The sequence below is a fragment of the Crocuta crocuta genome, unplaced genomic scaffold (assembly GCF_008692635.1).
Source record: "Crocuta crocuta isolate KB4526 unplaced genomic scaffold, BGI_CrCroc_1.0 scaffold156, whole genome shotgun sequence".
Lineage (NCBI taxonomy): Eukaryota > Metazoa > Chordata > Mammalia > Carnivora > Hyaenidae > Crocuta > Crocuta crocuta.
In genome coordinates, this window is record NW_027531308.1 from 1,993,815 (window position 1) to 2,137,700 (window position 143,886).

General features: G+C 41.8%; 2 protein-coding genes and 2 long non-coding RNA genes across 5 annotated transcripts; 2 read left to right on the forward strand and 2 right to left on the reverse strand.

Moving 5' to 3' along the window:
* The first annotated feature begins 7,574 nt into the window (after window positions 1–7,574).
* On the forward strand, window positions 7,575–20,952 carry LOC144237926 (uncharacterized). The gene is made up of 6 exons (XR_013336962.1): window positions 7,575–7,728; window positions 7,826–7,918; window positions 8,649–8,815; window positions 12,524–13,112; window positions 15,262–15,300; window positions 20,809–20,952. It is a non-coding gene; the product is annotated as an uncharacterized LOC144237926 (long non-coding RNA).
* A 25-nt stretch (window positions 20,953–20,977) lies between these two features.
* Window positions 20,978–26,709, forward strand: LOC144237929 (uncharacterized). The gene is made up of 2 exons (XR_013336964.1): window positions 20,978–21,091; window positions 25,417–26,709. It is a non-coding gene; the product is annotated as an uncharacterized LOC144237929 (long non-coding RNA).
* Window positions 21,545–77,559, reverse strand: SCG5 (secretogranin V). Of its 2 annotated transcripts, none has more exons than XM_077771640.1 (6): window positions 77,469–77,559; window positions 75,490–75,722; window positions 38,648–38,797; window positions 32,261–32,370; window positions 25,767–25,820; window positions 21,545–22,121 (listed from the first exon to the last, which is right to left on the reverse strand). In XM_077771640.1, the coding sequence occupies exons 2-6, from the start codon at window positions 75,713–75,715 to the stop codon at window positions 22,026–22,028; spliced, it is 636 nt and encodes a 211-aa protein (XP_077627766.1). In that variant the 5' UTR covers window positions 75,716–75,722; window positions 77,469–77,559; the 3' UTR covers window positions 21,545–22,025. The 2 variants fall into 2 exon arrangements, with proteins under 2 accessions (XP_077627766.1, XP_077627765.1); XM_077771639.1 differs by having other exon boundaries at window positions 32,261–32,373.
* A 2,897-nt stretch (window positions 77,560–80,456) lies between these two features.
* Window positions 80,457–99,169, reverse strand: ARHGAP11A (Rho GTPase activating protein 11A). The gene is made up of 12 exons (XM_077771638.1): window positions 98,508–99,169; window positions 94,841–94,911; window positions 92,678–92,774; window positions 91,506–91,759; window positions 90,727–90,890; window positions 90,418–90,564; window positions 89,806–89,880; window positions 88,865–89,029; window positions 86,108–86,237; window positions 85,292–85,400; window positions 83,371–83,509; window positions 80,457–82,966 (listed from the first exon to the last, which is right to left on the reverse strand). Exons 1-12 carry the CDS (start codon window positions 98,634–98,636, stop codon window positions 81,387–81,389), a joined length of 3,060 nt encoding a protein of 1,019 aa, XP_077627764.1. The 5' UTR covers window positions 98,637–99,169; the 3' UTR covers window positions 80,457–81,386.
* Between the last annotated feature and the right edge of the window lie 44,717 nt (window positions 99,170–143,886).

Consider the following 143,886-nt stretch of genomic DNA (forward strand, 5'->3'; position numbering starts at 1 on the left):
GGGGGGGGGGGGGGGGAGAGTTATAGAAGGAAATTTGAAGGTGCCTGGACTCACTAAAACAAAATAAACAAAACGGTGAAACCCAGCAAAAGGTACTTAGGAAACGTGCGTGATTTAAGCACTTGGCTAAGAAAACAAAACCCCAGAATAGCATGATTTTTATCTCCTTGGGCAGTTCCTTGTGGAGAGGGAGCAAGAAACATTGAACGCCTACTAGATACTCTTAAGAACTGGAAACCAGTTTTTCAAAGTGAATGAAACAAGAAGGTAGTCTGCATTAAATCAATACCTGGAGAATCTTCATGGTCCCAAACTTTTGTTTGTACAATCGGCAGCTTCTACCCACACACTCAGTGCTGCACTTTAAATGCTTCCAATAATTTTTCGTGAAATCATCCCATGAGCCATAGCTTGTAGCTGTCTGCAGAAAGAGAACATTCAACGAGGCTTGAAGATTTATCCTGGTGGGGTGGGCCGTAGGAGACATAGGTGGTCAGAAATACACAAAGTGCTCAGGTCATTAATAGTCTGGCCAAAGGCCACCACCAGTCTTTAGAGGTCAGTTATTGTCTCTGGGTGTAAACTATTCCCCCCAGGACAAGGGAACATATTTTACAAATGCATTAGCTCCTTCTAATTTAAAATCGACGTTTCAGTCACTGTTGTTTTTTTTTTTTCAATACTCCTATAAAGTGTCCCAAATAAAACTACATGGGCAGAACTTACCTTCTGAATTGGAAGTCATTGTTTTGGAGCCCTGACACTGGTTTTATACATCTCACTCTATCTCTGTGACTGTTTCTATCTCTGTCTGGTAAATGCTGTTGGTATCACTGTGCCCCTCCTTAAGAGGCTTCTCAGACCACAGCCTCTACAACAGAACACTGCCGCCCCACGCCACTATTCCACAACTCCATCCCCATTTCACTGCATCCTTGTCACTCGTCTCTCCCTGCCACTGCAATGGAGCCTTCATGAGAGCAGGGACTTTTGTCTACAGTGGTCACTGATTACACAAAGCTCATAGAACACAAAGTGTCTAAGACAGACTTAGGAGTTAACAAACAGTTGTGAACTGGGGATGTTCAGCACATGCCCACTAACTAGGATTAGCAACTGAGCCGAATGCTGAGTTCAAACCATCATGCATGTGGTAAACATGGGCCCTCACCTCACAGAGTTTATAGTCGAGCATATTTGTAAATATTTATATGGATATCCAAGCTTTTGGCCTCATATTTGTGTTTCCACAGCTCTCAACCAGTCATTGCAAACCATTATCCAATCAGGGGACAGGCATAAGAGTAAAAACTCTTCAGGCCTCTTTAACCATAATTACATAATTGAAACCTGTTCTTACTAAGAGGGGGAAGACGCAGAAGGACTCCATGTAGTCAAGGTTAAATTTTTAAATCTGAGATGTCTAAACAGTGTTCACTAAATGATAAATGTCACTTGCAGAAACTGCTTTCAAATTACTGTGAGGCTGTTTTGAGAAGTCTAGACCCTGTTCAGCTACTGGTTTGTTAAAGGATAATCTGTTACTCTTGTTTTCTCTTGTTGGATATATAACGCTTGATTGTCTTCATCTAACTCCCGGGATGTTAAGAGGGGGTTACTCTTCAGATTTGGGAAAGAACCTTGAAGGCCTCTGTTGGAGAGTTTTTGTTCAAATCTGCAAAAGCTGTTCACCTAATTGCAGAAACAATGTATGGCATCTTGCATTGGATTTAAGGAAAAAATCCCTTTACCCATTTGGAACTGATCTTGTCTGCCCTTCCTAAAACAAAAAAATGTGATGATAAACTTGACAATGGTTAAAGAAAAGATGTTTGCAGTGGACACATCACAGCTAGACGATTCATACCCAGAATAGGTTTCTCTTATAAGTTAATAAGAAAAAACTCCACAAATAACCCAATAGGAGTTGGCAAAGCACATGACTGGGCACTTCACAAAAGACGAAACCTGAGTGGCCCATAAACATTAAAAATCAATAGAGTGTATTAGTAAATCGGGGAAATGCAAACTGAAATAAGAAGATACCCTTGCTTGGCTAGAGACTGGCAAAGCTTTAAGTCTGCCAATAACCAGTGTTGAAAAAGGCATGGAGAAGCAGGCACTTAAATGCCCTGGCAGTGAGAGTATAAACTGGTAAAACCATTTCAGGGAGTAATTTGTCAACATGTGGTAAAACTAAGCATGCCCCTAGTATACCACTCAGCCACTCTGTTTCTAGGTAAACACCTTACAAGAACTTGAGCACATTTATGAGGACTAGGATTGTGTGAGCACTTCTATCATGCTATCATTTGTAACAATCTTAGCATCCGTCAACAGAAGTAGGAGAAGCCGTAATAAACTATTTTATTCATAAAAAAAACTTTTTATTCATAAAAAGTGCTATCCAGCTTCTTCAAAGAATGGACTAGATTTCTATATTCCAACACACAGCTCAAAAACATAGTTGATGTCTTGGGGGTGGAAAGCAAGTTTCAAAATGCTATAAACAGTGTGACACCCTATGTACATTTTATAATAAACACAAGACAATAGTATGAATTGTTCATGAAAATACATATGTTCATGGAACTGTACGAAGTGTAGATTGGAAACCAGACTGATGCTGCCTACCAGAATGGAGTCAGAGAGGGGGTCGGATTGGAGATGGAAGGCACAAGAGATTCCAACTTTATAATGCTTTATAAATTCCATTCTAAAAAATCTTGAACTAATCTAACAAAATGTTGACAATTTTCATTTCTGGGTGATGGGTACATGAATATTTGTCAGGTTGCTTTTTTTTGCATTTTAGAAATTTTTTATATTTCCCCAAATTAAAAAGAATCTGACCTCTCTATTATGATTTCAGGAGTAATTTTGATCCTTATTTGGGCACTGAAGATTTTCCCCTCCTTTGTGTCCTCTGTAACCAGCTCCAATCAAGGTAAGTGTGCTTTCAGAATACATACAAGTCCTTACTGGTGTTTATATGTGCTGATCCGTCTCCCTAAGCTCAGGGTGGACCCCCTCCCCCCCCCCCCCCCGCCATTCACCTTGCTCTCTGGACATAAGCGTAAAACCTTGACCAGTTTCCTGCATATGAACAATTCATGTGCATGTGAAAATTCTGAACAAAACTGTCAAATACAAGCCTATAAAAAAATAAACCATGCGGACCATTTTAATACAATTGGGACCTAATTCCATACAAGTATTTATTGTATACACTGCATGTTCAGCGCAGTATAAAAAAAGCAAAAACATAAAAGTATGTTTTGGTCCTTCATAGTCAATATGGAGGCCCAGCAGAGAAAGCACTGAACTTGGAGGCAGAAAAGTCAGAATGAATTTCTGACTCCTCCTCCTAAGAACTGAGTGCCCCTGGGTTAAATATTTAAACCCTCTGAGCCTAAATTCAATCATCTGTGTTATAGGAATGGTAATACCTACCTCTGGGTGGATGATGGAATTAAGTAAAATAAGCTCCGTGAATGTGCCAGACACATAACAGACGCTTAATAAACAGGAGTGACTGCGTGAATACTAGAGTATAATTGGGAGCCAAAACAAACACAATGAAAATGTAGTATCAGCACGGGTCACGTCTTACCTATCTTTATACTCACAGTACATTGGATGCCACATAATAGATAGTTGATAAAGTTACTAAATGAGTACATGCATAGGAGAAAGGAAGAAAGTAACAAAGGCAGATGAGGGAGAGAAAGGAGGAAGGACAATGGGAAATAAAGGAATGGAGGGAGAGAGGAAGGGAGGAAGAAAAGAGAGAAGAGATGGGAGGGGAGGGGCGAGGAGGGGAGGGATGATACCCTTCCAGTAAATGGCAACTTCTGTTTTTGGTAAAACTGGCAAATGGTATAAATACCCCAGAGAGGGGCACAGGTAGAACAGCAAACCCTTCGGGCTCTCTTTTGCCTTCATCATGAGAATCACTTTAACCAAAAGCTGGAGTTTCACTGCAGTGGCAGAACCTCAGAAAGAGACCAGAAGATGCCTGAACGCATAGCAAGAGAGGCTGAAACTCCCTTGCCTAAGGCTGCTGCAGAGACGTGGGAATGCAAGAAGACAGACAGGCAGACAGAAAAGGATTTCTCAACAGAAATTCACATACCCTGTGCCCAAATATAACAGAACCTGCTGAGAAAGAGGCTCCCAACTTCGTCTATTTGTTTTGAGCTCTTTGATGCAACTTGACTCTTAGAAAAAAAATTGGATGGGACTTTAATCAGCTGTTGATTCTCTGCTTTTTCTTAGTGCCTATATGGCTGTGGTTCTTCATTTTCTAAATCTTTTTAGGTACACTTTCCAAGAAAAGCTTATTCTGGGGCAATTTTAAAATGCCCATGCCATGGAGAGGATCTGCTGGAAGTGCTTATTGAATTGAGGATATTTGGGTCTTACCCCCCACTGTCTTTGGTGGCCCTGCTCTTTCTTTTATTTTGGGCGGCTTCTACTCATTTCCAGCTTTTAATCCCTTGAGATCTCTGCTGTTTAGCAGGAGCTATGTTGTAAGATTTACCGTTTCACTTTTTGTCCTTTTTTAAGGCATGGAAGCTTAGTGTGGTTTTGCTCTTTGCCATAACTGTCCTAATAAATCCCTTGTCCTGCATTATATCCTTTAAAAAGTGTTATGACATTGTCAATATCTCATAAACTCATCCTAGAAAACTTAGAAAACAAAGAAAATCAAAGAAAATTAAAATCTCCTGTAATCCCACAACCCTTATATAATCACCGCTTACCATATACAACACACACATGCATATGGTACGTGTATACATATATATATTTCCTTCCAGCTATATGCAGTATGTGTGTCTTAAAGTTGGCTTTTATTAACTACTTACAATGTACTAAACACTAGGCTTTACATACCCTAATTTATTTATTTATTTATTAAAAAAATTTTTTTAATGTTTGTTTATTTTTGAGAGAGAGAGAGAGACAAAGTGCCAGCAGGGGAGGGATAGAGAGGGAGACACAGAATCTGAAGCAGGCTCCAGCCTCTAAGCTGTCAGCAGAGACTGATGTGGGGCTTGAACTCAAGAATCGAGAGATCATGACTTGAGCCAAAGTCTGACGCTCAACCGACTGAGTCACCCTGACATCCTATACATATCCTACATACTCTAATAATACTCTAAACCTATGAGATTGCTATTATTATTTGCTCTTTTTAAAGGTGAGGAAACTGATGTCCAGAGGAGTTGTGTAACTGTTTCAAAGGCACACAGCTGTACAAGGCAGAAGAGGAATTTATGACCAAGGGATACCTCTGTCCCCTTCGCTTACCTTCTACATTGAACATGACATATTTAGAGTCTTCACTGTACACTGTGTTAGAACTGATATTTAAACACCATGATTACTCCACAACACACACACACACACACACACACACTCTCTCTCTCTCTAAAAGCCAAGTGTTTTAAATAATTCAATAGCTGATATTGTCAAAACATTTGATTGTGTGCAATACGAACATATATATACAAAATATGAGTTTGGACTCCACGTGACTTTATAAAGAATTCTGAACATGTGGCCATTGAAAACTCAGATATGGCCTGTCTTCTTGGGTTTTTGTACAAATGCTTATATCCATTATTACTGTTATTAGTGACACTGTAAATATATTTTTAAAAACTAGGAACTCAGGGGCGCCTGGGTGGCTCAGTCGGTTGGACGACCGGCTTCAGCTCAGGTCATGATCTCATGGTTTGTGGGTTCGAGCCCCACATCGGGCTCTGTGCTGACAGCTAGCTCAGAGCCTAGAGCCTGTTTCGGATTCTGTGTCTCCCTCTCTCTCTGGAGGTCTCTCTGACCCTCCTCTGCTCACGCCGTCTCTCTCTCAAAAATAAATAAAACATTAAAAAAATTAAAAACAAAAAACTAGGAACTCATAAATAAGTTCAGTATTTTAGGGTCTGCTCGGGGTAGAGGAGCATGAAACTGAAGGTGGAAAGTAAACTCAAGACCTGCTTTCCCTTCTACAGATCGACATGAGTCTGTGTATGCCCATTTGCACTTAGGGTCCAACGGTAAATCTTTTTAAAATCTTGGTTCCTTCCTTAATCCTTCCTTCCCTAGCGTAAAAGTTTGGATCGTCTGGAATATAATTTCTCATTCCTCTTCAAAAGAAAGACAAAATATGTAAACCATGGGCTCCTCTCTGCTTACGTCAGAGCAATACATGAGTATTAATATAAACTAACCATTTGTCTATTAATGCTTGTAAAGAGCTTCATAGACGTACGGCATTTGGGACACGCTCTCTAGAGAAATGTGCCTTTGGAAAGAGGAACACAGAAGGAAGAAACCAGTGGTAAGAGAGATTACCTTTTACTCCCATCCAGAATGTGAACGGAAGTCTGCAGAGTGAGCCCTGAGCTGCCGTTTCCCCCTACGTTAAAGCCCATAGCAGCAGGAGGGAAACATTTCCAGAGACTGGGTAGCGTTGTCTGTAACATTTGTTTCTACACTCTATGTTACTGAGCTGTGTGGCAAGAAAGAGGAAAGTAAAAAGGAAATACTTTGGACTGAACAAAATGTCAGTGTGTCCCCAGTACTGGCTTCCTCATGATCTCCCAGGAGTCCCTCACATGCAGCACGGCTTTCCTGATGAGTGGTCACCCCACCAGTCTGAGGGGTGAGGGGATCTCTGGATCTCTCAGGGGCCTACACACAGCTGTCTGCCCACAAGCCCACCATGTTGTGAGGAAGTGCAGGGCTGAGCACAGGGCAGGCTCTTAAAAGCTGTAAAGCATGGTTCTTAGTCATAGTGTCAAAGAGCCAAAGGAAAAAATCTTTCTGAAAATAAATCATAACCATTCTTGCAGCAGCTACTCTGCTAACCAGAGCAATCCATGAACGTCTGTGGACAGATTAGGATGTACTCCCCCTAGACAAATCTCTGTGGCCACATCTCAGCACCAGCAACCTCAAAAGGCCCATCTAGCCAAAATTTTAGGACGTTAGCCTGAGCTCCTTGATATGTCTCCAGTATTCCTTGAAAGGAAGAGAGGGAAGGAGAGAAGAAAGGCAGGGCAGGAGAAGGGAAGGGAAGGAATCAATCCTTTTAAATGAGAAAGACAAATTATTTCAGAAATCAGCAGCTTCTCCTAATAGGTACCTAAGGTTTAGCTCTGTCATCCTAAGCAGCTGTTTTGATAGCACTTATTACAGCGTGAGCTCTGTGCTATCAACCTAGGGGGAAGAATCTTGCTGCTACGATGAATTTCATTTTTTCTTAAGAAGAAGAATTTCAAAGTGAGAGTTTGCTTTTGATAGAAATATTTGATACAGATACAACGTTTCACAAATATGGCAAAGGATGTGAAAGGAGCAGGAGGTGGAACGGTCAGTGTCCCCTCAGCCCAACTCTCTGCAAATCCAGCACTTGAGCCACACAGACTGGTCCCTGAGCACAGACCCCAGATTCCCACCCCCACGTCTTTGCTCCACCTGCTCGCTCCGCTTGGGGCCCCTGTCCCCTCACTTCTTGTTGAATCCTTCCTCGTACTTCAAGTCCCGTCAGGATTTTCCATGATTCTTGTCCTATTTTTTGCTTTATTTTAGTTACATGTATAGTTGACATTTCTTCTTCAGGGAAGGTAGGCTGCATGAGTGCTGGCCACCATTTCTTTCCTCGTCCTTGAGCTCTCCGTGGATCTAGCGCAGTACCCTCGACAGACAAGATACTCGGTAGGTGTTTGTGGAGCAGGGATTTTGCTTACGGTAAAGGAGGCTCAGTTGAATCACAGTGAAAGTGCTCCAAATCTCCTCACTGCTTCCCCCTCAGGCTTCTGTTTATCCCATCGCGTGTGGGAGCTGCATCCGAAGGAGCAAGTGCTAGAGTCCATCCACAGCACGGCTGCTGGTGGCGGCAGTTCAGGTACCCCGGTCTGTCTCATCCCTTCACTGCTGCCCTTCCAGGCCGGGTCCCTGTCATTTCCCATCTGGACAGCTACAGTGGCCTCTTCAGACCCACTGATGTTGGTACACAGCTGCTGGACTAAACTTCCTTTGTCTTTATTTTGAGAGAGAGAGTGTGCGCATGAGCAGTGGTGGGGCAGAGAGAGAGGGAGAGAGAGAGAGAATCCCGAGCAGGCTCATAGTTCAACATGGCGCTCAGACTCATGAACCACGAGATCACAACCTGAGCCGAAACCAAGAATCAGACTATTCAACCGACAGCCCCCCAGGCTCCCCTGGACGAAACTTATTAAGTCACATATGAGATCATGTCCCTCCCTCGCCTAAAACCCTTTCTCCCTAGCTCTTACAAAACTTTGAAATGACTCGGTTTTTTTGTTGGCTTTGTGATCTCCTGTTTCCCCCACATGCCTGCAAGTTCTGTGGGGTAGGAGCCATCTCCGTCTGGTGCACTGTCCCCGCGGCCTCCAGCACGGGGCTTGCAATATAGCAGATGTTCACAAACATTTGTTGGGTGAATCGATAAAAATGCAGAATTGTTATCACTTTCCTTCATGGTACAAACCTTGCTCTACCTCCCACTTTCCTGGTCCCTGCTTCTTATTTCCACACTGGGACTGGAACTCACTGGGCAAATGACCATGGCGGGGCTCCGGATCTGAGTCTTCCAGAAGAACCTCTGTCTTTAGTTTTGTTGCAGAACCAGAGAACACATCCCCGTGCTCTGTGCATGCCCCACTCATCAAGGAACAGCCAGTAATAACGGCACAGACTCGCTCTTGGAACTTCCACCGCATCCCTGGTAGCTTCCCTTGTAATATCAATCATGAGACCACATTCCAAAGACCCCAGAGAGGTGAGTAAGTTTCATGGTCTGCCAAATAAGATAGTATCCACTCTGCTAAGAAAATACCATGATAAAGTTTCATGAGAAATTAATAATGCACTGTTCCCCTTGTGCTTCTGAGAGATCTTAAAGACTTGTAGACAGATATTTTCGTTGTCTCAGCCTGTTGAAATAGAGCACAAAATACAAAGGCGATATTGAATAAAAGAAAGAATATTTGTGTATGTGGTCAGAAATGATGCACATNAGAATCACATAATTAGCCAAGTCCATATTCAGGGCATCCATAGGTCCAAATGCCTCTATTATTATTATTATTATTATTATTATTATTAATTGATGGAAACCTAAATATCTCATCATAATTCATCTTGGAGGATACATGGTGTGGCAGAGGCATTTTATCATGGTTGCTGTGGCTTCTGAAAGCACAGCTTCAAACCACATGGAAGTCTGTCATGGCCATCTAGGAGGGGGCAGGCTGGTTAGGAAGGTCTGGATCCTTAGAAATAAATGCAGGTGATGCCAAAGCAGTTTTTCAGATCTGGGAGGATTTTCAGAGATTTGCTGTGGCTGGTGTCGTTTTGCAGGCTGGTCCCAAGGAAGCAGAGTTTCTTCTGTTCCTCTGTTCAACCTCCTTCTCTCCTGGCCCCTTATCTTCACCCATTCTCGCACTAGCTGCTTGCAGTTGCGGCCATTGTTTCCCACCAGAGGACCATGTATCAGAGTCTCCGGAAGAACTTAAGAAATATTTGATTCTCAGTGCTTTCTCTAGACTACTGAACCAGAATTTCCTGGGCTTGGGCCCAAGAATCTGTATTTTCACAAAGCCCTGGAGATAATTCTGACAAGTAGCCAGGATTGGGAATCACTGGTGGTGTGGAAAGAATTCTATTCACACCTAAACTCAACCACCAGCTAACTACCTAAGCAACTTTAGAGAAGTCAGTTGTTGGACCATCAAGAAAACAGAAGAAATGACACATATATAATAGAGTTGTTTACTCTAACTCATGTGTATTTAATAGGCGGAGTTAGTTAATACTCCGCTGGTGACCAGAAGCTCCCCAGAGTCTTTTTCTGAAATAGTGTTTAGCTTCCTCTTCTGTGTTTAATTCCTTATGAAACTTGGTTTCTCCTTTTGTTGGTCACCAAGCATAAGGCCATATGTAGATGAGTCACGAGACCATCATGCCATGTGTTCTAAGAGCCTTCCAAGTTCAATGCTACAAGAAACATTCAACATTTAATGCATATTGTTTCTCGATATCTCTTTCCAAATTGCCAGTACAGTTTCCATTTCTGGGAAATTACATAGACATGTCTGGATCCAACTCTTTTATCTTTGCATTTCCAACTGCTCTGTTTTCCTTCTTTCTTCCCATCAAATTCTCATATTTTGACAGTTTTAAGACCAGCTCTTCCTTGATCTTTTCCTTCCTATAATATATTGAATTGAAATGAGCCCATTCTCCTTGGTGTGCCTTCTCTCCAAACACAAAATACTCTGAAGTTCAGATTCTCTTTCTCTGAGCGGGTTAACATCACAAAAAGTTTGTGGTTTCATCCATCATAAACAAGAGTGTTTTAAATGAACTCTGCTTCTTTTCTCCAAGCATCACAGAAAGGTTGGGATACAGTGAAATGAATTTTCAGTAAGAAAAGTTACTTACTAAAAAATAGTGGTGATAAAAGTATGTAAATTGATTCAGTAGAAGGAATTTGTAAAATGCTTTAACTTAAAAGGAAATACTCTTGAAGGCATCCACAATGAATCAGAAGGAAAACACTCCCGTCTCTTGAAAGAGCTGTTTACTCTGTTCAGTGTTGACAAAATGTATCCAAAAAAGCTCTTTCTGCTAAGAAGTGGAGGAAGAAGGCAAACTGCATGTGAAAGCGTTTGATCATATTTCATTTGGGAACGTTACAGTTTTGCCTGTGTAGCTAGTTGATCTGAGCATATTAACAAACCTAGTATTAGCTGCTGACAGTGTTTTGTATTGAACGCATTCATTTGTAAAAATAGAAGAAATACTATATTTACATTTTCAATCCTTTTCTTTATTTAAAAAAAAAACACTGCAATGTGGTTTGAGTTGTGAATCCATTGAAGACATCTTTGATGAATCAACAGTCAAGGCATATGTAAAAAGTGATTGGGAAAAATTTCTCATGTGTTGTTGAAGGGGGGGTGGGGAGAAATAGGCTGTTGGGGCATCTGTCCATTGTCTTTCTGGCCCTTCCACTGGTCCCTTTCACTCTCTTAAGTTCATCTGCTGTTACAGTAAAAATACCTCCCTCTCTCTAACGCCAACCTCTCTGAGAATTCTCTGGGATATGATTGACTAGTTGCAAAGTAACGTGACCTTAGTGAATAACTGGTGCCGTCTAAATATGATGCATTAGGCCCCATCAGACACTGTAAAATAGCATCATCCAATCTGAAAGCTTCCAAAAGCTGTACAGGGCAAATCAGCTAAAAGCCCAATTCAAAAAGCCCCAACAATAAAAAGCCAAAGTATAGAGAGAAACTGNAGAGTCACATGCTCTACCAACTGAGCTAGCCAGGCGCCCCTACTGTATTATTTAAACCAAAGGGATAGAAAGAGTGAGTGTATCTGTCTATCAAAAAAAAAACCAAAAAAAAAGGAAAAACGAAAAAAAAAAAAAAAAAAAAAAACCCTAAACCAAAAACTACCCCCATCTTCATCTTTTTGTTCATGCCACTGTACATGAGGGGGGAAATGGTCCCATGTCAATACTGTTGATAATGCTGGAGTTGTATTTACATCCTTGCTATAATTACTTATTTTCTTTAGAACATACTTTATTGCATCAAATAAGATGGTTTCTTTTCTTTTCTTTTTTGAAAAGAGTAACCTCTGAAATTCTACCATCTACCATTTTACCACACTTTCTCTTTGGAGCCTTTATCAAATGGTGTGTTAGTGGGGGTCCTGGGTGGCTCAGTTAGTTAAAGTGTCTTATTTCTGCTCAGATCATGATCTCGCCGTATGTGAGTTCAAGCCCCACGTTGGGCTTGGTGTTGTCAGTGCAGCGCCTGCTTCAAACCTTCTGTTTCCCTCTTTCGCTGCCCCTTTCCCACTCATGTGCAGGCTCTGTCTGTCTCTCAAAAATAAATAAACATTAAAAAATAAAAAACAGGTGCCTGGGTGGCTCCGTCGGTTGAGCGCTCGACTTTGGCTCAGGTCATAACCTCACGGTTTGTGGGTTCAAGCCCCGCGTCGGGCTCTGTGCTGACAGCCAGCTCAGAGCCTGGAGTCTGTTTCAGATTCTGTGTCTCCCTCTCTCTGTGACCCTCCCTTACTCATGCTGTCTCTCTCTCAGAAATAAATAAAACATTTAAAAAAATTTAAAAATGCTGCATTGGTGAACTGAGATCAGAACAATGATACTAGACCTTTAACAGAGCACTCAGTTTACCTGTGCTTCAGATATGGAAAATATAAATTTCCTGATTATATGGTTTAGACAAAGTGGAGAAGGGAAATAGGCTATGAAATGATGACTACCTTCACTCCTCAGAATAATAGTTTATGAATGCTGGTTTAGATTAGTGTATCTATCGTAATCATAGTTAACATTCAAAACCTTGTCATATGTCACCACTGTGGTAAGTACTTTAAATCTTGGACGTGGTCAGCTGGCACACAATATTTACTTCCATCAATTTCTCTGTTCGTTTTTGTGTTACAGGGGCTAGAAAGCTAAATATTACATTAGCTGATTCCCTGGCAACTAGGATTCTGGAAGCACAATAAAACACCAAATAAATACACCCCCACAAAATTACGAAGACAGAAGGCAAAAGAGAAAACCTTTTTTTCCGCTGATGTTTCTGCTATGAGAGACAGTAGCTGCAAGCAAAATCAGCATTCCTGTCAAGACCACGGCTTTGGGGTGTCATACATTGGTCCTAGCAGTGTGATCAGCCAACGTCCCCTGATCTCTGATGAATCCCAACTATGTTGGAGACAGTTAAGCCCAGCTGTGGGTCCCTGCCTCTTGCTCTGCCCCATCTTCAAATAATTTTGTAAGCACCCAATTCCTTGTATTAAATCACTTTCATCTGGAATATCCAGAGCAAAGAATTTGTTTCTTGCACTGAAATCGGCTAAACTGTGATGGTACAGGATCAAGTAGATAACAATTTGCCTACAGATAGCTACAGATTTATTTATGTATTCTGCTACAAACTACATGATGGAAGAGTCTGTGTCTTGGACATCTTTGTGTGAGACACCCAAATCCCAGAGCACGGCTCAGTATTTGGCATCTTGAATAGGTAAGTTGCTAGCAAAAGAATAAATGAATGATTAAATGAATGGTATTGTGATGAGGCCTACCAAGGAAAGGGATGCTGAAAAATGAAAAATTCCAAGGATGCCCTGCTTGTGGTTAAATTGCTATAATTGCCAAATTGGTTTATTAAAATGTTTCTCACCCTTCATGTGTTCAATTGCCTCAGCTAAGAACTATTACAAACATTTTTATGTTTCCTGTGTATACATTTTTGGTTTCCATTGGTTTCTGCTTATTGACAAGCTCTTCTGCCATATTAAATTCATCAAACGATAGAACATTCAGTCTGTTAGGATGAGCTTTTAGGTCTATCTCATTCCAATCTGTAGTACCTCTTTTCCTAAAAGAATCTTTCTTTATAACTTCTAAGTCAATGTTTCTAAATCCAAATTCAAGAGCACATTTCCACTAGAATCTTTGTAAACACCCTGTCTTTGCTTACAAGCTTCAGCAGCCAAGATCCGCCATCCAAAAATCTCTTGCCAGTTATTGCCATGGTTTCTTCTGTGTCCATTAGCAATCAAGTTTTCTTTCAATAAATAGTTATGATAATGTTGGCCACCCCCTTCTTGCAGGGCTGGTGGCCACCAAATCTGCTATATTGTACACATTTTCTTTTAATTGCCAAACCAAAGTGTATTTTAGGAGGAAATTTAATCCATATGTTTCTGATTCATCCACAATGAAGTCACCAGACTGTTTGGAGAGAACAGCCTGACAGCCACAAAGTCTTGGTAGAGTCTCTCTTTTCCTTTAGAAACAGGAAGTTAAGAATGCAAAATGCCAGCACCTCAAATCTTGCCGTGTTTAGGCTGCTGGAAAACCCCAGGCTTCAAGGAATGTTACTTTTTCAAGCGATGTGCCTCTTAAAATAGGTCTGGCTTTCAGTGGATCTCGTGAATGTCCTGCAAATTTTTTTTGAGGAGGGACGGAACTGAACCCCCTCACTGATTCTTCCTTGGGGCCACCTTCCTGGGCTCTAAACAAGCTTCCCATTGACTGGCCAATGTTTCCCAAAGTCACTTCGTTCTAATTCCCAAAGCTTTTGCCAGAGCACTTGATAGAGTTACAGGCGGCATATGCCCTGTGTGCTCCCTACATGCTTTTGGGATGTTCCCATGGTCAGAGGCTCACTAGCAGATGAAAGCCTATGATGTAACCCAATGCTGAAGCTGCCCACAGATTTGCTCTCAAGGTAAGCAGGACCACTACAGTGGTCTGGTCTAGTTCTCTAATAAATAGGTTATGCACAGCTATCCCTGAAGTGCAGCAAATTGAGGTATTTGGCTAGAATTCTGTGTTCTGACACATCTTAACTGCTGCCATTTGGGCAGTAACTCAGGAAAGAGGGGAGAAGCTCTACTGGCTGGTGTTAAAAGGACTTGAGAATCATATATACAACTGAACGCCAATCTGTCAACCCTACCCAAGCAAGAGGTAATAATACCCACCTTCCTTCTTTATGCATAGTCTGGGCAATCAACCTTTTATGACTTCTTTATTTTTTATTGTTTTTATGATTTATTTTTTAATTTACATCCAAGTTAGTTAGCATATAGTGCAACAATGATTTCAGGAGTAGATCCCTTAATGTCCCTTACCCGTTTAGCCCATCCCCCCTCCCGCAACCCCTCCAATAACCCTTTGTTGTTCTCTATATTTGAGACTCTCTTATGTTTTGTTCCCCTCTCTGTTTTTATATTATTTTTGCTTCCCCTCTCTTATGTTTTTATAACTTTTTAAAAACATCCCACAGAGTTCATTCATTCAGAAACTATTGCTTTCGTCAGGCCCTAAGCAAAGTACCAGGATAGAAAGAAAAATGAGGCACAATCCATGGCCTCATCTTTGAGGCCATAATCCAGTAGAGTTTATAATCCAGTAGACTGAGGCAGACACATAATAAGCAAAGGAGTGTCAGGTAGCAGTGTGTATGGGGGAAGAGGGTCCAGGGTGTCTGACCTCAAGTTCCAGCTCTGCCACTTACTACTTGTGGAGTCTTGGTTAAGTCAGGGAACCTCTTAGCTTCAGTTGCTTCATGGAAAAAATGTGAGGAGGGAGAACTAAATGAATCACATATATAAAACTTGCTCTGCATATATAGTAACTCTTATTATTATGCTCTTTTACAGAGACTGGAAGTGTGAGGCCTCATATCACAGAGGAGAGTGGTAAGAGAGTCAACACTACTTGATTTGGGGGAAAGAATGATCTCTGACCCCACTGTATATCTAGGTGAAAATTGCTGGGAACAAGATCTTCCCATTACATTGAAGTTCATATTCTCCCAGAATTAAGCCTGATGGAATGTATAGATTTAAGAGCCACTTATAAATCACACTGAGAATAGAGGCGCCTGGGTGGTTCAGTTGGTTAGGCATCCAACTCCAGCTCGGGTCACGATCTCGCAGTTTGTGAGTTTGAGACCCACATTGGGCTCTGTGCTGACAGCTCAGAGCCTGGAGCCTGCTTCTGATTCTGTGTCTCCCTCTCTCTCTGCCCCTCCCCTGCTTGTGCACGCACGCGCTCGCTCTCTCTGTCTCTCAAAAATAAACATTAAAAAAATGCCTGCATGACTGACAGTGCTTAAGCAATCCTTGCTCCCCCACTCCAGACTGATGTTTTCTGGGGTTCTTAAACAATTGTTTGCAGGAGCCCTAAGAAAGGAGATTCTGGACCACCTGCCAGGTATATACTTCAATAATGATTGAAAACATAAAAGACACGTATTTATGTTGATTGCACAGAGAGGAGGAACACAGCAGCCCATCAGGTGCTCCTTGCCATTTGGATGCTCTCATGGATAGTCTTTCCCTCCTCAAAGTACATGTCTGCTGATTCCCAGCACCGTCAGTAGAATAGGGCTCCCGGTAAGATTTCACTAAACTGCTCCTGCAGTCCTTGGGTGTCAGAGAAAAAGCAATAACTATTGTATTTCATGTTGCTTTAATTTTGTGGTAATAATGAGATCATTGTGTCTAGAAATGGGGGCTTTCACAGATGTGGAATGAACTAGGCTTTGAACAGAAGCTCCTACAACTTCCTGCCCAACCCTACCCTGGCTCGGCAACCTCGGCCTCCATTGTCTTTATTTACCACTCCATCTGGCTCACAACGCCACCCCCGAAATATGGACCTTTGCACACTGCATCAGCTTCATTGGTTTAGCTTTATTGCTGCCACCTTCCCATCTCTTGGTGGTGCTTCTCTCCCTGCACACTCATACCTACATCAGTGTTTTCTACAAGTCATTTAATGAAGAAGCACCAGAACAGTGCTTCTCAACCATTTTCAACCCACACCACTTAACTATTTTTTCTTTCTTTTCTGCACATGCCCTCTAGCCAAGTAGTAACTGTGATGGTTAACTGCACCCTTCCCTCACCCATCACCCCCTGAGGATTCTGGCATCTGCTCCACAGTCCTCCCTGGAGGACTGACTTTCTCTAGCAGACTATCTACCAGACATTTGCTGTTTTAAATAAATATTTCTGTTTTCTTGGCTCCCTTGTCCCCCTGAGCCAAGGCAGTGGCACCTTAGTGATCACTGTGTGATGCTGTGGCAGATACAGAACTGGACTTCTGGTCCTGGGCCCCATGCCTCGGGCTATGGCTGTTATCTGTGACATTTCTCAGTGAAGCTTGGTATCTCTGAAAGGTTTCAAAGGAAGGGGGAGGAGGAAAGAATGGTTCTGGTGCCTTTTGTATCTAGCTGGGTAAATAAGAAAGGTCTACTCTCTCTCTCCCGGAAGCAAGAATGGAGGAAATTCTCTTCTAGTAAGTTCCCAATGTAAATGCCTCCAGTGGTAGGGCTGTGTGTCGTTCCTCATGCTGTGTAACTGGTCCCCAGGGCCTCCAGCTGGCTGTGCCCACAGCGGGAGTTCAGTCATGACTAACGGCTGATGGTGCTAGCAAATTTGCTTTACATTCTGGCCACCCTGCTGAGTATGTCAGTATTCTTTTTCTTCTTTCTTTTGTCTTCTTTAGGGGTGTGTGTGTGTGTGTGTGTGTGTGTGTGTGTGTGTGTGTGTGTGGTGGATAGGTGGCGGGGAGAAATATAAACAACCTTGCTGGTGTCAAAGATCCTTGGCTAGAGCATTGCAGAAAAGCAGACCCCAGGGGTGAGTTAATAACCCTTCTAGCTCCCAGGAAAATTGGTGTGTTTCTTCTGTAGATACATCCCAGACTCTCCCAGAAAGAAATAGCCTTTTTGCATCGATCAGTCTTATGAAGGTCCCCCTTCTTTACTGTTTCAAGACACCTTTCTCCTTCTATGAGAATCCCTTCTCCTCCCAGGAACTCTGACCCATCACCACCACTATCACCAGATTCTCTCTTCTGTGGAATCCTTTGCTATGTCCCTTCTCAGTACTCCAGGGAAATTCTCTTCATTAATCTTCCTTTTTGCTTCCTAACCTTTTCCATAACCTTATCCAGTAAAGCGTTATACCTTGTCCTATGTTGTTATTTCTAGGTCAGTGCTCACCATACATAATCTACTCTTAAACTATGAATTGTGGTCGTATTGTAGAATAATCAGAAATTTAGAGATAGAAGTACAACAAATCCCCATGTGCCCATGACCCAGCTTTAACAATGATCAATTTAGGGCCAATCTTGATTGATCTATACCCCCAATACCCCTCCCATCATCATTGGGTTATTTTAAAGAAACTCCACGACATCTTCCCACTTTATCTATAAATAACTCAGTATTTATCCCTAAGAAATAAGAATTCTTTTTAGAAAATATAGCCATCATACCACGTAACACTTAAATAAACCAAATATCCAGCCAGTCATTAGTCAATTGTCTCCTCAATGTTTTTTTTAATTTGTTTGAGTCAAGATACAAATAAGACACATCGTATTTAGTTTGTTTTGTCTTTTAAGTCTTTTAAGATCTAAAACAGTGGGGTCATGATCTCACGGTTCATGAGTTCGAGCTCTGAGTTGGGCTCTGCACTGACAGCACAAAGCCTGCTTGGGATTCTCTGCTTCTCTCTCTCTGCCCCTTCCTGTGCACATGTGCTCTTTTGCTCTCTCAATATAAATAAATAAATACATATTTTTTAAAAACCTAAACAGTTCCCACCTCTTTGTTTTCAGTTCCTGCCATTTATTTATTGAAAACTGCTAGGTCACTTGTCCTATAGTTTCCCCATTCTAGATTGTGGTGATTGCTTCTCAGCAGTGTGTTTAACGTTTCTTTCCTCCCTGTGCTTGCTGTTAGCAGGGAGTTAAACCTAGAGGCTCAGGTTAGATTGTTTTGGCAAGAATATTTCCTTGACATTGTTTCTTATTAATCACACCAGAAGGCACATAATATCCACCTCTTTTTGATCTGATTGACCAGTGGGTTCAGGTGCTGCTGGTCTGATCTACCCATCAGGAATCAACTCTTGGTTTTTTGAAGCCATTGATCATGGTTGGCCACAAAGATAGATCTTTTTTTTTTTTTTAATTTTTTTTTTAATTTATTTCTTAGGGGAGAGAGAGAGGCAGCGTGAGCAGGGGAGGGTCAGAGAGAGAGGGAGTCACAGACTGAAACAGGCTCCAGGCTCTGAGCTGGCAGTCAGCACAGAGCCCGACGTGGGGCTTGAACCCGTGAACCGTGAGATCATGACCTAAGCGAAAGTTGGACGCTTAACCGACTAAGCCACCCAGGCGCCCTGATAGATCTCTTTTTGAAATCTACATGTGAAAAGTTTTTCTGTCCTCTTCTTTCTTTGTCAAGGACGCTTCATAACAAACTTTTATATTCCTTAGTGACTGCCAACATGGTTCACACTGCTATTCTCAACAGTGATTTCTAAACTTTCGAGAGTCACAGATCCCTTTGAGAATCCAGAACTTTGTAAGAAGAAAAAAAAATGCATAGGCTCATAGCATTCCAGTTAGTGTCAGAATATGCTGGCTCTCAGTTTTACCCTGTACTCAACAAGCTTGTGGTACAGCTCTGACTTTGTACAGCATCTTGTTACCCTGACCTTTCCCTCTAACTTGAAGACTTTACCTTCCATACAGGTGATTCTGCCTTTTGTTCCCTGACCTCATGGTTTTCCTACTTCTCTAAGGCCATTGATCTGTAGCTCCACTCAATTCTGACTACTTTTTGTAGTTGTCCCCACTGAATCATCACTTATTGTCACTTGAAAATTTTCCTTTGTCAAAAATCCAACCTCATCATCCCCCCTAACTGCCAATTCCTTGACTTTATTTTGGTCCACATCATTTCCTACATTCTTTTGACTTCTCAGATCACTGGTCTTGGCTCGACCCGTAACAAAGGGTCAGATCTTGAATGGGACATCTCAGTGTTGCTCTCTCTGATGTTTTAGGATCTTTGACTTGTTGATGTGACTTCCTTCTCTGTCCTCTCTGCTTTTCCTCCCAAGGTGCTGAGAGTGGCTGGATAAGGTCACCAAACAATGCTGACAGGGTCCTTACAAATTCAGACTAAGTTGGTGTCAGTACAGTTCCCCCATTTTCCATTCATCTTTTCCTAACCCTCTCTTTCTGTGCTACTCAGATGCTGTTCATGGACCGGTGACGTCAGCATCACCTTATAAGAAATGCCAAAACCTGAGGCCTACCCTGGACCTACTGTAGCAGAGTGTGCATTTTTAACCATAAATCATATTTACACTAAAGATCAAGAAGCACCATGCTCTGTTCCCCACATTGGTTGTTCTACATTTTTCTCATAGTGCTTAATTCTTGATTCCCCTGGTGGATGATCCTATCAATCAGTCAAGGTCCAATAAGGAAAACAGAGAACACTCTAAAGATTTCTAACAGAAGGAATTTAATATAGAAAATGGTTACACGGGTGATGGAAGAGTCAGGAAGCCCTACTGGGGTGGGTGAAATAACCCAGAGATTAACAATATGGCAGAGGCCATGGCCTCCTTGGGTTTCAGGGACACAGGGAAGAGGCCAGATGACTGGATCCATGCTCCCCTAGCAGGAGATGGGCCCTTAAGAGAAGATGCAGCTCCTGAGAGAGAAAACAAAATGCCTTGTTTTCTGCCATCTACTTCCACTCTCCTCTCAGTGACCTCATATTAAATGCAGAGGTCAGCTGACCAGAGAGCCTCGGAAACCCAGTCTGCCACTCAGAGAACAGCAGGGGAGGGCAAAGGAGGCATCTCAGGGCAAACAAACAGGCCAAACACAGGCACTGACCTTATCTCCTCCTGCTCTGCCTACACTTCTTTCCTCAGGACCTCGAAACATCTGCTGTTAGCCATTTTTCCTTCCTTCTGTCCAAGCTCAGAAAAAGAGATATCGTTTGTTTTTTCTAAGAGTTAAAACTGGAATGAAAAGTAACTAGATGCCCACAAAACACAAGATTCATAGGACAAGCCCTCTCAGCTCCGTATGGCTCTAGAACACAAGGGAACTATCTTTTGGAATCAGGTGGCGAGGGTGCTGCTGAAACCGTGCTATGAAATATGGCGAAGCTGCCTGCTGATGCTCTCTAGAAAAAGTGTCTCCTGCTATGAAAACACATGCCAATACCTTTCTGGCTTTTTATAAAAGTGATAACAACAGACTCCTGTGTTAACTAAAATGGTCAAGCTGTTTTTTAGGTAAATGTGCACTCATTAAAATTAAAACCAAGAATGATCTTTCTCCCTCAATGCTTTCTCACTGCTGTCTCCCTTTTGTAATAGATCAGGAAATCAAGGCCAATGATATCAAAGCCTGAAACTGTTGTCTTCTTTATGGTGAAGAGTTGTAAAAAGCATGGAAATAACCTCAGCAGTGAACTGAATCCTGCCCGCCTTCCACTTATTTGACTTTATGACTTGGGAGGACTTANCGGTGAAGAGTTGTAAAAAGCATGGAAATAAATAACCTCAGCAGTGAACTGAATCCTGCCCGCCTTCCACTAATTTGACTTTATGACTTGGGAGGACTTAGCTGACTGAAAATTGCACATCTTTTCAGAAACAGGTAGGAGAGTATGCCTATATCTGTAGCTCTAAACTTTAAAAGCGGAGTGTCGCTGACCGACCTATTCTGTGATCAGAGAGATGCTTTACGACCCGGATTGTATACTCTGCTGCCTGAGGAAATGGTTGGGGTCAGTCTGAGCCCCCGATGCACCCACAGAGCCTGGCCCTGTGCCTGGCATGTGTTAGAAACCAAAATATTTGCTGAATAAACACAGTAACTCAAAGTCAAAAAGATCTCGGTCATCATGTACTGCCTGTCCCACTTCTAGATTTTTGTGGAAGCCAGGAGTCTCAGTCCCACCATCTGTAAAATGGGGATAATAATACCAGCCCCCCACTTACTTACATCACAGTATTAGTGTTAAGATCAAGATCGTGTTGTGAGTTCTAGTAAGCAAATAGTTTTTATAATGATCTATTGTTTTTATAATAAAAGAGCTTCACACACCAATGCTTGCACACATTTATTAAGATGTAGCCAAGTGAAATGCGTCCACTCCTCCTCTTGAATACAATCTTCTTTATTGATGTGTAACAATGCCCAAGGGCTGGGTGAACTACATAATCAAAATCAAATGCCAGCTCTTTACAGACTTGGCCAAAACAGTGCCGCCCAAAACACCATTTTAAATTGCAAGAAATCTGAGGACATTTCATTCATAGTCTTGCTTTTTACTGTTGTTGATATATACACCTTAATTTTAATGCCCGTTGCAGACCCACATTTAAAAAGAAAAGAGCTCTTATTCTAATTTAGTAGAAAGCAGAGCTATCAGTGTGAAGGACAATGCAGTATCAAAATACAGCTGCTTTTCATCCATACTAGTCTAAATTAGAAACATGCTACCATTCACAGGGGCTCTAATAACACGTGCACATAAGCAGTACTGAGGCCTCACGGGCGGTGTGGGTTTCTACCCAGCATCTTCACTTTACTCTGGGTCCTTATCCTCATCTGAAAAATGGGGGACTGACTTCTTGGCGACAACGTTGTCCAGTCTCTGTCCTTGTAGATATGGATTGATACTCTGAAAAAGAAAATAGGGTTTGGTATTATACCTGAGTACCTGACACAGACATCTCACAAAAGAAAAGTCACAAGTACTAATGGTTTCTGGTCCATTGGATTAAAAACAAGGTAACAGTGCACCTACCGAATGATTATTCCAGCGCATCTTCAATATCTCAGTGGCCTAAGAAACACTGTTCAACTGGCAGATGTGTCTAATTGTGTCTTTCACACAACCAAAGAGTTAGTTCTTTGGTACGAAGTTTTGGAGTGAACCAGCTAACAAATTCTCACTATGAACTTAGATACCAAGCCCCATATGAAATAAAATTTTTATTCTATGGCCTTATTTAGTGGGAGAGAGAATGTGAAATGCATTAAATTATTTAATAAGAACGTTCTAAAGAAGGTGAAATGTCGGAGTTAGCATCTGTTGGCACATCACAGGACATCCTGTTGGTGTATTGATTCCTCCATGCTGGTGGTATTCTACCTAAAGAGGATTCATCAGTGACCTAGCAGTCATTTCTACCTTCCCTCAGTCAAGTTCAAAAGCTAAGGAAGAAAAGAAGTAAGTGATATACAAGGTGCCTTTATTTTGGACTCAAGACTTTGAAATCTTTCATCTGTTGCTATTCTGAATGAGTCAAGGTTTTTCCATTCCTTCTCTAATACATATCCACATTTTGAGGTTTGGATTTGAACTAGTAATTGGAGCTTTACAACATAGTATTTAGCAAGCAGAAAAAATTTCGAAAGTTTTGGAAGATATTTGTTTATTGAAGTCACCTTCCAATAACTGAACAGAAATATAAGAAAGAAGCTGTTGCTACAAATGATCCTCCATCCCAAGTCTCCATGAATGGATAGAGACAGTTCACAGGTGGGTCTCTCTCGACAATGGGACATAATATGCCTTGGCTCTTTTGAAGGGTGAGCAGGGCATTCTCCAAGAGAGATTCTGTAAATGTCCTTCCACATTCTGACAGCTAAATGCATGAATCATGAAAGGCCCAATGCATCCAGCAAAAGTGCACTACAAACTGAGAATTACAAAGTGTACAGCGTCCTCATACCTGAAAGGTGACATGTCACGAAAACACAGCACTGTGCTGGAAAGGCATCTCTAAAATGTTCAAAATAACTAAAATGCTTTCTATCACAGAGATTGTCAACTAGAATGGCCTGGCCTACTGCAGACAGTCACATTAAAATTTCCAGGTAGGTGACTCAGGTGTGCACTGAAAAAGTGTACTCAATATCATAAATATCTTTATTGTTTTGTAGTAACAATATTTACTCTGGAAATTGTAAGACCTTAAAAAAGGATATGAGATTTTCATATTTATTAAATATGGGAATAAAACGTTGATCATCTTAATGGTTAAAGTTTGCAAAGGTGATCATTTAAAGGGGAACTGACTTTCTACTCACGAAGCAAGTGGAATTCAGTTATTTTGAGCAGATGCATAAAGTTACATAAAACCACCTAGGGGTCTGTTGTAACTTTGGGGAGAATCCCTCTGGGTAAACGGACTTTCAGAGAAGCAAGTCCTTTTTCCCAGACGTAGAAAATAACAGATATTTGGGGGGACGGGAAGTAAATTAGTGAGGATGCAAAAGGAGCAATCACTTGAACTTTTTTGATGACTGTTCATTAGTATTGAATCCTATACTTAAGATGAAGAATGATAATACTTGATTTTAATTACCTCTGAAGAACTCAAGGTACTTACATATGTATCTTCTCTCCTAGGTGAGAGAGACTGGCTAGGTTACAGAGAGAACTTTTTTTTCCCCATTTCATAACTGGAAGAGCCACTGGGAGCCTCTAGAAACCCAGAGCAGATACTGAGCTTCATTGGAGAAAGCCCTGGTGATGGGTGCACTTGAGGAAGTGATTAAAGTCTTCAATCAGTGGGAGCATCACCTAAGGCCTGATGGCAGGGGAAGCAAGTTCTGTTTCCCCCTGAGTCCCAAGAGGGTCATGATTTATGGCATGACCATGGGTTTTTGTAGATGTCTGAGAACAGGAAGAACTTGATACGACTGGGTCAAAATGACCCTTATTTTCATAAATTCTAGGCCTTTCCTACGTGGAGGAAGTTGAGGCCAAAGTACAATCCTTTATAACATGTGTTCTTGCCAGAATTCTGAGTTTTGGTAATCACTGGTCTCATGGAAAGATGACCTAAATCCTGACCCACAGTCATTAGCCGAGTCAGGGCAGAAGGAATGGTGAGCCAGGAAGTAGAGACAATGAAAGCTTCATGCTAAGTTTTTCATTTTGGGTCGGTCATTGGTCTTACTGGGAAATGTTCTTGCTGTGCCATGGGGAGATACTCAAGCCATCCTACCGGTTAAGTATGTGTATTCTCAGATCCTGAAATAGAATTTCTTGATGTTCTCTCAAGACCACATTACACCCTTCAGATCCTTCCTGTCACCAATTGCCATTGGAAACCGTAATCACCGCCCCCCCCAAAAAATAACCTAATAACCCTGTTAAATTTCCCAAAGAAGATCTGTTTCCAGACAGTTTTGCTTCTCAAACAGAAAACTGGCCACGTGTCATCTGTATATTGTCAGGCAGCACAGGGGCTTGGAACTTTCTGTTGCGTGAATTAATGCTGCGTCCAGAAAATCTACACCTCTTCAGGCACTCTGCCTGGATTTGGCAAAACCATGCAGAATGGCCACAACTACTACTGTCCAGATTCCCAAACTTTGCCAGGATCCAGGCACTTGCTGTTCTTAAGAAATCGTGGCTTTGGGTATGTGGTTTGGTTTATTTAATTAATGTGGTTACTACATGGCACTTTGCTATGTAATCACAGGACTTTAACTTTTTCCTCCACCTGATCAGAGAAGGAAAGGTGGAGGGGGCCAGTCAGTTCTGTCCACTAGGGCGCCAATGGGTTGTCAGAATACTCACTGATCACTTATTCAGTCTCCATGCCATTAAATGCATTGTAAACCCAAAGCAGACTTGACATTCAGCTTTACAAGAGGCAACACCCTAGCGGCTCAATGCACAACACCCAGACCAACGTCCCACCGTGGACGGCCCTGAGATGGTAAATAACGAAGCGGCAGCAGATACACCAGTCAGCCAACAAATGTAACAGATGGAGAGGGTTTCACATCAATTTGTGCCAAGGCCGGAAAAGGGGGGTGGGCTAGGTGAAGAAAAAGCTACGGAGGAGGAACAAGGGTTGTTCATCTCATCCTTTGCCCCTACATTCCTTCAAAATTATTGCCTGGAGCTTGCAGTTCAGCAAGCACTTCCTTGTTTCTGTCTTTTGTTTTTATAGAATCGGTGCAGATGTGTGCACAGCTGCCCCTGGCGCCCCAGAGCCCCTCAAAGGAAAGACACCCTCACATGCTCCTCGAATTCCCACACCCATGGGACGGATGTGACACTCATTTCGCAAATGCAATGGAGGTGGCGGGATCACCACACAACAGCGCGCCACTCGAAACCATGTGCCGAGTCGTGGGGAAGCCATGCCAGAAGCCAAGGGCGTGGCCCTCGTTCCATGGGGCCCCACTTCCACCCTCCCAGGATGGCCCGTGAAAGGCTTCTGCTACTTTCGGACAACTGAGGGGTCACACTCGGAAAGCTCCAGGCATCGCACCAACAGCTCAGCCAGCCACGCATTACCCTCCGCTTTCGTGTCTGTCCTCCCTTCATCTTCTCATAAAGGAGCTTCTTGTTCTAGAATGGGGACAAAAGAAAACACAAATGCAGCAGTTATGATCAAACTTGGTGAACGTCTATTTTAGAAGCAATAACTTGGTGTGTCCCCCTGGATATCTGCACACACATATTTTGGAAACAAAGTGAGATGAAAGGAATGTCGTGTCAGAAAGACCACAAGAGAAAAACTGGTGGTTGTGTAGCTTTTAATAAAGTTCTCTGCAATGCCCTGAAGCGAACCAGTGTCACCAACAACCATATAAACAGGAAAACACGACATTCTCAAACACAAGAGGCACTGGAAACTCAGCTCCTCACTTTGAACAGCCTTTGTCTAAAACAAACAGTGTTATCTCATTTTACTTTTGTATCCAACTCCCTTTTTATGAGCTGTACACATAAACTGTTCTCTAGAGGAGTGTCTGACTATTAATAACAATCCTCTATGTAAATAAATGAGACATCCTGACTTCTGCAACCTTTCCTCCTGTGGCTTAAGTCAGTGCCCCCAGTCAAGACAATCGGAAAACCATTTGGTCTATAACATTTTTAATGGAGTGAACCTTTTAAAAACTGCCAGAAAACTTCTTGGCAGAAGGAAAGCTGTGTTGGGGGAAGAAAAAAACGGGCTCTGTTACCACAGTTTGTATAAGTGTTTCCACATATTGCTGTATTTCAAACACATAGTGGATTTAAATGAGCTCTAGAATATCAGACACAAGTTCCACAGGTTTCCCTACTGAGGTTATAAAAGACAGAACACTTAATCTGAACACTTCATCTGATGGGAGAAGGGGCACTGGGAAGACTTAATCTGTGTTTGTTTTTGATTGTTTTCATCCAAAGGGAAATAATGTACAAAAGAGATGATTTCATCTTGCTTTAAATAAAATATACTGCCATTGTTTTTTGTTTTTTTGTTTTTTTTTAAGAGATGACAGAGTTCTGTTAAGGAACAAGTTTACACAACACTTGTATCCTCTGAACTGTTTGGATATAGAGATTTTTGTTTAATGGTAGATTTGGAAATGCAAAGGACAAATGCCAAGAATGAGCTTCATCATTTTCATGTTCATTAAAATCTACCCCACCCGCAACTGACAATGTGGTTCTCTTGCCCAACCTCAACTTCCCGGAGAGGCTGCGCCAGGGAGGGAAGGCTCTAGAGTAGCCAGTAGGCCGGTACTGGCCACGGCCTCGGTCTCCTGCTCACTCGGGGAGCTGGTCAATCTAATATTAGAAGGAAGAAAAGGCAGATGTGCAGATCACGGCCTTAAAGAATGAGCACATCACCGTGAGGCTCATTCTTGGCCTCCGGAGTTGCATTTCTGTGGATGCAACTCTTGTTGCACAGAGAACATCTGAGAGTTTGCGCCAAGGCTGGGGAAGAGGGCTGGGGGCTGGGGTCCAGGACACAGGCTCTTCATGTGCACCCCCAGGCTTGGCAGCCTGTGTGGGCAGGAGCACAGGGGGATCAGAGCTGGAACCAGGGGCTGGGGCAACTGGTCAACCGTGGATGGCAGACTTCTACGGCACCACCCACAGGGTCAAGGCAGCAGTGATTCAGTTCATCTCCTTCAGAAGGTTGTGGGGCAGATTATACCAATAAGAGACTTCATTCGAAAAGAAATGCAAAAGGTCTAGCAAGTTTTCCTCTCAGAGACAGTCCCTGGGTTTCCCTAAGAGCCAGGGTTAGGATTAGCCAGATGATACTTTCCCATCCCTGCATGAACGTGGCTGGGGCATCCCTGACTAGCGCTGCTATTATTGTATGGATGTGAAGGCATGGGCTGCCAGGTACAGTGGCGGAAAAGAAGTATACAAAAAGGATGAGAAGAAAAGAGCCCCCTCTCCTGATATCCACTCCTTGTAGATGGGGTAGGGATTGGGGAGCGGTGAGCCTGTTTTCCATGTGAGTAGCAGGTTTGAGTTCACAAAAAGGGCTTTCCATTGTGCCATCAAGATTTTGGACAACTGCCCAGATCTCGGTTTCAAATTCCATTCCTAAATGGAACCAGGGAGACTTCTTGGAGGATGTCTGAATCCAGGGCCAGGGCAGGGAAAGTTTAAGGATCAATGAAGTTGGAACTTCTAATTGTGCCATAAAGTAAGAACGTGCTCAAGAAGTGATGAGCCGGCGTCAAAGGGAATGAGAAGCCAATGTGGAGACACCCACTGGCTGTATCTAGGACAGAGTAAACACCAAAGTAAATACCAACAGGAATCCACAAACCCATACTGATAGTAAATAAACAGATTTTTAAATAGATAAATGAATAAAGGGGGAGACTGTTGCTTAGCATAAAGTGCCAACCAGTAAATGCAGAATGAGTAACGGAGTTTAAAAATCACCATTTTACAAGTTCCATGGTTAATACTGATTTTGGTGAATATCATCGATGAAGACTAAAACTGTTGGTTGAAAGTTTAATGGGGACAGAATATTTATACAGTTGCAAAGTACCTCCCCACAGATTACTAACGTAAAAGGGTAAAAAATAGTAACTTTACACTTAGAAACCAGGCAGGAATCACTTAGAACAAGTCACCACCAGTTCGAGGACAGAGTGCCATCATGTGCCTCCTGATGTGAAGCACTAAGAGGAACATACCAGAAAGGCAGAATTCAAGCCTAATCATATGGAAACATGAGACAAACCCAAAGTGAAAAGCATTAACTCTTTGGCTGTGTTGAGGTCCTGAAACATAAGGCAAGGCAGAGAAAGTCCTTGCTTCTCATTTCTCTCATGGTGCCAGCTTTGGCCACGATCAGTGGGTTCCGTGGAAGGAAGAGACCCTAATCACCAGGGCGGGGCTGATGAAAAGATATGAAAAGCACTTGGAAAGGAGAAACATTTCCTGTTCGAGAGAACTTTTTCCTGAGTAGCAGTCAGCAGTTACTGTGTGAAGGAGGGGGTGACTGACACCCACAGTAGCCAGCCTTTGGGTATGGCCACTCCACACTGGGGGCACACACACTGTCCGAAAGACAGCCAGTCCTAGACGGGACGCAATGGGACCACAGAACAGGACACATGATGAGCCATGAGCCATGAAAAAATAAGAAATCTACCAGTTTTTAAAGAACTCCTGGAGTTAGAAGATCTACTTCAAATCTTAGCTCTGCTGATAAGCAGCTCTGTGGTGTTGGGCAGGCTACTCACACCCCCTAAGTCTGTATTTTCTCATCTGTAAAATGGGAATGATTGAGATAATTCACATATTTAGCACAGTGTCAGGCACACAGTATGTGCTCAATAAATATTACTATTTACTACCACATAATAAAATACAATTACTATTATTCTTCATCTCCATTCCCATCACCCAACACAGGGCCTGAAAGGCATGTGATGTGCGTTTAACAAATGTCTCTTGATGCATTAACAAAGAGAAAGTAGTGCAGGAAACAAGACAGACACTGATATGTATAATATATGAATCATTGCTAAAGACCCAGCTGAGCTCTAGCAAACGTCAAGGACAGGAAAACATCATTAGCATATAAGGAATCACGGTCTTATGTGCAGTGCTCTTGTTTAAGGTAATTACTTTGTTAACTTAAAATCCAGTTGAGCTTAGGACAAGCTTGAGACCATCATTCCATCCCCCTGGGATAAGGGAAGACTACTCTACTCGATTCCCACTACCATGTGAAGATCAAGCAAATCATGTTTGCTGCCAGGTGGTACTGAGAAAATAAATGAGAGAAACTTAGGCTTAAATAAACATAATTACAGATGATAAAAGGTGTGTAAACACTGTTCCCGGTCATTGATCTGTAACAGTAATCTATCCAGGCTTTCAAGAAGAGGCAAGGAAAGTTGGCAGAAGAGAAGTTTCCATCTCTCCTGCTTCCTCACAAGGGCTCTCTGCCCTCACTCACACTTTTCCCAGTCTCACTCTTGCTTCCTTTTGCTCACTTCCAGCCTACCAGTTCTTTGGGGGACCTTCTCACCTGAGACTTGAGGGCTGCCTCCAACATCCTCGCTGGCAACTGCACAACTGGCTGTGTGAGTCCTCCATCTTGGATATTCCTTATCTGTCCTTATCTTCCCTCTGTGCCAGTAATTGTACCTCCTAGTGACCACAGCATAGCTAGAACATGAAGCTGGACAGCACTACGTTGGGTTCGTTGTGTTTTCACACATTTCTTCTCAACTGCAAGGAGGTAAGCTCATTGAAACCCAGCACCGTGTCTTGAAGATAGATCAGGCACCTGGCACAGCATCTGGAACAAAGCAGGCTCAGCATCTTCCTCTTGTTCTTTGGTGAAACTGGTCCTTGCTTCTGTGGATTTGCCCATGTCCTGTGGGTTCCTTCCCAGGGCTCCTCTGTAATCTCCTGCTGTCTTTCCCTCCTACCTCCCTCTCTTCTTTATTCCTTTCTTTCAAAATTTCCATCAGAAGAAAAGTTCCTTCCATCCATTTCACATAAACCCGACATGGCTGTTCTTTCCTCATACTATATTTATGCCGTATACCAGTTCTAATCAGCTCCCCATCTGCCTTCAAAATGTCTTAGATTCTCATCATGTTGGTGAGGTTCATTCAAATGTATTATGTTCATGGCCTTCAAAACTGGAATGTTTCTTACATTTTTTAAAAATTTCCTTTAGTCTATTCTTTCTATCATCCTTCCATAGGCCCCAGAAATAACTTCCTTTATAGAAGACTATCATGATTTCAGTCTCCTATTCAAGAACTTGTAGATGTCTACTTTTGGAATTTGACATGTTTAAATTCTACTAGTAGGCTTGAGAATGGCTCCATGAACCAACTCTCCCTACCCAAACTGCTTGTGAAAAAGAAGAGAAATAGAATTATTGCATATTGGAGGGATACCTGGGTAGCTCAGTCAGTTAAGCATCTGACTTCAGCCCAGGTCAGGATCTTATGGTTTGAGCCCCACATCAGGCTCTGTGCTGACAGCTCAGAGCCTGGAGCTTGCTTTGGATTCTGTGTCTCCCTCTCTCTGCTCCCCCCCCCACTCGTGTTTTTTCTCTCTCTCAAAAATAAACACTAAGAAAATTTTAAAAAAGAATTACTGCATATTGGAGAAAGCAAAAGTAAAAGTGCTCTGTTGTTTTAATATGGGAAATGTATATATGGTGAGGGTAAAGGGAAGCAAGTCAATGCAATGCTAAAGCAAGATAATAGAAAAATGTAAGTGGTCATTACTGAGGAGAGGCATCGCTCTCTAAAATAGTGTAAAAGGAAGAGGGAGGTTACTCCTAAGACTATGATAGTCCCAGTCATGAAGGAAGCAAGGTCAGCTTCCAGCAATGAGCTGAGCAGGGACCAGTAGCTCTAGAAGGGCTTAGCTCGTTCACTCACTCCACAGATGTACAAACCACCTGCTTATCCACGAATTAACACGCTTTAGGATTTTAGGATTTTTCCACTTTTCTCAGCATTTGACTGCACAGGTCCAACCACAGGAATATAGCTCCCCCCCATTCAGCTATGATCTTATTTGACTCATTGTTCCAGCCTGTTGGGATCTTCTTGAATCCCGACTCTGTCCCTCAGTGCTCTCCCTTCCAACTTTGTGTCATCCTTTGAGAATCCGATAAGGACCTGTTCAGTATTTTTTATCCAAAATATTTCACTACAATTTCATTATTTAATATGTGGAATGGGGTAGCGCTAAATCACGCAGGACACCATGTGGAACCTCTCTCCCTATGGACACAGACACGTGCTCTTAAACAAGCTCCCTTCCGAAGATGTTCTCTTGCCTAGCTGTCTCTCTCCACCTCTTTCATAGGAGATCGTGAAAGGTCTCATCAAGTACTTTGCCGAAGTCCAAATGCACCACGTTCACTTCATTTCCCTCATCAAGCCAGCAAGGAAATGAGTAATGCTGGCAAGTAGATTGACAAAACTTGTTTTCAACAAACATATGCCAAACGGTGATGGTGTCTCCTTCCAAATGCTTACAATTTCCTTACTGGACAGTTATAGAGTCTAGCCTGGTACTGACATCAAGTTCCCTAGTACACATTTTGGGACTTTCCTTCTCTTTCCATAGAGCATATGTCTGTGTCTAAGGTTCCGGCATCATTCTCCCTTGGTCCTGCAGAGATCATCTCCCTCAGTCTAGAAATAACTGGCAAATTTTCTGTTTTTCTTTTTTTACAACAACAAGAAAACCCCATATACTTCCTATATGCCCTTTGTGAAACCCTGGCAACTTACACAGGCTATGGAGGAGACCAGAGAAGCCTTTGGAGACTACAGCTGACAAGAAGGTTCCAGATCACTGACTCGGGACGGGTTGGTATATTGCATCCTAGACATGCATGTGGTTTGGTAATTAATTAAAGTTCCTCTCAACTGGAGATGGCTGAAAAATCAGCTTCTAAACAATTTTTCTTCTCTCACCCCACCCTTATTGCTCATCTCCGCCATCAGTACCAGAGTGTAAAATCTACTAGTCATTAAGATCGGACTTACCCACTTGCCCAAGCCTGGATAGTCATGTTCTGGATCAAAGAGGTGCTGGTGCAGCTGGAATTCTCGACTGAACTCTGCTGTGTCGGGGGTGTTTTCTAGACATCCATCATCTACTGCAAACAGCAAAAGGCTTGTAAGGAATGGCTAAGGTATCTGTTGTGATTCTAAGAGTTAAGTTATTAAAAACAACTAGACATCCACAGGTCAGAATATATCCACATCAGTCACTCTAAGTCACATTCCTGCTGGGATTTGCTCATCCTGAACTCTCACTCCTCTGCTCATCTGTGGCAGAGACTTGCTGGCCCCTCACCAAACCCACTTTTCTTTCCCCATCGGCACCCAGCTGTTGCCCTGCTTGCAGTCGGGACGAGTCATATGCACGAGTTTGTGCCAGTGGAATGTGGGCAGGAGTGATGGATTCCACTTCCAGGACTGGCCCATAAAAGCCTCCTGTATGATCCTCTCTCCCTCCCACCACCTGCCCCTCTCTGTTGTTCTGCTTGCTACATGCTGCCGACCAGGGCAACGGTGGATGTCAAGTGTAAAGTTGAAAGATGGCAGTCTGGGCTGCTGAACCATCCACCCATGCCACACCTACCTCTGGCAGGACTTCACGTGAATGAGAAAGAAACTTCTATTGTGTTACCACCATGATTTTCTATCTGTTATATGAACAAATATTTCCTTAACTAGTATACTTCCATTCTGCATGTGTCACTGTGTTTTCTCGTGGGTGAGCCCTTTACAAACAATTTTGGCTCCTTGGAGAAAGCAAGCACATTCTATAAGAACAACGACGATCACCAGACAACACTGGTGTGTGTTGTAGTGGTGATGTAGTAAGTCTGGAGTCAGACAGACCAAGAGCTCAGGGTTCCCATCCTGGCTCAGAACTGACAGATGGTCTTACTTCCTTGGGTAGGTTACCTTTGTCTTTCTATGCCTCTCTGTTCATCTATGAGAGGGGCAGAATCTAGGACTTTCCTGACTGGGTAGCAGTGAGGAACAGAACTGATGACATGTAGAACACCTGCTACAGTTTCCTTCCCACCATCTTTAAATGACAATTTATACACTATGACTGCTCTCCGAAAGAAACCACATCTCTCAACCAAACCCAAGAAAGGTTATTCCACTTGGCTGCTTTTACCTAAGCCCCATCATTATAAGACATGATGCTCTGAAAATGAGTCCTGTTTTCCTGTCTTTAGTGTGCTTTTAGACAACAGCTTAAAAGGGTGGAGGGGGGAGCAGAGGAGGGATTATGAATTTTGTGCAGGGCTAGGGGGAGGAAAGAGTCCTTTTGCAGCAAAGTCAATGCTAAAAGGGATCCAGTCTCGTGAGACTGCTCTGAATGAAGCCTTCCAGCAGCTTGAAGCATCTACTGTCTTAGCAGCAGGAAGCTCTCAGGTAGAAGTCATTAGCATTTGAACAAATCCCTAATGTGGCTCCCTAGTTTGTACTCAACTATTTATCTAACTTCTTCATCTGTAGCAATTAACATGTAGGAAAGGGATAGCCAGTCAAAAGAGTTCAGGTAGTCTGCATATGGCAGCTTTACAACCTTTTCATAATTGTTTCTCAAGTACTTATGAGTGGGCCCAGACTGAGATCTAGAGATAAGGTCCTGCTCTGGGAACAGTGGTACCTCGAGGCCTTAGAATGCACCCTGGGATTCAAATCCTAGCCCTGGGGATGGCCTCTCTAAGTTCTGCTGCTCTGTCCCAGGTAGGTGGGCCATGATTCAGAGGAGAGCATGGCCTGGAAGGGTCATGCCAAGGCGTTGTGTTTTTTTATTGTTTATTTATCTTTTGAGAGAGAAAGAGGGAGATAGAGTGCAAGCAGCGGAGGGGTGGACAGAGGGGGAGACACAGAATCCAAAGCAGGCTCCAGGCTCTGAGCTGTCAGCACAGAGCCCGATGCAGGGCTTGAACCTACAAACTGTGAGATCATGACCTCAGCCAAAGTCAGAGGCTTAACCAACTGAGCCACCCAGGGGCCCCATAAGTATTTAAATTTGTCTCTGCATTTGTGTGCCTTTGTTCCCTGTGTGTTTGTCTGTCTGTTTTCTTCTCCAGGGCTACATCAAGAAACAAGCCAAAGTACACATGGTAGAGAGTCCCAAATACCACTATGAGTAGAAAAATAAAATAACCAAGGTCTCAACAAGAGAGACCAAGAGATACCATTCAAAGAACACTTTCTGAATGGATAGGCCCTGGACGGTCTAAGAGCCTTCTTTGGTACAGCAGTGCTCACAGGTGCAGAGAGCATAACAAGTTTTAAAACTAACAAGAGATAGAAAGCTAACCAAAATGACAAAACGAAAGCGCTCTCCTCCAAAGAAATTCCAGGAAGAAATGACAGCTAAAGAACTGCTCAAAACAGATATAAGCAACATAACTGAACAAGAATTTAGAAGAATAATCATAAAATTAATTGCTGGGCTTGAAAAAAGCATGGAGGACATCAGAGAACCTATGGCTACAAACACAATGGAGCTTAAAATAGGTATGATGAATTTAAAAATGCGATAAATGAGATACATAATAAACTGGAGGCATCCAATGCACGGATTGAAGAGGCAGAAAGGAGAATAAGTGATTTAGAAGACACCATTATAGAAAAAGAAGAAACTGAGGAAAAGAGACAAACTGATCCAGGAACATGAAAGAAGATTTCGAGAGCTCAGTGATACAATCAAACGGAACAATATCCACATCATAGGAATCCCAGAAGAGGAAGAGAGAAGGAAAGGTGCTGAAGGAGTCCTGGAACAAATTATAGTGGGGAACTTCCCCAACCTGGGGAAGGAAGTAGACGTTGAAATTCAAGAGGCACACAGAACTCCCACGTAATTTGAACTGATCTTCTGCACAACATATCATAGTGAAAATGGCAAAATATAACGACAAAGAGAGAATTTTGAAAGCAGCTAGGGAGAAAAAGGCCCTAACATACAAAGGGAAACCTATCAGAGTGGTGACAGACCTATCTACTGAAACTTGGCAGGCCAGAAAGGAATGGCAGGAGATCTTCAATGTGATGAACAGAAAAAATATGCAGCCAAGAATCCTCTATCCAGCAAGCCTGTCATTCAGAATAGAAGGAGAGATAAAAGTCTTTCCAAATAACCAAAAATTGAAAGAATTTGTCACCACTAAACCAGCTCTACAAGAAATCCTGAGGGGGACTCTCTGAGAGAAATGTTGCAAGGAACGCAAGATCCTAGAGAGACACCACAAGCATGAATCCCACAAAGGACACAATGACTCTAAACTCATATATTTCAATAATAACACTGAATGTAAATGGACTAAATGCCCCAATCAAAAGACACAGGGTAGCAGAATAGATAAGAAAACAAAATCCATCTATTTGCTGTCTACAAGCAATTCATTTTAGACAGGAGGACACCCTCAGATTGAAAGTAAGGGGATGGAAAAATATCTATCATGCTACAGGAAGTAAAAAAAAAAGCTGGAGTAGCTATAGTTATATCAGACAAACTGGACTTTAAAGTAGAGACAGTAACAAGGGATGAAGAAGGGCATTATAAAATAATTACAGGGTCTATCCATCAGGAAGAGCTAACAATTATAAATGTCTATGCACCAAATATGGAAGCACCTAAATACATAAAACAATTAATCACAAACAGAAACAGTCTTATCAATAAGAACGTACTAATAGCAGGGGACTTTAATACTCCACTTACAGCAATGGACAGATCAACAAGACAGAAAATCAGTAAAGACACAATGGACTTAAATGACAAATTGGACCAGATGGATCTGACAGATGTATTTAGAACTCTACATCCTGAGGCTATGGAATTCACATTCTTCTCATGTGTGCATGGCACATTCTCCAAGATAGATCACATACTGGGACATAAAGCAGCCCTTAATAAATATAAAAGAATTGAGATCATATCATACACACTTTCAGATCACAATGCTATGAAACTCGAAATCAATCACAGAAAGAAGTCTGGAAAACGCCCCAAAACATGGAGGCTAAAGAACACCCTACTAAAGAATGAATGGGCCAATCAGGCAATTAGAGAAGAAATTAAAAAATATATGGAAACAAATGAAAATTAGAATACAATAATCCAAACCCTATGGGATGCGGTGAAAGCAGTTGTAAGAGGAAAGTACATTGCACTCCGGGCCTATTTCAAGAAATTAGAAAAAGTGCAAGTGCAAAATCTAACAGCGCACCTAAAGCAACTAGAGGAAGAGCAACAAGAGCACCCCAAACAGTAGAAGAAGAGAAATAATAAAAATTAAGGCAGAAATAAACAATATAGAAACCAAAGAAACAGTTGAGCAGATCAATGAAACCAAGAGTGGGTTTTTTGAAAAAGTAAACAAAATTGACAAACCTCTAGCCAGNGACAAATACCATATGTTTGCATGTGTAGGTGGATTAGGAGGAACTTAACAGAGGACCTTGGGGGAAAAGAAGGGGGGAAATAGTGGGGGAGAGGGAGAGAGGCAAACCATGAGAGACTCTTGAATGCTGAGAACAAACTGAGGACTGATGGGTGTGAGGGGGAGGGGGGGTGATGGGCATGGAGGAGGGCACTTGAGGGGATCAGCACTGGGTGTTATTTGGAAACCAACTTGACAATAAACTATATGTAAAAATAAAAATGTGGCCCAAGAGTACAAAAAAAAAAAAAAACCACTGTACCATTTTATGTCTGATCAGTTTAACCAAATCCCCGCAGACTGTTGCTCTTCAAATTCTGAACTGGTTTTTCCTTCTACCCATCCCAAACCCTACGAGCACGTAAAACGTGGCTAAAGGGACTGGCTCTGTGCAATGATTCAGGTTTTCCTGCAGTCGTGGGCCAGTATTTCTACACTGGCTAGGTTGCATCCAACTGGTTGTTGCAGAGGCTCTCTGCCCCACAGAAAATAGGCACCTACCCTAAATGAAAGGCGGAATATCTTTCAGAGAAAGGCTTTTTCAGAGAAAGCCTGCATTGTGTTTAAGAAAATTGCAGGGCCAGCATTGTCATAATTTTCAGACAAGGCAATATGTCATGGTGGTTGAGCACACGGTCCTGAATCAGCTAGGTCTGGGTTTGAGTCTTGGCTCAACTCCTCAACATAGATAAGCTTGGACAAGCTATGCTCTAAGCTTCAGTTTCCATACATGCAAAGCAGAGATAATAAATACCGACTATTATTATTGTAGGCTTGGAGGAAAAGACTACTCTGGTGCTAGAAGTTAACACAAGCTCAACGAGAACGATGCAATATTTATTAGTGGCAAAACTAATTATGATCAGGATGCCATTTAGCACATTTTTATTTTGCGCGAGGAACTGCGCTGAGTGCTTAATGTGGATAATTTCATTTAATTCTCACACCAACCCCCATTTTGCAAATGAAGAAACTGAGGTGCAAGTTGGTCAATTAACTTGTTCAAGGTCACACATCCTGACCTTGGTTTTGATTTCAGTTTATTTTTTTAATGTTTATGTATTTATTTTGAGAGAGAGCACACAAACAGGGGGAAGGGTGTAGAGAGAGAGGGAGAGAATCCTAGGCTCCATGCTTTAAACACAGAGCTCACCATGGGGCTTAATTTCATGAACCTCAAGAGCACGACCTGAGCTGAAATCAAGAGTTTGGATGCTTAACTTGCTGGGCCACCCAGGTGCCTCCAAGTAGTCTGAGTCTAGAGCCACTACTCTTAACCATCTAGGTAAGCTGCTCGAAGCCCACCATAAGGGTAACCCACTCACCATTCACTCTCTTTGGCATTATGGAGTAGGAAAGTGGGAGGGATACAAAGTAGCAAAGAAAGTTTCAACCTTCTTCCTTAACCAACTTTTAATCTTCCTGGACCCCCTGTCTCTCCTGCCACCTCCTGACCCAAAGAAATATTTCAGGATAGATGCCGTTTGTGACATGGTTGAAATGCTGATTGTCAAAGGAAGTAAGGAAAACAGATGAGCATGGACAACCCACAAACTAGTAAGTTCCAAAGATATTAAAAATGGGCAGCAACTAGATCATAGAAAAGACAAAAAGAAGAAAATCTTTTGCCATTGTTATTAAAATAGTAGCAAGTGCAGAAAAAAACGGTTTAATTCCTAAAGAAGGAGAGGATGTAAAGCTTTGGCAAGACAGTCTCATGTGGGTATATCTGACCATCAGAATGCACCAATGGTTTTAGAATAAATTTCTCTTTTCAATCCACTTATGAAGACATAGGGGATCATTACAATCTACTTACAAATACATAGGGAGTCATTAGAATAGAAATACTATTTCTTGGAATATTTGTAGCTGATGTTAGGATTTTTAATTTCCTCCCAAAGACTATCTACCATCCATGAGAACCCGAGGGCACAGCCGTTACCTGTTTTTCCAACGGGACAGGGATTTGGAGGGTCTGGGTAGCCCTGATCTTCACTGAAGTCCTTAGGAATGTTGTCACCAGTCAACTCTGCCACAATGTTTGGAATGTTGCCAAAAGGACCCAAGTGCTGAAGACCTTCATGAGCTCCACCTGCCAGGGAATAAGAATAGTTCACTTCAATGCATTAAATTCACTTCAACTCGTATTTACTCAGGCATACCATACAGGCAAAGTTCTGTGATCCCTGGGGCAGAGGGAGAGAATAAGAAATCAAATAGTTTCTGCCCTTCAAGGCTTACAGCTGTAGTTGTAGAAATAGACACCGACTGCATATGTATCATTTTCACACAAGGCACCTTAGATACTTGCCAGAACAGAAATGTTAATACAGGGCCATGGGAGCATAGTTAAGGAAGAGTTTCACTTGGCTGATAGGCTGGGGAGGGCTTCTTAAACCAGTTGGAACTTGGGTGACACTTGGTGGCAGGGTAGGGGAAGAGGAAGAGCGGCAGTTGCATCCTATTCCATGAGAACAGGCTGAAAGACAATACATTTAAAAAAAAATAAAAATGAAATAAAAGAAAATGAAGGAAAAAAGTCACTGCCCTCCTGGCACTGTAGAACTACCATTTAAAACTTGTTATACTTATTTCAATCCTTTCTCCTCTACGTATCTTTTTATATACAAGTGTATATTCGTTTTTCATATAATATTAAAGCACAAGCACCATCCCAAGTGACTACATGGTCTCTAGTCAGATAATTATAAATGGCTATGTTGTTTTTATGCAGTGGCTCTACCGCAACATATTAATCATTCCCCTATTGTGGGAAATTTAGTGTTTCCCAATTTACTCTTAGGAATTTAATTTTTTCCATATTTTGGATTAATTTTTCTCAGGATAGATTCCCAGAAGTCAAATTACTGGGTCAAAGGCTATAAATATTTTTTATGGCTCCTTATATTATATTGCTAAGCTACTGACCAATTTATAAAATAATGTCAACAACATATGAAAACATCTTTTTTATAACGTCTTTACCAGTATTAGGTTTTATAAAAATAATGTTTGTTTTTCCTGCTAATTTAAAAGTGTTTAGGGAAACTACGGTCTTATTTTGAATGTCTTTGATTGCCAGCTCAGTCAAATATACTTCCAAGTGTTTATTTACGAGCTCTAATTTCTTTATGCAAGTTGTCTGTTTGCTCACAGAACATTAATGTTTCTCTTATCAGTTTTCATGAACACTCTACATAATAAAGATAATAAGACTTTGGCTGTTACATTCCTTGCAAGCACTTTCCCATTTTGTCTGACTTTGAGTTTCAGTTATTATTGCAATATTTTGCAAACATAAGCTTTTAATATTTACGTCATCAGACTTGCTGCTGTTATTCTTTGTGATTTCTTCTTGTCCTTTTATATTTAAAAAATCATCCTTTCAGAAGTACTACAAACATTTGGATATTTTAGTTTTTCTATTTTTTAAATTAACTCTTTAGTCCTTTTGTGTTTCAGTGCATATAAAATAAAGAATTATCCCACCAGCATTTGTTAAATAATTGTGTCCTTCTTCACTTAATTTCATTCTTTCAACAAATATTTAAGTACCTCCTTCATAGCAAACCTGCTCTGAGCACCATGGCACAGCAGCAAATAATAACAACTTACCTTGTGTAATTTGCTTTACTTACATATAATGTATGCCAATTTCCAGACTCTTTAATCTTCTTGTAGCCTTAATATCCTATAAGGTTCAGGAAGCTTACTTTTCCAGCACTAAAGCAGACTATTTCTTGGAATGAACTCTTATTCAATAATTTTATTGGGACATAGCTCTCCTAATGCACCTGTACATCCTATACATGAAGAGCAAAATCAAAACCCAAAGGTTCCCTGGTTGGTGTGCATGAATTGAGAACTAAAATCAGGCTACAGTGGCCATACTTGCACCTCCACAAGAAGGATAGTCTTGCCAATAGGTTATGTTATTTAAGTCCAGTGGGATGAGGCACCCTTTCCCTTCGATGAGCTGTGTGAAGGTTATTGCTTTGACACTTGTTTTTTTTTTTTGTTTTGTTTTGTTTGGCTTTGCTTTTTTGACTGAACCAGCTCCCCTACAGAACGACACATTTTTTTTCTTTGGAAATATTAATACAGTCAGTATGATCATAGTTAGAGCTTAGTGTCCTAGGAATGACACTGTCTTTGAAGTGACTTTGTATTACTCTGTCTTCATTTATTACATGTGATTAAAGTTTACCCTTAACAGGATTATTGTACCTCCTTTAATTTCAAATTCCTCTAGCCCCCAAATACAGACATCTCAAATGGCTGGGCTGTTTCATTTACATTTATATTATATTTCATTACTTTGTGATGAGAACGAATAGCCTGCAAAATTTCCGTGTTAAAAAAAGTATTCTTTTTTGGAAAATTTCCATATAAATGTTTAAAATAACACGTATTTTTGTATCTATCATAATCTATCATAATTTGATGGCTTAACCTATCCCAATCTGATGGTTGTGTGTTCAAATCTATTACTACCAGTAGGTCTCTCAATCTCTTATTGCTCTTTTTGCTTTAGCACTGTGATGCTATGCTAGTTGCCACATTCAAGAACACAAATTCTTCATTTTAATTGTGTTATTAATTGGCTGTTAAGTAAAAAATTAATCGACAAATCGGCTTTCTTCTGTTATCACTGCAGCTTTCATTCTGTTGTTTTGCTTGGTAAATCTTTGATCATCCTTTTATTTGTAACTTTATGTCTCTTTTTTGATGGCTTTTCAATTCCTGTTGTGGTGCCTGCCTTCACAGACATTCTAGGGATTTATACTTATTACCCCACTTTAACCCAAGACTTGCAAAAGGTTCAACAGACAGGGCAGTACACTTGGTATTGATATATGTGAAGCTTTGTACAATCTTGGCAATGGAGCCACCGCTTTGCTTGCCATAGGGCACGCTCTCTGCTGTGTGAATACATGTCTCAACTTTTGAAAGCACCCTAGCCTTAAGTGCCAGGAATTATCCAACTTGGCTTAAGGGAGAATGCACGTCTTCTTAATGCTCCATTAGTAATTAATGAAGGAAGCAAACACAGTTTCCTTTATGGAAGTCCTGCCAAGGCTCTGTTTACCTCTGTGCACCAGTGCCATTAAAATGAATGCAGCACTTGTTAGAAGGCAGATGTTCAGCACCAAGCAGATACACTATAACACAGGCTCTTTTAAAACTACATTTAATGATATCAAATAAAAAAACACTGAGATAGGAACCGTGGGAGATACATGAAGGTAACAAATGCTATCCTTTGCTCTCCAGGAGCTTAAATTTTATAGACAAGAAACCACAGATAGGAAATAATTGGAAAATGATATCATTAAGTTTGCAACCAAATGCTAGTTCTCTGGTTCATTATGTTTAGATTATGTTAGTTTATTGTAGCTGAAAGCAAGTCAGTCAACACATTATGATGTGATGGATGCTATTTGTTCCATCTGTCGTAGTTTCAACCAAATACATATTTTTTAAGTTTATTTATGTTTGGGGGGGACGGCAGAGAGAGAGAGAGAGAGAGAGAGAGAGAGAGAGAGAGAGAGAGAGAGAATCCTAAGCAGGTTCCATGCTGTCAGCACAGAGCCAGATGCAGGGCTCTAACTCAAGAGCTGTGAGATCATGACCTGAGCCGAAACCAAGAGTTAGATGCTTAATGGACGGAGCCACCCAGGTGCCCCCCCAAACACATATTTTACACTATTTAATTAGTTTTAAGAATATGCATTGAACACATAACACATATGAAGACCTGGACTAAGTGCTGGAAGGTCAGTGGTGAACCAGGTAAATGTGGGTCCTGCTTTCACAGACTACAAAAGATACACAAAGAAAGACACACTTGAAATGCAGGGTTGTAATGCACTCAGAATATAACTAGGATATAGCAAGATGTCATATATGTGACAAAAGAAACATCTAACCCACATGTAGGACACGGGAGGACTTTTTTGCAGGAAGCAACACACCACTGGTTGCATTAGGTACTGTTGAAGACATAAATGTAAAAGACATGGTTCCTGGTCTCTAATTGTCTCTTCATTCTGGGTTCTTTGAGGCTACCACAGTAAGACAGTGATGTATGATAAGATACATCCCCTGACATAATCCATTATGGTATAAACTGCAAAAGAGGTGAAATTCAGGAAACAGGGAGCTTGCCAGGAAAACATCCATGGAAGAGGTGACCCTTGAGTTGAATCATGAAAGACAGGATCCATTCCTACAGTGGCAAAAAAAAGACCACCAATGAGAAAGCAGAAATAGGTGTAAGCAAGGAATGTTTGATCATCAGTGATGAGCACTGTTGGGGAAGGGAGGAGCTGAATGGGAAGGGAGAAAGCCAATGCCAAGCAGACATTTATGAATTAATATAGTAATAAATAGCAATGAAACTTTCTAGGCAGGAGAGACAAATAATTGGATGTTATGTAGAATGTTCATTTAGCAACAATTTAAAGCCCTTGTTCCCACCCAAAGGTCATATCAGAATCACTTGAGGAATTTTTTAAAAATTCCAATGCCCCCTACTCCAGAGCCACCGTATCCAAGTGTCCCTCTGAGGACCACACAATACAGAGGTAGACTAGAAGGAAGTTTAGAAGTCCTGCTCTAAGGCTATTGCTGAACTCAGGGGTGAAGTGACAAGGACTGGAGTTAGGGTGGCTATGGCATGAGTAGAAAAAAAAGAGATTTCAAACTGTGCACCAGGGGAAAATGAGTCAAGAGCCCATGAGGTATCCAAAGTGTAGAGGTGCCCTGACTGGAGAAAATAACGCCATCAATAAAAGCAGGATCTTTGGCTACAGCTTTATTTTATTTCAGGCAATTAATTAATTCTATCCTGTGATGATACTTTATCTGTTTCCATCACAGCCCTTGCACTCCACACGTCTCTAGAATAAAGAGAAAATATTTAATTCTTGCCAAATAGGTTTTAGACTCAGTTTTGATTATGTAAACTTTGCCATCTTTAATAAAATTGGTACCATGCAGCTGTTTATTCTCAAGCTCTAGGCCATCAGTAAATTTTCTTTGCATTGTTAAGGCAGTAAAATGTCAGTCAGTTGAAGTGTTCAGAGGCAATGGAAGCAGGGAGTGGGGAAGAAGCAGAAGAAGACCCTCATTGGTCTGATCCAGGCCAAAGCTGTTAAATCTCTTTCTTGGACTGTGCTGGAAGCTCTCCATAAAAATCTGTTGAGGCACTTTTCCACATCTTTGGGGATTTCTCTATCAGCTTTCAGCTCCTTCCTGCATTCCCATCCCCTGCCTTGTGCCTGGTTTCTCCCTCCTCTGTATGTCCCTTTTAGACTGGCAATTCTCTTGTTTCATGCAGTTGGCTATCTGGTCAACTTCAGCTCTGCTTTCCCACCCTACGGATCTGTGCAATGTCAACATGGCCGCTCTCGGCAAGACTCAAAGACCACCAGCTGGGCCGCGCACCCCCAACATCCATTTATCCAGGAAAGGTACTAGCTTTTTGTCTGGTTAATTTAAAACTCCCTTTGGTTTTAAATCCATTTTTTTGTCTTAGTGATTTTGAAGATCATTTGTTCTATCCAATATATGACAATTTAGTACCTACTGACCCCCCAAATTTTACTTGATTCCAAACAGTTATGGGTGTTTTGTTGCATCAGTTGAGTTGTTTAGTTATAGAGTAAATCTCTGGTATCACACCTTACTTTGATGTCATTTGACTCTCCTCAATGTGCATTAAGAAAAAAAAAACCTGAGTTAAATAAAGTTTCCAATTGTAGTGACAACTTACATAACTCTTTCCTGGAGAATATGGTTTTCCATATAGTATCCACATCACTCAAGTATCCCCTTTTTAACATCCAGATTCATTTATTTAACCATTTTAAAGGAAAATGTTCACTATGACTTTTCGGTAAAGGCTTTAAACAGCAGCTTTGGAATGGGACTTCCCCTCCTCTTGGTAATTTGTGACTATTATTAGCAGTATCAATGACTATCTTGAGATGCAGCCGTGTGTTCTCAGAGTAAGGAAGTGAACACAGTGATATCACCATACTACACAGTCCCAGCTGCTATGGCTTTTACAGCTCTTCATCCCCTTCCTCCTTGTAAGCTGTTAATCCCAGTCCTAGATCCTTTTCATAGCAAAGTACATACATACATAAAGAGGTCCTGAAAATTCCCTTTTCTAATTTGCTTTACTGTGCACATAAATCACACAGGGATCTTGTCAAAAAGCAGGTTCTGATTAACAGGGTAGGCCTGAGACTCTGCATTTCTAACAAGCTCCTAGGTAATGATGATGCTGTCGGTCCACACATGACACTCTCAGTGCCAAAGGGCTAGAAAATGAGAGAGCCAGACTTATTTGAATTATATATAAAATAAGGTTAAATTATCTCTGAGAGAGACATTCATAGCATCTGTGACATCTAGAGTGGCTGCTGAAAGGCTATCTTAAATTCACTTGAGATTTCGGATAAAGGAGCTGTGGCTACTGTTGACATCCTCTTACTGAAAGTTTTATTCTAATTATAGAGGCATTTGCTCACATTTCACAAGGAAAGGATGCCACTGCACCCTTTCTCATTCAAATGAATTCTGTGAGAATTAGAAGTTAATACTTCCATCTTGAAGGTAAGTTCTCAAAAGTGATGTCCTTCACAGAGCCTAACACCCTTACACCATAATCCAAGGGTCCCTCCTAGCTGGAACTGGTGGGCACAGTTTCGGTAAGTCAAAGTTGGTCAGAAATGAAGAAGATAAGTGGGATCCTGCACCACTACTGCTTTCTTGTACCATTCGAGTTTCAATAGTTTCAAAGTACTTTATATCCCCAGTAAAAATGTTTTAAGTGAGATAAGACAAGAATTGCATCTCATAACTGAGAAAGTGAGTCCTAGGAGATTGTTCCTTGCCTGAAGCCACTCAGCAAGTTGGTGCTATTTGGAGCCTGGGACCCCAGCACTCTTCCCACTCCACAGTGGCACCAGGGGAGCCCCTAAAAGGCCCTATGCAGCCATCCTGTACCCTTTACAGTGGGTTTTCATCTTCCCAAGATAAGCTCTAGTTCCAAAGCAGTAGTCGTAGAATGACCTGTCAGAATACCAGGGGCCTCTCTCATGTTTTCTAGGTCCCTCTGGGGGCTCCAAAGGGCAAGTGACCAGGGGGGGTCAACTTCCCAACACAGCCGGGCACCAGCAGAACGACTCTGGGATGGGGAGCCAGCCATAGTCCTCGCTACTGTGGTTCGGAGGTGTCCGTGCCAGCCTCAGGCTAGAGGTTTAGAGCCTCGAGATGCAGCCCTTGCCCTGCGGGCTCTGCCTCCCAATTCAGTAACACCGTGACCAGCTCGCAGCCAGGGTGTCCCCAGCACCTCCACCCACCCGCAGCGCCACGCAGGGGCTGCCCGTGGACCCACACCACCAGGCGTCCGTGCTGGGCAATAAAGGAGAATTGTGGCCGGGCAGCCTGGTGCCAAGGAGCCCGTCAGCCACCTCATAAAAAGGCAGCTCCATGAGGAGACTCTGGCAGGGAGCGGGCCCAGTCTCCTGAATACCAGCCATTCAGCTGAGGGAACAGGAGCCAGCAGTTTTCACTTAGGTCACCACAAACAGCCGGCGCTAAAAATACCCTGCGGTCCGGGCCTTCGTTTCTCCTTCGCGTCCCCATACATCGTTTACAAAGCCACCACGAGTTTTCTTCTGTCAGTGGTCTGGGACACAGAAGCATCACACAGGTGACTCTAGTGAATGCTGCTCGCCTTCGGTCTCCCCCCTCACACTCCTAATGGAGAGTGGGCTAGAGGAAGGCAGAGGAAAATGGGCCGATGAGGCGTGGAACCTGGCTTCAGAGACTGCAGAGGACGCAGGACGGGGACAGCGTGCAGCGCCAGGGTGGCTGCGAAGGGACGAAGAGGAGCCCTTGTCCTAGGAAACCCTGAGGGGCCACAGTGAGGAAGGGCCTGCAAGTTTGGTTTTGCCCCCACATTTGAGGCAAACACATAACTTTTACAGAAAGTGCTATCACTTCTCAAAGATGGGAGACCTGTCACCTCCCCTCCATCGGCGCCGTGGCTTTCTCCTTAGTACAGCATTCAGGAAGCTCTGCTACCCGTGATTGCCTGCATGGCAGCCAAGAACACAGAAGCACGGAGAAGAATTAATACTTAGCTCGTATTAATGGAGGGGGGGAATACCTGAAAAAAAATGGTCAACTTCAGGGTGGGATTTTAAAATGTTAGCTAACATTCACGGTTCTGCTTCCTTCTGGCCAAATCATTTAAATGAGCTAAAAAGAAGAAAAGATAAAGAGTAATTTCTGTATGTGTCCTTCCTCAAAATGAACTCTGTTATATTAAAGCATTTTTGCCTTGACTCCCAGTAAGACATGAGTCCCCAAAATCAAGCATAATTTTGAAAAGCGGCTAATTTTCATTTAGTAGGACCCTCAGAAAGGAGAGCACCTTTCATACAAAGAACCTTTTAGAGCTTCCTGTTGTTAGGACTCTGGGTTCAAGTCCACATTCTGTCCCACATTTGAGACTATCCCACTCTCTCTGGATCTCAATTCCCTTCTTTTGAACTTGGGGATAGTATGCTTGTGGGGATCAGATAAGAGATATGTAAAATGCTTAGCTCACTGCCCGGTATGTATGTAGTAAGCACTCAATAAATATTTGCTGCCTTTTATTATCCAATCAATACTTTCTGATCAGCACGGGAGTTTTGACCTGCTCCGTTTCTGACCTGGGCCGGTTCACCCCTCCTTAGGCAACCTGGTGGCCCCCCGCTCCCGGGAGGTCACCATATTGATGCCGAACTTAGTGCAGACACCCGATCTTAGCGCACGACAGCCCAGAACCCCTGGGCTCAAGAGATCCTCCCGCCTCAGCCTCCCGAGGAGCTGGGACTACAGGCACGCGCCACTGCGCCCGGCTCCAATCAATACTTTCTAACAGCACAATTAACACAGCCGAAATTAACAATCCTATGTATTGTTCATTCTGATGATCACAGTCCTGTATCTGAGCCAGTGAGCAATAGAGGCTCAAAACAGTTGAACTTTTTATTAACAGCATTGCTGCCTTATCCACTTAAAACTACATGGATAAGTTTTACTTAAAACTTAGTAACTAAGTTACTACCTGGACTCATTCTATTCATTTTTTTTTTCAGAGCAGGCATCCTCCATTCTTTCCCAGGTGGCATAATCCCTTCTCTTAAGGATTTGTCATGCAGTTACAGGGGATAAAACACATCCGCATAAACACGTATCTGATGTCAGTGCCGGTTTGTGAAGGAGACCGTGAGCACGAAGGGAACAGAGTAATACGTGTCCGAGAATGAGAACGATGAACACAGAATCATTTACAGTTGGAGATGGGTGTGATGGTCTCAACTCTCCTCCTTGTTGGTAACAGAATTTAATTGAAGCTGTTTATAATGGTGAAGACTTATGTTGCAAAATCCACATTCTCTAAACCCATGACAAGTGACCCCAAAGCACACAGAATTTGGTAATTGAGAAAAACAAAGGAATGATTCTATCTCTGCTGAATTGGCTTATTCACTGATTTGCCCCAGGGCGGGGGCTGGTCCAGGCATTTGCTAGAGCCATCCTAATGCTCTGAGTGCCAGCCTGGTCCCTCACAGGGACCTCCCAGACTAGCCCACATCATCATCATCATCATCATCATCATCATCATCATCATCACACTTGACTGCACCCTCTTAAAGGTGCAGGAGAGATCCGAATCTGCTGGCAGAGAAGCAAAACAAAATTCATTGTTCAGATATTCTGTCTTGTAAAGCATTTGTTTTCATTCCTTTCCTCTCTTCTTCTGCTTCTGCCCTCATACTAGGATCTAAAAAAACTCAGGCTCCTCTGGGACCAAAAGGCCACATTATCATCATCTACTCGGAGGCACGCAAACAGCAAAGGCAGCAACTCGGAGTCGAAGCATACTGCATCTGTGGTTTTCACATCTACATATGCTCCCAATTTAGGATCACAAGCAGAGTTGTTTATTCTAGAAAAGCTTTTTAGTTCACTTTTAAGGTATTTTGCTTAGGCACTGCTCGCTTTTCAAAAGAAGAAAATGTGTATTTTTTTCCAAAGGGGTGTTTGTTTTGGCTGTTTGCTCATTTGCAAAAGTTCAAATTTTATTCTGTGAATTTAACTAATTCTGCAGCCACCACAAGCCCCATGCCTCCCCCCGACGCATTGGCACAAAACCCCAAATTAGAATAAATACATTAATTTGAAAATGAGGCACTTTGAGGATAGCTGTGAATTTTGTAGGTTTTTGAAAAAGCCACTTTAATAGGTAATTTGCAGTAGCACTTTTAATCCCTTCATATAACTTTATTTGCTGCCCGAAGTGAAGTCTCTCTTCGGCAATTTGTATGGAGGCCAAGTATGTTTTTGCACTGAGGTTCAGGCCCATTTGGGGTCCTTTAAAACCTTTATTCTACAATTCTTGTTGAAATTATAGGACTTAACTGGGAGTTAAGAGTGGAGCTTAAATTGAGGTATCAATTACTGTTGAAAAAATAATGTGACATTTAAGCAAAATTGTGGTACGGGCTGAGATTGGGTGAGGATGTGGAGAAAACTGTAAAAGGAAGTCAAGGTATAAACTCAGGTCCTTTAGCACTTGGTCGTATCTAGAGTCCTGCTGGCTCTAATTATTTAAGCTCCCCACTTGGTCTTCCTTTCTGAAGCTCTGCTTAATGGATGATGCCCTGCGTCCAGAGTCATGCCCCACATCTCTGTTCTCAAAGACCTAACAAGTCCACATGTCACTCCTCTAGGTAAGGTTTCTCACTAACGACAATGAGTACTAATTAACGTGTGCTACTTGGCTCCTGTGCGACATGTTTGCACCTCAGAGAAATTCTATGGTATTCCCTGTAACTTAGTAGTGACTTCTCTCCCAGAAGTCCCTGGCCCCCTGGTGTGCCACCTGAAGAGACGACGAGACAACACAACAGTACAGGTTCTCGGGTGAGAAGAAAGGGCAGGGGCAGTACCCGTCCTGGAAGGCAGGCAGAAATCAACACAAACAGGACATCAGGGGCCAGACCAGAGCCAAGTAAATGGCTAGGAGGTTTATAATTAGTGATGGGTGTGCAAGCAGATAGCATCCACCACAAAGGGGAAGGATAAGGAGGTCTACAGAAGCCTGGGACACAGGGAAGCAAGGGAGTGCCAAACGATGATGTCAACACCAAGACATGTGACAGTGGAAGTAATCTTCTGCCCCAGACTCAAAGCTTTTTTTTTTTTTTTAAGTTTATTTATTCTGAGAGAGAGTGGGAGGGGCAGAGAGAGAGAGAGAGAGAGAGAGAGAGAGAGAGAATCTCAAGCAGGCTCAGCACTGTCAGCGCAGAGCCTAATGTGGGTTTGATCTCATGAGCCGTGAGATGATGATCTGAACCAAAACGAAGAGTTAGACGCTCAACTGACTGAGCCACCCAGGTGCCCCTCTTCTTTTAATTCCAGCCCTGGAAAAGGAGAGCAGGTGGTGTGTGTGTTGGAGAGTAGGGGTGGGGAGTTCGCTCAGATGGAATCTTCTACAAACCTCTGATACAATTGTCCTGGCCTGTAGTTTTCCCATCTCACACAAATATTCCCAGCTTCTTTTTGCATCCCCGTAATCTTTGCCTGGTATTAATAAGAATAAAACAACATCTTTGGGAGGAGCACTGGGTGTCATATGTAAGAGATGAATCACTGGGTTCTACTCCTAAAGCCAAGACTACACTGTATGTTAACTAACTTAAGAAAACAAAAGAATAAAACAACATGAAAACAACAAAACCCACTTAGCTCCTTATTAGGGTGTCAACTAAGTGCCAGGCACCATGCCTAGGGTGAGGCCCAATGGCATGTTGAAGGAGACACACAGGTGGCTGGCCACAAAGCTGTGTGGAAAGTGGCAGATAGCTCATACTTATGGGGTCTAGAAGAGAGGAATCTGGCAACATATTCTCAGGCAGGTGAGGTACCCCGTGTAGTAGACACTGAAATTATAACTCACAGGCTTCTTTTGAACCTTAAAAATGGTGGGGCACCTGGGTGGTTTCGTCCGTTGAGCATCTGACTCTTAATTTCAGCTCAGGTCATGATCTCATGGTTCATGGGATCGAGCTCTGCACTGGGCTCCATGCTGATGGTGCAGAGCCGGCTTGGGGTTCTCTCTCTCTCCCTTATTCTGCCTTTCCCCTGCTTGCACACATGGTGCACATGCTCTCTCGCAAAATAAATAGTGTTTTAAATGACAATCTTTTTTACCCACAAATGGTAATAGGGATGAAGAAAGCATAATTCAAATTCACAAATAAGTCCAGACTTACGTTTAACACATACTTCGTAAGACAGTTTTAAAAATAGCTTTAAAAAATAATTTAAAAAATTTTTAAATGGCTTCAGGCTCTCCACCTATGCTCTCAACTAAAATTTTAACTAGAACATCTGCTGAAAAACAATGTTGGCCTGAGTGAATTTCACAGTCCCTTGTTACTTGGAATAGTACACTGTTAAGACCATCCTGTAAAAATATAATTGGAACCACACAGGTGGGCTTAAATTGTCTAGTAGCTTTGTTTCAAAAAGTAAAAAGAAGTAAGTTAAACTTAGTAATTTACTTTATCCCAAGATATCCAAAATATTATCATTTCAGCATGCAATCAATATAAAAAATGATGGATGAGGGTTTTTTTTTTTTAACTATCTTCAAGATCTGGTGTGTAGTTTATACTTAGGGTGCATGATCATCGAACCAGTCACATTTTGAGTGATTAGTAGCACCACCCATGTGGCTGGTGTCCATATTGGATAGCTCAGGTTCATAGAGGAGGCTTGGAGGGCAAAAATACAGACTCTATGATCCACCTGCTTGAGTTTGATTCTCAGCTCCCTCACACCAGCTTTATGACCTCATGTATAAAATGAGGATATAAGTAATGTCAATCTTAAGGGGCTGGTAGGAGGATAAAATAAAATAAAATAGTCCTGGGACACCTGAGTGGCTCAGTTGGTTAAGCACCTGACTTTGGCTCAGGTCATGATCTCACAGTTAGTGGGTTTGAGCCCTGCGTCAGGCTCTGTGCTAGAGCCTGCTTCGGATCTTGTGTATCCATCTCTCTCTGCCCCTCCCCTGCTCACACTCTGTGTCTCAAAAATAAATGAAAACATTAAAAAAAAATTTTAATAAATAAATACATAAAATAGTCCTTGTAAGGCTTTTTGCATGGATCTGGCAAATATGAAGTGTTTGTCATTTGACAATGCACGAGCTCTATACTTAGAAACATACATGAGCCCAGGCAAAAGATCTTACCTATTTGAATATTCATTTTCCTTCTCTGTAAAACAGGACTGACAATACTACTTCCCTAAGAAGATTAACTGATACAAACATAGCATTTAATAAATGTTCACTTCGATCCCCTTGGTTCCGATGTCAATAAACAGAGAGATAGCCAAAGGGCCAGTAGAGCGGGAACAGAGGTAAATAGGCCTAGATAATTGGCAAAGTGGATAGTCACGAGGTGACTACTTGAGCAAGCATCCAGATGGTTCCAACCTACCTCAGGCAGTTTGAGAATACCCACTAGATGTGTTTCTTTGGAAGTCCCTTTACTAGAAGTTCTGCAATAACAAGCAGGTTCACAGATTCACAAGCCACTGGAGGCTATGTCTGCCTCCAGTGCCTCTTATGCGATATGCCCCTGGGTATGTCTAATTCCACAGACAGTCATTCACTATTTTAAAATTATAGCCATGGGGCATCTGGGTGGCTCAGTCAGTTAAGCATCCGACTTCGGCTCAGGTCATGATCTCACAGTTCATGGGTTTGAGCCCCACATCGGGCTCTGTGCTGACAGCTAGCTCAGAGCCTGGAGCCTGCTTCAGATTGTGTGTCTCCCTCTCTTTCTAACCCTCCCCTGCTCACACTGTCTCTCTTTCTCTCAGAAATAAATAAAAAACATTAAAAAAAATAAAATTATAGCCATGACTCGACTCCCTTGATTGTAATAATAAGAAGGAAAAAACCAATTTATTTGTTTATTATATAATTCAAAATCTCTGATGGTAATGGTCTTGACTGCTTTTCTACCCGAAAGTTTTCTTTTTCATATTTAGTGGCTTATACAAGATTTTGAGAAGGAAAACTTAAAAATTTTAATTAAAACCATATCCTAATTGTCTTTCTGCTCTTCCGCATATTTGTTTATTTTTTCTTAGCAATGATTTGTTAAGAGTTTTGGAATTACCAGGGAAGAGCTTTTTAGGATGTTTGAAATCCATGATTCAAACCAGGGAGGGACACAAGAAGGATGGCATTGGTTGTGACATCAGGGATAACTGGCCATTCCTCAACTCGCCTGGGAATCATCTGTGTCTGCGCCCTTCAAGAAGATGTTGTAAACCCTCCCCCCCACCCCGAGCTCATGCTTTAACCTTCCAGAAGGTTTGCTTCTGAATGACAGTAAAACTGGGTGATACTGAGGGCTTCATCCATTTCTCTCACCAATGGAGAGGGAAATATTAGTAAGATACAAGGAATACTTGGTTTTACCTAGAGGGACTTATGACTTCACAGCTCTGGCTCTTCATTCCTCCACATGAATTCAATAAAAACTAAATATTAACAGTAAAAAATGAAATAAAGGAAACATAACATAAACACTTTTCATAAAGTCATTCATTTTCCTCCTGACTCTAGACTGATTGATAGATTGATTGATTGATTCATTCATTCATTCATTCATTCATTGAAGAGACAGCATGGGTAGGGGAGAGGGGCAGAAGGAGAGAGAGAATCTCAAGCAGCCCCCACACTCAGCATGGAGCCAGACATGGGGCTCAATCCCATAATCCTGGGATCATGGGGCTCAATCCCATGACCCTGAGCTGAAATCAAGAGTCCGACACTCAACCTACTGAGCCACTTAGGTGCCCCGACCTTAGCTTTATTCCTACCTCCGTGTTGTATCTTTCACAAAGTGACAGAAACCAGGATATTTTTTTAAGTATAGGAGTAATGCAAATGTGATCAGTTAAATAAACAGAATTGTGTGAAGATGACTTAACAAAATGGAAATAAATTTCTTAAGAATATGCACAGAGATTATGCAGGATACTCATGTTATTCTAGTTATTTCAAAGGCATTATGTACATTTTGGGGAAAAGTGGCCCTGATGAAAAAATGTACTTTTAATTCATTTCAAGGTGGTGATATGATATTTAAGGGACTTGGGGGGAGGGGGGGTTCTCAGCCATAGAAAAGTCATTTAGACCTGGACAGGTTTTCCATCCAGAAACCCCAAAGCGTTTTTAGTCATGTTGAGGTCCATTCCCCATCTGAGAGAGAAGAGAATGTCTGAGGAAGAAGACTCTCTGAGACCAAAGCTGGGGACAGAAACAGACTGGGCTCCCTTAGGCACCCCTAGCCCAGACCACGGTTCCACAGTGGGGAAGGAAGCCATATCAGCAGTTGCCATGTATTCAAGCCTCATCTCTTCAGCTGGACTTCAGTTTCCTCACCTCCTCCTGTCCCCTTTAGCATTCTTTATGTGGAACAGATCCTCAATACATATTTGCTGACAGAACAGCTCCATTCCATGTGACTGGAGGTAAATGAACTGGTTCTCAGCAGGATGCACATTATTTACATAAACAAAAGGATCTGGTAGAACACATATGACCAGGGAATTTGCTATGACTGTTCCTAAGAGGGGGATTTATAGTGAAACACGAAGTGTACGATTCAGAATGAAGCCCTTCATTTGTACAGGCGACTTCCAAAGCCTTGGACCTAATTTTGCATTTGTAATTTTGTATTATGTTTCTTAAAGAGGATTTCTAAATTGCATAAGCTTCAGGCCTCATAAAACTTGGATCTGCTCCGGGCTGTTCTTAAAAGCCATCCATGACCGCCATCTTGGATTTTTCATCTGTCATCATTGTAACTCCTACTCATCCAAAGCAAATATAAATCAATTAGCTCTGTAACATTGGACAAATTAGGTCTGGGTTTCCTCACTTCTGAAAATGCAAAGCGGTTGGATATGATCCCTCTGATTCCAAAAGGGAGAGATGTGGCAAAGTAAGGCATAGTGGGGAAAGAGGAAGAGCAAAGGATCCGACCCTAGCCTTAGTCCCAACTGTACTAACAGCTGGTGTATGGCGAGGAACTTTCCCTCAAGGCTCAGTCTTCCCTACTAAGAAATGAGCAGGTGGACAAGATGTTCTCTAAAGTCCCATGCTGACCTGTGATTCAATGCCCTACTTCATGCCATGTGCCACATCTCACCCTACTCTCACAATGGCCCTTGGGGGCATTCACTACAATGTTCTGGCGAGCCTCAGACTTCTAATTCAGTGTACCCTCTGCTATACCATATTGCACACATTTGCCAGCTGAACAGTGAATAAGGCTGATGTCATCGGCTTTGCTGGCCTTCAAATATGCACTGCTGTCATGCTGAGTCAAAGATGACACTGACATGAACCAGCGTTGCAACGTGGCAGATGATGAGGGTACGGCGGCTTTCCCAGGAGACGCACTGGATTTAAAGCTGCAGCTGGTAGAGCCAGTCTGCAGGGAAAGGCCATTTTATTCTCACATCTCTGCTCAAAAGCAGGTTTCCTTTTCTCCATGACTCGACTGCCCATTGCTGACAGCCAGACTATCAGTAGAACCACCTGGAACACCAAAACAAAACAACAAAACAAAACCAAAAAAATCTTCACAGTCCAACCACCCAGAACTACCAAATTTGAATTCCTGGAGATCTTGGGGGCCAGGAAATGTTATGTCTAAAATCTTCCCAAGTGATTCTTATTATTAGGTCAGAAAATCACTGTTGTAGGTAGTTTCCTCTGTCCTAACTGGCCCCGTTAATGCTACAGCCCTTGAAATAATCAACTAACTACCCTGACATCTCTTGCCACAAGGTAAACCAGGGCAGTAATAACAGTCAGAAAACAACCCTGTCACAGAAGACCACCTATTGTATATACTATATTTCATATACATCAGTACATTTATATGAAATGTCCAAAGTAGACAAATTCATTGAGACAGAAGTTGGATTAGTGGCTACCAGGCTCTGGGATAAGGGAGCGTGGGGACAGGGTGGGGAGCAGGTGTGAGGATTGGGAGAATGACGGCTGCAGGGAATGGGTTACGCGGCATGCCAACTTGTGATTAGTTACAAACCCTAATCAACAAATGTCCCATGTGTGTGACTGACACTTGGTCTCCTTATCACCTCGCTCATCTAGTGACCATGTAGCAATTCCCTTCCCTGGCCCTCCCACACCAGAGAAACCAAATCGTCCTGGGCCAATGGCACCACCTGGTGGCCATCACAAGAAATGCCCAGCCAAGTATTTCTGTACCACTTCTCCGGAGTCTGGGGACCTCATGCACAAGCCAGTCTCCCTTTTTTCTTCTTCCCAGTTCAGGGTACATGAATTCTTGTTAGGTAACCTACAATTTATACACAAGCATTCCCTTCCATCCCTTCTCCCAGCTCTTGCTCTGTGTCTCCCTCTATTGCTACTTAAAAAAGCAATAAGGAATTTCAGCTCTATGTGAACTGTGAAGAAAGTAGCAAATCTTCAAGTTATGAGACATGTTTCGATTTACTGAACCAGCAATGCAACTCATTAACAAATATTTCAGAGAATAAAAAAAGCAAATAGTTATATAATCGAGGGAAAGATGGTCAATTTTGTTGGTAATCGAATGTAAATGACAACAATGAGGGGTAATTTTTACTGTCAAAGGAGAGGTTAAGAAAGGTAATCTTAGTACCAGAGACACCACCACAAACATGAACCCTACAAAAGATACAAAGACTCTAAANCGAGACAAGATTCCTGCAAACAGATGAAGAAAAAGCAGCTGGGTTAACCCAACATTTTCAGAAAGCAATGGGACAGTGTGGAGGAAATGGAGCCTAAAAATAGGAGCTCGACCCAATTTTTCTTTTCAGCAATTGTTTAATGATATACAAAAGGTTCTTGATATAATATTAAGTCTAAACATTCAGATAAAAATTTAAGACTAAAAATTCAGATAAAAAAAAGTGTGAGTTTCCAAAACTACATACACATGCACAGAAAAAGATACTGGAAGGAAATATACCAAATGTTGAAAATGGTGAGATTATAAACAATTTATGTTCCAAGTCATCCACAATGGACTGTATTATGGTTATAATAAGAAAAATTACTATAAACATAAGTGAACCATATCATCTAAAGTCTTTAAGGGTATCCCCCAAATTTCTTTCTGAAAGTGCAGTGGCAGGAAAAATAGCCACTAGAGCAATGGTTCTCCACTGTTGACTGGCTGTGGACAGTATTTGGAGACATTTTTGGCTGTCACAAGCTGGGGGACTCTACTGGCATCCCAGTGGGCAGAGGCCAGTGATGCAACACCCATAACAGAGAACTGTCTAACCCAATGTCAAGAGTGTTGAGAGTGAGGGGCGCCTGGTGGCTCAGCCTGTTAAGCATCTGACTTTGGCTCAGGTCATGATCTCACAGTGTTTGAGTTCAAGCCCTGCATTGGGCTCTGTGCTGACAGCTTAGAGTTTGGAGCCTGCTTTAGATTCTGTCTCCCTCTCTGCCCCTACTCCACTCACAGTCTGTCTTTCTCTCTCTCTCAAAAATAAATTAACATTAAAAATTTTAAAGAAAGAGTGTTGACAGTGAAAACCTTGCTCTAGAGTTGGTCTTGACCAACTCATGGGATATGAATCCAGATCCTGTCCCCCTTAGCTGGTCAATCCTGCTCACATGCTTTATACCTCACCTTATAACTTGCCTTTACAAAAAAGTATCATCACGTAGGATTTTTGAGGATTTTTAAATAACACTATATAAAATGTCAGGCAAATAGTAGATAAAAAATAAATATTAGTTCTCTTCTTCTTAGAACCACATTTAAAGAACTAACACTCTCATTCAATGTTTTGCTTCCTTTTGTTAGGCATTATATAAAAAGAGTTCTTCCAACCTTTTAGTATCTCCCAATTACCCATTCCTCTTTATTTTTAAACAATTTTTTAATGTTTATTTATTTTTGAGAGACAGAGCATAAGCAGGGGAGGGACAGAGAGAGACAGGCACATGGAATCCGAAGCAGGCTCCAGGCTCTGAGCTGTCACCATAGAGCCCGATGCGGGGCTCAAACTCAAAGACCACAGGATCATGACCTGAGCCAAAGTCGGTAGCTTAACTGACTGAGCCACCCAGGCGCCCCTCCCAATAACCCATTTCAAACATAGTGTGCTCTCCCTGGATTCAAGAGTTTCAATATTCAAGTTGATAGGATGGAAAAAAATGAATTCTTGGGTCTACAATAGTGATTACCAAAAACCCATAGAGGCAAACGTTCTAAGTGACTGCAGGCTAACGTAGGTGAAAAGCAGATCTCTGGTTCCAACACTGCCCAACTGGGTCTGTCCTATGATTGAAAGGCTGAGCCTACGGACCACCAAAGGGCACATGCATAGGTGTCCTGTGTGCATCTCTCATTATCAACAGAAGCTACACGTGAATGATTGGGGCTCATCCATCCACTTGAGTTTCTTGTGCTTTTCCCTTGCACTGAATGATCCAGCTCTATTTTTTTTTAATGTTTTATTTATTTCTAGGAAAGAGAGAGAGACAGCGTGAGCAGGGGAGGGTCAGAGAGAGAGGGAGTGACAGACTCTGAAACAGGCTCCAGGCTCTGAGCTGGCAGTCAGCACAGAGCCCGACGCGGGGCTCTAACCCACGAACCACGAGATCATGACCTAAGCGAAAGTCGGACGCTTAACCGACTAAGCCACCCAGGCACCCCGATCCAGCTCTATTTTTAAGTCTGCTCATAGACATGAAAAATAAGTCTAAGGAGAGCAGAACTGTAGACCCGAGACACCCTTCCTCCTACTTCTACATCAGAGCAGTGTTGGCACTGCCTAGTGGAGCCGTCGGACATCCCGCCATTGCCTCTCACTCCTTTGCCTAAACTGGAGCAAGGCTCCAATTCACACGCACTCCTCAAGGCTGTCATGGAGGGGGAGAAAGGTCATCTCCACTGGAGCACCAGTGAACAGAATGAAGCATCATGGCCATGGACCTGGTGTGTTGGGAGCAAGCTGACCGCTCCCTGCCTGCAGGCACATCTTGCTAGTCTACAGACCAGACCCCTAGGCACCAAAACTCTGCCTGTAAAAAAAGCCAGAGGCACTTACCAGGCTCCAGTGTGCTGTATACAGATCTAGTTAAGTGAAAGCCAACTGCCAAAAATTCTCTTCACTGACCACACATGCAAAAAAAAAAAAAATCCTTGTGCAATGAGTATAATGCATCACTTGCTGTCAGAATAACAGCTCTTCCCCTTCCCTTCGGAAACATTTTCAGACAATGACACCTGCGTTATTGCCATATTTTTGCACACTCCAATGAGCAAGGACTATTCAGATTCTGCACAAACTCAACAGCGGTCCCTCCCATCATCCACTGAAGGACTAGGAAAAAAAAAAAAAAGAGGCCAAAGAAGAAATAAACTAAGAGACAGGAGAGGAGACCCGCTGGTCCAATTCAGAAGACAGGCATCTTTGATAGTTTACAGCAGAGAATTTTCTTCCCATCAGACCCATCCATTCCTGCTGCTTGCAAGGAAAATGTTAGTCACTTGCATCTTGTCCAAGCTGTGTGGGGCTTGCTGACATGGCCTGCTGAGCTGTTGTACCAGAAAGTGGCATCGAGAAGGCCCCTGGGGCCTCTGCAGGGCAGGCCATCGCCTGGACTGAACGTCCCCTAAGCCACAATCTCTGTCTTGTGCAAAGAAAAACTCTGACAGGCTACTGGAGGAAGCGGCCAGTGGAGCCATGAGCCTGCCATGACTGGGACGGGTCTATCAGCATGGCCACTTCAGGCTCTGGGTATCACTCTGCCTTGGTCAGGCCAAATGCCAGTGGCCACTTCTCTTCCCGCTGGCTGCTGAGCCACCACCCGCTGGGGACCGTGTATACTCTAAGTGCTGGGCATGGTCCATGTCTGAGCCACTGGGACCTTGTAATCAAATGGGCCTGAGTGAAAAACCACACGGAAAAGGTGAAGCTGCTACAGCAAAGGTCCATTTTACAGGTTGCTCAGCATGCACGGAGCACTGCAGAAAGCACGTTCCCTTTATTATCTTTCTAACATCTGTAAATTCTGAGTGACTGATACCTGTCTCCACCCCAAAGATACCTGTCTCCACCCCAAAATCCCAAGGGTGTTGGTGTCAAACGTGCATGTATTTATCCAACAGAAAAGGAAATATCCAATCCACACTCACACCCGATACCACTACCAGCACTGCCAGCATTTAGGGCATCTCCAGATTTGGGGCGGCCTTTTTATCTGCAAAGAGGGAAGGCTTACAGGACCCTCTGCAGGCAAGGTGATAGGTTATGAGAGGCAGGAGCTTCCTTGGGGGAGTTCAGGGCTCTGAACATTACAGACCACGCTCAATAATTACTTACTGAATAAACAAAACTGGAAATGTGTTAGATGGCATTTTGACAGAATGCATGGTTCTGGGGACGTATGAATCACTGCCTCCTACACAGGCCAGCATGTGGACAGCCTGCTCTCAAGCCACAGAGATTTCCAGCTCACCTACACAACTTCCTTGCACTGGCATCTCCAACATCTATGTGAGCATGCTTCACTCTTGGCTTAGCAGCTGACTGAATAGTCTTCTTGACTTTAAAGGTGCTTCTACAACCCATTTCATGGAAAAAGACAATATTTAAACAGTCATAAGGATGAGAAATGGAACAGAGCGCAGCCGAGTATGAAGCAGTTGTGCTTTCCCAGCATCTATCACCATAGTCACGTGGCCTTGACTCCTAAGGTCAACACTGCATGGGGCAGAGCCCTTCCCAAGACCAGAGGGAAGCCCATTCCTCCAAAGATGAACATCTTTTGGTGGCAGTTTTCCCAGGCCAAGCTTAGGAGAAGGACATGAGGAACGGAGAACATAGGATATGACCATAGACATGACCCACGTCCCAGTCGCGAAGCCATGTACTCCTGGAGACACGTGTGGCAGGATGACGGAAGCCACTACCGTGAGAATGATGCCTTGCATCTGCATAACCCTTTGCATTGTCCCAAACGCTCTTCTGTGTATCATTTAACTTGACCATCGTATCAACCCTGTAAGATGGACTGGATCGCCTATGTCCATGTTCAGACTGGGAAAATCGACTTCACGGTTTAAAGGAAACTGCTCAGCGCTGCACAGCTGGTCCAAGCCGGGCCCCTGCCCAGGTTTCCTGCCTCGGTGCCCTTCCTACTCTGCTGCACACGACCACCCTCCCCGCGATCCATACCATGTGCCCTTCCACTGCTGCAACCACGTGATCAAAAATGCACGCTGAGTTTTAACTGCGGTGCCAGACTGGGGTCTGCTAAACGCTTCCAGCCTGCTTCAATAGCTTTCCTTATGAGGCGTGGTGTCCAAGGTATTTGCACCAATTTGTTCCGAGAGGGCAGTTTGTCAGAAAATTTGCTTCCTTGAAGCCTCACGTCCCTGAAACACCATCTGCCTAAATCCGCATGTGGTTTACCACGACTCCCGGCATCATTATAGCTTCTCAGCTAAATATCACAGGATTATACAAGTCTACGGGGATAAAGACAGCTGGTTGGGCATATACTCTCAAACCTAACACAGCTGGCCTTGCCAACCGACTTGTAAAGCTCAGGCTGTGTGATGATTGTGGGCAACTTGAAACTTCTTTTCACTGCTATAAAGGTTATATCAAATGAGACAGAGTACAGGAAAGTATTTTTGCAAACCATAAAATACTAGCTCCTGCTACTCCATTTCCCACATGTGCTTGATCCACTTTGTCAATTATCTCTGGAACACTGTTCTCTGTGGCTTCCCTGGTGACTCAGCGTGCTTCTTGCTGTGTCACCCTTTTCCAGACAGCGTGTCTTGGGTGATGTGAAACGAGGTCTTAGCCTGCACCTGTCCTGGGTTTCAGAGAGAACAGCACGTGTGGGGACACACTTGCCAGAAGCTGATTTGGACGAGGCCCTGAGAGACCTCCTGAGAACAGCTCAGACCGAAGGGAAGAGGAGTCTGGCCTGCAGATGCCAGGGCCGGAATAAATCATGCCTTTGTGGTCAATGGGAAGGGAGGCATGCTTAGCCCCCATGCTGTCTAATGCTTACATCTCTCTCTTGGCCCAAGATCTCATGTGACTCCTATGAAAATCACAGAGCAGGGGGGTGTGGGGAGGGACGCTAGGAACCATGAGGAACAAATTGGAAAGCTGTTTCCCTGAAAACTCTAGGATTTAGGGGCCCGAGGTACACTGAGGGACCTCCCCCTGCCCTCCCCACCCAACGCATTCCAACACAACTCCTGAGGCTGCTCAGTGGCTGGAGGTTGAAGGACACGGTGGTGCCCAGCTGAACGAGACAAGGAGAAGAAAATGGGGGGAATGGGTAACTGCCCCACAGCAGCAGACCGACTGGCTATGTTCAGGATCATGCATATAGTGTGCTCTGGGCTCTCAGGAAATATTTAAGGCATTTTGTGGGCAGCTGGGGTCCTGAATGAGTAGGTAGGAGAAAAGCCAGTGAAGTTAGGATTATTAGGGTGGCCCCAGATGTGCTTATAGGTTGTATTACAGGCTGGATGATCTTGACTGAAATAACACCAGTTTCCCTTGCTGGAGTCTCGGAGGTCAATGTCATTTCAAGGGAGCAAACACAGCAAGATGATCTTAACAGATATTCCGTGGGTGTCTAGGCCCTGTCTGGACACTGCAGATACACAAAGCAGACAGCTTGCAGGTACTGCAGATCTGACCATCTAGGGAGGAAGGCAAGCAGCACCTCTTCGTAAATGTGGATTCACAGGGAGTCCATAAGCAGCCGATTCAAAGAAAAGATCAACAGGGAACTGAGGAGCAAGGGTCATCTTTACAGATAAACTACTTTCACAATTTCATCTAAGATCAACCCTGTCCACATCGATACCTTTAATCAACTAGCCTGAGAAGTTGCACACCGTGCTGGACAGAGCAGGACGGAACACAAGGGTCAAACTCCAGCTGTGAGCCCACATGCGAGTACTAGCAGCATCCTCAGAAAGTCACTTCTGTGAGCTTCTCTTTCCATGTCTGTAAAATGTGGCAAGGAATACGTGCCCTCCTTGCCCATCTCAAGGAAGTGATTGTAAACACAAGACTACCCATGAAGGTAATTTGAGATCCTCAATCTAATAGAGGTATCCAAAAGCTAAGATGGTTATGTGGATTGTAATCATTTTCCTTAGAAAACAGCAGCTTGATGGCAACAGTGTTACTCTGCTCTGGTGTGATGGCTAATTTAGCCCATCCACTTAGCTAGGCTATGGGGCCCAGTGCCTGGCCAAACAGCAAGACAGACATTAGACGGATGTTGCTATGAAGATTTATTTTCTAGATATGATTAACATTGAAATAGTAGACTTTGAATAAAGCAGAATATCTTCCATAATGTGCAGGAGCCTCATCCAGTCAGTCAAAGCCCTTAAGAGAAAAGACTGAGGTCCTCTGAAAAGGAGAAAATTCTGCCTTCAGATGCCTTCAGACGCCAGGTCACAACATCAACTTTTCTCTGGGTCTCCAGGCTTTCCAGCCCCCACAACGGCATAAGCCAATTCCTTAAAATAAATCTCTCTCTCTCTCTCTCTCTCTCCACACACACACACACACACACACACACACACACACAAACTTATGTAGATATCTATCATTTATACTTTATTTATAAATAAACACATATATGCATACATAGGCCATTTGTTCTGATTCTCTGGAAAACCCTAATACTCTGACTTCTATGGAATTCCATGAAAATATGTGGAGGCTCAGACTCATGCAAGTTCCAACCTCTGTGGAAGTGAGCACTTCACAGCAATTGTCCTGAAGACCCTGGCACAGCAATTAGTGGTCAGTACACAGTAAACAGAATCTCCATAAATGTGCTGGTTTTCCACGACCCCCCTCTGCCATTATGAGACAGTCACATTTTACTTAAGGGATAAACGGAAGATACTAATGTGATTCAAAATGCACATAATTCAACAACAATCCTCACCAAGGATGATGACTATTTCTGCTTATCAGCTAAAATGCAACAAGCACTGTTTGCAATTACCAAGCCTACTGCTTTGAAATTGTGACCCTCAACAAACTGTTACTTTGTGGGGGAATACACATAGCTTCTCACTGGGTGTATGCAGTGAGATCGTACTAATTCTTTGTATTGTGCTGTTGCAAAGTCATATAAAATGCACACACAGCATTCCCCAATAGCCCATTAAGATTATTTCTAGTTTTCATCTTGGTTAATGCCTCACTGAAAACATATATGTTACTATATTAATCCAAAAATAAAGTAGACAAAGATGACGCTCTTTTTTATCTCGAATTGTATATTACAAGTTAGATAGGGGCTTTATAACATAAATACAAAAATACTGTAATAGAATTAGTAAATAACTAGTAGTTAGATTCTGTATTCATGCAAGATAACAGGAAATATGTCTTGGACTTTGCCCTAGGTCCTGGCAGAGCGCTCCTGAAATCCCTGTAAATTCCTAAGTGATCAGAGTACTAGGAATTCTAGTGTTTGGTCTTTGACTCTGGTTTCTGACACAGGGCTCTGGAAACCCTTGTAATTTCCTGGGTGACAGGAGTATATTTTATTCTAATAAAGTGACTCTGAGTAGGCAATGGGGTGGCTCCCAGATGAGGACTGGTCACCAGAAAGATGAAGCCATGATTAGAAGCTTAGGATTTTCCGCCGTGTCCCCTCGTCTCTTGAGAGGGGTGACAGCTGAAAATAGACTTAATGATTGATGATGCCTATGGAGTGAAGCCTCCATAAAATCCCAAAAGTATAGGGTTCGGGGAACTTCCAGGCTGGTGCACATATCCACACTGGGAGGGGGTGCACCCCAACTCCATGGAGACAGAAGATCCTTCACTAAGGACCCTCCAGGACTTTGCCCTATGTATTTCTTCATCAGGCTGTTATCTATCTCCTCTATCATATCATTTAACAAACCAGTAAAATATAAGTAAGCGTTTCCCTGAGTTCTGTGAGCCACTCTAGCAAATTAATCTAACATGAGGAGGGGTGGCAGGAACCTCAGAATTATAGCCAGTGAGTCAGAAGCACAGGTGACTATCTGGACTTGCAGCTGACATCTGGAGTGGGGGAGTCTCGTGGGACTGAGCTCATAAGCTGGGAGGAGCTGCCACTCTCTCCAGGGAAGTAGTGTCAGAACTGAGTTAAATTATAGGACACCCAGCTAGTGTCACAGAATTGCCTGGTGTGGGACATCCCCCACACATCCGGGGTCAGAAGTGTTTGGTGTGTGGTGATCCTGTGACAGCAGAGGGGAAACACAGTAGGAAAATTGAGTTTTTCTTTCTTTCTTTCTTTTTGTAAGTTTATCTATTTTGAGAGAGGGAGAATACATGCAAGCATGACAGCAGGAGAGGGGCAGAGATGGGGAGGAGAGATTCCCAAACAGGCTCCACATGGTCAGCATAGAGCCCGACATGGGGCTTGAACTCACAAACCATGAGACCATGACCTGAGCTGAAATCAAGAGTCGGACACTTAACTGACGGAGCCGCCCAGGCGCCCCAAAATGAGTTTTTCAAATTCATAAAACGTTAAGGTTATCCGATATTTTAAAATACGAGAAAACATACAGGCAAGGTATGAGATATAGAAGGTGGCAAAGAATAGAGATTTGGGAGGCTGACCACACTTCCTTTCTGTGCTCTTATTTTAATTCTGAGCAGGTGGCTCGAATTAGCAGAGTCTGCAACAAATACTGAGGCCCAAACCTCCAAACTTCACTGCACCCCGACGCCCCTCTGCCTCTTCCCTTTCTTCCCATGAAGGAAGGACCAGACTCAGGTCCGCATCCACTCCCGCATCCTCAGGAACTTCTACCACTCAGTTACCTGCTGTTCATCCCACACCTTCAACGCTCCCTGTCCATTGGCTCTGGCCAATCAGCACTTCAACAAGTTCAGATCTCTCCCATCCCAAAACAAGAACCTTCTTCAGCTCCAAGGCACCCAACCCCCCTGCCTTCGGTAGGGCTTACTCAGTCTTTTCTCCCTTACCGGGCCTCCTGGGAAGAGGGTTTTACACGGTGTCTTCCCTGTGTCCTGCCCAAGGCCCCCGGTAACTCCAGTGTTGCCCCACCGAGTGAACACTTTATACCCGAGGCCCTCATTTCATGTGACTTCTCTGCAGATTTTTACCACGGCCATCACTGCCAGCTCTCGAAACACTCTTCCTTTATTTTCTGTCACGTCAGCATTCCGGTGCTTTGGGGCCAATCTTTCTCTGCTTTCCTTGCAGACTCTTCTACCTGGCCCCCATGGACTGAGTCTTACAGGCCTTTCTTAGGTGTTCTGCAATCCCCCTTGACACTCACCCAGGGTCCCCTCACCCGTTGCCACAGCATCAGACATCACTACAGCACGGAGGACTCTGCAATCTCTCCCCTCACCCTGGTATCTCTCCTGTGTCATATGCGTCTAAGTGCCTCCTGGACACCTGCACCTGGACGCCACAGGACAACTTAACCACCACAGAAAAATCAGCCATTATTTTCATATCCCTGTCCTGCCTCCACCTCCCCCCGAATAAACTCCAAACCTCCCCCTATTCCTTTTGAATTTCTCATTATCTGTGCAATTGACCAAGACGGCAAACTGGAAATCATCCAGGGACTTTTTTAAGGATGTGAGTTGAGGGTGGGCTGAATTGAACCCCAAAGGGCATGGACCACTCTGGAGGCCTTCTCGAAGCTCCAACCCATTTGCCCTCACTGGCTCCCCCAGGATGGGGCCGGCCTAGAAAGATTTTAGTCAGGATATATAGGTCAAGAGTTAGCCCCATCCTTTCCTCCCACTGCAGAGAGGCTGGCCAGAAATAAGTGAGGCCCCCTGATGTTCAATGTTGAAGCTGCTCTCCCATCCAACCTTCAAATGGGAAGCAACTGCTGCCTCCCTGTGGCAAAGTGGAGGTAGTGCAGTTCTTTACAGAGTCCAAAGGCTGGCTAATAAGGCCCCTTCAAATAGGCTTTACCTTGTAAAGGACTCTTTCTCCTCTTGATAGTTATTATAAAAACAATCTTGGTTCTCTTTATTTTGAAACGGAAAAATTGAGATCCACAAATCAGTGGTGTAAACAAGAATGTTGGTTATTTTTGTGTTTGGCAATATAGCTTTAAAATTATTTGAGGAGCGCCTGGGTGGCTCAGTTGAGTGTCTCTCTATTTTGGCTCATGGTTCATGGGATCAAGCCCTGCAACAGGCTCTGTGCTAACAGTGCAGAGCCTGCTTGGGATTCTCTCTCTCCCTCTCTCTCTGGAGACCCCACCACGCACCCGCATGCATGCTAGCTCTCTCAAAGCAAATAAATAAACTTTATAATTATTTGAAACCATCAAATGCCAATGTTTATGCATTTCTATCCAGTGGTTTGTTATCTGGTGTTATCACAAAGCTAGGTATTTGGTGGCCTAGAATTGTGGGGAAAATAAACATGAGGCACTGAGGAGACCCACTTTTACCAGAAGCTATTAATATTCTGAAAACGAAAGCACATTTTCTGGCTGAATTCATCCAAGGCCAACATTCCTGTCAGCTGGTAGAGCCGTTCCTGACTTCTAAGAGTCTCTACCCCATGGCAAATGGCTGTCTGAATTACCTTTCTGGCTGGCTCGTGGCTTCTCTTGTTTCTGGGGACAATATAACAATAGTAGCCATTCAGGTATGTCACAGGTATCAGTAAACGACTTTGGGCTTGGGGGAAGATGGCCAGTGCTGAAATACAAGGCTGTGTTTCTAACCAGAAGAGAAATCAAAAAGAATACCAGGGGAAAGCCATTAAAGACTGGAAAGGTGTTGCTAATAATCCAAATGAGAGGAGGCAGGTCTGCAATGCAGTTCCTAACAGCACCCACTTACTGCATGCGAGCAAGCGGGCTCAAAGCCTTACCTCACAGATGAGAAAACGAAGACTCAGGAAAGTTGCCAAGGGCACATACATCTTGTGAACAGTGTGGCCAAGACTGAGCCCTGGTTCTCCTGGCCATCAAAGTGAACGTTCTGTTCTCTATAAAACAAGTTAGTCCCTGTCTATCTTTACTTTGTGTTTTCATTTTGCTCTGGGCTAAGAATGTACACTTTGAAAGATGCTCCTTACCAAGCCACGTTTAAGATGCCTATGGAGAAATAAAAAATAACCCCCAACACTCTCAGATGTTCTTGGCAAATGCTTCCTCCCCAGTAACCACTTAACAACTAGCAATTAACCAAGAGGCTGGTTACCAAGTTTCAGGATTCCTGATACACTGTGAGTCTAGCTCGCCCCCTGCTGGTTCAGTTCTGGAACTGCAAAAGGTTCTTCCAGCTTCTCAACAGGGAAGAATAGAAATGACACCCACCTTGTATTTGACCTTGCTCAACAGTCACAGTCCAAGTAACGCAGACTTTTTGCTGAGCACATGTCACCAAGCTCTGGGCAAAAACTTCTAGGCAGGCTTTTAAAAAAAACTTTTTTTAATGTTTTATTTATTTCTGAGAGAAAGAGGGAGACAGCGTGAGCAGGGGAGGGTCAGAGAGAGAGGGAGACACAGACTGAAACAGGCTTCAGGCTCTGAGCTAACTGTCAGCACAGAGCCCGACGTGGGGCTCAAACCCACGAAGTGTGAGAATATGACCTGAGCCAAAGTCAGATGCTTAACCGACTGAGCCACCTAGGCGCCCCGAGGTAGGTTTTTTTAAAAACACAGAATAGAAATGAAAAAATCTTCCTTGAACTGAAGGGAGAAAAGTCTCAGTAGATCCAGATGTCAAAATAGTATTTACTTACCTGTTGCCACTACATATATTTATTTCCCCTGATATTATATATTCATTCTTCAAATATTTACTCCGTGCCTACTATGTGTCCAGGTATAAAGTAGTAAATAAAACAGCCTCATGGAGCTTACATTCCAGTGGGAGACAGACAATAAACAAGGAAACAAACATTAATTATAAGTTACAAAAGATGCTACGGAGGTTAAAAAAACAAAAGGACACTGACGGAGAATGGGACCTACACAGTCAGGGCAGCCCTCCCTGAGTAGGTGACTTTGAAACTGATATGGAGGGGCACCTGGGTGGCTCAGTCGGTTGAGCGTCTGACTTCGGCTCAGGTCATGATCTCACAGTTCGTGGGTTCGAGCCCCGCGATGGGCTCTGTGCTGACAGCTAGCTCAGAGCCTGGAGCCTGCTTCAAATTCTGTATCCCCCTCTCTCTCTGACCCTCCCCTGCTCACGCGCGCTCTCTCTCTCTCTCTCTCTCAGAAATAAATAAAACATTAAAAAAAAAAAGAAACTGATATGGAAAAGGAAGGTTCACCAGGCAGAGTAGGAAGAACAAGGGGTGTGAAGCTGGAGGTGGGAACGCACTGGTGTGACCAACGGATTGAACGAAGGTGGGGTGAGTGCAGGTGGCAGAGCAAGGTTAGGGAGGGCGGTGTGCAGGAGGTGTGGGTCCTTACAGGGCAGGGCTAGAAGTGTTATTCCATTTTTATTTTTATTTTTATTTTGAGAGAGAGAGAGAGAAAACAAGCAGGGGAGGGGCAGAGAGAGAGAGGGAGAGAATCCCCACAGGTACCACACTCAGTGTGGAGCCCAATGCAGAGCTCAAACCCACGAGCAATGAGATCATGATCTGAACCAAGATCAAGAGTTAGATGCTTAACTGACTGAGCCAACTAGGTGCCCGCAGAAGTGTTAGTTTTAATCAAGGTACAATGGGAACCCACTGATTAGATTCTAACCATGGAGAGTGACACTGATGGGATTCAAAAATTATTTTTAAAGTTTAAGTCTGCTTTTCCTACAAGGAACAATTTGAAAGAAACAAAAGGTAGAAGGAATGCAATGACTAACAGACAATTTCATAAATCCATGCCAGATATGATGGTATCTTGAAGCAGGCTGTTTGGAGTAGAGCCAGAGAAAAGAGAAGACAGACAAATTACAGGTGTATTTTAGAAACAGAAATGTAATAAATTGCTTATAATTTGGGTATGACAGGTAATGGAGAATACTGAGGATTACTCTGGGATTTCAGCCTGCATGTATGGTTTTGGTGGCACTATTTATTTAGACAGAAAAGACTGACATAAACAGGGTGAGGAAGCTGGTGGTAGAGAAGTCAGGGCTGACATGTGGTAAGTTAGCAATCCACATAAGTCTATAGATAAACAAGAAACAAGTTTGGGCTAAAAAATGCAAATGTTGGCATCACCTGCAAAGAAAGAGCACTTGGAGTCAAGAGAACAAATGCAGTCATCTAGACAGAGGATTGAGAAGAATAAAGGAAGTGGGCCCAGCACTGAGCCCCAGAGACCTTAACAAGTAAAGGCGGCATTAGAGCAGCAGGAGACAAGGAGACTGCCAAGGAGCCCGGGAAGAAAATGGTTAATGGGAAAAGGCAAAGGGGGAACGCCAAAAGTGTGCCATCTTAGCACAAAAACCAAGGAAGAAAAAGGTTAAGGTCAAGTGTGCCGAATGCTGCATAGGTTGAATAAGACGAAGGCAGAACGTAGGTGAATTTGGCAAGATGCCTTGACGAGAACCGTCCAAGGCATCTCAAAATGAACACATGCAAAACTGAACTTGAACTCTTCCCCTGGAGAGGCTCGGTTTGCTCCTCTTGGAGAAAACGGTTCCTTTCCGGTTCCTCAGGCCAAAATCTTGGTGTCACTCCAGACTTCTCTTTCTTTCAGTTCCTGACTCCAACCCAGCAGCACATCCTGTTGGCTCTGACTTCAAGCTATAGCCCAATCTGACCATGCCTCACCATCTCCCTACCCAACATGCTTGTACATCTCTGCCCCGGGTGATCACAGCAGCCTCCCAACCAGTCTCCCCTAGTCCAGTCCTTCCTCCCTACAGGAACATTTTCAGGACAGCAGCCAGGGTGATCCTTTTCAAGGATACAGAGGAAAAGCCAGAGACCGCGTGAGGAGATGTGTCCCCTCGTCACCCAGCCTCACTCCTGCCATCCTCCTGAGTCTTGGGCTCCGGCCACACCCACACAAGCCTCCTTGTTTCCATCTAGCTTGCGCATGTGCAGCTCTCTCCCTGGGACGTCTTCCTCCACATACCACACAGCTCACTCTCCAGCTCTCAGAGTGTGCTTATCTTCCCAGGGAGGACTCCCCTTCCCCTATTTTAAGTTGTTCTTCCTCCATTCCCCTCCTCTGCTTTATAGTTTTATAGCACTTAGAGCCATTCACTTCTTACATATTTTACTTATTTCTTTATTCAGGGACTATATCTACCCTGTCCTACCAATCTTTGAGGTTCCTGTTTCTTTCCCCGGTACCTAAAATAGTGCCTGGCCTTCAAGAAATGCTTGTTGACCCGGCATATAAGTGGCAGGAACAGTGACTACCATGGACAAGAAGAAATCGGGAAGTGGGGAAGTGCAATCAGTATGTGGTGAACAGTTGCTGGGAAGGGCAGCAAAAAAAAAAAAAAAAAAAAAAAAAAAAAAAAAAAAAAGGAAAGGGGGNAATTTTTTTTATGGAACATTTGACCACAGTGACCCAATGGTAATTCATACTGATCCTATATCCTGTATCCTATACTAAAAGGCTAGTTTATAACCCTACTGTTTGATGGCTAATATATATCTTCAATAATGAAATTAATATGAGGATCATATGGTTAATCAGAGCAGACAAAATAAGAGAACATTGTCTTCAACGTGCCATTTATTAGGCAATAAACATCTCTTCTTGCAAGGGGCCGAACGTCTAATAATTGTCGTCTAAAGTAAAGATGATGGTTCATTTAGAAGTGATTTCATAGTAGACGTGCTAACACTTTTTCTGAACTGGAATATTACCTGCTTGCAGGCAAGTAAATTCAAATCCTACCTCCAAGCTAAACAGAAGCTTAGAAAAGTAATTTGCTCTAATAATATGATAATGTCATATCACTGCTAAAAGATTGAGCTGGCAATGAAATTCAGGTATCTTTTCAAATAGCCTACATTAAACATGTTTTAAAATTCATACCAGCATACATATATTACATCTATCCTTTCTATAAAAAAAAAAAACAAAAAACTTTTCTAACTTAGTCCCTCATAATAAAATCCTACAATAAATGCTGGAAGGGATATACAAGATACGACACAGATCTGTCAGAAGCCTGGGAATTAGCATGAGTAAATGAGCAGAGATGATTCAAATAAACAGAGGAGTTGAAACAATCCTATACTTACATAAACAAGTATTAGACCACCCAACAAATTAAGTGGTAAGGTTTAGGGCTGGGAAAAGGCCAGGCTTCTTATTTTGTTTCTTTTTTTCCCCCCAAAGTCTTTGGACAAAATATTTTCTATTAGCTCTCATCCAAACTATAATAAGCAGAACCCTAAAACGACTCCCAAGATTGCCACCCTGCACAATCCTCTGCTTTGAGTGTGGGTGAGACCTGTGGATATAATGGGATATCACTCCCTTGTTAAATGACAAAGGGGATGGGATGGCCACTCCCATAATTACATTATAATTAGGACACTAAAGGCATATTCTCCCTCTGGCTTTGAGGAAGCAAGCTTCCATATTGTGCTAGGGCCACATGGCTTACAACCTAGGGTGGCCTCTAGGTGCTGAGAGGGACCCTGGCTGACAGCCAGCAAGAAAGGACCTCAGTCCTACGGCAGCAAGAAACTGAAGTCTGCTGACAACCTTAATCAGTCTGAAAGAGGACCCCACGCTCCAGCTGACACACACCTTGATGAGATGGAGCAGAGGGGCCCAGCAAACCCATGCAAGACTTCCACCCAAAAGAAATGACAAGATCATGTATGGGCATTATGGCAAGGTGTTAAATTTGAGGTAATTTGTTATAGAGTAATAGAAAACTCAAACGCAAGCCAATATTCCATCCCTTACACAGACACTGTTAGAGGTGACCTAACATGGCCATGACTTCACGTCACCCCAGGGGTAATACTGGAAACAGAATGTTTCATTCTGAATTGTCCTAATCCAGGCTCTCTCAAACCTCCATGCCTTTGCACTCAGTGTTCCCTGAAGAACTCCTTAAAGACTTCAAAACCCAAATCAAACACGTCTCTTCAGAGAAGAATTTTCTTTTTTTTCTTTTTTTAGTGTTTTTAATTTATTTTTTAGAGAGAGAGAGAGAGAGAGAGAGAAACGGGGGAAGGGACAGAGAGAGAGGGAGACAGAGTCGGAAGCAGGCACCAGGCTCCAAGCTGTCAGTACAGAACCTGACGCGGGGCTTGAACCCACCAACTGCGAGATGATAACATGAGCTGAAGGAGGCTGACTGAGCCACTGACTGAGCCACCCAGTGCCCCAGAAGCATTCTCTTACAGCCACCCCTCTCTACTCCCAAGCAGAATGAATCATCCCTATTCTCTGCTTCCGGGACAGCAGCTTGTCTATACAGCTACCAAAAAACCTGCCACGGTACACTGTAGTAACCTCTCTCCCTCTCCCAGCCCGAGCCTGAGCATCTTTTAGGGCACAGCTGTCCCCGGCCCTGCACACTGGCTGCCTTGGAGTGGGTGCTAGATAACTGCATACTTAGTGAAGAGGATGAGGCTCCTGATAAACGCAAGCTTTTGGTGCCCAGGGAGCTGCTGTTTCCCTTCCACATGGATGACGAGGCCTCAGGTATTAATGGAAACTTGGAGAGCTTTCTCCATGACAACATTTCGGTGACTAATCAAGCACTTCCTGCGCTGAAAGGGCAGACATTTACTGTCTCGAGAAAGCTGGCCTGAAACGGATAGATGAGCTAAGAGCAAGGGGGCAGGTGCTGGGGAGGGTTTAGACTCTTCCCCAAAGGAGTGGCGCAAAGCCCTGATCTGCTCTGATTCAAGCCCTATACTAAGTTTGCATGCTTGCTGATTCAAATTATCAGTTAATCCATTCCTGAAATCAAATGCCAACCTAAACAGACAACAATCCCACAGTTAGTTTTACTCAGTGACTGACAATCATGGGTAACAAGACAGAAATGAGAAGCATTTCTTTCTTTTTCCTTTTCTTTCTTTTCTTTTTTTTGAGAGAGAGACAGAGTGTGAATGGGAGAGGGGAAGAGAGAGAGGGAGACACAAAATCTGAAGCCAGCTCCAGGCTCTGTGTCTGACGCAGGGCTCAAACTCGCAAACCGTGAGATCATGCTTTGAGCCGAAGTCAGACGCTCAACCGACTGAGTCACCCAGGCGCCCAAGACTCATTTCTCCATCAACCATGAAGTCAACCATATCCATGGCACTTACAGTCTTCATGGGCAGATAGTATTTTTAGGAAATCACAGACTGAGTCAAAATTTTGCATTATCAATCGACAGGGAATAGCATTTACTGGTTGTGTATTCTGACAAAATTCAAAAAGAGTTCACGTCTTTCCTTAGGACCCACGCACATGGGCAAATATTTGAAGTACTCCCTTGTGGTTAAATTAGCCATGCTACTGCTTTATGACTCCACCTCACTGGAGAAAGAGAACATTCAGAATCAGGATACAAAGCAAGGCATGGAAATAAGGCACCTGCTTATCACCAACTCCTAAGAGTCAGATTCAGATTCTCTCCATAAGTAAATCATTAAACAACAAAGTACTGCTTTTTAATAAAAGTATTACAGTATTGCCAGAAACTGAGAAAAAAAATTCTAGGGGGAAACAGTCTTGCCCTACTAAAACAATTTAATTAACATTTGTCATAATTCACAATATTTCAGGACACCTGCGTGACTCAATCAGTTAAGCATCCGACTCTTGATCTCCACTTCAGTCATGATCTCACAGTTTGTGACATCGAATCCCAAGACAGGCTCAGTACTGACAGCATTTTTTTTTCTCTCTCTTTCTAAAAATAAATAAACTTAAAAATTTTTTTTCTAAAAAATGCTTGACATAAACTCAACGTCAGCACCTCTTTCAGCTCCCTTTGGGTTTATATGATATCACTCCTAAGAATCAAGTCAGATCTTATACATCCTGCATTTTAAGGATCTTTAACAAATACTGGTTGCCAATGACTCAAAGAAGCAGCCAGCTGGGGACAGAATTTCCTGAAGATCAGCACGGGAGAAGATATGGGATCTGGATTCTAATCTTTCTTTAGGGATAATGCTAGATGCTCCTTTATTCACACAAATGTTAAAGTACCAGACTTTGTGCGAGGTGCTACAGTAGTGAATTAGATAGATAAGGTCCCGATTCTCTTGAAACTTATACATCTTATGTGGATGTATGTGTGTATATATTGTGTATAATAAGAAGAAATAGAAAAGAGGGGCACTTGGGTAGTGCAGTTGGTTAAATGTCCAACTCTTGATCTCGGTTCAGGTCACAATCTCACAGTTTGTGAGTTCGAGCCGGGCATTGGGCTCTGCACTGAGGGTGTGGAGCCTGCTTAGAATTCTGTCTCTCCTTCTCTCTGCCCCTCCCCTGCTTGTGTTCGTTCGTTCGTTCTTTCTTTCTTTCTTTCTTTCTCTCTCAAAATAAATTTAAAAAAATGTTTGTTAAATAAAAAAGAAGAAATGGAAAACTGAGGGAGGAAGTAAAGGTTCTTCAGCAGGTATTAATTATTTTAAATGCTCCTGGAAACTTCAAATCGGCAGAATAGAGTAAATACCTTCGATGCTCTGTGGGCCCACAAGATTCATGGCCTGGTGAGCTGGATACTCCACCCGCGGTCTGGCAATGCCCAGCTGCTCCATAACACCATGGAGTAGCCTCTGGATATCGGTTTCTGAGACCCGGTCAGGGGTCCTCGGGCTATAAGCAGATGTGGGAGTCCATCCAAATGCCAGCCAAAACACTAGTCCAGATAGCATGGTAGAAACCATCCCGGAGACCATTGTGAACCTGCCAAAAAAAAAAAAAAGACCAACATGTATCAAATGGCCACCATGGGCATCTGTGATGATCAATCACGCAAGTAAGTGATTTCAAGAACCACCCAATAGGGGCTGCAATGAAAAATACTTAGGAGGTTGCTTTTGCCTTAAGTGCCCAGTCTAGGCAGAGCATCTGCTCTGAAACAGCACTGAAGAAACAAGACAGCCCAAGATAGCCTGTTCCCTCTGCACGGGCCTCCTTGGGGAGACCAGACAGGAATGGCGGTTCTGACTCTTATTTTTACTCTTCTTACAGCTCCCTGAAAGCACTTCATTACCCCTAACCCCAACACTCTCTCCTCTCTTAGTAAAACCAACCAACCAACCAACAAGAAGAGCTTGCTTCAATTTTGAGACAGGGAGAAAGAGAGTGACTCTTGAGTCTACCCAGTCTGGGGTGGGGAGGCTCTGAGGAAGGAGTTACAAAGATACAAATGGTAAAGAACCACAGAAAGGTTAGGAGTGGCGGGAGGGAAGAGCTCAGTTCAGCAAACATCCAGTCCATTGGAGACCTGAGCAGGAGGAGCATATACCCAGCTCAGGCCTGCCCTGCAGTCTGCGAGGGGAGAAGAGGCCTGCTTGCTTGGCCACATATTAGCTGAGTGATCCTGGCCAAATGTGTCAGCTTCCTCTGCAAGACGGGCATGAGGAAAGCGTCTGTCTTATAGGATTGTTGGGAGCATCAGAAAAATGCCAGGCCCAGAGCCCCCCATACTGTGAATATAACGTTGGCAATATTGCCTCATGGCTCTAGAGGCTAGAACTTGAAGACGTGGTGGTGATGAGAAGGCAGAACAGGTGAAGGGTAAGGAGAAAACTGGTCTGGGGACTCAACCTGTGCTAATGTTGACTTCTTTAAAAAAACATTTTTTTTAATGTTTATTTATTTTAGAGAGAGACAGAGTGGGAGCAGGGGAGGGGCAGAGAGAAAGAGAGGGAGACAGAATCCCAAGCAGGCTCCAGGCTCTGAGCTGTCAGCACAGAGCCCGATGCAGGGATAGAGCCCGACTCAGGGATAGAGCCCGACGCAGGGATCGAACCCGCGAATGGTGAGACCATGACCTGAGCCAAAGTCAGGTGTTTAACCAACTTAGCCACCCAGGCGCCGCTAAATATTGACGTCTATGGAACCAGAAGCCTGCAAAACCAAGGGGCAAATATTCCTGCTGCTTCCCTCTGCAGCTGCTGCTGAACCTGTTTAAGGCCAAGGCTTCAAGGAATGGCTGTGCAGACCCTCCTTCTGACCATTCTTCTATGGGGAGATTAGGGGGATTCATTTTCTTCCTTGAAACTGCAATATTCATAACCCCCATTTTCTTTCTCTGTAAACGAAAGGCTTTTTTCCAGCCACCCCTAGATATAAAGCCTTGCTTCCCAAAGAGCTGAGACAGCAAAGCCTGCAATTCTGACGTAAAAGGCTGAAGGCAGACACCAACCTCTCCAGCCATCTCCATCTTCCTCGGGCCTGTGTAAATGCAGGATGTCTTTGTTTCAATGAACCCCCGGGCCGACCCGTTCCGATTCAATGAGCTACCCAATTTCCTCCCTCGGTACTCTCTCCCTCCAGTTTATAACCGAACCTCCCAATCCCCACCCAGCCTTGTCTGCCCTCCGACTCCAGCTCAACAGTTTCAGCAGGACGCCCCCTCCCCTTCCAATCCCGTAAAACCCGCGTCTCAGGTGGGCTTCGGGGGGTCGAGCAGGCAGGACTCACCGCGGGGCAGCCGGCGGCTTCTGCTGCGGTCGGGGGCTGGGTGAGGGCCCAGCCGGGAGCGTGGGGATCTGGCTCGCGCGTGCGTCATCTCCCTCCGCATCTTAGCTCCGCCCCCACCGCCCCTGCGGCAGGTGGAGGCCGCCAAGCGCGCTCGCACCTGTACGCTACCCAGGTGCTGGTGCCTCTGCAGTGAGCCACTCGGCGCTCAACCCACGCACCCCACAAACACGTGTCTTGGAGGCTCTTTATCTGTCGACCCCCTGTGAACGTAATTCATCTCTTCTCAAGCAGTTTTCTCAACAGTGTGCCAGATCGCCACTTTTTGTCCTTCGCCCCCAATACCAGATCTTTAATTTTGCCATTTCTTAGCTTTTTTTTTTTTTTTTTAAGTCTTCCAGCCTGAAGACGAAGGGGGCAATAATGGTAAGAGACAAAAGATGAAGAGGTCTTAAGACGTTTCAATGATAGAACGCATAAGGGTGCTTTCAGATGCCCTTTCACGGAGCAGAAAAATTCTGTTAGAAACTTCTGCTAAAAATGGGACGCCAAAACCACACGAAAACCTCTAGGAGTGTTAGTTCTAAGTGTTATTTCTAAACTTCCACACCGACTATCAAGTGAGATTTCTTCAGAAATTGAACTCCCTGCATATTGCAGAAATTTATCCAGGTAGACCCACATTTTTTGTTAAAGACTTGTGGCGCAACCTTGAACGTGTGAATTTAGTCCAAATTCAAAACTGAGATGTAAAACCATAGGGCATGGCATATTTCGTTCAAGACTGGGGATGAGTAAAGTGCCCTGGAGGCCAGAAAATTAAGTACCTGGATGAGGTTAGAATCCAGATCTCTTTAGCTCTATGCAGCAAATCCATTCCCATCTACAAGACACAAGACCTTTTAGATTTTAAAACCAAGCCTCCTTCCTACTATCTTTTCTTTCATGGATGCTCATTTCCAGCTTTTTGTTTCAGTGCATGCTAAATCAACAGGACAAATATGGTCTATTGAATTTAGGCTCAAACACCCTGCTGGGGTTTAATAATTTTTAAATTATTAAAGGTTTCAATCCAGAATTTTACTTTAACATTTTTATTGTTATCTTCATTCTGTGCTTGGAAAAATGGAGAAGCCATCACAAGTTACTGCTTTTGTGTTGAATGGAAATTTGACTTACACCAGGTTTCATATGAAATTTGATAGTTTATTTTTAACATTTTTTAATGTTTATTTCTTGAGAGAGAGAGAGAGAGAGAGTGAGCAGAGGGGCAGAGAGAGAGACACAGAATCCAAAGTAGGCTCCAGGATCTAAGCTGTCAGCACAGAGCCCCATGCAGGGCTTGAACTGAACCATGAGATCATGACCTGAGACAAAGTCAGATGCTTAACTGAGCCACCCAGGTGCCCCTGAAATTTGATATCCTGGACTTGGTGATCAAACGCCTATATTAAATTTAGTGATTATAGAATGTTGTCCAGCAGCCTCCTACTTTAAGTCCTATGTAATTGTATTGTTCGTTCCTCATGATAAATTTGTATTAGAGCCTTATTTACACTTGTAAATAACAAAGTGAAAATAATCCTTTGAGTTCTTGCCTACATCCATACTTTATTTGAAAGACAGCAAGCACATGAGCAGGGCATGGGCAGAGAGAGAGGGAGAGAATCCCAAGCAAGCTCTGTGCTGAAAGCTCAAGTCTGACTTGGGGCTCAATTCCACAAACAGTGAGACCAAAATCAAGAGCTGGATGCTTAACCAACTGAGCCACTCAGGCTCCCTCTCATGTCCATAGGACACAGCTTTGCTAAATATGTTTACATACCATTTGACCAAATATCCTCATGAGATGAGTAACATCTCCATTTTATATAAAACGAGGAGAGAGATCAATTCAAAAATTTAACTTTCCTGACTGTCCAATTTTCTTACCTTCATAGTCCTCCTATACTGTTAGCTTTCACGTAACGAAAATGGGAGTAATAGGCGGGTAGATTTTTTAAAAATAAATATCTTTCATTATTAATCCCTCAGAAAAGCCACTAATTCAGTTAATTGTACACTTAATCTCCTTTGCCTTCTGATTGAATTAAGTCTTCCAGTTCAACACTTCACCCATACCCATGGACATAAAATGACATTAATACATTTTTAAAAGTTTATCCAGAGGCAAGGTGAAGTTTAAAAAACTGCTCTGGGAGCGCCTGGGTGGCTTAGTCGGTTAAGCGTCCGACTTTCGCTTAGGTCATGATCTCGCGGTTCGTGGGTTCAGGCCCCGCGTCTGGCTCTGTGCTGACTGCCAGCTCAGAGCCTGGAGCCTGTTTCAGTCTGTGACTCCCTCTCTCTCTGACCCTCCCCTGTTCACGCTGTCTCTCTATCTCTCCTAGAAATAAATAAAACATTAAAAAAAAAAAACCTGCTCTAAATCAGACAACATATATTTCAATGTTTATGAATGTTTCCTATCTCTATCAGAAATACCATAAACACCTGAAATGCATATCCAGTTTATATCACAAACCTGTTTTGATGTCAGATAAACATGGTATTTGTATATACAGGTTTTCAGTCTTTATAGAAGTCAAATTCTTATTGGTAGTGAGAAAGGGTTGATTCCTAGGTAAAAGACAGACAGGAAATAACTTTGAAATAAAACAGGTGTACTGCTTTCAAGTAGAACTTGGCCAAGCAGACACCTGATTACTCTGGCTGTTCTGAGTAGATGAGCAATGCTCTTCCATTCTACTCCACTATCTGAAGGTGACGTTCTAACAACTGACCTGTAAAACTGTCTTCAGTGGTTTGTTCTGCCTGCAATATTCTTTCCTCTAAAACCTAGAGAATATCCACCATTGTTGCTATTCTTTCCTTACAGATTTTTAACTTATAATTTAAAATATAAATTTAGATAAATTTACTCAACAATTTGGGTTACATTCTAAAAGGTATTTTGAATGTCATTAGAGATTCAGACAAGTCATTTTCCAGAAGGTTACCTTTAATGTTTATGCTAAATAAATAACATTTACACATCAGACAAAAACCATTATAGGCTTTTATAAGAATCAAAAGTTACGAATTCAAGTTAAAAGTACAGAGGCACATCACCTATTTTAAATTATAAAATCAAGCATGTGCATGTAAGAATCACCTTGATTAAAAATTTCCAACCTTAATTATTTTTCCTTAAATAATTTTAAGTTCTATATTGGACAAAACAGCTACAAATGTATTTGTGCAAATTACCTATAAAACATAGTATGGCTCAAAAGTAATCAAATATTTCTGCAGCATCATTCTCTAAGAGCACTTCTGAGTCGTTATTCTGCTTTAGCCATTATTCTTCATCCAAAGGAACACACTGTACGCATCTACAGACCGTGTAAACCCAATTACTCTGCCCCAAATAGGAATAAAAGATTAAGATGCTACTGATGCAAGTTAATTTCTAGGGATTCTGGCATAAACCATAAGTATCAATGTAATTCAAGAAATAAGATTTGTAGGGCATACCGCTGCCCGTTACAGGTTAGAAGTTTCTTGTAGAAACCTTCTCTGACTCAGGAGGAATAACAGGAAATAGGCACAACTCGTTCACTCTTCCTATCACACTTAAAGTAAAATTCATACAATTTTTAAGCATTAATTTCCCATAAACCCAGCCAACAGCTTGTTTCAAAAGGTAAAATGTAACCTCTGCTTGAAGAGATCACAATACAATTAAAAAGTTTAAATACTGCCATAATTAAGAAAAACAAAAACAGTCATGTATACAAGCATAAGAATTCAAGTTGCTTGTGCAGTGAAATTAAAATCGATCACTTAATCTTCCTGAGCTAACTAACATGCAGATTATCCTGCAAGTCCTATCACCAACGGCTAATTTTATTTACATTAACAGCAAGTATTAACATCTACCAATTACAAGTCTACAGGTTTACTCGTTGGTAGTAGCTGAGCTTTTCCTATAGGATTTTTTGGAGAACCTTTATACCAGACCCTTTCTTTTTCTGATGATTTCCTAAGGACTCTATTTATCCCAGGAGAAAAGCCCATATTATTATTTACAACAGATTTTAGTATGTCATGATTTGTCAGGTCATCCAAGGGAACCTTAATTTGGCCTTTGGACACCACTTCCCGTTTACAAACTCTGGTAGACCCAAGAGAAGCATTCGTGGAATCCGGGTGCCTCTTCATCTTTGGGAAAGATTTAGAAGTTAACTCCATGCTTGATTTTGAAACTGCATCAACACTGGACTGTTCACACTCTGTAAACTTCTGTTCTTTAGGACCTGATTTGGTATATGAAATCAAGGAATCTTTTGAGGTACCTTCCATACCAGAGGAAAGAGCACTGTCACAGCTCACGGACTTAACCAGAGGAGAAGGGGCATCACCAAGACTCGCCAATTTGGGCCTTACAGGTTGTCTGCTATACTCCAACAAGGAGTTAATTCTTCTGACAGACTGACGAACAGGTGTACGCTGAAACTTAAGAGGTGACTTAACCTTTGCTCTATTTGGTTCATTTAAAGAAAGCCTGTTAAACCACTGTATGTGGTCTGACACGTTACCACGCTCTGTCACTTGGAAGCTTTCAGAAACCGTGGTGCTGCAGGTTTCCACCACCGACTGCTGCTTAACAATTCTCACAGGCCTATGCTTGCACAAGTTTGTTATGTTACACATGGTGTGCTCTGAGGAAGAGGTGCCGGCTGCATCCTCCCTAGAAGCTGCATGCTTCGCCACGTTCTCTTCCATCCTATTCTCGTTCTCCTTTAATTCAGGATTTTCTTTATCCCTCGGGGCCTGCTGTTCCTTTATGTGTTCATCACTAGGCAACTCTTGCTTGACTGAACAATCTTTAGGTATATTTGAACAGATGCTTTCTCCATGTTCAATCTTCACAGGAGTTGAATAATGTTTTATAGTTGCTTCTCTATCCAATTTTTGAGTTTGATGTAGTGAGATGTCTCGTTCTGACAAACCATGTTCATCTTTACTAGTTCGATGTTCATTTGATTCTATCACAGTCAAATCATTAGTTTCAAAGAGATTTCTCTCTGGGCTGTATTCTGTAGAAGACGTTTCATTTAGCTTTACTTTCCCCTCATTAGTTATTGATGACTGCCTGTGATTTATCAATGCATGAAGATTATTTCCAGATTCAGAAAATGCTTTCTGAATTTTCACCAGAGTCTCTGTGGTCAAGTTATTTTCATCCCCACTAAGAGAACTTCCAGTTACACTGTTATTATGCTTATCCTGTATATTAGAAGGGGTGCGTTCATATGAACTAACAGGTAACTTTGCAACTGAAGTATCAGGCTCCGAGGAAGAGCTTTCTACCTCAAGATTTCCCTTGATTGGAGAAACTTCATTTGTCACTTCTTGAAAACTGGAATTAGTAGGTCCTGTCCAAGACATCCGGTAACTTTTTCCATCTAGACGCTCTGGGGTTAATAAGTTCTCCTCAGACTTACTGATCTTTGCTGAACCTAAAATAAAGCAGTTCAGTCTTTTTAATCATTTATATTTGAAACCTATTACAAATATTATTCAAACACATGGCATATAAAGGTATTAAGCATTTAATTTCAATAAATTAAGGATTTGTGTTAAAAGGATAATGTATAGTATAAAAATGTGAAACTTTCTGGATTTATATTTATAAGCCTCCTCCAATTGTTCATACAAAAATACAATCCCAGTTCAAACATTTTTACTCTTCAAATATGAATTTTTAATTTCTAGAACAGCACATTATTTAATATATTTTACCATAAAAATAATTGAAGGTTATATGTCAATTATTATCTCAAAAAAGCTGGAACAAATTTTTCAGAAAAGCAATGAAAGTAGGTTTTTTTTGCATAAAACTGACAATATCATGTAGATGTACCTTTCTTCGTTAATCTTTCATCAATATCTGGGCTAAAAAGCAGACCTGTTTTTACAGATTCAATCCTATTTTTTAAACTTTGTTGATTTGCAAGTCGTCGACCAACATTTTCATATCTATTGACACCAGAACACCCATTCTGTATAGAAAAGAAAATGGAAAATGCTTTGGTCAGGAAATAAACCGAGTTTAATTCAGAATATTAAGACCAAGTAAATCCTAAACAGCTGATAGAAAAAGGTACATAAAACTGAAAAACAGTTTACAGCAAACACAAATATACTTCCATGCATGTTGATGAAAACTGTTAAGCTTTTGACGTGGCTATTAGTTGATATTTTATGATCTAAAATAGAAACAGCTTCACATATTCATTAACTAAAAATTTCTTTTGTGATGACTGTGTGCCAGGACCTGTTCACAACAGTGAGTGAACAAAACAAACAGACCAAGATCTTAGCCTCACAGAATTCACATTCTAGATAGGGATATTTTTGTCCAGGACAAGAAAAACCATAAATTATTTTGTATATTATACAATACACAAGGTGAGAAGGGCTATGGTGAAAAGTAAAGCAGGGTAAGAAGGCTCTGGAGTGATAAAAGGTGGGGCTGTCGTTTTAAACAGGGTGACTGGAAAATGACTTCTGAGTAAAGAGAAGCATTAGAGGGTAAGAGCCATGAAGATAAAAGGGGGAAGAACATTCCAGGGAGAACAAAGGCCAGGACAGTCTCCAAGGCTGAAGTCAGGTCTGGCACGTTTGACAAACAAAAGGCTGAGTGAGCAAGGGAGGCTGAGTGAGCAAGGGAGGGTGGCAGGAGAAGGGCTCCGAGAGCCAGGCTGGAACCAGTCCCGTGGAGAGGTGCATGTAAACTAAGAACTTTACCTTTTTTTTCAGGTGAAATGAGGAGTCACTGGAGGATTCTGAGCAGTGGAGTGACAGGACTATGCTTGGGTTTTAAAAGAATAATTCTGGGTATAGTATTGCAGCACGGTAGAAGCAGACAGACCTACTAGTAAGGGCTTATTGCAGTAATCCGAGTGGAGATGACAGAATTTAGAAAATGTTGGAAATGTAGTGCCAGTGAGAATCGGTCTGGATATAGTCTGACAGCAGAAGATACACAAGATTCCCTAATGCTTTATACAGTATGTGAGGAGTCAAGAATGCCTATGTGGTTTTTGGCCGAAGTGACCAGATGAGTCGCCACACGGAAGATGGTGAAGACTATAGGTAGGAGAGTGGTTGGTGGGGACGTGGACGACTGGAGAAATAGCAACAGTGAAGAAATGCATCTTGAGAGCTCTATTTGGGACAGGTTACAGGTGAGTTGTCTGTTGGATGGACATCCAAGTAGAGAAGTCAAATAGGAAGGTGTTAAGCAATAGTCAAGTTATTCATGAAAGCATTTTGGTTTGGAGATATAAATCTGGAAGTCTTAAGTAAATATAGGACGTTTAAAGCTAATGAGCACTTTGAGTAGAAAGAGAAAAGAGAAGGCCAAGGACAAAGCTTTGGGTGTTCTAATGTAAAGGAATTAGAAAAGTAACCAATGAAGAAGGAAGAAAATCATGAGTAAAGTGTCCCTGAAGCAAGGAAGTATGTGAAAGAGGAGCAAGTAACTAGCCAGGTGAAATCTAACAAGGACTGGTCACTGGTTTGAGCACCACTGAAGTCATGGATGACCTTCAGAGCAGCTGCATTGAGCATTGGGGATAAAACCCTCACTGGAATGAATCAGTTTAAGCAGAACAGAAAAGGAGGAAACAATTGGTATCAATTCATGTGTAACAATTTGGTATAAAGGGGAGTAGAGATCGGGACTGTAGCTGGAGAGGCAGGGCAGAGAGGGTCTTTCACCATCAAGTCTACAGCTTTACGCTAATATGGACATCAATGAAATGGTAAAAGACACTTACTAGGTCTTTGCTGCTTTTCCCCAGACTAAATTTCAAACGAAGAGATCTCCGGACCTTTTCTTTACGACTAATCTTAGGAGAGAAGCAGCCTGCTTTTCCTGATTCTACCCTAAAAAAGAGTGGCATTAAAAAACATCAGCATAAAAACTGGAAGCATTCTTACAAAATGAAATCTGAAAGTCCAGAGCAAATTATATTGCTAGTAATTAAACAGTGTAATAATTTTCTAAAAAATCAGTTAAGCTTTGAGATACCATATATGGGGGCACCTCAGTGGCTCTCTCAGTCGAGCATCTGACTTTGGGTCAGGTCGTGATCTCACAGTTCTTGAGTTTGAACCCCACATTGGGCTTGCTGCTGTCAGCCCAGAGCCTACTTTGGATCCCCTGACCACTCTCTCTCCCCTCCCCCACTGGCACTCTCAAAAATAAACGAATGTTTAAAAAAGAAAAAGAAATACAATATAGGAACACATTATAATACGTATATAAAGTGCCCTCTCCTATTTATCACAAGAGTTATTTAGTCACTTATAAACCAGAATCATCAGAACAGACTAGCCTTTATATTAGCAGGAAATTTAAAAATTACACACATCAACATACAATAGGATTTTAAGCAAGCAAAGTGGATTCAAGTTAAGAATCTTTCTCTGGAGTATATACAAAGGGCAAGTGATTAATAAGACAATAAAGGCAGAGAGAATTTTTTTAAATTATCATTGAAATATGTGTCTCAGCAGAAAAACAAAGTATTTTATTATCATTTATAAACAAATGTTTATCCAGTGAAAACAAAATGTCCTGGATAAATTACCTGCAAACTTTTTTACTTGCAATCCTCTTACTTCGCCTTAGCACGCTTGTACTGATCGAATCGTTTCCACTGATGACTACAGGAGAGAATGAACTCTGAGCTGACCCTTCGGGGCTTGTATCAATGTGAACTATAAAAATAACCACATATAATACACCACACATACTTTCTTTTCAAACTGTAAGATATTAATAGCAATTAGGCTTAAGGTCTTAATTTCCAACCCTACAGCAACAAAATCACATAGTTTCTGGTGAGAAACTTCAGAAGCCAAATAAGCTCAACTCAACTTAAAAAAAAAGTATCAATTTCTTACTTTTAATTTTTAGTTGGCAATTAAGGGTCAAATGAAACATGACTTTTATATCAGAGTTTTGTTTTAAACTCATTTAAGAATACAAGGGAGGTGTGAGCACTACTGCAGACTGGAGAAAGAGCAAGCTTTCCGGACAGACAGACTTGAGTTTGTCCCACCACTTACTAAATTGCTCTGAAAATGGACTTCTAGAGTAAATATAAAAATTATTGTTATATATATGTGAAATGTTCAGCACAGTACCTATGTTACGTAATGTTAATTTATTGCTATTATCAAAAATGAGCTACTGAAAAACAATTTAGAGTCGGAGTATCCAGTATGTACCTGGCTGGCCAACTGCTGTCCACCTGACTCTGAAGTCTGGCAAACAAACACCAATTATAAAATATACCTAACCAGGACGCCTGGGTGGCTCAGTCGGTTAGGCATCGGACTTCTGCTCAGGTCATGATCTCATAGTTAGTGGGTTCAAGCCCCACATTGGGCTCTGTGCTGACAGCTAGCTCAGAGCCTGGAACCTGTTTCAGATTCTGTGTCTCCCTGTCTCTCTGACCCTCCCCTGGTTCATGGTGTCTCTCTCTCTCAGAAAAAAAAAAAAAAAAATTAATAAAAAAAAATTTTTTTTTAAATAAAATATGCCTAACCACTTGCCTAATCACTCATATTGATAAAAAATTCACAAAGGTCCCGTCCCCAGAGACAGCATTTTTTTTTCAGTTGCAAAAACAGAAAGAAAATAATACAACCAACCACTACAGAGACTTTTGGGTGCATTTGGCTAACAAAAATTTTGGAGGCCAATGTAATATAGCCAGTGTGACGTAGCTAGCTTATTCTAGGGCTGTAGTGGTCACAAGGAAGCACAGCCAGAATATATGGAATAATGCAAAGTTATCACACATACAGGAAAAAAATTATAAATAGGAACTTCATGGATTATAGATTAATATAACTGCCTTTATAGATTTAAAAAAAGCATCATATCTGTTATTATCCAAAATTAGAAACCAATATATTTTCAATTTTGCAGATGGAATTTACTGAATTGTGGCTGAAAAAGTATGGTCAAAGAAAAATGGTGTTAAAATAACAGGATTACGATTATTGAACTTACTGATTTTTTTATGAAAAAAAAAATCATTGATTAAGCAGGCTCATAGTAATGTTCCAGTAACACAAAAATGTTTAAACTATTTGTGGGGAGCTTGGAGAGAAGGAATCAAAAGGTTCATTTCTTGGGGCAGATATTATAATGCTTATAAGCAGAGGCAGGTAGAATTACAATTCACTTTGGGCATTTGGGAATGGTCCAAAGTGGAAAAAACTTTAACTAAGAAAACAGTAAGTTTAAAAGAACTTAAGTCTCCAACTTCTGAATACTCAAAGAAATACAGACAGAGCCTCAGAGTTCTTATCATACATTTAAACAACTCATAGAGAACCTGTGAAGGATCATAAAGAACAAGTTGCTATTCTGTTCAACTTTCTAATTAAACAAACAAGGAAAAATCTAAACTTTTTGGATAATAGAAACAAAAAGCTTCTGGGAAGATCTCATCATTTGGCTAACAAAGTCAGAGTAAAACTCTCAACATTAACTGAAATCATTGAAAACCTAAAAGAATCAGAGATCACTCACATTTTGACGAAATGTGAGACAAATGTGAGATGGAAGACTCTGGGCTTAGAATTTCATTTCTTTTTGGGCTGATCATTAAGGCTAACTTGTAAGACTGACTGTGAGCCAACTTACATTCTACACCTGCTAAAGGAGCCAACTCAATCTGAGATCACATTAACAAAGATCTGGTACTCAAATTAGCAAAACTCTATTGTTTTCTGGAGGCTCTGGTTGGCCACATTAGGAACTCAGAGGTCATTTGGAAGAAAACGGCGGAGTCAGGAAACCATCTGGAAACCATGCCACAAGGAACAGCATAAAAAAAGTTTGTAAAGCTTTTTATAAAAGCTGCTTGAGTATAAAACTAAAATATACCCCCTCCCTTCAACAGCACCCACAACGGTTCCTCCTATACCCCACCACTTTGCATTTAGATAAAATCACACTGGCAGTCTCAACAGAAGATAGCAACACAGCCACTGCAACAGATCAGGAAGTAACTAAAGTAGAATTCAGGATGTCCTGTCACCTACTATGTGAGCACCAGTGCTATACACAGAAGCCCAAACTCTCACTCTGAGTTATTTATCCTAACTTTCAAAAGGCATGGTCATAAAACATACACATATACACATTAATAATATTGAACCAGTGTCTATTTTAAAAGTTAGGGGACTTTATAAAAATTCACAGACTTGATAAAAAGAATAAAGCCAAAGTTCCTAAAGGGAGTAGCAAGAATATGGAATAGCACTTTGCATAGAATAGGCATTCATGTTAATATTTACAACCCAATTATACAAATTCTATTTGCTACCTGATGCTGGTGTAGAATTGTTGAAGAGATTAGTCGGCAACAACTCAAAGTTAAAATTGTGCTTGATGGACTTCCTCTTCTTACTGGAGAAACCGTGAGAAGAATCTACTGGTAGTTTACGCTTAGCATTTGGTGTAAGATTCATGGGTGATATGGATAGCTGAGCTGAAAAAAATAAACAAACAAAAAGCAATTTTTTTTCTCCCACAAAGTTGATAAAGTACTAAAGCTTTATATAATTTCTTCTTATAAAGCCATTACTTAGAGCTAACCAAGGAAGGGAATATGCTTACGTTATCAATATATGTTATAACTAAATTAACACCAGGCAATTACTTAAAATGAAAAGAGGAAAGTCACAAAGAGACAAGATTAAAAAACAATAGTAACTTAAACCAAATAGACTGAAAGGTGTATATAATCCACATTAAAGAATATTAACATATGGAATAAAATCATAATCAAGGAGTTCAAACAAAACTGATCTACATGTTAATTTTGTTTTTCATCATAACTGAGTATGAACCACTAAATTTATTCAATCTGAAAAACAAAAAAATATGATCATATTGTCTATTATGTTACTGTCTTGAATAATTTCACCCACAAGCAAACCAAGATAAAAAAAAAACTGGAAGATAAAATAATAAACTTCTGGTTCCAAAACAAAAATGAGATTGGAGCTATTTTCACATATTCAATAGCATCCAACTTACATTCAACAGAAAAGCATGATTTAAAAGACTAAAGATATAACAAAAGACTAAAAGAAATTCTTACCTACAATTTTGGGTTCATTATATCCAATGTAACTAATAATGTCACAACATGGTATTATAGTACAGTATCTCCACTGAAAATAATACTTGGATTTGGTTAAACCAAAATGTTAGGTTATGATATAGAAATTTGCACTTAAGTAAAAAATATATAATACCTACCAGTTCTTTCTTGTTGAGGTGTAAGAGAGGGTGTTCTGTTAGATTTAAGTTTATTTAACGCTCCACTAACAAAATCTGAAACACAAAGCACATATGTAATCAATTATAATGTAACATTTACTTGTTGCCAATAATTCATATTCGTATTTGTGGTTTTCCAGCACCTAAGTTTATGTCAGCTCACAATGAACCCCTCACTCAAGTCATGTGAGCCTGTTGACTGACACAGATAGATTACTTCCCTACACAAATCTTTCTTCATAGCATCCTTCTTATCTATAATAGGATTCAAGTATTCTGACCCTCTCCCCAATTCCCCTAGACTCGACCCATTTTTTAAGAAGGTTCAGTTTGACCTCTTCCTTGGAGTCCTTGATCACTACAGCCCAGGGATCTTTTCTCCTTTGAACACATTTCACATTTGTGCTAAAGGTTTACCATTTAATATAAGCTTGTATTGTCATTTTTGGTTTTCACACGCATGTGTCATGTCTTTCCAACTATGCCGTGAGCACCCAAAAGATAATACACCAGTCTTGTTATATTTAAACACATTTTAGATAAAAGCATATTGCTGTCCCTCCACCAAAGGGGACTGACACTGCCACTTACCTCCTACGCTTTGTCTTGACTTTCTCTTATAGTCACCAGGAGTTTCATATTCACCTTCTTCAGAACCTTCTAATGACGGAGTAGCACAGAGACCATCAATACCCAACATGGCTGGTATCTTTTCCTGGATAAAATCTGGAACATGCCCTAAACAAAAATGTTCAGAGTTAAAATTTTTCCTCCACTTTCCCTCAAAATGTTCAAATAGTATATATCAACTTTCTAACAGTTGTCTTCACAGTTCACTTGGAGGAATATGGGATCTCCTTCAAATACATCCTGTTGCTTAATAAAGCAACTACATCTTACCAATATCTGATGCATAGTCAATAAGAGTCTGTATCACCGCAGCCTGTAATCGGAGCTTTTTTTCTGTGTTAGCAGACATCTTTTCATGTCCTTCACTTGTCTGAAGAAGGTTTGGTGCAAATATTACTGCAAGATTGCTGCTATCCATCTTATTCTCACTGGACCTTAAGTGAAACAAGGTTTTCTTAGATTGACCCAGAGAAAAAGAGAGTTAAAATAACATATTGAGCACACTTTGAAGACTTCGTACTTTATCAGTCAAACACAAGTCAAAATAGTTACCCTTTGTCTACCCATCTACATGACTGGTTTGAAATAAGACATAACCAAAAATAGCTCCTATATGCTTAAATATGTATCATAAAAACCATGCTAACCATGGAGTCCACACTTTGGGTTTCCATGCAAATTGAACCTGTGTATTTGGTCTTCAAACCACACACAGAAAAACTGTATTAGAAGGCTACAAGCATGTCCAGAACAAGCAGGCTCACTGACAGCTGAGAGGGGGGACAAACTTGAGAAGGAAAAAAAAAATCGTCATCTGAAGCCATTCTGTGGACAAAGAATCCTATTGACACCAATAAGCCATTCATAATGATGATGTTAAGGCAGTGAGAAAATACTAAATCACTGATTCTTATATTATACCAGGTATACTTCTTATAGTAAGGAAATAAATAATTTAAGAAAAATTTCCATTCCAAAGTTAATTTTAAGGGTAAATTGAGCTAATTAACAAGTTAAACTGTCATTTCCTAAGACTTTTAACCACTTACCTAAGGGAAACACTCCTGAGAAAGCTAAAGAAGTATCTTAACACATCGATTGTGTGGTCAGCCATAAGACAGGAGAGCAGCAATGTAGCTTTACTCTTCTCCTCTGTTCCTAACTGTTGAGCTTTGAAAAGTGCTTCATGCAAATCAGCTGGAAGAATAGGCTCTGGCAATTCCCTGAAAAACTGCTTAAGAAGTCCGGCAACATCACAAGGTGGTGCAGAAGCCAGGCAATTTTCACCATGATCCAGTTTATTCTGAAATAAATAGCATAATCTTGAGTATTTGAGGGCTTAATAAGAGTTTACTGCAAAAAAAATAAAAATAAAAAAAAAAATATATATATATATATATATNCGGTTAAGCGTCCAACTTCACCTCAGGTCATGACTTCATGGTTCATGGGTTCGAGCCCCACATTGGGCTCTCTGCTGTCACACAGAGCCTGCTTTGGATCCTCTGTTACCCTCTCTCTTAAAAATAAACATTAAAATACGTATATTAAAAACATAAATTTTTCTTAATGCATGTTTTAGTATATAAATGCCATTTTAGAAAGCTAAAATAAAAAAATATTTTTTTCATTTCATACAGTACTTTATAGCAATAAAGGACCATGAATTTGAGTGTAGTCTGAACTTTTAAGGCATTACATAAGTAGATCGTGGCAATCATTTCACAGTATATACTTACACCAAGTTGTATAAGTTAAATATTTGTCAATTATATCTCAGTAACACTTAAAAGAAAGCATTATATAAATACTGTATAATTCCTTTTAGAAAAAAAGGTTCTTCTGCCATGAAAAAGGCTATTTGCAAATTCAATTTCTGTTAATAATTATGCAATAGTTCTAAATATTTAAATTCTTTTTATAAGTCATTCTTTTTTTTTTTTTAATGTTTTATTTATTTCTGAGAGAGAGAGACCGCATGAGCAGAGGAGGGTCAGAGAGAGAGGGAGACACAGAATCTGAAACAGGCTCCAGGCTCTGAGCTAACTGTCAGCACAGAGCCTGACGCGGGGCTCGAACCCACGAACTGTGAGATCACAACTGGGCTGAAGTCAGAGGCTTAACCGACTGAGCCACCCAGGGGCCCCATAAATATTTAAATTCTAAAAACCAAATCAAAAAGTGGTACAAATGAAAAATAACAGTTCAAGAATATGCTTACCTTTAGGGCTCTCAGACGAACAACAGATCCTGATTTTCTAAAAAGCCCTTCTGTATGAATATGCTCTTCTAAAGATGTACAAGCATCAACAAGAAAACTGAAAGAAAGAAATCTTTTCAGGTGGCCAGATAGGCATCTTACTAAATCCTGTTCTCCAACCCAAGTACATGAGCAGACTAAGCTTTGTCCCCCTTTCAGAAGCTCTGGTATCAGAAATCCCTTCAATCTTTGTGATAAAAAGGTTACCTCTAGCTGTCTTTTTTGCTTCCTAAATTGTCTATGGCCCATCTTTTTATCCAGGACGACTTCAATAAGCTGCCTAATTCTACATCCTTCTCAATCCTACTTCATTTCTCTGCTTCTGCTCACAGCACAAGATGTGTCTTTTATTAGTGCCTCTGCTTCATATCCCAGTCTCTCTCAACACTCTCCAATAAGACTCTCACCCCCATTACTCCAACAAAACAGCTCTCAACAAGGTCACCAACCCATGGTCACTTGTCTTCATCTTGTCCTGCCAGCACCTGACACACTTGACCACTCCCTGCTTCTTGATAATATTATTTTTCATGATACTTCAGTTTTCCTGCTGTCCCCCTAACTGCTCCTTCTCAAACTCCTTTTCTTCCTCTTTAACTGCCAGACCTCTGCATGCTAGTATGACCCAGGGCCCTAAGGCCTTCTTCTTTTCTTTACCCTCTCTTCCTGTGTAACCGTGCAGAGAATACATAGCTTTAAATACCTACCATCTACTACATTGGCCCCCAAAAAGGCAACATGGTTTTCTCATTCTAACATTACCTCTCAGAAAAGTCAAATATATTCTAGTCCTTACAATCCTTCTCATACTTAGAGGTGTGTGCTCAATTTCTTTATACTATAGAACAAATTTTAACCATCAATGTTGGCTTTAATAGTTAACAGGTGATATGAACAAGTAAGAATAGATGTCAGCAGCAAGCAACTGATAGCATTGTACTGGCGCACAATGGCTGAATGTCCCGGGGGTGCCTGACAGAATTTAAAGTTTGTTTGCTTAAAGTAGGCATAGAAAATACAAAAAAGATTTAATCATCATTACCAGGGATAGAATTTTGCAATTCTAAAGGTAGAAAATCATTATAAACACACCTTTCATAGGTCATTTAAAAAGCAAAATAGTAAGTGCTCACCTTACGAAGATTGTGAGGTGTAGACTGTTAATCTACACTTATAGGCTGAATGAAGGAAAACTGTTCCAAGGCAGCAAAGTATTCAATAAATGTTTTTGTACAATGCATCAGTTAAAAACCTAGGTTACTGAACTAGAGTAGCCAGAATAAATCCTACTTTGGATAGAGGGGAAATGAATTAGTAAGAACTAAGATAATTTCCTTACATGTGTCTTTAAACCATTTAAGATGTAAACTCCTCCAGTAATTTCTGATGCTGTTAGTCTAAAAGGTTACTTTTAAATAAACAGTGACATAGAAAAGCTCAAGTGTTACATAATTTATATTCACAAATGCTATTGAATCTTAGCTTAAATATTCTTTTATCCACAAAAAAGAGAGGGAGACAAACAAACCAAGAAACAGACTCTAACTAGAGAACAAACTGATGGTTTAGAGGGGAGGTAGGTAAGGGGAAGAGTAAAATAGGGATTAAAGAGTACACTATCATAAACACTGAGTAATGTATAGAACAGTTGAATCACTGTATTGTTTACCTGAAACTAATATAATAACACTGTATGTTAACTATAATGAAATTAAAATTTTAAAAACCTAACAAAATTTAAAAAGTTGTATAGAAGGAAAAAATACTCTCATCCAACATTTCTAAAACAAAACATAAATAAATTGTAACTAAATTGGAAATTCAGTATATTACTGAGTACAGTCAGAACTGCAGCACAAGAATTGGTATAGAACTAAACACTCTTAGTAGAACAAAAATAATTTGCTTTCCAACATTTATTACTGAAACTTATATTCAATCCTAGGAGTTAATAAAAATTAAAAAGATAAAATACGTAAGAGTTTAAAAACATTTTTACATTAGTTAATATTGAGATATTCAATCATTTGCTAGTTCAAAACAAATGTCTGAGAGTCAATTATTTATTTTTAAACACTCAAGACACGTTTGAAATATTTTTTCTTCATCTCAAACTTAGCTTACCTTGGAATATGTCCATATTCGGGTACAACAGAATGGGGCAATGCATTAAAAGGTACTCCAAATATTTTACCCTAAAATGGCAAATTCAGTTATTCTAACACAAATATTAGGTGTAAGTTTTCTTAAACAGTAAGCAAATTAAAAACCTCAGAAAATGTTAAAAAAGTGAAATCGTCAATCAAGACAATGAAAACCACTACTACAAGTACATCTGGTAAAAGGTAACTAGTATATGCTAAACATTGCTAGGTGCTAGGAGTACAAAAATAGTCAAGATAAAGTCATTATGGGCGGGGAATGGGTGAGATAAGTGTAGGGGATTAAGAGCAGACTTACCATGATAAGCACCGAATAATAATGTATACAATTGTTCAGTCACTATACTATATACCTGAAACTAATGTAACACTGCATGTTAACCGTATTGAAATTAAAATTAAAAAAAAAAAGAGACAGAAAGTCATTGCACTGAAGCAATGGAATACATTCCATCAGTTTCCAATCCCATAACGGAAAATCAATCAAGTTAATGCTTTGTTAGGAAATTCTTAAAACAAAATTTGGCTAAAACACTAATGTTTTCTACAAATATACGATAGTTTCTTTCAGTAACCTTATAAACACTGACCTTATACTTCCTTCCTCCACCTTATAAATACTAAGATGAACAAAAGGTTAAATTGATTGATAATGATAATTCTGGTCACTCATTGGGTACTTCCTAAAATTACATCAGAAGTAGTTATGTTTAGACCTGATCTTCTTTTCCAAAGAAAAGTGCTATTCAAACTATGTTCTGAGGTAATCAAGACAAGGATTCTTCTGCAGACATTTAATTCACATTTCTTTAACTACTTTGAAAAGTATTTATAAAAAGTCACATTCAAATAATACACTGAAGACCCAAGAGTAAAATCTGTACATTACACACTTCTGAATAAAGAATCTGCCACTATCTTTGTGCATGCATTCAAACTTCTTAAAAATGTGTTACTGATTAAGAAGGTTGTAGTTTTGCCCTGGATTTAAAAATAAATACAAGCCCGTACGTATCTGCCCATACAGAATTGAATAAGTGGGATACCTAGTCTCATAAAGGTTGATTTAGCTTAGATGCATCTGCTCTCCACCAATGCTCTTGAAGCACTTATGTGATAAGAGCACCTTATTTAACCTTATGTTGCCAATAAGAAATCATTCAGCACTGTTAATTTTTCAACAAAGTAACAAAAGCTTGCTAGTCCTTTTCAAGCATCTGGCTCCATTCCATTGATGAATATAGAAGACAGTACAGTATAGTGCTTAAGGGAGCAGGCTCTTAACAGCAGGGCTGCCAGGTTTTAAACCCTGGCTCTTCTACTTATTAGCTGAATGATCTCGACCAAATTAATTCTTTATGCTTCAGCATCTTCACATTAGTCCTAAGTCACAGAGTTATAGACAGAATTAAATGAATTAAAAGATGTAAAATGTTTATAGTAGTGTCTGACATAGAGTAAGCATTCTCAGAACATTTGTTGCTGTTACAATTACCATTTCAAGGTGAGCTATTAAAAAAAAATGTTAGTTTGTGAAACTTATTTGGGTAAATCAGAATTTTCTTGTTACTATAAAACCAAACAAAATGCAAAAATCAGATGCTGAAGATGATTATAAGTCTATAGATATCTTAACATATACAGAACTCAGGGTTTTTTCCTCAAGTCTATTATTCTCAATAATGGCCTCACGATAATTGCTGTAATCTCATTAAAAAAACTAACAAAATGCTCTTTAAATTTTATGTATTGGAATATCATTTACGATGTTATTTGAATACACTTTGAAAACTACAAGAAATCTAGTTTTCAAGTATTACTTATGCTGTTCCCATTCTTATAACACAACGACCTTGTGTATTTCTCTCCCCAGAACTTACCGCTGTATCCGAGGCTGCTGCTTCATGTTTCCTACGACTGCACTGCCCACGACCACTCTTGACTTTAATATTCATTAGAATATTTGTATTACAATCTCTAGCCTGAGTGAGTACCCATTAGGATACAGACCAATGATTGCCCTAACAGCTATCTTTAGCTGAATAAGTGGCATGTGACAGGCACTGTGCTAGTCCAATCTACAGATCTTATCATTTTTAAATCCCCTAAATAACCCAAGGAGAGATATCATTATTCCCACTTTATAGAGCAGGGAACTGAAGCTTAGGAAAATGAGACAAACAGCCCAAGACTACACATCTAGTAGGAGTAGAGCAGGATTCAAACTCGGGTCTATCTGACTCTAAAAGTAGGCACTGATTTTCTTAAACGGCATAAAAACTCCAGATAGAAATTCTTTCATACACTTTCAAAACCGATTATATTTGAGATCTTGGAAAACCAGTTTTATGACCAGAAGAAATCACTCTAGTTTTTACATATAAACAAACACATTGCCACTAAGCTGCAAACAAAAATTATTGTCTCCAGAATCTATAAGCTAGTAAGAGGTATAAAATCATTTTTATTACTACCTTTCTTATCCAAGTACTTATTTTCTTTCAGAAATTATAAACTAAGAGCTGTGAAATCTTATTAGCTTTCATCTCTAAATACTTAAAAGTACCACTTAATTAGCCAAATACAGTTAAAATCAAATGCTTTATATTTTATTTTTCACAATTAAGTTCTTGATGATGCAAGAGAGATAATGAAATTTTATTCAAAATCCTCTGGCTTCTACCACCCTCAAGTCAACGGCTTTTTAATCATTCCACACTGCCCTCTCAATTCACTCACTTTAAAACGTAGCTTTATATCTCAAAAATAACCAAGCGGCAAGCTTATTTTTTTTCAAATTAGTAACTATAGAGATATTTCTATTGTTCTATTTCCAATGTTCTTTTTTTTTAATTTTTTTTTAATGTTTTATTTATTTCTAGGAGAGAGAGAGAAAGAGAGACAGCGTGAGCAGGGGAGGGTCAGACAGAGAGGGAGTCACAGACTGAAGCAGGCTCCAGGCTCTGAGCTGGCAGTCAGCACAGAGCCCGACGCGGGGCTCGAACCCACGAACCGCGAGATCATGACCTAAGCGAAAGCCGGACGCTTAACCGACTAAGCCACCCAGGCGCCCCTCTATTTCCAATGTTTTATCATATCTCCTCTACCGACTGATTTAAAAACTTACTGATCCCCTTTGTCCCTTTCCAAATCCTATTCTAAAACAGCAGGCGGGGTGAGGGGTGCGGTGGGTACTGTTTGTCTCCCTTCCCAAGATCTACTTGTAAGTTGGCAACACCTGGAGACATTTTTAATTGTCAAAACTGGGAGATGCTACTGGCATCTAGTGGGTAAAAGCCAGAGACACTGCTACACACCCTACAATGCACAGGACAGCCCCCACCTCCCACCCCAAAGAATGAATTATCTAGTTCCAAATGTCAATGTCGTGAGGTTGAAAAACCCTACAACTTTCTCAATGATCAAAAATCCCTGTAAAGAATCAACAATGCCATTCTTTAAATCTCAGCAGTTGACCACCTGAATTGAACTAGTCACGCTTAGCCACGTTCTCTTTTGGATCCTTTGGATCCGTACAGAATGAACATTTTAGCATGACCTGTAATAAGTGATGGACAGGGTAGGCCTTTTTTTTTTTAATAACCCAAAGCTCTTTCCCTAGAACTTACCGCTATATCCGTGGCTGCTGTTTCATGTCTCTTACGATCGCACTGCCCACGGCCACTCTTGACCTTAATGCCATAGACAGCCCGAAGCTGCTGCAACAAGGCCAACCTTACCAGCCTCCGATCCCACATCCCGGACACGTCGCCCACTCTCCGAGGCAGGACCGGAGTCCTGACCCTCGTTCGCCACCAAGTCTTCCAATTTCCAAACACGCTCAGGTTTGCGCTCTGCTCCGCTGCCTTCCGGCCAAGTCTGGCACCGTTCTGATCCCGGACCCCAGCCACTTCCACGGCTTTTCCCTCGGTCCTCTATCCACTTCCACTGACCGTCTTCTCCTGCTTCCCGCTGATCTAGCCACCGCTCACTTTTCCTTCACTTACACCGGCCTTCTTTCTTGTCACTCGATCCTTTCGGCTACTTACACAGACCTCCCTTCTTTCTCCCCGATCCTTTCCGTTCCTTGTACGGACGCCTGTTACCAGCTTCTCACCACTTCCGGCCACTTCCTAAGATCGTTTCCTCCAATCGTCACTTCGCCCTTGTCTCTTTCCCCACCGTAAAAGACGACCCTTCTCCTCGGCCCTCCTGCGCTGGCAGGCTCAGCTGGGCGTGCGTCTCTCACGTCTCCGACCCCGGCCCCGGCCCCAGCCCCGCCGCCGGACCAGCCGGCTGCTCAGGTGCCTCTTCCAGTCCCGGTCCCCGCCCGGGCTGGTCGCCGCCGTCACCCCGTTTCACAGGCCGCTCCCTCCCTCCCCCGGCAGCCTGCCTGCGGCGCCCGGCAGGCACATCCCGGTGTGCTCACTGAAGCCACGCAACTCTCATGCCTCCGCGCTCGCCGCCCCTGCAGCTCGGGAGCCGCAGCCTCTCCACCCTCCCTTGCAGACCAGGCTCAAATGGCAGCGCCAAACAGCGCTCCGCGCTCTGATTGGCCCGTTTCTCTTTTCAAAATCAGGACCTCAGAGAGTGTCCAGGAGCTGCCTGTCTACTGAGACGCGGAGGGCGTGGTGGGCACAGCTACGAAATAGGAAAAGAAAAGAAAAAAAAAAAAGGTGAGTTCCACTTGATGTTTCATAGCCATACTTTTGGAGGACAGTAGTGTTTAAAGCGTATTTTAATACACCTGGCCTGCGACTGGGACAATACATTCGGGGAAATGTGATAGACACCCCATTCTAATTTTTTTGGAACTTGGCTGAACTGAAGGCCCTCTAACGGAGAAACCGATGCTACGGGACCCGAAGTGAGACAGCCTGAGTCAGGGTTCACAAACGCCGATTTGGGGAGCCCTGAAGGAGGGCCTTTAGTGGTTCGAAACTGGTCCGTATTTGAGGAACTGATGGCGACGCTCAGATCTTAGCGCATAGGTAGTCAAACACACAAGGAAGCCCTGTCCTGGGAGAGTTGAGTGCGCGAGGCAGAAGTCCTCGGGAGGCGGCAGCCGCACTGGCGGATTTGGAGTTGCAACCCCGCTCCAGTCCTACACCGTATCCTGGGTATTTCCCGAATGAGCGAATTAAGTAGGGAACGTTTTTCTAGAATCCTGTTGCCCCCTTAGGTGTTCAGACCTTAGGAGTTTCACCTTTCCCAATCTAAAGAGGATTTTCTGGAGAAATGGGAATAAAATGGCAGTGAAACGTTGTGCTACTTTGCAACAACTATTTATTGAGCGTCTACTATGCAGTATGGTATAGGATAAAGAGCAAAACTAGACAGTTCTGGGGGCGTTGGGGAGGAGAGTATTAAGTAATTATATTAATGAGGGAATAATTATCAATTGAGAGAAGAGTAGGAAGGAAGGGAATACTATTCCATGATAGGGTATAATAAAAGATCCTTGATGCGGGAGGGGCAACATACCAATGAACTGATGTGAAAAATCAGAAATTGGTAAAAAAAAAGATGGGATGGTGGAGTGGAACAGCATTCAAGAGACAAAGATACTGCAGACGAGCCATTGGTTTTAACAGGATCCAGTGCATCAGAGACTAAACTGAACCTATTTATACTCTTTTCTTCTTCAGAAATGACTTTTAAAAACGACTTATGTTGGGGAGCACCTGGGTGGCTCACTTGGTTGGGCATCCAGCTTCTGTTCAGATCGTGGTCCCGGGGTAGGGCTCGGTGCTGACAGCTCAGAGCCTGGAGCCTACTTCAGATTCTGTGTTTGTCTCTCTCTCCCTCTTCCCCTCTCACACTCTATCTGTCTCTCTCTTTCAAAAATAAATAACTTAAAAAAAAAATGACTTATGTTGGGGCACCTGGGTGGCATCCAACTTCCCCTCAGGTCATGATCCCACAGTTTGTAACTTCAAACCCCAGGTTGGGCTCTGTGCTGACAGCTCGGAGCCTGGAGCCTGCTTCGGGTTCTGTGTCTCCCTTTCTCCCCTTCCCCCGTTCATTCTCTCTCTCTCTCCCTCTCCCTCAAAAATAAATAAACATTAAAAAAAAGATGACTTATGTTGTCTTTAGCCCCTCCCTCCCTCAAATTGGACATTGTTTTGGATTTTAGATGTCTCTGGTTTCTTAAAGACCTGAAACTGCTCTTGAACGTGAAGTGCCTTTTCTATGTCATAATCCTTTTTTCCAAGTTGAGCTCTTTGATTTTGTTTCTTTTGTCTCCTNGAAGACCTGAAACTGCTCTTGAACGTGAAGTGCCTTTTCTATCTATGTCATAATCCTTTTTTCCAAGTTGAGCTCTTTGATTTTGTTTCTTTTGTCTCCTTTAAAATGAAATTATTGGTTCTTAATGATATTAACATAATTACTTATTTGCCTTGTCCATGTATACATATATACACACATAATATAAAGCAATAATAACAATTATTGCTAAATAAGACTGCTAAGTGAAGTTTGTGTGTTTCTTTTTTCTTTGAAAATACTGTTTTAAATCAACTATACATAATTCTTTTCTTTGGTTATATATGGATGTAGCACGGTTTATTCAACCAGGCCTCTATGGAGAGATATATGCACTATTTCCAGCCTTTTGCTATTACAAAAAATTTCCTGTGCATACACAATATGCTTTTACTAATGCATTATTAGCACAAAGCCCTACAAATGGGATTGCTAGGTTAGAAGGTAAAAGAACATGTTATTTTGTTTAATATTGTCAAATTGACCATCATAGGAGTTACACGATTTTGTATTCACATTTGTGAAGTATGAGAGTTCTTGTTTCCCCACAGCCTCTCTACTGGAGTATATTTTGGCTAATTTGATAGGTGGTAAATGGTGTCTTACTACAGTTTTGCATTTATCTTTTTATAAGCGAGGTGGAGCATCTTTTCAAACAATGTGTACATACAATGAAGTATGATAAATTTTAACGAATGTCGGAGATATACTGCTATGAACTAAAGAGGAACAAGACAGACCCAAAAGAATGTGTACAGTATGATACTTTTTGTGTAAGGTGGGGTGGGAAGTCAGAAATACATACACAGGGGCGCCTGGGTGGCTCAGTCGGTTAAGCGTCCAACTTCGGCTCAGGTCATGATCTCATGGTTCATGGATTCAAGCCCCGCGATGGGCTCTGTGCTCGCAGCTAGCTCAGAGCCTGGGGCCTGTCCTCGGATTCTATATCTCCCACTCTCTCTGACCCTCCCCTGCTCACGCTGTCTCTCTCTCTCTCTGAAAAATAAATTAAAAAAAAACATTTAAATTTTTTAAAAAAGAAAAGAAATACATACACAAATAGACACTTGCTTATATTTTCAAAAATAAACAATGGAAAGGTAAACTAAACTCTAATAAAAATGGTAACCAATAGAGGGAGACCAAGGCCTATTTTCTACGGGATGACCTTTTTTTAAAAAAATTTGGAAACTTCTTACATATTAGCCCAATATAAAATAGGTTGAACTCTTTTAATGCCTTTCATTGGACTTTTTGCTTTGTGTTTTTATTTGTGTAAATTGTCATCAATCTCTCCCTTAATGCTCTAGATTCTGAGTCATAGTAGAAATGTTTTCCCCACTCCCAGGTTATAAAGGATTTCTCTCATTTTATTTTTTTAAGTACTGGTATGGTTTTCCTTCTTCTTTTTTTTTTTTAATTATGTGCCTGATCCATTTGCGATTTATCCAGTATAGAATAGAGAATGAAATTTTCTCTTCTTTCGTATGGCTATACAACCATAGACACTTTTATTTTCTTTCACTTCAGCTGACTCCCACACCTACCTCTAAAAGTAGCAAAACTCTACTACTGAAAGCTCCATAGAGTACAGATGTTCCCCAATTTATGATTGTTCACCTTGCCATTTTTTGATTTTATGATGGTATGGAATGCATATGCATTTGATAGAAATCATTCTTTGAATTTTGAATTTTGATCTTTCCTGGGGCCCGAATATGCAGGGCGATGTTCTCATGATGCTGGGCAGCGGCAGCTTCCAGGCAGCCACGTGATGACAAGAGTTAACAACCCATACACTCACTACCATCCTGTACTCATACAACCAGTCTGTGTTTCTTTTTTTTTTTTTTTTTTTTTTTTTTTTTTTTTTTTTTTAGTTTTTTAACATGTATTCAGTTTTGAGAGACAGAGCATGAGCAGGGGAAGGGCACAGAGAGAGACAGAGAGAGAGAGACAGAATCTGAAGCAGGTTCCAGGCTCCCAGCTGTCAGCACAGAGCCCAGCATGAGGCTCAAACCCATAAACTGCAAGATCATGATCTGAGCCAAAGCTGGCCGCTTAACTGACTGAGCCACCCAGGTGCCCCATTTTTCTTTTCTTTTTTTTTTTTTTTAAATGTTTACTTTTGAAAGAGTGAGCAGGGGAGGGGCAGAGAGAGAGGGAGACAGAGTATCTAAAGTGGACTCTGCCCCTAGGTGGCTCGGTTGGGTAAGTGTGTGACTTTGGCTCAGGTCATGATCTCAGGGTTCATGGGTTTGAGCCCTGTGTCAGGCTCTGTGCTGAATGCTTACTCAGAGCCTGGAGCCTGCTTCAGATTCTGTGTCTCCCTCTCTCCCTGCACCTCCCGCTCACATTCTTTCTCACTCTGTCTCTCAAAAATAAATAAATGTAAAAAAATAAAATAAAATAAATCTATTATGAAGTGGACTCTGCACTGACAGCAGCGAACCCGATGCAGGGCTTGAATTCAGAAGCCATGAGAGCATGACCTGAGCTAAGTCAGATGCTCAAGTGACTGAGCCACCCAGGCACCCCACAACCATTCGGTTTTTCACTTTCAGTACAATATGCAATAAGCTACATGAAATAATTTACTATAATTTTTTTATAAAATAGGCTTTGTGTTAGGTGAATTTGCCCAACTGTAGGCTAACATGAATGCTCTAAGCATGCTTACAGTAGGCTAGGCTAAGCTATGATGTTCAGTAAGTAAACTGCATTAAATGCATTTTTGACTTAATGTTTTCACCTTAAGGGTTTACCATAATGTAACCTCATCATATGTTGAGGACAATCTGTACATTGGGTAAAGGGTCATATCTTTCTCGAAACATTAGACTTTGCTTCTAGTTAGTGCCACCACATGGCACACATGATTTTCTTTATCCATTACCTCACTTAGCCCTCACTTCTGTGAAACCTAGTGTCTGCTGGTGTGCCTCTCTGATCTGCTTCCCGTATCCTTGCTTGGAAAAAAAGATGACTCGTGTAGCTTCTCACATGAGATCCAGAACTTTTTTCTGAAAAACCAAAATGATTATACTTGAAATCACTGCCTGACACATTGCACAGACACATGATTCCACCTATCAATAAAACAGATCCATTTGAGGAAACATTGGTCTTAAATTTGGACTTGACCTGAGTAGGAAATAATGCAATGGTCTCATAGCCGAACTCTGAAATGACTGACAATGGTGGAGAAAGAGATTGAAGAGTTGTGTCTAAGAACCACCAAGGATTGAGGCGCTCTCACCAGAAGCTAGGAAGGGGCCGGGTGAAATCAACACCTTGATTTCAGACTTCTAGTGTCTAGAATTGTGAGAGAGTAAATTTCTGTTGTTTTAACCCACTTGTTTTGTGATACTTTGTTACAGTGGCCCCAGGAAAAGAATATACACGTGTTACTTTATAATCATCTAAGTAAGGTTATTTCCATTTTGAAAATTAAACGGAGTTATAATCAGTATGAAGGAAGATGACCCGTGAAGGCCAGCACAGAGCTGACTTTTCTCCCAAAATGTTTCCTGGTGGTTCTGAGGAGCAACTCTAGAGTCCTTGTCAGGAGCCTATTTGCACACCTTTCAAGAAGTCAGGGACCAGGTCCATGTTTTTTTTCCCACAAAGTGTAGCCCACAGCTTTGAATCAAGTTCTCAATGAATGCTCCATGAATGTATGGTGATGGATAATGGATGAGGAATTCCTCTTAGCAAGAAGAGCATTCGGCCACCACTGTTACAGAGTAGGGTGAACAAACTAACAAATGAAAGCAAGAAAACACTTTGAGGGTGAAAATAAAAAGACTTTAGACTTGGGATGAGAGGAAGACAGGAGGACCTGAAGATCTATCTATCTATATGCATAGACTCCCAGATCCCTAGCTCTGTGGAATGTTAAAGAGCAGATCCCCATTTGATAATGAATGTGGGGATTTAAGCCAGGATCCTTGCCAAGAGAACTCTAGAGGTCTTTAATATACCATGGTGCTGAATTGTTTTGTTTTGTTTCTGTCATTTCAAAGCACTTGGTTTGGGGAATTACCTTTGGTGCACTCTGCCCCATGTGCAGCTAAACCTGTGGAGAACACTCTTCAAGCTGAGCTTCTCATTTTCCTGTCTCTGCACTCAGTTGGTGTCTCTAAGCTTTAGTCAAATGTTTTTATGGTCCCTCAGATCTAAGAAATTTGAACATGATTGTAGATCAGGTATGGTTTTTAAAAATTAATATTAAAAGAGAGAAGATAGGGATACAGAAATGCTGATGCATAGGAGCACATGTACCCCGATGTTCATAGCAGCACTCTCAACAATAGCTAAAACATGGAAAGAGCCTAAGTGTCCATCAACAGACGAATGGATCAAGAAGGTGTGGTTTATCTATACCATGGAATACTACATGGCAATGAGAAACAATGAAATCTGGCCATGTGTAGCAACATGGATGGACCTTGAGGGTGTTATGCTGAGCGAAATAAGTCAGGCAGAGAAGGACAAATATCATATGTTTGCACGTATAGGAGGATTAGGAGGAACTTGACGGAGGAACAAGGGGGAGAAGAAGGGCGGAAATGGTGGGGGAAAGGGAGAGAGGCAAACCATGAGAGACTCTTGAATGCTGACAAAAACTGAGGACTGATGGATGTGGGGGGGAGGAGGGATGGGCATGGAGGAGGACACTTGTGGGGATGAGCACTGAGTGTTATGTGGAAACTAATTTGACAATAAACTATTTGTAAAAAAATTAAAAAAAAAAAGAGAGAAGATAGAATGAGTATGAGGGAAGTAATCTTTTGAAATCACCAAAGGTCTTTCAAAGACAGACATTCCATCAATCTAAAATGTCACTGGCACAAATCGAATTCAACAGCACATAAAAAGAATTATCCACCATGATCAAGTGGGATTCATTCCTGGGTTACAGGGCTGGTTCAATATTCNTGGGGGAAAAGGGAAGGGGAGTGATGGGCATGGAGGAGGGCACTTGTTGGGATGAGCACTAGATGTTATATGGAAACCAACTTGACAATAAACTAAGAAATAAAGAAATAAATAAAATAAATTAAAAAATAAAAAAAATAAAATGTCACTGGCAATGCTTGCTTGACCCTTGGAGTAAGCAGACAAGCGTAGGTTTACGTCAGAATAAGGCAGGCCGTAGTGTGTTGTTTGGGCCTTCCAAGAAGCAGGCAGCAAGACATGATTAGATGTGCAAAAGATTTTCTGCAGGCAATGATTGTGAAGAATAAAAGAGGAAGCGGGAATAATGGGACAGCTTTGTATCATGATACAGGTCTCCTACCTGCAGGGAGAGGGAGGGAGGGCTGGGTAGGATGAATCAACAGCTACAGCACAGTCCTAAGAAATTTTGGCCTGGCTGAGAGGGTGTTCCTCATTATAAAGTCACATGTGAAAGAAATCCTATGCCCCTTAGGAATGGGCCAGCACTTGTAACCCTAAGCCATTGGCTGAGAGTAGCCCACAGTGCAAATACCATGGTGGATCTGGAAGGCCAGCAGCTGGGACTATCCACCTTTCAGCAGGAAAGCTTAGGGGCGAATATTTATGACTCCCAAGGGGAAATGAAGTCAGATGACCAGGGTTTGAATTCTAGATCTAACGTTTAATTATGGGAAAGTTATCTAACTTGTCTGAGCCCCCAAACTACTCATCTGCAAAACGGAAATTATTAAATTATCCACCTCAGAAAGTTGTTATGAGAATAACATGATCCTAAAATTCTTAGCATTTTCCCTGATACCCTGAAGGGCTCAGTAAATGTTAACTATTATAATTACAGGTATTTATAGTGGGCACAAAGTCAGAAGTCTCCGCCCTCAGGGAATTCTGACAGCTGGATGAAATGCTGAGAGGCGGCCGAAAGCCTTTACCCTGTGTGTCATACTGTGTATGGGACTCTTCTCCAGAATCTTCGGAATGTGATCCTTTTACCCTGCTTCTCAGAACAAAGGCTCTCTCTCTGCTGAACTTCACTTCCAAATGCTTAATATAAGAGAAAAAATCCCTGCTAGATTGACAGGGATGGTGCAGGAATCCATCCCCCCACCCCCCACCTTGGCTAGTTTCCCTTGAAGAGTTTAGTGTATTTATCTATCCTGTGTACCTCTTAGGGAGGTCAATAATGCTGTAAACAGGGGAGAGCTCCTGGTTCAGTCAAGCAAATTACAGAATATTGAAAAGGTCATGGCAGTAAAGTACATCACTCTAATCCACAGAATATATGAGGCATTAAAACGCTAATGCCCTGACTTTTGGTTAGAATTTATGGATGAGAAGAATGAACTACCTCAGTACATTTTTATGGCCAAAATTAAAACAGGGGTGGATTCACTTAACCCCTGCCAGCAGCCTTAAATTCCTTGAACTACCTTCTGTGTTCATAGAATTCTGTCTCTATGGAACTCGATGTTTTGGGAAGGAGTTATTCGTGGGCACCTTCCCTGAAGAAAAAGGAGACAAGACATGCGTGATAATAGAACCAGCTGCTGAGACATTCTCACACACTTGAGACCAAGCTGATGGTTAAGGGAGTGCTGATGGTTTTTCTCAAGGATATTGGGTTCTCAGCCTCCTGGGTCAGTGTTGTTGACTGGCTCTAATGCATGACCCATCCCTCCATTGACCTTACAGCAAGGACAGCCCTGTGCAGATTCTGTTCCTCTGGACCACACCAAGCAGAAGTGCTTGTTAACTACAGATAGTGGCTTCACAGCCAGGAAGAGAGTGGACAGAGAGAAACAGGATGCTATGTGGGTATCTCACATCCAGAAGAGAGTCCTGCATACCTACAGGAATTCTGCATGAAGCAGCTAATCGGGCCTGATTTGGAAATATTTCTAGGAAATTTTTCTATGAAAAATTACCTACAAAAGAGCTTATTCACCTGCACAACCTTATTACTAAAGTTATCAGGTGTTGCTGTGTAACCTTTTGAGAACCTTGGATTATTCTGCCATCTGAGAGGCGTCATCAGGGAAGAAGGCAGAGGGAACTAGCAATTATTATACACGACGTGCCAGACATTAATCCTTACAGCAGCCCTATGGAACTAGGTATTATCCCTTATCTCCAGATAAGAAAGCTGAGGTCGACAAAGGTTAAGAAAATTGTATGAGTTTCTAAGCTGTTACTTGGCAGAGCTGAGACCCAATCGGAATCTGCCTGGCTCCAAAATCCATGCCCAGTCTAACACTCACACAAAACCGATTGCAACAACTTCCCCCGACCTGCAAAGCTGGGGGCAGCCTTGATGCAAAAGTCACCAGCTTTTGATTAGAGTGGCAACTGAAAACCTATCTCTCTATGTCTCTCTCGAGAATGTCTATAATTTCCTGTGAGCGGCTGGTTTCTTTGGCTTCAGTTCTGATTTTCTTTCAAGATGCAAATTATCCATAGAGATGAGACACTTCCTGTGAATAAATCTTTCACAAACTTTTATTTTTTAAAGGGTGATCTTGATAGCGTTAGACCACAGGTCACATGGGGAAGAGACAGAGGGGTTTATAGAGGAAATGGCAAAAAGGGAACGTTTTGAGGTGTCAAATACATGAATCTATTTCAGAATTTTACCTGAGGCTGACCTCAGTGATCTTTTTTGCTTTTTAGGAAGGGTAAGTTCTGTATTTTAGAATGTACATACCTATTTCATGGTGTTGTTGAAGGACAAGAGAAGTGTGTGAGAATGCTTTGTAATGTAAATGAATCAAGCTAAATAATGTGTGGTGCTAGTTCAATTTGTAAGTGAATTCATTTTTTGTGGCCAAATTCCCTCTTTCTATTCCACATGGTTCCATTCTCTTGACCATTCATCAAACGTAAGTGGGGAAAATATATCTGGACACTAGAAGCCCATTATATAGACCAAATTAGATAGACCAGATTTGCTCTAGAAAATAAGGTCTAATAATTCAAACAGAAAGAATTGCCTTCTAGGAAAAGATTGAATACATTTTTTTGTGAGTTTCTACATCATTTTCTCTTCTATTAGAAACAGTGTCTCTGTCAAGGGTTTAAAAAGTAAGCGCTATACTAGAACTTACCAGCAGAGGGGAGTAAAGGAACACAAAACACCTTTCCGTTCAGGATAATTTTTGTGCATAAACAAGGTCTGCAAATCCATGCTTTTTTTTATTAGCCAGTGGATCTGTGTGAACAAGATTAAACTTTATGAACATCTCAGTCTGTAACGGAGGCAAGCAAACAGATCCATAGGTCACAAAGGTGTTGACTTTTGAATGGAAGGTGTAAAGAGGTGAGAAGAATGGACTACTTTAGTGTATTTTTATGACCAAGTTTGCCAAGTACAGTTTTTAAAAAAATTTTAATGTTTATTTATTTTTGAGAGAGAGAGCAACAAAGTATGAGTGGAGGAAAGAGAGAAGAAGACACAGAATCCGAAGCAGGCTCCAGGCTCCAAGCTGTCAGCACAGAGCCTGTCTCGGGGCTCGAACTCGAAACTATGAGATCATGACCTGAGTCGAAGTCACACGCTTAACCAACTGAGCCTCCCAGGTGCCCCACCAAGTATAAAGTTTTATTTTCCAAGTCTCTTGAAACTATGCTGAAATCAATTTTACTACACTCTTGAAACTATGCTGAAATCAATTTTACTACACTCAAATCAGATTTTCTCTTAATTTTCCATGCCTATTTTTGAATATTCATTTTGAATGAAATTCCAGTGAGATGCATTTTTTTAAAGACACCTCTATATCGTGGCAGATGGAAATATGACTTGCATGTATTATATCTCAGACATATGCAGTTTTACTTAGATGAAGAGGGGATGTGAGAACACAATCTGATGCCTGTTCAAAATGCACCAGAAGTGCAGGTACACACACATGTACACACACAACCTTTGAGAAGTCAGTTATTCACCTCTAGATGAATGCTAGTTGATGTTCCAACCCTGTTTCTGTAGTTCTTGAAAGAAGGTGACTTTGGGGGTTAGAATTATGAACCCTTACCTACAGGAAATAGATGTCAATTCACTGTCATCAACCACTGCTGATGGTCAACCACAATCAGCTATGCCTGCTGATTTCTTGTGCTGACACTAGAGACAAAAAATATTGAAGAGTCCATCACCTTAAGAGGGAACAATCAAGTTGAGGAGACAAAGAAGGGTGTATTTTGCAACGGGACATCTCTTATAGGAAACAGAAAGCCAGTTACCAATAAATGGGAATCTCAATATCTAGCCAAGGTATGACTCACCAAGTTTCTCCTTCGCATTCATTCAATTGATAGGTCTCATAGAGCAACGTTAAAAGATAAACCGAGATGCGTTAATATTTGAACAAAAATCTGTTGGAATCTGTCAGTGCCAAACTGGAAGTGGCTGGGTATGCTCCAACCACTCAGGTTGGAACTCAGGGAAAAGACTTTTAATAACGAAAAGGCTGGGGCGCCTGGATAGATCAGTCGGTTAATAGTCTGACTTTGGCTCAGGTCATGATCTCACAGTTTGTGGGCTTGTGCCCCCACACCGGGCTCTGTGCGGACACCTCAGAGCCTGCTTCAGATCCTGTGTCTCCCTCTCTCTCTGCTCCTCCTCTGCTTGTGCTCTGTCTCTCAAAAATAAATAAATGTTGAAAAAAATTTTATAATAATAATAATGAAAAGGCAAAAACAAAGCAAGGAGTTTATTGATTGGCTACAGCTAAAAGCCTAGTTGGATGTTTCAGATTGGTTGGCGTCAGGTTTTGATTTTGTAACCTGGAGGCACTGACACTTCGATTTGGGTTTGCTTACACAGGCTGCCAGAGCATCAGAGGCCTTCAGTCCAGTGGTCTCCTGTTCAACTAATTTAACAGTGCTAACCAGAGTTCTGTGCTCATACTCAAGAGTTCCAATCTGGTAGGCTGGAGAAGGAAAATATCAGCTTTACATTTCATTTCATGAAATGTCCACTCATCACTTTCATCTTCATTGGCTTTTTATATAAGATACAGGAGTAATACCATCCTCTTTGTTTTAATGAATATACTGTATACATTGTTACTTCCCTGGTTTGGCAGGTTTGAATGTCTTCTATCATACTGATGTTTTCCAGTCCCAGCACACCAAGAGTTGATAAAAAGACTTAATATATTATCCGTGGACCCACCATGGTTCTGTTGTCGGTTCTAAGACAGTCTTGATTAGTTCCTGGTCTTAGTGAGGGTTTTAGAGCTCAGCATACCAGGCAATCAAGGAGTTTGGGGACTACCGGGGAAGGAGGAAAAAGTGGAATGTTAGCTGGGTTTCAAAAATAAGGAAAGAATAGGAGCATTAAAAGGGGAGTAAAAAAGCAATCAAGGTAGGAGAAGGTGCTTGGTCAGAACATGGTTCTATACTAGAAAGTACCTGATGAGTTATAAGGGGTGATGAGTGATGACAGAGTTCAAGTAGTGGAGATCCCTTAGTTGTCCAGAGTTCAAGGGATGCCCTACCAGAATATGTGGAGAAAAGGACGGACATTATTCTGGATCTAACACACACACCTGGGAGCAACTCCAGTAGGTTTCTCTCTCTCCCAAAATTAATAAATGTAGGTGTATTGAATGGTAAGGATAATAACTGTTTCACAACTCGGGAGGTAAACGAGATTATGATTGCAAGCCTCCCAGACTCCAGTGGGTACCTTGCAAATGTTAGCTTCCTTTCCATTCCCCAGTCATCAAAATCCATCCTAGAAATACTATTCTCCAAAAAAAAATGGCAGTTGGTAAGCATTAAATATTATAAATCTCAGAATGTTACACAAAGCACATTATCATCAAGAATTTTAATAATAAATATAAACATAAATAATAAATATTGTATTTCTCTATCACCGTCTTGTGTTGTATGCTCAAGAAAATAGTCCCTTGAAGCTCATAAAAAAATGTTGATACTTAAGTTTTATCGATTATTCTTTAAGGCAAATCTTTTCTATTTTTCTCTAGCAACAAACGCGATGCAAATGTACAATGGATGGAGGTGTTTCTCAATGAAATCACTCTAACAACTCAAGCATTTCCCTGGCTACTCTTCTGGAATGGACATAGGTACTATTTTTGCACTGTGGGCTAAATGCCTTAAATTGAATCTCATTGTTAAGGACACAATTATCCCTTGTATTTTATAGAAAATTTTCCCTTAAAGACCACCAAATTTATGGGGTAGAAGGGGAAAGTAAAATGAGGTATGGAGTCATATTTGCACTTAAAGTAAGGTTATTTTTGTGTGTCAGGCCATTTTGATAGATAATGTTAGATAGTGACATGGTCACTTAGCAACCCTGCCATCGACAAACTCAGGATTCCTGTTTTGCTGGGAAATCATAAGGAGCAATACCTAGGAGAGTCTGTCTGTTGTTTTGGAGATTTTTAAAAAAATTTTTTAATGCTTATTTTTGAGAGAGAGAGAGAGAGAGAGAGCGAGCATGAGCAGAGCAGGGGCAGAGAGAGGGAGACACAGAATCTGAAGCAGGTTCCAGTCTCTCAGCTGTCAGCACAGAGCCCAATGCAGGGCTTGAACCCATGAACTGTGAGATCATGATCTGAGCCGAAGTCAGACGCTTAACTGACTTAGGCACCCAGACGCCCCTTGTTTTGGTGAGTTTTTACAAAATATTTCATTGGTGTTCAAATGACTAAGACTGGGTTAGAAATTTAGGTAGTGGGATTTGTGTTTCTGTTATTCTAAAAATGGAGAAAAATGTTGATCGATTTTCAATCTTGGCTGAGAACTAAGACACTTGCTATAAAGGGTGAGAAGTAGTGAGTCTCCTTACACAGGAAAGAGGGTGCCCAGAATATCTGTTCCTGTCTCCTCTTCCCCACTGCTAATGTCTCCACTTGAACGTTTAAGCCTGACAGGTTTTTCACTTCAGGATCTTGTTTAATCAATTCCCCCCACCCCCTTCCATTTCTAGTTTTTCCTTCCAGCCTAAAAACATATTTATCTCAGAAAAAAAAAAAAAACCCAAATAAGTAGAAAATAAAAACTGTCTTTCGGTTCTCCAGCTACCCTCCCACTCTCCCCTCCTCTTTTTAGAAAAACCTTGGAAGAGTATCTCAAGTTTATGGCCTTCAACTCCTCACCTCCCTCAGGTCACTGCAATCTACGTCCTAGGGCCTTTAAATTCCTGAAAGTGCTCTTGTCCCGGTGACGATAATCTGGTTGTCAAATTCACTGGACAATTTTCAGTCATTATCTCACTTCTTTGGCCAACTTAACAACTCTTTCCTTCTGGCTCTTCTCACCTTTTCCCACATCTCTCATCGTGTGACTGCTGGGCTTCCCAGAGTTTTGTCCTCAGTGCCCTCTTGCTATGCCCTGTGGTCTGCTGAGTGAGGTCATCCCCTCCTGTGGGCTTCATAAATCTATCTGTGGTGACTTTCAAGTCTATGTTGTTCTGGCTCGAACCTCATTCTGGAGCTCTAGGCCCATTTCCAGCTCTCTGTAGATACCTCTCTTTCTATATCGTCTAGGCACTGAACCCCTCTGCACTTTCCTTGTCTTCCCAGTGCCTCCACCTCAATAGCACCAACAACCTGTTTGTTCTCTATCCTTCTCTCAGCTCAGTTAATGCCATCACGTCCACCCAGTTTCCCAAATCAGAAATTTGAGTATTCCCAGATTCCTTACCTTCCATTATGTACCACATCAAGCAACTCATCAGAGCCCATATTCACCTCCTAAGTTCACATTCACCAGAGTTCATATTCAGCTCCTAAGTATCTTGTGAATCTGGTCCTACATTAACATCCTATTTGATTCAGCCTGCATTCAGGACAGTTGAAATTTCTGAATTGTCTTCCTTATCAGTCGTGTCCTCGCCACGTCTCCCCTTTCTAGAGCATGTACACCAATCCTTCGTATGTTGTTCTTGCCTACATTCCAGCATCACCTCTACCATTTGCTTTGTCACACTCCTTTGTGCCTTTGTCACACTCTACTGCATATCCTATGCTCTGACCATCTCCTTGGGAAATAACCTGCGGTTTCCTAAACTTGAATGTATTTCCATCCCTTTGCACCTTTACATTTATAAGCCCTTGGGCCTCCCCTTTCTCCTCCCCCTAAGAGCTTTCTACCTTAAGGGGCACCTGAGTGACTCAGTCAGCTAAGCGTCCAACTTTGGCTCAGGTCATGACCTCACGGTTCATGAGGTCAAGCCCCACCTTGAGCTGTCTGCTGTCAGAGTAGAGCCTTCAGATCTTCTGTCTCCTTCTCTGTCTCTGCCCCTCCTCTGCTTGTGCTCGCTCTCTCGAAAATAAATAAACATTAAAAAAAAATAAAAAGAACTTTATGCTTTAAGAGTTAGCTCAACCATCACGTCCTTGGGGTTCTCTCCCCAAGCAGTGCTTAAGCACTCCCTCCTTAGTACTGCTCTGTTACATTTTACCTGAATGTATTTTGATACTTACCACTTTGCTTATGTGATGTAATTGTAATGTATTGATTATGTATTTATAGGTCTGCGCGCGATGAAACTCTGATGGCATGCACATGTCTTTTTAAAAAGTCTTCATATCCTCTTATTCCTAGCACAGAGTAGGTGCTAAACAAAGCCCGAGTGAACAAATGAACAAATATAAAGCAAGTTATTTCAAGAGTGAACATTATAGGACAGAGAAACAGATCCTATTAGAAGTTGTGTATCCCATAAGTTAAAAATCAGTAAGATTCACACTCGTTAGGATAGCTGTCAGAAAAACAGAAAATAGTAAGTGTTGGTGCAGAGAAACTCGAGCCCTTGTACGCTGTTGGTGGTAACGTGAAAAGGCTCAACCGCTATGGAAAACAGGGTGGTAGTTTTCTTTAAAAATTAAAAATATAACTACCAGTGATCCCACTTCTGGGTATATATCCAAAAAGATGGAAAGTGGGGTCTTGATGATATATCTGCACAGCCATATTCATAACAGCACTATCCACAATAGCCAAGAGGGGAAAGCAGCCTAAATGTTCATCAACAGATGAATCGATAAAGAACATGTGATGCATACATGCAATAAGATATTATCAAGCCTTAGAAAAGGAAGGAAATACTGTCATGCTATTATCATAGATGAAGTTTGAGGACCTTATGCTAAGTGAAATAAGCCAATAACAAAAAGATTAATACTGTATGATTCCACTTAGATGATATATCTAAAGTAGTCAAGCTCTTAGAAACAGAAAGAAGAATGGTGATTACCAGGAGCTAAGAAAAGGAGAAAAGGGGGAGTTGTTTAACGGGTATGAAGCTTTAGTTCTGCAAGATCAAAAAGTTCTGGAGATCCATTTCACAACAATGTGAATGTCACTTAACACCACTAACCTGTCTACTTAAAAACAGTTAGCAGGGTTGGGGCACCTGGGTGACTCAGTTAGTTAAGTGTCCAACTTCGGCTCAGGTCATGATCTTGCAGTTCACAAGTTTGGGCCTCGAATCAGGCTCTGTGCTGACAGCTCAGAGCCTGGAGCCTTCTTCAGATTCTGTGTCTCCCTCTCTCTCTGCCCCTCTCCTACTCTCTCTCTCTCTCTCAAAAATAAATAAAAACATTTTTAAAAATTAGAAATAAAAATAGTTAATGGTAAATTTTACATGATGTATTTTGCCACAATAAAAACAAAATACACAATATATTTGACATAAAATAGATAAGTATCTGGAGGCCAAAGGTTTGATAGGAAGACTAAATATTTATGACTTCTGCTTTTATAGGTCATATCAGGCTGAATATCTTTATATCATTTACCTTTAATGCTTTGCAAAACAATTCTATAATACAAGTAACATAATATTTGAATATAATAACAAAACACGATAATGTAAGTTGGTTTATATGGGTTATAATATGGTAAGAATAAACGAACAAAATTCCATTTTTTTTCCAGGAAATGTGCTCTACCTTTTGCCATGTCTGTTATGCTTATGTTTTCAGTACATGTAATAATCAAGTTCAACATTAACAGACCTACGCCTAGTTCCCTTGGAGCTTCTAGACTGAAGACTGTGACCCAATGCAAACAATTACTCAGAAATCTTAGAAAGTTGACAAAGGGTGCACACGAAAGTATACATATATGAATGTGCACATGTGCACTCGCACAAACACACATGCCACTTGCTGAAGCTCATGAACTATTCATGAGTCGGGTGTTTGCATAACTAAGTAATGTTGAGTTAAATATTTCCAGGAGAGGTGTATGCTAAAAAAATGTTTCTGAAGAAGAAAGTAAAGCAGAAACTTCAGAATGTCTCTACTGATCTTCATTGACTTAAAAAGGTTGACATGAAATTTACCAATAGCAATCACCAGTCATCCAAACAGTGGACCTCCAATTCGAGCTGCGTTTTTGATCTTTAATGATCTTTTAACAGCAGGAAACATCTCACACTTTCCCTTTAGGGTTTCAGAAATTTCCTTTTTCCAAGACTATACGTTTTTTATCTCTCCCGTGGAAAATATAAACACCAGGGGTAAAATGGAATTCCGGATTCTTAAATGATTCCCTACTCTAATGTGGCTCATTTTCTATCATTGAACCTCTGGGGTTACTTCAATTAAAAAAAAAAAAAAAGAGCCTGTTAGTCCCTGAAATTGAAGCAGTTGATTCAAACTGGAGAAACTGTCAAGGAGGAGGTCTGTGAATACTGTCATGTGCCCAGGGTGCACGAGAAACTCGCTGACATAATTCTTGTTTCCTCTATATCTGCAGCTTGGGAACACAGCACAACTAGCCTGCCTGGCCTCTCATCCCTTCCAAATCTGCAGGAAGTGCTTCTCTGCTAGTCTGAGCCTTGCCATTTCTGAGTTGCCTGGGAGCTATAGAAAAACATCATTAACTCGATCTGTATTAACCTGAAATGCTGAAAATAAAAATAGCATCCAGGAGGACACTTCCCCTACATTCCTATTATTTCATATTAAGGTTTTATTATTCCTTGAGCTACTGTTGCTTGCTGGCCATCTTCTTCATTAGAGCTGCTCTTTTATTTGTCCAGCTTTATTGAGATATAATTGACATATAACATTGTGTAAGGTGTAAACACTGTGATGATTTGATACACGTACATACTGCAGAATGATTACCAACACTAAGGTTAGTTAACTCACATAACTGGTGTGTGTGTGTGTGTGTGTGTGTGTGTGTGATAAGAACACTTAGGATCTACTCCCTTTATAGCTCCTCTTTTAAAATTTCATTTTGCATCTAGCTCTGCCTGTTGGAAAGTTTACTTGGGAGAAAGGGAAATCTCTCTGTGCAGAGGCAGGAAATGGAAGTGAGCTGGTCTAATATACACTGTGAAATCCCCTCTCTAAGCCCACATGTGTTTATGCAGACGGCACTACATAAAAGTGAATTCCTTTAAAGAAGCAGGCTTAATGGAAGAAATCACAAAAGCTAAAAACCTTTAGAAACTCTTTGAAAGAATATGGAGGAAGGGATGTGAGGTGGAGATGTAGCCCCATGCAACTTAGACTTGAAGGCTGTGGAGGGTTTCTAGGCTGATGGTGTGAGTGGTACAAAGGCCTATAATAACAGACTAAATCTGGGCGCCTGGGTGGCTCAGTCATTAAGCATCTGACCTCGGTTCAGGTCATGATCTCATGGTTTATGAGTCTGAGTCCTGCAGCGGGTGAGCTTGAGCCCCATTTTTCTCTCTCTCTCTCTCTTGCAAGCATGCTGTATAAACAAACAAACAAACAAACAAATAAATAAGTGCTAAGTCTTGCTTATTATTTGTTCCCTTGCTTTTTGTGTTTTTGTTAGGAACCTGAAACAGAGCCATTGACATTGGACTCCTTTGCTCCATCAGCAAATCATCCTGGGAAAGTATTGCTGGGTCTTCCAATCCCAGCTGAAAGCGATTTCTTGTAGAGAGGCACATTGCCCCAGTTTTACCTATAAATGATGACCAGGTAACTTCCCACATAAACCAAGACACATTTCAAAGTCAAGTGGCCACTGAGAAGAATTAATAGACAGTAAATGAGCTACAGAGGGTGAAAGCTGGAATGGATGCGTAATAATTCAGCACTCGGCCCCTGGGTAGCAGCAGGAATCCAGATATGGAATCGGCCCACTTCAGTCTCTCAAGGGGCTCATGGGGGATGCTCTTTCCTTCCAGATACCCTGGAAACAAGGGTGAATCTGCATAATCATTGGGCCATTCTATCTCTGGTTCACACTATAGCCTCAGAAAGAAGTCTCTTGTTTGTTCAAATGCTTATTAACAATTGTCTATTGCTGTCTGCATTAGTTTGCTAGGGCCGCCATAACCAAGTACCACAGACTGGGTGGCTTAAACAGAAATGTATTTTCTCACAGTTCTCAAGGCAGGAAGTCCAAGATCAAGTTGTCAGCAGGGTTAGTTTCCTCTGAGTCCTTTCTCCTTGTTCTGAGATAACCACCTTCTCGTTGCCTCCTGATAGGGTCATTACTCTGTGCACACACATCCCTAGTATCTCTTTGTCCTCATCTCCACCTCCTAAAAGGACACCAGTCAGATTGCATTAGGGCCGACCCTAGAGTCTTCTTAATCTACTTATCTCTGTAAAGGCCTTATACCCCAAAACAGTCAGATTCTTTTTTTTTTTAATGTTTATTTATTTTTGAGAGAGAGAGAGAGAGCACAAGCAGGGGAGGGGCAGAGAGAGAAAGAGAGACAGAATCCAAACCAGGCTCCAGGCTCTGAGCTGTCAGCACAGAGCCAGACGTGGGGCTTGAACCCACAAACTGTGAGATCATGACCTGAGCTGAAGTCAGACAGCACCCAGGCAGCCCCCAAAACAGTCACATTCTGAGGTCCTAGGGGTTGGAGCTTCAACATATGAATTTTGAGGAGAAACAGTTCAGTTCATAATACTGCCACTCCTCCGTCCAGCTCCTCATTATGTGAGGACACAGCAAGGTGGCAGTCATTGATGAGCCAAGAACTACACTCACCAGACTCCTGTTCTGCCAACACCTTGATCTTGTACTTTCCAGCATCCAGACTGTGAGAAAGAAATTGTAAGGAAGCCACTTAGCCTATGATATTTTTGTTATAGTTGCCTGAACAGAAGAAGACAGGCTCTGATCATTTTGCAAGTTATAAATAGGTGGATGGACACAGAAAATCAGGATGAGGTGCATAGGGATGTGCCAGAACTGAGTCACACACAGAGATATAATACAGTGTGAACCGGGAGACTGAACTCACTTCACAAAACTATAGTCAACTTGCTTGGATGTCAAATGCTCAATGAAGTCAGAAAGTCTGTCTGTTTTCATGACAGCCTCAAATGAGGGAGCCCCACGCAAGCCTTCCGGGCTGATGGTGCCATGATGCTGGCCAGTGTATCAGTGCTCATTATCCTCTAGGGGAGGCTGCAGGGGAGCTCCCAGGGGCACGTCATTCTTTCTATGAGAATGTCAACATGGTTTCTTCTGATAGAGAAAAGCGAGCTACAGGGATCAGAAATTTGAAAAGAAGTCATGCAAATAGTATTAGTTAGCTTTCGTTGTTAGTAGCGTTTATGGGCTGCAGATAATTAAATCTAGGGATGAATGGGAGGAACTCTGATAGGTTCCAAGTTCATCTAGGAAGATCTTCAGGAAGGACTGTGCCAAACCACAACTGATAGGGGAACCCTCATGACGAGACCTTTTGGCCTAGATGGTGAAATGGGATTGATTGGTGGGTCCAATGCGTTTTCTACCACCAAGCAATTCTCCAGTTCTCACCAGACTCTGACTGAGTGTCATATAACTTAACTCAGTTCTGACCCTACCTACCTGGATAGCTTGGGCTTGTCCCCACATGACTCCCACTTCAATGCCATCCACCAGGCCAGGGTATCCTGTGCCTCTTATTTACTTTTACCAGTTTGTTATAAAGAATATTAGAAAAGACACAGATGAACAGTCAGATGAAGAAGTACATAGGGTGAGGCCTGGAGAGCCCACAAGTGCAGAAGCTTCTGTCCCCAGGGAACTGGGGTGTGCCACCCTCTCCGCAATGGGGTGTGTTCACCAACATGGAAACTCATCGAATGTTGATGTTCAAGAAGTTTTATAGAGCTTCATCTGTGGCTCCTCCCTTCCCCTTCCCAGAGGTGGGCGGGTACGGCCAAAAGTTCTAGCCCCCTCATCACTGCTCTTTGTGGTGTCTGGAGGTTACCTAGGGACCACACCCTAAGTCACCTCATTAGCATAAACTCAGGTGAACTCAAAAAGGGCTCCTTATGAATGACAAAAGGATGTCCTATCATTGAGGAGATCCCAAGAGCTTTAGGATATTTGTGCCACGAACCAGGGACAGAGACCAGATATATTTCTTAATATATCACAGTGGGGAAGGGAGGGCACATTGTTTTTCATTCAGTGGTGTTTTAAGACAAAATAAAAATAAACACAAAAACCTTTTATACAAATAGATAAGCAGAGGCATTTGAAGTTTGTGTCATGGGCTGAAAAAGTGTCCAAAATATACACTTGGTTGGAGAGGTGGATATGAATGATATAGAAATGAGGAAAGAACAAAGGAAATGATCTGGAAATCTCCATTCTGAGGAGAGACCCAGATGGGCCATTCAGCTGAAAAGAAGCAGATTCCTAGTCAGCAAGCTGGAGTCATAGCCTAAAGTTGGCTGCCAAACCAGAAGGAAACAGGCAGAGCAAGGAAATGGACCGAAGTGGTTGAATCTAAACAAATTGGCTAAGGTAAGCACCCGAGGGTCAGAGAACCCAAGCAATGGGCAGGAAGCAGACACAATCCAGGGACAATTTCTCAAGCCTCTGCACAGAAGGACAAGTTCCACACTGCCAGTTTAATAGTTGTCTGATCCCTGATCAAACTAGCTGCCTTTTTCTCTGCTCTCATTTGTTTTCCCAGGTATGGGCAGGCAAGGCATTTGGGAGCTGGTTGGCATCCACTCACCTAGCCTCATCTCCCAGCTTGTACTCTGCTTTAGCAGGACCTAGCTTCTGCATCCACCGTGCCTCTCTATCGCTTAGTGCTATTTATTCTGCCTAATTGTCCTCACTCTTCTGGTCCACCTGAAATAATCATTCCTCAAGACTCGGTTCAGGAGTTATTTTCCGAGTGAAGCCTTCACACATGCACACACACCACCACAACCACCACCAACTACAACAAAAACGACACATAGACACACACCACACACATACATTTACACATACCACATGCTCACACACCAGCCACATACCCGAATGCATACATGTACACATACACAGGCCCTCTGCTATATACCACCCAAAGTTAAGGATCTTTTCCTTAGCAATGCAGGTTGATATGCCTCTACTGTTATATATGGCACACATTTTAAAATATTTATTTATTTATTTTGAGAGAGAGAGGTGAGGGGAAGGGACAGAGAAAGAGAGAGAGACAATCTCAAGCTGGTTCCGCACTGTCAGCGAACAGCCCAATGCTGGGCTCAATCTCATGGACCATGAGATCATGACTTGTGCCAAAATCAAGAGATGGATGCTTAACTGACTGAGCTATACAGGTGTCCCTATAGCATACATTTCTAAACAGTAACTTTCTTATAATTATATTAAGAAATTGTACTCTGGACATTTATTTTATTTTTTAGTTTTTTAAATGTTTATTTATGTTTGAGAGAGACAGACAGAGTATGAATCTGGGAGGGGCAGAGAGAGAGAGAGGGAAAAACAGAGCCTGGATACTGAGGCTGTGCTGAACGGTCAGCATGGAGCCCTACACAGGGCTCGAACTCACAAACCGTGAGATCATGACCTGAGCCAAAGGTGGATGTTCAACCAACCGAGCCACCCAGGCGTCTCTACTCTGGACATTTCAAGTGGTGTGAATTTCAAAGTGGTTTTCAACCCCTCTTAATCCAACCCTACCCACCACGCCCATTGACCCTAGAACTGAAAGTTTTAGGACACCAAACCAATGTCAGTTCAATATGTTATAGGTGGATAGAAGGAAGTTACAAACTACTGACAACTTGTGTTTTAATCATAAAGATTTGCTTTCCACTCTCTTGGTTTAAGTAAAAAGAGAAAGATATTTGGCATATAAACCAGCATATCAACAGGAAAGGCCATGATCTCTTTTTCCCATTAGAGAAGAGGTGCTTGGCCTCTGACTTCTCTTCACCTTAGCTCTTTACCCCCTGAAGATGTGTTATTTCCAACATGACACCAAGTATCTCCTTAGCAACAGTCTCAAATAGGGTCAGCTTTATCTCCTCTGATGAAGATGACTTCTTTCTTTAAAAAAGAAAATAGCATTCCTTTTATAAACTCAATCCTAATAGCACATGATTTTTAAAGTAAACGGGAGTTTTACAACAGAAGCCCCTCTTAATTGGGAGTCTAATTATACCATATAGGGTATAACTAGTCTATGAACAAAGCCAGCTATGACATAGCTATGGAATGACCAAAAAGCCAACCCCAAGGAGGAGCAGACCATGAAAGAAAGGCAAGAGGCCTCAATACTTGGCCCTTGAATTATCAAGAAAGATGAGCCTTATCATTAATGTGGAATTTTAGTGTTTCTGCTAAACACTAAAGGAAGGAAAATGAAGATATTACATCCTCTTACTCCATTAAGGGTCGCCCCAAATGCAAGTTCTTTCTAAGGGCTGACGTTATACACCCTAAAGGGCAGAACGAGGTTTTACAGCTGTGGGATCAGAGAAGAGCTGGGTGTTCTGTCTTCCAATTCATTACCACACATCATCTACGGCTTTTGGGTAATTGAGCAAATAATGCCCTTGACAACCATTCTCTCTCTGTAGCACCAAGGCAAGGTAATTAATTAAGGCCAGAAGGGGATTGTTAACAGCTGTTAATGAACCACAATTGAGGGAATTACTTAGGAGAGCGCCCTTAGAGCCTATAAAAGTACATGAACTAGAGTAGCTCGGGTATCAAATGTTCCCAGCCCTTCCCGTCACTCTTCAGTCACAGAAGGACACATTAGAGGTGAAATGACTGGGGAGTTTCCAGGACATAGCTTTGCCTGATTATGCTTGTATAACTTGGAGTGGCTATTTATTTTCAAACCCCATCATTTCCAGAGAGACTTTTCTAGGACACACACCAAATGTGTAGCACACACTAAAAGATGATGACCTGAACGCTGAACTGTTCAGTCGGTATTCTTTCAAAGCTGTGTGATGTAGTTTGAGCTTTACACAAACACCCTAAAATAGGATGTGAGGTACTCTCTGACCTAAAGAAGTCATAATCTCAATGGGGCTACACGAAGGACTCAAGAAACAAGTGGAGGGCAGTGTGACTCGATAGTACATAATTGTGAAAATGAGTAAAGTCAACTTCAAATGGAGCCGGGAAGCCCTGAAGGGGAGGCTTTCAAGCTCTAACCATTCCTTGCAGGCGGCATATGCAGCAGGAAGAAGGAAGAGTTCTTATCTTGACAAGGGAGGACACTTTTCATACAGGGATTTTATTTCCTCCTTTTAAGAAAAAGAAGGCAGGGCTCTTGGCTAGCTCAGTCAGTAAAGCCTGTGACTCTTGCTCTTGGGACTGTGAGTTCAAGCTCCACATTGGGGTAGGGATTACTTTAATAAATAGAAGTACTGTTTTTTTTTTTACTGTACTTTTATGTATTTGTATTTGTATTAAATAAAAATACATTTAAAAGAAAGAAACATGGTTACCTGGGTGGCTCAGTCGGTGGAGTGTCTGACTTCAGCTCAGGTCATGATCTCTTGGTTGGTTAAGTTTGAGCCCCACACTGGACACCCTGCTGTTAGCGTGGAACCTGCTTCAGATCCTCTGTCTCACTCTCTCTCTCTGCCCCTTCCCCATTTGTGCTCTCTCTCAAAAATAAACTTGAAAGAAAGAGAGAGAGAGAGAGAGAGAGAGAGAGAGAGAGATTGCTCCCTGCCCCAGCAACATCGCACAAAGCTCCACTTGTAGCCAAGGAAAAACTACCACAACCTCACACTTGTTCTCTAATAAACGTTTGTTCGAAATGGCCCTCTCCAATTTCCTCCTAAAACTTAATACAAGCCGACCTTCCCTTTGTCTTACTCAGACTTACTTATAGTTTACTAGAGCTTGGCGTGTCCCCAATTGCAATTCCTCAACTATTCCCCAGTGATGACATTTTGCTCATAAAATAACAGGCTGTTTTGCTTTTAAGGTCAACATAATTGCTAAACTGCATGGCCTAGACCCCAAGTGCTAAAGAAGTTTAGGAAAGCGATGCAGCTGTGTGGGCTGGGTGAGCAGAGCAGGCTTAGGGGGAGAAATGGAATCAGAATCGGCAGAAAGGAGCAGGGGGCAGCATGGGTGAAGGCAAGGAGAAGACAGTCTATAAGAGAACAAACAGTGTGAGTCCTGTCTTCCTGGAAAAGAATTTTATACCAAAGTCTACAGAATAATCCTTCCTTCTTCACTGTCCTTTTCTCCTTCTTCTTCTGCTGAAGTTTAAGAGACATTTTTGAGATTACCAGTCTCTTTACATCCCCTGTCCCCATCACATGAGCGCATGCACACACACACAGACACACACATCAGGGGATAGGCCGAGGGGTCACAGCATGCACAGTTCTTTGGTGACACAGAATGGAACAAGACTCAGACGAGAAATTAGATCACATAATTGTGAGAGTGTCTTTTTTTTTTTTAATGTTTATTTACTTTTGACAGAGAGAACCAGAGTGTGAGTGGGGGAAGGGGAGAAAGAGAGAGAGAGAGAGAGAAAGGATCCAAAGCTGGCTCTGCACTGAGAGTGAGCCTGATGCGGGGCTTGAAATCACAAACCATGAGATCATGACCTGAGCTGAAGTCAGATGCTCAATCAGCTGAGCCATCCAGGTGCCCCACGTCTGCTGTCTTTCTTACTAGAACATAAGGTCAGCTAAATAGTACGAGTGATGGGGGTTGGAGTGGTGGTGGGGGTTCAGAGTCAAAGACCAAAAAAGAATTTTTGACGACATCTTTGGTGCAAAAAAGGTGATTTTATTAAAGCATTGGGACAGGACCCGGGGGCAGAAATAGTTGCACTGGGGTTGTGCAGAGTGACTGGTTTTATACTGTGGAGTTGGGGGAGGTAAAGACAAATTAAAGGGATTTCCATATGCTAAAAATGACTCACAGATTACTGGAAGCCTAGCAACTGTCAAACTAAAATTGTCCCTCTGGCAGAGCATTAGCATCAAGAGAGGAGGGAGTTCCTGGAGATTAGGCTAGTGATAAGATTGCCCTTTTCTTGTAATATTACTAAAATATTTGTAAACTGATGGAGACTTTTTTTTTCAGTTTAACAGTAGGTTGTTTTTTTGGTTTTGTTTTTTTTTTTTTCAGTTTTTCAGTATGTTTTCTGTTCTTTCCTTTGTTCATGGGCAGCCAGGAGTGCCTGAGGAATATCAAACATATCCCACCTGTGGGGTGGGGAGAAGGGGTTTGAACTAGGTTGTGCTTGGCCCTCAGCATGCATTATTGGTCCCTCATCATGAGAACAGAGTATAAAAGATCTGAATATCAGACGGAGAGGTTTGGGCCGATGACGCATTAAACAAGAAGACTCTTCAAGGAGGTCCCCACAGCAGTGTGGGGAATAACTAATAACTATTTTCCTAATGTTTAAGATTTATTAACAGATTAGTATGTGTCAGGCTCTACTAAGGATCTCTCATGGATATTCTCACCGAAGGTTCACAACTCCTCTACCGAGTGCCTAATAAAATAGATCCCCATTTACAGATGAACAGATAGGCTTAGAGAAATTAGCTATCTTGCCCCAAGCCAAGTAAGAGTAGAACCAGAGGGGCACCTGGGCAGCTCAGTTGGTTAAGGGTCCAACTCTTGATTTCGGCTCAGGTCATGATCTTGTGGTTTGTGGGATCGATCTCTGTGTTGGGCTCTGCACTGACAGTGTGGGACCTACCTGGGATTCTCTCTCTCTCCCTTCCTCTCTCTACCCTTCCTGTGTTCTCTCCCTCTCAAAATAAATAAATAAATAAATCATATACATACATATATATATAAAGAAGATATGATATATTATATGTAAAATAATACATATATATTATTATTATACACACACACATATATATATAAAAGAATAGAACCAGAAGTGCTAAAAGTCAAGTTGCTAAGGATTATGCTTTATTGCTTCTCATATAAATCTAGCTTGTAGTCTTTATACCTTTTTTACTCAAACATCCCTAAAACAGTGGTTCTCAGCTGGGGGGGACTCTGCCTTCCAGGGACATTTGGCAATCTCTGGGGAGTCGGAGGAAAGGCTAATGGCATTACTGAGAGCTGCTAAACATCCTACCAAGAATAGCACAGCCTCTCACAGTAAAGAGTTACTCCAGCCCCAAATGCCAGTGGTACCAGAGTTGAGAAGCCTTGTCCCTAAACAATCTTGAAAGCTGATGACCTCTGCACACATATTTAGGTTGACGTGTAAATGTTTCATCACAAGTTTAAACAGTAGCAAAGGAAGTGATGTATATCATTAATTCTGATATTTAAAAATAAAAGTCCTGGGGTGCCTGGGTGGCTCAGTAGGTTAAGTGTCTGACTCTTGATTTCAGCTCAGGTCATGATCTCATGGTTTGTGAGTCCAAGCCCTGCATCGGCCTCTGCATTGACAAAGCAGAGTCTGCTTGGTATTCTCTCTCTCCCACCTCTCTCTCTCTGCCCCTCCTCTCTCTCTCTCTCTCAAAATAAAGTTTTTTTTATATAAAAAAAGAAAAAGTTTTTCTTTAAATAAAGTTAAATTTTTGTTAAATAAAATACTTAAAACAAAAGTCCTATCATTATTTTAAATGTATCCAGTGATATTTAAGCACCATATCAAATTGATATCTAATATCATCCTTTTGAAGGGATACATGAACAAAGTATATTTCCATTCCACTTCCTCTGAGGAATATAATTCTGATGTAATATAGTTTATACTTATAAATCTTATAATTACACAACCATTTTCCCATTTTTTCTACAACAAAAAGTCTCTCTCTCTCTCTCTCTCTCTCGTGTGTGTGTGTGTGTGTGTGTGTGTGTGTGTGTGTGTGTAAATTGTAAAATGTAGAAACATTTGTTTTGACTCCAAGGTTCTAAGTCTGGAGCCCCCAAGTTATTTGGGAAGTGCCGGAGACTCTTCAGTGAAGTCACAGGGTTTCTGCAGGGTATTTTAAATTTTCAAGGGAAACTCAGTATGAGCTATCAGTTTGGAAGTAGTTCACAGTGTCCACATTAGGTTGAACTACATTCCTTTGATGATGTTATGTTTTTTGCAAAGGTGATTTTCTTTTCCTTTTCCTTTTTTCTTTTTTTTTTTTTTTTGGCAGCTGTTGTGAAGACAAAGCAATTCAGCACAAATGTCAGCTTGGAAGAGGAAATGAAGGTGGTGGGGCTCGATGTGATCCCAGGCTAGGGAAGTTGTGTGGCATACAACAGGCACACACATCTCATTGGCAGTTGTGGTTATTTAAGAATGGTATAAAAAAACTATTCTTCTCTCACTTTATGCTTTATCTTTGCCAATGGCTGTAACTGGGGTGCAGCAGTGCAGAAGCACCTAACTCTGGGGTCACATTCAGACCAGGTTCAGCCACTCGTCACTGACAAAATCCAAAGGCACAGGGGTGGAGGTAAAACAAGAAAAGGATTTGTTTCAGGGAGATCAACAGCGGGAAGACAGAAGACTAGCGTTTCAAAGAAGGTCTTCAAAGTCCTGAAAATACTTCCAGGTTTATATAAGGAAAAGGTGGGACAAAAGCTGGTGGGTACAAGCAGACGGCCAATGAAGGTCAAGTGGATCATTGTCTCAGAATCAGTTACAAGGGGTCATGCTGGCTCAGGGCAGTCCCAATTGCTTGAGGGAATAGTTTGGTTCCCATCTGGGGATGCTTTGCCTGCAGGGTCTTTTGCCTTAATTAAGAGAAAAGCTGGAAAGAAGAACTTAATTAGAAAGTACAGACAGTTCAAAATGGAGGTAGCTGAAGTCCTCTTCCATTGCTACAATGTTGTTAGGATATAAATACTTATTAAGTTGTTTGAATCTAAGCACTTATTAGATGGAATGGATAGGTATTTTGGTTTGGGGACCCAGTGGAAATATTACTGATTCATTAAGAGCTTGGGAACCTCTGTCTATGTGTTAAAAAACAGTCTTCTGGGTTAACATATTAGTATAACGACTGTTACTATATAATATATCAAAACAATATTATTAATTGTGATCATTATTGAAGATAAAAAGTAAAAACATTTGGAAATGCATCTCTAGTGAATGTCGCTCCCCTGGCTTCAATTAGTCATATGCCTGTGGGTGAACAGTATTATATATCCATGGATGAATATTACAAATGAATGTAAAATTATATTCCCATTGTTGACCTTAAAAGTAACAGAGCCAATGATCCTATCAGTGAAATAGATTTACTCAGGAATAGCAGAGGAATTGCAATTCAGGACACGCAAGCTATGACAAACCACAGGTAAGTAATGAGGTCAAAGGAGAGGAACTTTATAGAGAAAAAAAAGAGAAAAAGTTGGGAGGGGCTGAGGCCAGTGTTCAGATTGTGACGGTTTCCTATTGGCCAAGTTGTGATATTTTCTTACTGGTTGAGCTTGTTGCTGGGTGAGGTGGCAAGCTCCTCTCTTCTGTTGGGTCTGCAGTTGTTAAGGGTGGGGTGTGAGGGCGCCCCCTTCTGGCCTCCCCACTATTTTAAAGGAGGGTTCCTTTAGAAAGTTCCACACTATTTCCATTTTAATAGATAGAAACACTGAATAATCTTGTTCACACAAATATCTGAAGAGTTTCATTATAGCAATGTCATTCAATTCTTGAACTCCTGAATTGTATGTCAAAAGTCATGTAGTGCTCTAGCCAGCAATTATTTTTAATGATCCATCAGCTCTACTAGTATTTGTTTTGCTGAAAGCAAAGAATTGTTGAAAGCAAAGAATTGGACGCATTCAATTTCCAAAAGAACATGTGATGCAATCATTAGAGTTGTTTACTTTCTCAGCTCCAGAATTTCCAACTGGGCCTTTGTGTGTGCCCTAGAGGTTTACAACCTGGGGCAATGCACCTTATCAATATTTGGGAAGGATGAGAGGTGTACTCTTCTGTTGTAAATTAGAAGAAGGGCTAGTGAGGAAGTGAGGTGGAAGGGAGAGCCTGCCAGCTGATCACTAGTAAAATCACAAGAAGATCCATTTTAGGAAAGTACACGTGCAAGGTGAAGACATGGAAATTGGTCCTCTTAAAACTGACTGTACCCATATAACTCTTGGAAAGTCTCTGCTTATGGCTAGGAATATTCAGATTCCGATGTGAGGACCAGTGCCAACCCCAGGGAAGAGAAGTTTTACTCCAGGACACCATGGTGTCCTTGGCCACACCTATATGAGCTATGGGGCTAATGGGCAAACATTTTGAGATTAGTCCCTTCTCTTTCTCTTCCCTGAGTCGCAGATGAGTGTGACCTCCAAAGTCAGACTCTTACGATTTAAGTTTTGGTTTTCCCACTTGTCAGTTTTCTAAATTTGCACAAGCGACTTAATTTTGTGCTTCAGTTTGCTAATGTGTGAATTGTCGATTATTACAGTATTTAGCTCATAGGATGGGTGTGAGAGCTTAATGAACCCAAGCACATAAAGCTGATGCAAGCTGGCTGGGTCTGAGGACCCAGAGGATCAGCCAAGTGGACTCTTGACTTCGCACAGGATAGAAATCAAACGTGAGCTGAAAGTAAGTGAGAGCAGAGTTTATTAAAGACATAGAGAGAGTGTATTTATGGACAGAGCATCCAGGAGACTCAGACAGGAAAGGAGAATGAGTCTCATCTTTGCTTGGGGCCTGGGGTTTTTACTGAGGATGGTGGTCTGATGCAGGTGTCTTCCCAGTAATCCAGGAGTGAAGAGGAGCGTTTAGCTGTCCTCCATTAAGTTACTTATGCCTTGAAGCCAGGGGTCTTGATGAGTCAGTGATCTTGGAAAACTTTCATAAAGACCTCCTCTGGTCGCTCCTTAGATGGTATCTATTTGTGCCGGAAGACTTCAAAGAAATCATTAAGTCCTTACCTTTACGAGGAGGACGTACCTTTCTGTTCTATAAGGTGTGTATATGGTGCAGGTGTAGAATCCTAGCAAGAATACAAGCAGGAAAAGAAGCAGTTCTTCATAAGGTCCCTTTAGTTTCCCTGTCTCAGAGCTTTCAAGAATAGCGCCTGGCATATGACAAGTACTCAATTAATATAAACTACTACAGAGGTTCAAGTATGTTCCTTTAGAGAGAATCCTGCCCTCCATTCTAGGATGCCTAGCAGGACCAGGGTGGGGTCTAAGAAAAAGGGAGCCTTTGTGGCCAATTCTTTCTTTTTTTAACATAAATTTTTAAACATTTATTTATTAACGTTTTGAGTATTGAGAGACAGAGCATGAGCAGGGGAGGGGCAGAGAGAGGGGGAGACACAGAATCTGAAGCAGGATCCAGGCTTCGAGCTATTAGTACAGAGCCCAACATGGGGCTCAAACTCACAAACCGTGAGATCATGACCTCAGCTAACGTCAGACACTTAACGGACCGAGCCACCCAGGTGCCCCTGTGGCTCTAGAAAACTAGAGCTTTCTATACCTGAGGCCCATGGAGTAGGAGATTGAGAGAACAGACCCACAATAGACTCAGAGGAAAGGAGTCAAGGAACCAGACTCTTGAGTTTTCTTCTGTTCTAGACAAAAAGAGCCTTCATGAATTCCAAGGAACTTGGAGCCAAATTGCTGGTCTGTAACAAACAGTGGGCATGTGCTTGTGTTGGATACGCTTCAAATACAGCTGGGAGGTCTACACTGGGCCCCTCAATTAGGCTGACAAGACTGGAACTCAAGCTGCAGGGTTAGGCTTTTTCTCTTTTGTTCTCCAGCATGAAGCACATCTACATCCCTGTATCATTCTGCATTTCCTTACTTACTCAACAAAACAAACTGTTCTGGTTTTGTTCCTTTTTCTTAGAACACTGCTTTTGGCTTCTGCCTAGTTAATGCTTAGCATTTATGTAAAATTTGCATTTGTCTGAGATGTGGAAGCTGGGCATTAGGGAGCCCAGAAGAGACAGCCTTGGTGCCGGAAGGCGAGTTAAGCTGAGGGATCCATGAAATTAGATGTCTAGATGCTGAGGCTTCCCAAGGAGAAGGATTTCTGAAGACAAACATCTCTAAATTGGGGCAAAGATTGTATTGATAGGCTGACTCTTTCATGCTCATTTGCTATTTCTCTTGCTGCTTTGGTTGGTAAATAGGCAGGTAGGGCGAGAGAGTTGAAACTGGAAAAGAAACAGGACTTTCTGCAATCAGAGAAGGGCTTTGGTCACTTACGTAAACCTCAGTCAAATACTGCCTTTATGCAAGATGGGAGATGTTCACGCTTTGCTCCCATAACATCAGGAATCAGTAAAACTTGCACTTAACCTGTTTTTGTCTTTCTTATGATATACCAGGACCCTAATGTTAACCTAATGCTACCAGGACCCTACCATGCTAATCAGCTTTTTTTTTTCTTCCTTTGGGAGTCAGGAAAAAATCCCCAAAGCAGTCGTAGTTTGGAGTGTCAGTGGGGGTGAAGTGAACACAGTAGTAAGTAATGAAACAATAGTCAAAGATTTAGAAATCTCAGCTCTGGTTCAGTTTAGCTCAACTAAAAGATAACTGTGCGAAATAAGTCAGGCAGAGAAGGACAGATACCATATGTTTGCGCATATAGGAAGATTAGGAGAAACTTAATAGAGGACTATGGGGGAGGGGAAGGGGAAAAATAGTTGGGGAAAGGGAGAGAGACAAACCACAAGAGACTCTTAAATACTGAGAACAAACTGAGGGCAGATGGGTATAGGGGAGAGGGTAAGGGGAGTGATGGGCATGGAGGAGGGCACTTGTGAGGATGAGCACTGGGTGTTATATGGAAACCAACTTGACAATAAACTATTTAAAAAAAAAAGATAACTGTGAGGGGCTCCTGCGTGTCTCAGTCAGGTAAGCGTCCCTCTCTTGATTTCAGCTCAGGTCATGATCTCAAGGTTTGTGAGTTCAAACCCCATGTTGGGCTCTGCATTGAGAGCACAGAGCCTGCTTGAGATTCTCTCTCTCCCTCCCTCTCTGCCTCTCCCTGGCTTTTACTCTCTCTCTCAAAACAAAGAAACTTAAAAAAGAAAAAGATACCTCTGTGAGAGTGTCATCAACTGCTGCAAATCCTGATGGAAGATGGGCTTTAGGAGAATCATTCCGGCAGATGGATGAGTGTGGCTTGGGGACATCAGGGCTAGAGAAGAGGCAGGTATGGAAGTGGTACCTGGATGAATGAATGAGACCAGGATGAGTGAATATAGTCAATCTGAAGTCCACTGGGTCATGACAGTTGTATGAAGAAGCCACCTCGGAATTTAAAGCAAAATAGAACAACTGGGAGATTTGGTGCTTGTTCTCTAGACAAATGTTGATGTATCAGTACTGCAGCTAAAGAACACCAAGACCATACTTGCAGTTGAACAAATTGGACTCATACCATACTGCAGCAAGGAGCAATGTGCACCATGGAAAGCCTCAGGGCACCTCAGTAAGAGGGGGTTAGAAAGAACCTATTAGGAGATTTGGGCTTTGGTGGAGTGACTCAGGGAAGGGTCCAAGCAAGTGGGAGATTCCCTCTCAGTTAGATGCTGTCAGTGGAACATTTCTATGATTGGGCATCTCAATACATTTTATCTACAGGGAGGGAAACTACAATGAGTATAAAATTGTCACTGGGAAAGAAGTAACAAAGTCACTCATTTCTGCGGAAAGAGGGGTGTTTGGCCCTTGGTGGTTGGCACTGTGACCTTGCTGTTATGAGTGCTTGGACAAAAGTTTGAAGTAACCTTGTTTATCATGATCTTGAAGTAGATTTCTTTAACTCACACAAAGACCCTATGCTATAGGTTCTATTATAATACTCATTTGGAAGCTTAGTGAGAAAAAGCAGTTTGTCCAGTAAGTAGCAGGGCTAGAAAGGCCACCACGCTATAAGAGGAAGGCTCATGCAGTCAGTTCTCTGTGCTAGTTATGCTTCTGTGCAAGGAGACAGAAAAGTAAGGTGTGGGTACTGTGAATATTCTCACTCACAAGACAGGATGTGATTATGACAGACTGGATTCTTGAAATGAAGATTCTGGAGAGGTGTAATTATTGCAACAAGATGTACCGTATCAGAAGATTTCTCAGGCTTATAAGGACCCTTTATTTCCTTTTAGGTGATCTCTTGAAATATGAATTTGGATGCCAAGTACATATGGCCAAAGAAGGCATCTCTGATGACCTTTATTCCCCCCTTCCTTTTTAAATTTAGAAGATCAAATCATTGCAGGTGAGCATTTTTGCTTTAGCTTGAGGAAGGGAGTAGAAAGAGAAGGAAAGAGTGAAGGAGAACCATAGGGATTTTCCTGGACTGATCTGCAGTCCTCAAAAGTGGAAGAGGAAAATTAAAATCATTATCTTCATCACGCACACACACACACAATCTCCCAAAGTCAGGAGCACCTTGGTTATAGAGTGCACCAAGCATAGCTTCCGGAACCTGGCTCCATTTAACAATGTAACACGATGCTATGCCAACTAATTTTAAAAGCCATCTCTTAGTTACTAATTGGAAGGTGGTGACAAATAACAGGAAATCACCAGGTTGGAGATCAGACTGCTCTAGTTCAAATTCCAGCTCTGCCTCCTCTTAGCTTCATGACATTGTACACATGACTGAGTTTCTAAGAGCCTTGGTCTCCTCATCTATAAAACGGGCAGCATAATATCTACCTCATAGGGTGTTGTACAGATTAAATGGAATAATGTTTGTAAACAACTAGCACAGTGCTGCTAGCTCATCATTAACATCTTCTTTCTCTTTCATTAAGCTTATTTTAAGGCACACACAATCTAAAGCATATCAGTAAAATTTAACCTCCATATAGGCCCACACATGAAATGAGATGAACAAAAGAAATGGCTTATATTTATTTTGACATTTTAAGTTCCTGGAAATATATAGATATTTACATATAATAAAAAATACATATATGTGTAATGCTTATTCACTAACCACTTAGCCCAATTCATTTTGAGGTGTTTTTTTTTTTTTTAAGTTTATTTATTTATTTGAGGTGGGTGGTGGGTAGGGAGAGAGGGAAAGAAAGAGAATCTCAAGCTGAGTCCACCCTGTCAGTGCAGAGCCCGATGTGGGGCTCAAACTCACAGAACTGTAAAATCATGACCTGAGCCAAAACCAGAAATTGGAGTCTTAACCAACTGAGCCACCCAGACACCCCTATTCTGAGTTCTTGATCTTGAGATTCAGAGAATAAGAAGTAGTATCATTAAAGGGTAGTATTACAGAATTTATGAGGAAAACTAAAGTAATTTGATTCATTTGGTCAAGGAAAGAAGGCTGAAGAGGGAACTTAGTACAGACAAGAATATTGTCTGTACTTAGATGAGGTATATTGGGGGATGGTGTGGGTCAAAGGACACAGGCTCTGAAGTCAGGCTAGATTCCATTTCTGCCTCCACCACTTTCCAGGCATATGACATTGGGTAAGTTACGCAAACCCTTTGAACTTCAGGTTTTGTTCTGTTTATAAAAATAACCCTTACCTTGCAGAGTTGGCAAGGGAGAGGTAAATGAGGTGGTGTACATAAAGGGCTTAGCACAGCAGCAGTGCATACAAGGTTCTCAGTAATGTTATAACAAGATAATGATTAGGATTACCATACTGTATGAGGAAGACAACCCAAGTTCATGGCAAAGATAGGCCACAGAAATCAGTAGCCCAATGCCCTTAGCTACGTGACTGGGGACCAGCTTCACCTTCCTATACCTCATCTCCAGCAGACATGCCTGTCCAGTTTATTTCACAGTTTTTATAAACTCACAAGAAATAATATGGGGGAATCTTCTGGAAAAATATAAAGTAGGTCACAAATGCAAGAGATGAATATGAAACAATGGGCTAGTAAACAGGTTGAAGCATGAAGTCTAAGTATTTTGGGTTTCATCTTTGTGTTAGCCTGAAGATGCTATATTCTTTTCTCCATAGTAGTCACCTTCTCTCTCCATGTTTAGAAAAGAACCCCCTATGGTCCTCAGAAGTGATGCACCCAGGTCACACAGAAGAGGTGTTTATGATTTCCAGGTAGGTCGCTTCAAAACCTGACCTGCCTTGTCTTCCCTCATCACCCAGACTAGCATTTCTTTGCTTTTCTCAGCCATGCTACCATTCTCTAGGCCCCTGGAGGCCTTGGAATTTTCTTGATTCTACTTCTGAATCCTCATCCTATCAGGAATCCTCACTCTTCCTTCAATATGCTTTTGAGGTTTGATTTTTTTTTTCTCCTTCATTCCACGCCCATTGCTCTTCCCCACACCCCTGGTCACTCGGGCTCAGATGACTGCACATTTGCTGAAGGAGTAGATCTTAAACTCTTGTCCTGGGCCATGTTGCAAAACAATTCCTTGGCCTCCTTTGAATATCACTCTGATATATGATTCAGTCACATAGGAACCTTCAGTGTCATTACATCGGGACCCCCTTAGCCTGATACTTGGAGCTCTTCAGGGCTGGGTCCCCTGTGCTCCACACTCTCATCTGTCCCTACTCGATAGTGGAGCACCCCAGTTAGAGTGAAGCCAGTCTCAGAACTGCCCCTTGTCTCCTGCCTGCCTCTGCCTTGGTGCCTTTGCTTCGGAGGCTTTCCTCCATCTTGGAATATTCCTCTTTTTTCCCCTCCTGAGGAATCTGTAATACTGAGTGTTTTATTTTTTGTTTTGTTTTTTTTTTAAGGCCCAGCTCAAGAATCAGTTTCTCCAGGAAGCCTTCTCTGATTTCTCTCAATACCTTCCTTTTATTTATCCTAATACCCACCTTTCCTTTGTTTTGTATACTCTTAGCACTTCCATGCAGTGCTCTCATACAGTGACACAGGAAGCTTGGTAATTATTCTCTAGTGCCCTAGGAACATGGCACATAGTTGATAGACACTTGTTGACTTGACTTCATGCCTTGTCTCCTCCATCCAGATGTGATTTCCTTTAGGGTGATGCTTACATTTTGTATTACTTCTGATACCCCCATCGAATGTAGTGCAGGGCTCCACTGGCAGTGGGTACTTAATTAACATTTTAAGTGTATGCACGAATGATAAAGGGGAAGAGCTGAACCCTGAGGTCCCAGAGCCTCCTAATTTTAGGGGCTTATCAGATCCATCTGCTTCATGAGTTCATAGGGAGCCATTTCACAGCAGAGGAACCTCAGTGGCACCCCTAAACTATGAATATGGGTAAACACGTAGTTGCCTATTTGTAAGGTTGATCTGCATGTGCATGGTGCTTATCGGCATGGTAACGTGATAGGGATTTTCTACACATATTGGAAGGATACAAGGAAAGGTGATCTGTACAGAATTGGCACGTAAAAATGAAGGGATCCTAACAAATTGAATTGTATCAGAAAAAAATATTTCCAGCCTTCTTCCCTTGAAGAAATGCATGTTTCTGTAAATCAGATGTCTCCTGCCACAGTCAGATATCCTTCTGACAAGTGCTTATTGATGTGTCAAGAGGCAAGACCACTTCGGGAGCTGACTCAGCTGTTTGTGTCTCAGTTTCCCGGCAGCTGACTAGGACATATTCCTGTATGGGTTCTAAACCAATATGGGTAGAGTTTATAGGGCATCCTCACATGAGTTAGCTCATGTAATCCTTACAGCAATCCTGGGATGTGGATTCTAAGCCCTATTTTGCAGATGAGGAAGCTGAGGCTCCCAGAGGTTAGGTGACTTCTCAGTGAAGGGGAGTATCATCCAAAGGGAGCCATCCTCAGTGCACAGATTTGCTCTAATTGAGCTTAGTGAACTTAGCAAACAGAGAAGGATTGGGGTGGTGGTTGGGGGAAGTCAGGGAAAGACTTCAAAGTAGCCTTCTCTGCAGCTTTCTCCGCAGCCTGATGCATGACTGGCAACAAGGGCAGCATTTTTATCTGTCTTGAATGTTTTTTTTTTTAAGTTATTTATTTGTTTTGAGAGAGAGAGAGAGAAAGAGAGAGCAAGCACATGAGCAGGGAAGGGACAGAGAGAGAGGGAATGAGAAAGAATCCCAAGGAGGCTCCACACTGTCAGTGTGAAGCCTGATTTGGGACTCAGACCCACGAACCATGAGATCATGACCCGAGCAGAAATCAAGAATGAGAAGCTTAACCGACTGAGCCACCTAGGAGCCCCTGCCTTGAATGTCTTATATTGCCTTACATCTTCCTGAAGCTGGTTGACTAAAGGAGATCCATTTGAAAGTTCAACCACTATTCCTTAGCCGACTTCACACAGTTTGGCTTCAGTTTATTTTTGGAGCGGGAAGACCTTAATGTAGTGCATTTCATTTCCCCTTGCCTAGGGTTCTGACATGAAAGTTAGCCTTAAGCTGCCGACTCATTCTGATGAGATTGCTTTGGAAGTCACTTCAAAGTCAACATGGCTAAATGGGATGCGGCTGTTAGGATAGAAATGCATTTCAGTTAATACCTCAGCTGCACTGAAGCTAAGCCAGTGCCAGCCCTAATTCCTAAAGGAAAACAAATCCACAATAATCCATCTTCTAAATCTGTGCAGACTGGCACAACACCAGATGATGTCAGTTGTGAGTCACTGTGGCCCAGACCAGCCCTTCACAATTTGAGGTTAGCAAATTGCACACGTAGAAGTGTGAGGCCAAGACAACATCAACAACTTCCTCAAATTCTCTGAAATGAGGCCCTTTACTGTGGTAAGAGAAATAAACTCATTCTTTTTCAATGGAAGATCAACTTTTTGGGAGCAGCAACCAAGTGGGTTCTGTTTTGCAAGTTGCGGGGAAGGCTTTATTGGGTTCAACTTGGTTTTGTCTTCCTGCTACCTTGGGAGTGTCCTTAATCTTCACTATCTCCTCAGGCTCTGAGGAAAGGCCTGGATATTTACTCATTCACACCATGCTGTAAATGACTCATCTGAGAGTCCATTGCTTTCTAGAAATTTAGGGTAAAACTGTTTTCCAGCAAGAAAGTGGCTCCCAAGGAGAAAGCAGTTTAGAAGGGGAGAGATTGTATCCTTTTAACAACAAATGTGTCTGAATGGGCCAAACCTTTACTTCAGTGAGCCAGTTCCTTGCTGGCATCAATCAGTAGGCCCATCCTAGGGATAAGAGGCTATGTAAGACCCAGTGGACCTTCCCTCCAGAATGCTTGCTTGGACAGGATATGGGTTACCTCACTCATGGCTGGACGGGTGTGCAGTGGCTTCTGGGTGGCAATGCTCCAGTGCCTCGCTGCCATAGCAACTCTGACTGAACTGCTGAGGAAACAGTAAGTCCCCGAGGGAAAAACTCCCTCAAGTTATCTTTTGGTTGAAAGTAGGTTTGTTTGTTTTATTTTTTTTAATAAAGAAGAGATTTTAATTTAATTTAATTTAACTTAATTTTATTTTATTTTAAGAGAGAGGAGAGAGTGAGTGTACATGAACAGGGAGGGGCAGAGAGAGATGGAGAATCTTAAGCAGGCCCCACGCCCAGCAGAGAACCTGACCATGAGATCATGACCTGGGTCAAAATCAAGAGTCAGATGCTTAAGCAACTGAGCCACCCAGGTGCCCCAGTAGCCTTATTCATTTATTAAATCCCTTAGTCTACAAACAGTTATTGAGCGCCTACTCTGTGCCTAGTGCCAGACATACAAAGAAGACTGAAATGCCACCCTAAACCCTGCTTTTGAAGGGTTCATATCTAGTGGTGGACATAGTTTTTTAATATAGGTACAGGTCTATAGGAACTCAGAGAACACATAGAGCTTGAGGCAAAAATGGCCAAAACGAACGTTCCACCATGTACTAAGTAAATCTATTGACGACTCTCTTGGTTACACATAGAATTTTGAAGATAATGTACGACTGACACCACCTAACAGGACCCTCAATACTACTTCTAGTTTTCTAAAGTCTCAAACTCTTTCTCCCTGCCTCAGTTTGCTGGGGCTGTCATAACAAAGTACCACAGACTGGGTGGCATGAACAATGCAAATTTACTTTTAGTTCTGCAGGCCTAACGTCTGAGATCAAGGTACGAGCAGAGTCAATATCTTCTGAGGTCTCTCCCCTTGGCTTATAGATGACTGTCTTCTCCCATCTCCCTTTGAGCTAGCAATTCTTTTATTCTTCCTAATATTTTAAAAAGTAATCTCTACACCCAATGTGGGCCTTAAGCTCATATCCCTGAGATCAGGAGTCTCATGCTCTCCTAACTGAGCCAGCCAGGTGCCCACAATTCTATTTTTAGATCTGAGGGAAATAGAGTTGTAGGTAAAAAAAAAAAAAATTTTTTTTCTCTTCCTTTGAATAGAAAATCTGTAAGATGCTGATGCAGGAGATCTTTGGTATCTTAGTAACAAAACGTTAAGTAAAAAAGGGGTGGGCCGTGATTCTTGTTCTCCACTGCTTTGAACTTGAGAGCCCAGAGCATCAGCAGTGTCCAGCAAAGTGGTAGCAGGGCTAGGCAGGACCTCTTTCTCCAGGGCTATCAGAAGGACCAGAGAAAGAAGCAGTAAACAACAGATGATATCTGATCCGGCATCTTCGTGAACACCTGTGAGACTGAATACACCCCAAAATATTTGGTTCAGAGGACTTTGCCAGCGGGCTGCGATCATGCAGTGAAACAGGTTAGGGTAGATTTTAGATCAAAGGATTTTGAGAATTGGTTCTGAAATTATACCAATATTAAGTAAACTTTATGATCTGTATTGTTCTTGTTTGTAATGTTATTTTTAGATTTCTTATTTGCAAGTATTCACCAAGTATACCTGGGATGATGGGAAAGAAATATGGTCACCAGTCTTCTGGTGGAGGCATGGGAAGTTGGGTAAAGTCTCCCTCTCGTCCTCTCAGCAGGGTAAAAAATGTCTATGCCGGCTCAGCCAAGCTCCATGCTAACATCTAGTCTAACTCTGAAGGTTTCAATCTGCCTGGTTTTAAAAGAAATCTAGTCTTGCATTTCCCCAAATGGCCAATGGATGCATCATTTTTAAAGGAAAACAAATAAGTGCTCATAGAATCACAGCAGGGGCTAACATTTTTTATATTATCTATGTATAAACATTAATATGCTAAGGGTTCTCCTATAAATACAGAACCAAAACAAACATGCACATTAAGTGCCAACAAAATATAAGACTAATGAAAATTAAATTTAAAATAGCAACTAAATGTGGTAACTAATGATTTGCAAAAGCAGAAAGGCTGATATTTGGTTTAGTGCTGGAAAGAATTAGACTCTAGTACAATAAATTTTTATATATCAAAATAAAAACATCAAAGCAGAAAATGCTAATACTAATAATCAAATACTTCTATGAAATCAGGTGCTCAGTATATCTATTCACAAAATGAATATTGTAAGGTTGCTGTGCTGTGGGCCATGTATGAATCATTCTCTCGTCTTTTTCTCTAGTCAAACTATAGCCAAAGCTTTAGGAGAACACACCAACATCTGTAACTCTTTGCAGAGTCTGAGTGTAAACACAAGCCAATTTAGGTACCAACAGTGAATGGCATCTTTTTTTTTTTTAAAGTGTTTATGTGTTTATTTTGACAGAGAGAAAGAGAGAGCAGGAGAAGAACAGAGAGAGAGGGAGACAGAGAGTCCTAACCAGACTCTGAGGCATCAGTGCAGAGCCTGATGTAGGGCTTGAACTCATGAACCATGAGATCATGATCTGAGCTGAAATCAGGAGTCAGATGCTCAACCGAGTCATACAGGCGCCCCATCAGTGAGTGCCATCTTAATCATAAGGCAGTTATTCAGATGATTAGAATTGTTTTAAACATACCATTCAGAATAAAGTGACAGCATAATATTAAAAATAGTTACTAAAGAAAAACCCTTGGACCCCTGAGGACGTATCTATGGGCCTGGATCCCATTGTGATAAAGTCACTTTTATTAGTTTGTCAAAGACTATCATGAGAAAGAGGCCTAGCTCCCCAAACATCTGGAGTCCTTCGAGAAGGGCACTAGGCAGGGCCAGAAGGTGGCACTAAATGCCCTCTACTCTGCAGGGTTGAGTGCTGAGCCCTTTATTTCTTGAGCTGCCAGTCTTTCATAAATATCTAACCCTTGGGAAATGAGAAGCAGATTGTCTACTCAAAAATGTTCATTTTGGGGCACGTGGATGACTCAGTCAATCGAGCGTCTGACTTTGGTTCGAGTCATGATCTTACAGTTCATTGGTTCAAGGCCCACACTGGGTTCGCTGCTGTCAGCTCAAAGCCCACTTTGGATCCTCTGCCTTCCTCCTCCCCCCCACCCCCGCCCCTCTCTGACTCACATTCTCTCAAAAATGAATGAATAGGGGCACCTGGGTGGCTCAATCAGTTGGGTGTCCGACTTCGGCTCAGGGCATGATCTCACAGTTCATGGGTTCGAGCCCCGTGTTGGGCTCTGTGCTGACAGCTAGCTCAGAGCCTGGAGCCTGTTTCAGATTTTGTGTCTCCCTCTCTCTCTGACCCTCCCCTGCTCATGCTGTCTCTATCTCTCTCTCAAAAATAAATAAAACATTAAAAAAATGAATAAACATAAAAATTTTTTTCATATTCTGTGATGTTGAAACCACAGTTCTTTCTTATTGACTTCTATTTCTCCTCTTATTCTGAAAAGTCCTTGACCCTGGCTTAGAATGTTTCAAATCAGCCATCTGAAGCACCATTTATTTGTTAGGGGGCAGACCATGTGCTGGGTCTGAATGCAGCAAAGGCAAAGGTCCGTACTCTTGTTATTCCATCAGAATTCACATCTGTCAACCTCTGGGGCATCACACCAAAACCATCTGCTTGACCAGTATTTGCTAGGGAGGTTGGGGATAGGGGTGAAACGGACAGAGAAAGAATAAATTGGAAAACTTGCTTTTGGTCTTTCAGGGTGGTGAGAGGCATCCAGATTCAATTGGTGCATGAGAGCCACAGAAAAAACATTCCTGTCCTCTTTAGATGTAAGTAAAGCTGAAAGCTGAGATTTAGGGCACAAGAATAAACGTCTCTTTTCCTTGTAATTTTTTAAAAAGAATATGAAAACCCTTGAGAACTTATGGATACATAAAATTGTACCTGTACCTGCGTGAATCAGCCACGAAAAATGAAGTATCTCAGGTGATCAAGCCACATGAGTGAAAAGCCTCAAATAGCTCTTGATTTGAAGAGTCAACATGACCCCTAAGGGGGGAAAAAGGCGTTTCTTCATTGATAGAAACCACTATCTCTCCCTCCCACAACTAAGTTCTCTGTTTATGGGTACATGGTTGGTTTAGGAAAGAAGCTTTCTATGTATTTAGATTCATGGTGCCTGACTCTGGATGTACCTAAAGATCACTTGGGAAAATTTTGAAACATGCTGTGATCTGGTCCCATCCCTGGAGATTTGAGTAATTGGCTCAAGGGCGGAGTCTAGACACCAACACGGTTTACAAGTTCCCCCAGGAGAGACTAAAGAGTAGAAATGCGGAGGACGACTGGTTTGGAGAAAAATGTGATAGTTTTATGCAGTTGCTGGGAAGCCTATTTCAGAAGCTAAGCATTCAAAAGAACTTCTTAGGTCAGGAGAAAGAGGTGTGAGAAGGGAGAATCAAAAAGAGGTGTGATTCAGTGAAGAAAAAGAGTAATATTGAAATCAGCATGGGTTTTTCAATCTCAGTAGTCTTAACATGTTGGGTCAGATAATTCTTTGTTGTGGGGAGCTGTTCTGCACATTGTAAGATGTTTAGCAGCATTCCTGGCTTCTGCTCTGCCGGAAGGAACACTACCAGCCCTCCCCCAGGTGGGACAACCAAAAATGTCTCCCGGTATGTGCCCTGCACCTGCATTTGAAAACCACTGATCTAGACAATTACAGTGTGGGTTTCCCCCTCTTCTTTATCTAAATCTGCTCTACCTTCCCTAAAATTAACAAGTCGAGTGAGTTCTTAAAACCCATCTGGAACTGGCAGGAAAGTTACCAGCTTTGCAGGAAGGCCAGGGAAGCTCTGTTTAATGACCAAAATAGCCATCTTCATGGATGCTTTGAATTTAGGGTAGCATCCAAAATAAAGGAGTTTTTTTCTTGTTTGTCTGTTTGTTTTGTGAAGGTAGAGTCATGTTTCTTACCATGAATGTTATCTTTTGGAAGAAAAGACCTTAGATCCCAAATTAGTATTTACAAAATACTACTAAAATACTACAATACTACAAAATACTACAATAAAATTGTACTCTAGTCAAGCCAAGAGGATAGTCTTGATGAATTTGTTTTAAATTTGCTTCTTAAAATATCATTAGATTTACTAAAACCCTAATTTTTTAATCAAACAGAAGAAGGCATCTGTGAACAAGTACAAGAATGAAAGCCCTAGTGGAAGACTGACCATGGAACCATTCCAACGGTACTATGGCAAACCTCGGGTGTTGTTACTTTTCTGGTTTCAAAATGACTTATTGACACCAGACATTACACGAGTCCCCATGGCAACAGCACTTGATTTGAAAAGCTATAGAGGCTGAGGTAGTCAGGGCAGGGACTAACTACCACTTCTCTTGTAGTGCCCAGAATTCTGTGGATCTACACTTGCCAGTCCTCATCAGTGACTGTGTGGCACCCATTTGCTAGGTGCCTTACTTGCATCATCTCTTTTAACCTTCACAAAAGCCCTCTGGGTAGTTAGAC

What these genes read in the sequence shown, in the direction of transcription:
- SCG5 (XM_077771639.1), bottom strand. Translation starts at nt 75,715, where the DNA reads ATGGTCTCCGGGATGGTTTCTACCATGCTATCTGGACTAGTGTTTTGG. An exon ending in GGGCCCACAGAGCATCGAAG is followed by an intron (nt 38,798 to 75,489) that starts GTATTTACTCTA and finishes ATTCCCTGGCAG; the next exon opens with GTGGAGCTCATGAAGGTCTT. An exon ending in GACAGACACGAAAGCGGAGG is followed by an intron (nt 22,122 to 25,766) that starts GTAATGCGTGGC and finishes TTTCTTTTTCAG; the next exon opens with AGTATCAATCCATATCTACA.
- ARHGAP11A (XM_077771638.1), bottom strand. Translation starts at nt 98,636, where the DNA reads ATGTGGGATCGGAGGCTGGTAAGGTTGGCCTTGTTGCAGCAGCTTCGG. An exon ending in ACCTCAACAAGAAAGAACTG is followed by an intron (nt 89,030 to 89,805) that starts GTAGGTATTATA and finishes TATTTTTTTCAG; the next exon opens with CTCAGCTATCCATATCACCC. An exon ending in TGAAAGATTAACGAAGAAAG is followed by an intron (nt 82,967 to 83,370) that starts GTACATCTACAT and finishes GCTTTATTTTAG; the next exon opens with GTTCAGCAAAGATCAGTAAG.